This window comes from Astyanax mexicanus, chromosome 1 (assembly GCF_023375975.1).
Source record: "Astyanax mexicanus isolate ESR-SI-001 chromosome 1, AstMex3_surface, whole genome shotgun sequence".
Lineage (NCBI taxonomy): Eukaryota > Metazoa > Chordata > Actinopteri > Characiformes > Acestrorhamphidae > Astyanax > Astyanax mexicanus.
The window spans coordinates 16,547,172-16,669,067 of record NC_064408.1 but is presented as its reverse complement, the minus strand read 5'-3'; the positions used below and the strand labels follow the sequence as shown (position 1 = coordinate 16,669,067).

General features: G+C 36.2%; 5 protein-coding genes across 8 annotated transcripts in view; 4 read left to right on the top strand and 1 right to left on the bottom strand.

Annotated features, from left to right (window-relative positions):
* Window positions 1–798: 798 nt before the first annotated feature.
* On the bottom strand, window positions 799–42,786 carry tbcelb (tubulin folding cofactor E-like b). 3 transcript variants are annotated; one of them, XM_049471847.1, is made up of 9 exons: window positions 42,689–42,786; window positions 31,532–31,711; window positions 30,438–30,626; window positions 29,199–29,338; window positions 27,425–27,606; window positions 25,570–25,826; window positions 22,459–22,585; window positions 20,258–20,374; window positions 799–4,787 (listed from the first exon to the last, which is right to left on the bottom strand). In XM_049471847.1, the coding sequence occupies exons 3-9, from the start codon at window positions 30,574–30,576 to the stop codon at window positions 4,463–4,465; spliced, it is 1,287 nt and encodes a 428-aa protein (XP_049327804.1). In that variant the 5' UTR covers window positions 30,577–30,626; window positions 31,532–31,711; window positions 42,689–42,786; the 3' UTR covers window positions 799–4,462. The 3 variants fall into 3 exon arrangements, with proteins under 3 accessions (XP_049327804.1, XP_007257014.3, XP_007257012.3); XM_007256952.3 differs by having other exon boundaries at window positions 30,438–30,601; XM_007256950.4 differs by having other exon boundaries at window positions 30,438–30,601; window positions 42,567–42,705.
* Window positions 42,787–49,152: 6,366 nt separating this feature from the next.
* Window positions 49,153–56,621, top strand: si:ch211-215c18.3 (uncharacterized). Its single transcript, XM_049471869.1, has 4 exons — window positions 49,153–49,304; window positions 49,732–49,866; window positions 51,904–52,320; window positions 53,778–56,621. Exons 2-4 carry the CDS (start codon window positions 49,827–49,829, stop codon window positions 53,882–53,884), a joined length of 564 nt encoding a protein of 187 aa, XP_049327826.1. The 5' UTR covers window positions 49,153–49,304; window positions 49,732–49,826; the 3' UTR covers window positions 53,885–56,621.
* A 16,133-nt stretch (window positions 56,622–72,754) lies between these two features.
* Window positions 72,755–87,568, top strand: usf1l (upstream transcription factor 1, like). Of its 2 annotated transcripts, none has more exons than XM_007256946.4 (11): window positions 72,755–72,843; window positions 74,979–75,072; window positions 76,369–76,418; window positions 77,020–77,135; window positions 78,683–78,808; window positions 80,428–80,578; window positions 84,163–84,217; window positions 84,313–84,371; window positions 85,040–85,134; window positions 85,280–85,408; window positions 85,975–87,568. In XM_007256946.4, exons 2-11 carry the CDS (start codon window positions 75,065–75,067, stop codon window positions 86,062–86,064), a joined length of 879 nt encoding a protein of 292 aa, XP_007257008.1. In that variant the 5' UTR covers window positions 72,755–72,843; window positions 74,979–75,064; the 3' UTR covers window positions 86,065–87,568. The 2 variants fall into 2 exon arrangements, with proteins under 2 accessions (XP_007257008.1, XP_007257009.1); XM_007256947.4 differs by having other exon boundaries at window positions 72,779–72,843; window positions 74,934–75,072.
* A 5,212-nt stretch (window positions 87,569–92,780) lies between these two features.
* f11r.1 (F11 receptor, tandem duplicate 1) lies at window positions 92,781–110,865 on the top strand. The gene is made up of 10 exons (XM_022667663.2): window positions 92,781–92,973; window positions 101,523–101,582; window positions 102,153–102,269; window positions 105,397–105,537; window positions 106,188–106,390; window positions 106,906–107,008; window positions 107,229–107,336; window positions 107,455–107,467; window positions 107,579–107,633; window positions 108,775–110,865. The coding sequence occupies exons 1-10, from the start codon at window positions 92,934–92,936 to the stop codon at window positions 108,808–108,810; spliced, it is 876 nt and encodes a 291-aa protein (XP_022523384.2). The 5' UTR covers window positions 92,781–92,933; the 3' UTR covers window positions 108,811–110,865.
* Window positions 110,866–113,426: 2,561 nt separating this feature from the next.
* ubash3ba (ubiquitin associated and SH3 domain containing Ba) overlaps window positions 113,427–121,896 on the top strand; it is a 64,607-nt gene continuing 56,137 nt past the window's right edge. The window contains exon 1 of the mRNA XM_007256944.4: window positions 113,427–113,948. Within this exon, the coding sequence (XP_007257006.1) occupies window positions 113,821–113,948 (128 nt within the window). The 5' untranslated portion in view covers window positions 113,427–113,820. The remainder of the gene's footprint in view (window positions 113,949–121,896) is intronic.

The window sequence follows — 121,896 nt, the reverse complement described above, 5'->3', positions numbered from 1 at the left end:
TGTGACTGGTCCCTGGTGTCTTAGGGCTAAGGCTGCTAGGATGGCCAAAACCCTCCACAGAGCTAAGAGAGGGCTTGCAAAAAGATGTTAAGGGTATACTTGAGCTTGAAAGCAACCCAAAGATGTTTAAACAACCCCCTTTTTAAAAAAAGTGTTCCAGAACCATTTATTTTTTTCTTTCAGCTTTAGTTATTGCGCAAGTAGTAGTTTTTGGATGAATTAGAATACTTTCATTCACGTTGAAGACCTTTTTTCAGACATTAGCTGTGTGTGTGAACACAAATGTCACCCTAGCTTTTTAAATAAGACCTCAGTAGTAAGGGTATGGCCAACAGAACACAAGAATTAGTAGGTCATTGCATCTTTCACATTTAATGGCAAAAAATTATTTATAGTGATTATATTTTATTTGTTTCTTCAAAATGACAAATGTACTCTAATTCTGATCTTTACAAACCACAGCATTTATAAAATGTCCTCTATAGCGCACCCTGTAGTTGCTTATTAATTGTATTACTTATTACTTTAGATTTGTACCCAGTTTCCATACTGATATCATGTTAAAAACATGGTATATTTGGAATTGTGGAGCAAGTTTTTGAAACAGGAAGGGCTCATCTGTGGAAGAAGCTATTTAGTGTTCAGATTTGATTTTGTTATCTTCCCATTTTTTGTATTTTTATTAAATGAAAAAAATAAAACAAAAATCAAAAACCCACATGCAAATGAATTATATAACATTATATAACCCCTACTTTGTTCGGATTTACTGTATAAAGATCATAGAGAAGCTAGAAGGACAGTTGATAGCATTTTATTCTTCAGCATCTCTCGATCAGACATTGCACAGGAAACAAAAAAAGGAGTACAATAGCGTTTGATTACCCATTGATATTACACAAAACATTAAAACAACAGCAAAAAAAAAAAACTATATAACATCAAGATTTTCCTAGACATGGCAGTTGCCTTACTGTTGTGACAGGCCTGGGATCCGCTCTCAGAAACATAGCCCGACCAGAAAGACCCAGCAGTGACAGATTACACAGTAGCACTTGCTCCCTTTTCACCAGCTAATCAACACTTTGGTTTCGGAGCATGGGAGAAAGGCCTTTTGGGAGTTGCTCTGAAAAGGCTTAGTATCAACACCATATCTAGAGTGAAACACAAACAACGAACCACTGTAAAAGAAGTACAGAGGCGAAAGGCAGGCAAACTCCGAGATGGAAAGCTCTAGAGAAAGCGAATAGACAACGCTGATTAAACCCGGGCAGCGAGGATACATGCAGCTGTGGTGACACATCGACCAAAAGACCATCACTAGGAATTAGTGGGATTCCCAGGGTAACATGAGAACAAAATAAGACTGATCTAATTAGATACCAAGAAAAGTGACAAAGGTGAATCAGTATTAGCATGGCCTAATCAAAGGATTAGGAGCTAAAACTGATTCAGAGAGAACTCAAATGGCAGCAAATGGACGTTGATGAGATGTCAGTGGGGTGGAACAGTGGTTGGCCCATTCCTTGTTTTTGTACTGAGGAAACGTAGCTGTTTAATTCTGACTAAAACAAATTAAGGACCAAATTGCGACAACATATGGGCCAAGAATACGTCAAGAAGGGCTCATCAGGACTCATCAGGACTCATCAGAGAGACAAATGATGGTACACAGAGAACAAACTTGTGTGTAACAAACTCCACGCATGCTATTCCCCCATCAATAGAGATAACATGCACTCCTAATGGGTCTTGAGTTCTCTGTTAACACTCTTGTCCAGTGTAGGGTTGCATAGGGTTGCCTGAAACTAGAGAGGAGGCTGTACCCCATATCACCAAGACCAGGATTAGAACCACTTTGCTGGGAAATGACACAGGAGCAGAAGGGTCAAGGTCTGGTAACGTAAAACCCATAACATATAGACTGGTGTGCAGCGATTGTGTTAAAAGAGACTCCCCAGATACATGAAACGTAAGGATTTGTGAAGGATTCGCTGTGTTATTTCCTAAGGGAACATGACAGCCACCCTTTGTTGTTGGTAATTGTTATTGAAATGAAGGTCAAAGGTCTCACAAGCTCAGACATGGTAAAAAGGTTCCTTAAAAAGCAGAAACAAGTACAATCCCCTGATGCAACAAAACTTATCTGTCCTGTGCCTCTTTGATGATTAAGCCATTTGGAAGATAGCATCATTGTCATGCAAAAACTTTGTATTTCTGAAATGTGAACTCCACATGAAAAGAGCAAAACCTTCTTATCATTCAATAGGAGTCATTAGGAGGGTTTCTATCCACCAATTTTTGCAAAACAAAAACACCCAACTATTTAATAATTACAAAAACAAATATATATATTTTTTCTGTTGTATTAACAAACAATGACGTATCACATGCGTCTAGTGCATCTGGTATTATGACATACTGTTTCATTAGTTTAATTCTTATTGCATGACATACAGTCTATACCCAACATTTACATGTTGTTAAATGTCCAGACTGTATCAAGCGATGGCGATTTAAAAAAACAAATGACCCTACAGATGCTCTGATCATGACACACCTTTTTAAAGATCGCTTTCAACATCCTGAAATGCCAAAACCAAAACTCATCTGAAAAAAATGTCTCTGCACTTCTCTCCCAGTGAAGAACTGTCTGGTGCATTTGCACTCCCCGATGTTTGACAGATGTCACCAGGGTGGCATCTGGGATTTCAGCGCTCATTAAGGTGGGCCACTACGTGTCCAACCAGGTGACAGCTATTTTAAAAAAGAGTGCAAATGACTTTAAAGATGGTTCTGCTCAAGGCAATAACTATGGACAGTAAATATCTAAATTTTGCTTTTTTAAATGCCACATGTAATTATAGCAACCTATGTTTTCTGCTGTTTATTTGCAAACGTGTAGTGGATGGAAACATGGCTTATTTCACTTTTTTATTGCCAAAATGAATTGCACAAAACTTTTGCAGAACATTTCGATAGGATGTAAAGTCTTTTTTGAACAAAGAAATTCTAACTCAATATACAGAATAACTGCCAGATTTAAATGATGTCAAACAGCTGAAATGAGGATGCAAAGTTTTCGCATTACAAAGACAATATGAAAGTATATAGGGTTGAATATTTCATTCAGACCCCTCCCAAAAAACTAAAGAATGACTGGAAAATCAAATATTTACATTTGTCAGACATAATCTTTGTTTTTATTTTTTTTAGCATTCATAATATTACGAAACCCATTATACACATAAAACTACACCAAACCCATAAGAAGCATTTAATAAAATGAGCTTAGGATAAACTCTTCTTTTTTCAACATACAAGTTGACGTACACACCCGTACACTCACACACACCCATACACTCATTACACCCACAACCTAAATATATTGTGTATACTGTGATTAAATCTGAGCTGAATAAATGAGAATCTACATTTACCTGGAGATGCACATTAAGTATGGCTATGGTCATTAACATTACTGTCATTCAGACTGGTCCCTTTTGTTCTTCAATGCAAACTAATCACTGCAAGCCAATGTATAGAACTAAGCATAACAAGTAGAGTCAGGAGAGCATGTAAACTTATTTATGCACCAATCAGGTCAAGGTAAATTGTTGTAGAGGAGCAAAAGTGTCTTTGCACATGTGCAGGGAGGTTCACAATGGACAAATATGGTAACTTGGCATTAATAATGGTAGATGAATTACACTCGATAATAGCATATTTATACAGGCTTACACAAGCTTCTGTGCTTTGCTAATCACACATTTATTTGGTGCTATATTCTAGGGCAGCTGTAGCCATACAATTTATATAATAGCTTTTTACTGAATAAAAATAAACTATGGTGTTAAAATGGTTTAAAGCATGATACCCAGTAACATTGATTCTATAGAATTAGAACATATGTGTGAGACTGTGTGAGAGTTTTATATAGTGCTTGTAACTTTAAGGTCATCCAAACTCTTGAAGATACCCCATCATAACCTGTTAAAAGCTTTTTGCTACTGAGAAATTTGTGGAATTACTCATCATTCCTGAGAAACAGCCTCACACACTCATCACATACATCACGCATATCAAATTTGAACAACAACCAAGCAATTAAAACGTCTTTTCATAAAATGCACCAGTGTCCAAACATCATTTCTCTTTACAAGAGAGTATCAGGGGAACTAGGGAAAGGTCACTCCCCAATCTCACACAGTGTCTTTTAGGCTAATACTCTTCCTGATGAAAAGAATTAGGATGACCAATCTCAGCTTAGCAAAACTATCTCTCTTCCCCAGTTGCCAACAGAAAAACTGTAACTGGGCCTCAAAATTACGCTTTATTTCAGAACTTCTAGTTCACAATGGTTTTATTAGGGGACCTCAGACTTTTATTTCTGCCTTGAAGATCTGCCATATCAAGTGCTCCCTTCTTCCCATGTAGTATCTTTATTACAGTATCCCACTAATCACTGAGGCTTTGGCACTACCAGGATCTCGTCTCCGTCCCGTATGCTGTAGGAGTGGAGGGCTCGGGCTCCATAGCGAAGCTCCTGAGGTGCTAGTGCATAGCCCAGCTGCCGGTCAATGTAGTACACGCGCATTTTGTTGGCTGGCAGCTGCACCAAAGGCCTGAGCTGTTTCTTAAAGTCGGCCACAGTCTGATCCAGTCGGAGCTCCAGCTGTTCGCTGTGGTCTGCAAAGCGCAGCTCCACCTGGGCCGAGCTCAGAGGACGCAGATCCACTTCAGCCAGCGGCTCCAGGCGCCCATAACGAGCTACCAGATTGTGGAACCTTGGAAAAAGAAGAAGACAAAGAAGTGAATCCTCTAACTTTAAATTCCTATTCATGCCTAGATAAATTTTTATAGACGAATGAAATGCATGTTAAGTTTTGGAAACAAAACACACAAATATTGCTTGGACAAATGGACAAATACACTACGGACTATAACAACTTTTTCTATGCACATTTTTTCCATTCATATGTCTAACCCTGTACACACATATTATATTGTTTTATTTTACATTTTTAAGTACTTTGCTATTCACAATGATTATTTTAAAGTTAATTCTATACTTCTACCCTCTGCTTAGATTTTAGATCTCTGTTTATATTTTTCTTATTTATCTTTATTTGTTACAGTTTTTACATTTTATACTTGATCACTTTTATCCTATTTATCTTTGCATTTTGCACATCTGCATTTTTGCACTCTGAAATCGTGTAGTTTAAAGATTATAATTTTAAATCAGTAATGTCATTCAAAGCATTTCACTGAAAGTGGAAGTACTATGTATTACTTTGTATGTGAAAAATTCAATGTTATTTGATTTGATCATTTGATTTGTTTGTGTACTTCACACCATGTCTGCAACTGACTGGTTGTGGGGCTGTGTCAAATTTTTACCTGCTTTCCACAAATAACGACAAGCTAGCTTTTCTTGCTAATTGCCAATCGTGTAAAGGATGGAATTTTAAGTGAGTAAAAGAGGACAGGAAGCAGAGAAAAAGAAAGAGTAGTCATTTATTAGAGTCAAAGAGTTTTTAGCCACATTGACCAAGCACAGATGCAAAAACAAGTTGCATTTGGTTTGAAGGTTCAAATACTTTAAAAATAGCTGATCATCCAAAAAATGTTTGGTTCCGTTTTGCTCTGTAGGTGCAAACAGAAGGTAACGGAAGCCCCCACCTTAGCAATTACCACCATTCTTTGGATGTGATAATTCTCCCTTAAAAAAAGAAGTTTCATACAGTGCTCTACAGACTGCAGTATGGAAAACACTACACCCCCACCTGTAGGATCAAACACATCTGGTAAAATGGTAAATTGTGTAAATTAAATTCCCTGCCTAACCATTACCTGAAGTTATGTCAAGATTTGCTTATGTGGCATCTGGCGCTATAAAATTAACAGAAATGGATGAAAGTATAGTTAAAATGGTCAGCAAGACGTGATAAACTGAAAGAGAAATGAATATAGAAGAGATATAATACATACTGACGGAATTAATATAACAATTTATAGAATGTATAGATAATGAATAACAATATATATAATGTATGGTATGTATTTTATGTATATTTTAATATGGCTGTATTTGAAATCCATATTATATAAAGACCCATAGCTATATTATCTGACGCTTTTATTCAGTGTTGTGATTTCTGACTGTATTTACTGCTGAATGTACCCTTTACTCACAGTGTATCTGCATGCCACCTGGTAGAGTCTGTAAAGTGCAGCGAGTTTAATTGCCGTGAGAAAGCTCTCAACAACCCACCCCACCCTCCGTCTCCAAACTTAGTGAGGGATTGTGGGAACGATAAGAGCGGATCGAGCAGGAATCATTCAATAAAATCTAGCGAGGGGCTTTAGGGTGTTTTTTTTTTTTTAAAGTGCTACAGTACGGAGCGAGCCAATCAAAGTAATTTCCTTCCCAGCCTGCCGAGAAAAGTGTCCCCACAAAGCGGAGGCTGAGCGTGGGTAGGTGCCTACGGCTCTGAGCCTCCGCCATGGGAATACTGCCCGTCCATACAAAGTGCCACTCTGTCTGACAGGGAAAAAAGCAAGTCTTGCTCAAAGGTCTCATTTAGCCAGGACTAAGCTCTCTTAAATGCAGGGGAAATCGCACTGGCGGTGATAACACGGCTGCCCTGAATTCCACCCACAGACTGTTCACTGATCAGCCCATGAGATGAGACTGGACAATGGCTAGTGGAGAGTACAGCGAGTTCATACCAGGAGATATACAGTGCGTCTACTGTAGGTACTGTAATACGGTAACCGATGGAGCGTACAGACAGAGAAAGAGCCATAAAGAGGAAAGATACAGTGACTTGTCTCCTTTAGTCAGTACTGAACGATGACACAAATGATGGGGTTGGTTTTCACCTAGATAACTTGTCCCAGATACTGCTAGTGTGTCACTTGTTCAAAATGTAAATTTTTGTAAATTTAAAGATATCCAGATCTAATTTTTACTTAGGACAGTAAAACTTGATTGAAATGCTGTACAGACTTGTGAAATCACCTTCAACGTGTCAATATTCCGTCTATTATTGTCTTATATTCATTAAAGCAGCCTTACAGGGCTTCAGTCCAGCACTGAGTGGGTTGTCCTTGTTCCAACAAACTCACTTGACTAAGTGCTAGTGTGTCTGATAAGGACAATCACCAACCTGTGCTGGACTCAGGCCCTACAGAACTGGAGATTAGTCACTTTCCTATTAGTGTAAATGCTACATATACACAAAGCAGTCTGCCATCCTGGATAACATCTACACCAGACGTTCCCTATTCCAGTCTTAGAGATCCCTCACTATTCCAGTTAATGCTGATTCCAGACAGGGTCAAGTGGGTTACAGTACTAAAAACACTAAAAAGTGTGAGATAAAGTCCTCATAAACCACAGATAAACACTAATAAAAATAAAGGTTGCTTAACAATTCTGCAACTGGTAAAGAACCTTTACATAATATGTTGATTCTTTAAACCTTACTAAAAATACATTCTTTTTGCATTATGCAGGATTTGGTATTTTTAGCTACTTAGCTGCCTTGGACTTCTCTACAACTGCACTTGTTGACAAGCTAAAGTGACAGAAAAATAGATATAGACTGAGGTGGTATCACAAAGATTCCATCTTCCATTCTCCATTAAAGAAAATGTTCTTTGTGGTCCTTTTATTACATCACTTCAATATTTATGTTTTAAGATTTTTTAACTGATTTTCGGGGAGTTTTAGTATTATTTTAGTGTTATTTAGTCTGGGAAAACACCAAGGCACCACACCATATTCAGGATTCAGCGTGATTCATATAGCCCAGATTTATAAAACTAGGCAGTTACTACTACCACAGCACATCATTTGTGTATGCTTTGTCACACAAAACATGCTGTAGCAAAGAAGTCCAATTAATAATGTAACTGTTGGCAGTGATCAATGTGTCAGTCTCACCTGACCTTGCTGTTTCCATAGCAAAAGCCCATCAAGATGGATGTGTTTATGAACTAATGCATAATAATGGCCAAAGGTTGAAAATGAAAACCAAAAACCAGAGCTATAGACGGTAGAAGAAAACATGTAAAATGTTGCAAACATTAAAAGAGACAGCAAAATATGTTCCATACTGCCAGATATAAACTAGCCATATAAAAAGTCTATATATATATATATATATATATATATATATATATATATATATATATATATATATATATATATATATATATATATTGTACCAGTCAAAAGTAATGTTCTAATCCATATTATGGCAAGAACTACTTAACTAGGTAAAGAAAAACATTTTAGCTTTAAGAAATGAAAGTCAGCCAATCGGAAAAAAAATCAAGAACAAATTTCCTCAAGTGCAGTCAAAAGGACCATGTAAAACGTTATGATGAAACTGGCTCTCATCAGAACCATCTCAGGAAAAGAGCAAGAGTTACCTCTGTTGAACAGGATAAGTTAACAGGTTTCAGTTTAGTCTTTTAAATTACTACATGAATCCTTATGTGTTCCTTCATGGTCTGTATGACTTTTAGGATTTAAAAGACAAATTAGGAAATAAAAGAAAAAAAAAGTTAAGAGGAAAGTTGTGTCCTAACAGGAAAATTGATCATGAAGTGATAACTCAGGGGACAGCTTAGGAACACCCACACCTGTGTACATTAAACACTGCCAGTGTGCTCATGGCAAGGCGATGTAAAGGAGAATGTGGTACAGGCTTGATAGTGGGTGTTTGATGGATGGGACATTCATTCAATTTCCAGAGTTGTGCCGCATTTGCATTTCTAGACCTACAGTGTCACATATGTATCAGGAATACATAATAAAGGACATTACCACCCACATTAGCGCAGTGGGTGGTAATGACTGTGACTGGTGGCGTCTGGCTAAAATTGCCCATGTAACCAGACAGCAGTTAAGCATATCCAGGTACAGGTCAAGTGCAGCGTTCTTTTTTCTATGGGATATGGCAAAAGTATAGGAACTACTATTTTGTTTTATGATTTTTCCACATTTCAAAGAATGGCATGACTGTGTAATAGATAATCTAATCATTGAAGTGAACATACTGTACAAAGTACTGAATAGGGTGCAGCCATAGCCTAAAGGTTGGAGAAGTGGGTTTAAATCTGGAAGGCTGCCAGTTTGATCCACTGGACTGGCAGGAAATTGGAGTGCAGTGTTTCTTCCTCCCTTAAGCAAGGAAACCAAACCCCCGATTGCTTCCTGGGTACTGAGATACTCTAGCTGCCCCCACACTAGTGTGTATGTGTGGGGGGGGGGGGGGGGGGTTAACTATTAAGCATGGGTTAAATTATAGAGGTTGCATTGCTGTGCAGTGGCTGTAAAGAGTTTTTGTTGCCTCTGCCAAACCAGGGCCATGTTTATACAGAAACAGATGAGCCCTAAACATCTTTCATTTACAACACTCTCCTCCTCTCGTCTCCTGCTTTCATTTTTCTTCCCTTTCCAGTGCCACTCTCTCACTCTCCACTTGATCTTGTTGTGGTGCCCGTACCCACAGCTGTGGTTTTATGTTCTCAAAGGCAGGTGGACATACTGCATGCAGCCCTTCATCTTCACCCTTCATTCATCCCTCACTCCAACTCTACTGTCATTTCTTCCCTCTATCATTCTAACAGTCTTTACTGTGCTGGCATAAACAGGTTATCTAATGGCCATTCTCCACCACAGTCCCTAGAAGGAGTCTCTCAGTACAGAGAGATCATGGCACATGGGCAGTAATTCCACCAGGTCGTATATATCAAATCGCCTCTACGTTGGTTCTTTCAATCCACTGTTCCTCTTTTTCACTTCTCTTCTTATTTTTCCTTCAAAGAGTGCATACACCCAATTCTCTTTATGCTTGGCTGGAGAAAGCCATAGGCCAACGGCATGGTCCGTGATACCAAGGCATGCAACCAAGCAGTACATGGTTAGAATTACTCGAGAGTGCCCCACTCCCTATATCCCCTCACCTACGTAGAGATAACAGTACCATGGCTACTTGGGCCCTGGCCTAAGCAACCATGGCAGAGCTTGGCGTTACATAACCTTTTAAGTTCTCTCCTTTTTCCACAGTGACCCCCACTGTATGATATGAACTCTTACTGAGTTCATATCAGTAAATAGGAGTAAATATGATATCAAATGGACATAGAGGGAGTTAAGTCAATGCTATAAGTTCCCTTTCAGTCATTTTCACAACTGTAGTTGTTTTTCTGGTTGATGAGTTTATTTACTTGGAGAGTTTTTTTCCCCTCTGTTTGGTCTGGTTTCACACAGTAAATTATGCAAGCACTTTGTTTCCTCTGATTGGTCTGATGCGGGAGCAAGAAATAAAATATAGCAAGAAGTTTCTGTGTTCTAGCGTGTGCATCTGTGCAGTGTGTAGCTACTTTATCACGGAATACTGAAACAGTGCGCTTTTAAACAGTGTTTTCAGTGGGACGTGCAGCGCAGATGTAGTAAACCGAGTTGCGCGGCTGTGAGGAGTGAACGCTGCACAGACCGCGTGTGTAAACAGCATGTAACAGAAAGCGTTGTTCATACTAGCTGTAGTAATTAGCACTATCTTGATAATATATCAGCTTCAATTCTATTCTGTTATATAGTTTACTATGGAGGAAACTGGGATAGTGTAGTAAGGGCATTTAAAACCAAGCTGTGCCATAATTGATTGCATAATTGATTGCAGAATATACATATTCTGTGTGATATAGAATATACTGACATGCCAAATATGAGATGTGAGATGCCTCATGAATGTTCAGCTAAATTCAACTAAATGTCCATTAAATGAAATGAAACTTAATGTAATTTTTTCTCTATTGAATGTATTCCGACACCCAACCCTAACCCTGTACCCTAACCTTAAACTTTAAAGGTTATAAATGATGTCCACTGTGAGTGGTAATGCCTTCTATGATGTATTCCCGGCACACATGTGACACTGTGGATCGAGAAATGATTAATGCCCAAACAACTTCGCAAATGGAAAATCCCATCCAGTAGCACACTCACCATCATATGTTGCGCAATCTGTTAAGCCTCACTCACAAGATAACACATCACTACTTATACAGGTGTGGGCATTACCAAGCCATCCCTTGGGGTAACATTTCATGATCAGTTCATTGAAATTCAATATAGTTTTATAATGTTTATAATTTATAAAGTTTATCATTTAAGTAAAAACAAACACACTTTTTACAAAGTCATGGGACATGAACTGTATGTCCTATCTTGTCCTATGCTAAGAAATGCTACACTGTTATGTGGCAAGTGTGTATGGTCTCCTGGATTGAATGTTGATGTGATTTGTACAAGGGTCACTTCACATGGACAGTTCCAGCCAGATGCTGCCAGTCACAATCATTACCACGACTGCTGTACACAGAGCTGTTGACTGTGGGTGGTAAGGCCTTCTGTGATGTGTTCTATGATGGTAAACATCCTGAGAAATACAATGTCCATTCTATCTGGCACCCACTTTTTGGATAAAAAAAAGATCAATTGATGAGTATTGATCAGTATACATTCTGCAATCCCCTGACTTTTGGCATGTCTATATAATATGCTTTTAATGTCACAAATTGATATGCTTTTGCCATACGTTTCTCGTTTACTATATCTAATCATATTGTAAAAAGTATTGAACCGGTCAGTGCAGAATGTAAATTCACTATGTAAAGAATTATCCTCTAATAATTACATAATTTCTAGATTTGAACGCATAAAAATGTCAGATTTTTTTCAAGTTTAAAGGTCAAGTCTAGACTCTGTCACGTCACTCTCTCCTTTTATCTCATGGGAAGGACACATAGCTGCTTCAGCACAAAGCCCAGAGGGGAGGGCAAGCTGTCTGGGTCAGAAAAGGGGCAACCTTAACTCACCCCTAGTGTTTACCCTACACCAGTGCTACCCACTCAGCACCTGCCCTCCCACGCCCCTCTTCTGCCAAGTCTGATCTCAAACACACCCTCCTGGGAAACCTCCTGATGCCGTGGAATGAGGAGAGAAAGAGAACAAGAGAAAGACAGAGGAGGTGGAGGGCTGACTGAAGTCGAGACCAGTCGACTGTTGAATCTCACAGAGATTGTCAGAGATATTACGATAGATACGGACTAAATACAATAGTTGTATTATTCCTTAGAAGCTGAGATTGATTATTGACTTTTTGATAGACTAAAAAGTAGGATTATGTAGCATTTTACCCAAAAAAACATCTTCAGGAGAGTATCAGCATAATTTTGAAGATGTTTATAGTGAAAATAGTCTCTATCATTAGTACTCTGGGCTCGGCATGCTGCTTTCTACACTATGTAACTCTAATGAAGCGGGCAGGAATATTAAATGTGCGTTATGCTGAATAACTTTAGTAACTTTTGTGTAGTATTAAGTAGTTTTAATCTACTACCTCATTCTACATGCTCCTTTCATTTTTAGGGTCCTATTCCTCACCCTACATAAGGCGCATCACGATGCAAATTCGTACCTTACACCTCGTAAACTGGCAATTTTTTACGACTTGTGCCCGCACCGTTAAAAAAGTGTCGGAGTCTAGGAATATATTTACACTGAAGGGCGTGGTTGTCTGGAAATCAGGGGTGTTTAGGAAAATTTCTGGCACGTTCCCTTAAATGAGCTGCTGGCGTACCCTCACAGCGTGAACATGCAGGTCAGTTTCCTCTGTTGAGACGCACAAAGCGCAGCACTGTTAAGATACGAATGCCAGAGCACACCTGCCTCTCAAAAGGGATGGCAAGTAACACACAGATTGCTTTATTTCACGTTATTCCCAAAACACACCCATGATTATTTAAGAGTTAGTACATGTCTTTTCCATGTTTTGAGCTGCGCAAGGTGTATTTTTTGCTCCTTCACAATACCAAAGACACTTAAAAGCGCATGCATGAATTCCACTTCCTGACTGTAGAGGGAGCCCATGAGCAAGAAAAACTAATTCTCACTTAATGCTGCTTCAAATGTAATTACTTTTTTCCATTGGTTGGGGTGTCAAAAAAGGCCCAAATTGAAGTTATAATAAAATAGCTCTTCTATTTACAACTCAAAAGTGGTTTTAAAGGTTGGTGTAACATGGTGTAGCATAGAGCCCTATGAGGGAGTCTATTTTTTAACATAATTCCAGATTATAGTTTTAGTGTTTTTAGTCACATTTTTGTCTGTATATCTTAAATCCATTTTTATTTTTAAGTTCCATGATTCCCTCCATATTTTTCTGCATTGCGGAAATCACAGGGCACTGAAGCATAGTGGTTGATATAGGTTAGTGTGTAAAATCAATGTCCTTCCTATGGAACACTAGGGTTCTAGACCGGGGTTCAGTTCCCTAGTCTGAGTTCTTGGACAAAACTGCCATAAAAGAACCACTTTTGCTTTCATAAAACACATGGTAAATATTAATAAAGCACTTTTACATAAAATAAAGGTTCTTTAGACCTAGAACGGTTCATCAAACTCACACATCTCTGTTACAAACAGTCCCTAATGTAACCAAATAAAAAAACATTAAATGTGGATATGCTTTCTGCCTTAGTAACTTGTACAGGTGCTGGTCAACGAATTAGAATAATTTGAAATAGTGCAATCATGAAATTCTTTGAATGCATTTTTTGTGCAGAAAGCAAATCAGGTGTTCACCGCACCTGTCCTACTCGTTAGACTAATCACAGAACTCGTTACCTGGAAAAAGATTTGCTCAGCTGAGCTTTCCAAAAGGCCCATTTAGGCCATTTAACTGTGACACTGTTGTTTTATTGAATTAGAATAATGGAGAAACCGTTTCATTGAATTAGAATAATTTTTATTATAATTACAATCATCACTTTCATCACTTTTTATTTTGTGGCTGCCCCCTTGGCTTGTATGACTGCCTGAAGTCTCCGCGGCATCGATTTGACCAGCTTGTCGCACGTTTCCGCACTCACAGCTTCCCAGGCAGTGGCGATGTTCTGCTTCAGTTGGTCCAGCGTAGTAGGCTTTCTGTCGCGAATTTTCCGCTTGACGATGGCCCAAAGGTTTTCAATGACATTGAGGTCAGGCGAGTTGGCCGGCCATGCCAAAACTTCAAGCTGTTTTTAAGTGAACCAATCTTTGGTCGACTTTGCCGCATGAGCCGGTGCAAGATCCTGTTGAAATGTGAAGTCTTCTTCGCCGAACTGTTCCTCAACAGTCGGAATCAGGAACGTTTCCAGAACATCTTGATATACGGCAGCATTGACAGTCTTCTTGAGGAAGCAGAGTTTCCCTACACCTCGAGCGGACATGCATCCCCAGACCATAACGCTCTGGGGAAACTTGACGGATCTTTTCCCGCACTCGTGGTTGTAGGTTTCGCCACCACGACGCCAGACACGAGGACCTTGGTCACCGAAGGAGATGCAGAAGCGTGATTCGTCACTGAAGACCACTTTCTGCCAGTCTTCAGCAGTCCACTCGCCGTGTTCTTTGGCCCACTTCAGCCGTTTCTCCATTTGTTTCTTGTTCAGCATCGGTTTTACTGCTGGAACGCGAGATTTGAAGCCGAGTTCGCGCAGACGACGGTAAGTGGTTGATCTGGAGACGTCAGCACCGGTCTGCTTGTTCCACAAGTCGGTGAGCTCGGAAGTGGACTTGAACCGGTTGCTGACTGCGATCTTTCTAAGCTGCTTGTTGTCGCGAGCAGAAGTTTTTCGGACGCCGGAACAGTTGCTGCAGTTTTTCTTGAGAGCTTTGCAGACGGAAGACTGGCTGATGCCGAGCTGCTCAGCAATTTTAGTTTGGGTCAAGCCTTGTTGGCGAAGGGCTTGAATTTGAGACACTATTCCGGTTGAGAGGTCGCGCTGCTTACCCATGATTGATTTTACAACTTAGAAATTCTACTCAACCCTGACTTTATACTGCACAGTGAACACTCTTCACAGAAAACAAAAAATTCGAGCATTTATTCTAATTCAATGAAACGGTTTCTCCATTATTCTAATTCAATAAAACAACAGTGTCACAGTTAAATGGCCTAAATGGGCCTTTTGGAAAGCTCAGCTGAGCAAATTGTTTTCCAGGTAACGAGTTCTGTGATTAGTCTAACGAGTAGGACAGGTGCGGTGAACACCTGATTTGCTTTCTGCACAAAAAATGCATTCAAAGAATTTCATGATTGCACTATTTCAAATTATTCTAATTCGTTGACAAGCACCTGTATGTTCACATGGACAGTTCTAGCCAAACACTGCCGGTCAAAATCATTGTCACCCACTGCAATGTCCACTGTGGATCGCAAAACTTTCTATGACATATTTTGCTTACCTTATAGAATAGAATAGAATAGAATAGAATAGAATATTTCTCCTTTCTGGTATACAATATCAGGCCTCACCTGAATTCACGTAGCCTTGCCATGAGCATGTTGGTCAGTCACAAAAAAAGCACATCACAACTTGTACAGGAGTGGGCATTTCCAGTGAGGTAGTACATCATGGTCAATTAACATACCTCTGTCCCATGACTTCTGGCATGCCAGTGTATATTAGCAATGAGGGGTATTATTAATATCACATTCTAAGATTTAATCCTATAAAAATAAGATAGTACCTCATGATAGTGTAGGTTAAGCTGCATCATAGAAAATGACAGATGGTCAGTGACAGTAATAGCAGTGGTTGAGGTCTGCTATAGAAGAGGCTTTAGAAAGCCTGGTCCATTTACTGTAAGTGGTTTGATACACACTTACTGTATATACCGGTAGTGCTTTCATTAGCTCTTAGCAGAAACCCATTCACAATAACACATTAACTTTTACTCCGTATACAGGAATCGCTGTGTCATTGCTGCTTACACAACTTCATCAATTCATAGTGTGTGAGTCACTTAAAAAAATGACAGAGAGAGAGAGAGAGAGAGATTCACCATCACATCATGCTTTAAAAAAATCCACCTGCCACATCAGTTACCTTAAAGCAAAAGAAAAGACATGGGAGAAGAAAGAGGTGAAGAGAGAGGGATATAAAGAAGAAGAAGGGGAAAAAAAAGAAAGAATCGAGCTGCCACCTTGTATATCGGTTTCCCAGCCGGAGTATTCCAGCACAAAGGCGTCTTTGAGGAGCCACAGACTGGCCACATTGTCTCCGAAAGGTTAGGCTTCTCTAGTCCGAAAAAACGGACTCCCCCGTACTCTCCCAGGTTAAAACGCAACGCGGTGGGCTAAAGAACGCGGGTGATCCCTCTTCCTCCGGCTGCTGGAAAATACCCCCCACCCAACAAAGAGAAGGACAGAGGGAAGTACAGACAGGAAGGTGCGAGGGATGAATGCAGGACATCAGCCAGATGGCTGGAAGACGGTGATGGAGAAGGCGAGCGAGACGTTAATGAAGAAACATCAGCGGAAGGTGCTGGACGGTGCTGGATGTCGGCCATAGCAAACAGTTATCTGTTTTTCCCTCAGAGAGTCAAAGAAAGACAAGCCAACATCAGTCAGTGTGGTAACTAAGAGTATGTGTGTGTGCCTACACTGCGTGTGTGTTACTGATCTCAGGCCTGTTTTGAATGGATCAGTGCACACACAGAGAGCTCTGCTGAACAATAGCTCTTAAAGCTTTCTCATTTAAAGAGATGCGGACAACTGATAAGGACTGATCTGCCCTCAGTCTAACTCCACAAACATACAGCAATTGTGCATCAAAACCACTTACACTCCTGGGCCCTGTCCACACGTATCCAGATTTTTTTAAAACAGAGTTTTTTTGTGTGAATTAGTTGTTTGACCATCCACATGAAAACAGAATTTTTGGTAATTATTTGAAAACTTTTCAGTGTTTTTTTTTGTGGACAGCGAAAACTGAGCTTCATAAAAATGCTGACTGAATTCTGACTGAAGTACCTTCAATTGCTTCCTATATAGTGAACTACATAATGACTAACCACCTGCACACAAACAGCATCATATTTCAGATTTCAACATCTAATTAAATATGACTACTGCTCTAATATTTAAATACCGATCTCAATATTGTGTTTGTTTTAAGTTGTGATGTTATCAGTTACACCAGCTAAACCTAATAAATTTAACATCCACAAATGTAAAATTTTGACACTGATATGCTGTTTATTTTGTCATGAGGCCCTCTCTTACACCTTGTGCAAGGTGTTTCGTGATGCTCATTGCCATCTTACACTGCGCCTGTGTCGTTTGAATAGCAGAGATACTTACAAATATATCTACACTGATGGGCGTGGTGGTCTGGAAGTGAGGTGTGTTTAGGTACATTTCTGGCATATTGCTAGCTTGGCAACAAAAAAATACAGATGTTCAATTGACTGATTTGAACTAATTACAGTCAACCGTCAGATGTTCATTGCTATCTTGGTGACAGGTGCACCACATGCTCTCAGCGCACATACAACCCCACTCCTTTCTGTACTGAGAAGTACAGAAGTACTGCACTGTTAAAATACCCATCCACCAAAGTCAAAGAGCACCTGGATCTTAAAGGGAATGACAAGTGACATGCTGATGGTTATTTTCATGTTACGCCCAAAACATACCCAATGATTAATTAAGAGAATTAGTACATATTTAAATTTCTGTCTTCAATCGGAGTCAACTCAATTTTAGCTGTTGACAGGCCGTTTACACCTGGTCACTTCAATAGAATCTAAATTAAATCCTGATAAGATTTAATCATGTTTTTATACTTGGTAGGCAAATGTGTCTTCTTGCTGGTGTTTCCATAAAACTGGATACATTTGCGTTGTTTTGGAGAGATGGATGTGATTACTCTGCTATAAGATATAGCTCAAATGTGTCTCAGAAAATGAGACTGTGTGTTGTACAGTTGCTATAATAAAGTTGCATTTATTTGCGCTTTAATTAGAAATGCTACCTATGATAAAAGCATAAACAAATTTTGCTTGGAAAATAGTTGCAACTGAGCCGACAGCAAAAAGAGACTAGTAAATAAACGGCTGTTACTGAAATCACATGTAAAAGGATGTTAAACAGAGAGCCGCTTCCTGAGAAATGCCATTATAATTGTATGTACAAGGTTTAACTATTGTGTCATAAATTTCCCTGACTATTTTCTGAGTCTGGAAATCAATTCTGTGTAACTTTTTTCCTTAAGTTTTATAAGACTGTTTAAAATCAGTCAGTATGTCAACTTTATCTCTTAAACTCCTGCTTTCACTCCCCACTGTATCTTAGGAACAATTTAGTCTGTTTGCACTGCTTTGCATATAGTTACCAATTCGCAATTATTGGGGTTTGATAAAACTCATTGAGCATAAGGAGTCACATAAATCACACTTCTAAATCAAACTTATGTGACTATTCTAAACCAGTGTAAACAGAAGCTCATCCTTTTATGATGTGTCTTAAGCTTGTTCAATCAGTGGTTTAAAGTCCTGTCCTTAAAGTACCTCTGTCCTGTATTGTCCTGGTTTCTATACACACACAGTTTGATTCAGTAAAGACTTGTTCTTTAGATTACAGGTTGATTGAGGTGGGGTGAAGCAGTGAAAACACTGAAATACAACACAGGGGTACTTCAGGACCTGAACTGAAAACACTGTGTAGTCCAAGTAACACTATATGGACAAACGTATTGTGTGTATATGGACAAAAGCTGTGTGAACGTGTGCGTGCGTGTGGACATTTGGACATTTAGACATGGTGTCCAGTGTATATATTTTAGGGTTTTAAATAATAATGATAGAATAAGAGTAAGATGATTACATTGATATACATGATAAATACTATAACAAGGTGATGACTACTGGTTTATGTAATTATGTGTATGTCTGTATAGCAGTTTATTGTATAAAGCCATGTCTCATTTTGCTGATTTCTCTGCTTTAAAGTCCATTTCTCTTAAATACTTATTAAAAATATTACTCAGTAAGAGATTATTGTGTTTTAGTTTGGCATTACTCAATTCACTTCCATTGAAGCCAAAACTAACTGTGGTCTACAGTGGAATTATTATCTGCCTCACTATGTGTAAAACCGACACTTAAATAAAAAGACACTACCTAACCAATACCAAAGGTCAGATAAGTCCTTAAGAGTTAAGATGAACAGTGGAAAAAGTTTCTAGATGGGCTAGGGAGATTTTTTTCCCATTTTGTTTTTGCTATTTATAGGTGTATGTTTGAGTAAAATTAACATTGTTGTTTTATTCTATAAACTGAGAAAAACATTTCTCCCAAATTTCAAATGATTGTCATTTAGTGAATTTATTTGCAGAAAATGAGAAATGGCTGAAATAACAAAGAAGACGCAGAGCTTTCAGACCTCAAATAATGCAAAGAAAACAAGTTCATATTCATAAAGTTTTAAGAGTTCAGAAATCAATATTTGGTGGAATAACCCTGGGTTTTAATCACAGTTTTCATGCATCTTGGCATGTTCTCCTCCACCAGTCTTTCACACTGCTTTTGGATAAGTTTATGCCACTCCTGGTGCAAAAATTAAAGCAGTTCAGCTTGGTCTGATGGCTTGTGATCATCCATCTTCCTTTTGATTTTATTCAAGAGGATTTCAATTTGGTAAAATTAAAGAAACTCATCATTTTTAAGTGGTCTTTAATTTTTTTTCAAGAGCTGTATGTTATTTTATTAATATTTTATTTTTATACACACACTATACTGTAAATACAAAGGATTATATATTTCTATAGCAGCTAATGGTTTATCCAAATAAACAATATACAATAAACTTAGGAAGGTTTTGCCTTTCTCCAGTTCAGTTATCATTTTGGAGATATAAGGTTTTTGCATAAGAGCAATATTATATTTGATATAATAATGATTTAATAAGAGTTTAGGTGGTTTAATGTATCTTAGAGAGACGGATCCTTTTCTTTTTCGTTTTGTTTTAAACGATTAAGAATGCATTAATATGTTAAATCTTCCTTCCTCATCCTCTATCACAGCACGTCCCTAAGGACACTTTACTAACAAGGTGTGGTAGAAGTTCCTGAGTGCTCTCATGAACACTCTTTTTCTCAAAGGGGTTTAATGCAAGTGTGTGTGCAAAATGCTAATTGGTAAGTAATACATTTCCATTAGTTGCTTGCTACCTTAGCTTTGTAGTTCAGTGAAATAGAAAAGTTTTTTTTTTTATTATTATTAAGATGTTTCATTTAAGGCCTAACATAGGCAGTAATATTCTAAGGATGCATTTTAAGGAAGCACATAAGGGTGTATACGTTCATGGGTGTGTGTGTGTGTGTGTGTGCACAGCGTGTAATTTACCTCTGTGGTAACTCATCCTCGGGGCAATCCAGGTGGTAGCGAATGTAGAAGCGCTCTGCGTCCTCTCTCTCTCCGTCTGTCACCACACTCCCATTCAGAACACTCACAGAGGGCAAACTGCAGCCACAAAGAAAACATATATCCATTATTATGCTGATTTACCCAAAACATGAAATGCTGGCAACAGTACAAGCTGGCATTCTGTTCACATAAGAGCGCTTGTGTTGTTGCTGCAGGCTGTGGGCTGGTGTCTGTGGGTGTCTATGTTCCTTCATACTGTGAAACTTTAATGTAGATACAAGCAGGATGTGAGCTGGGGAAATTAAAGATCTGCACATATTATACTATTACGATAATCAATAAAATCATATAAAAATAGACTAATATTTTGCACAGGTGTTAGTAGTTTAGTTTCTTTGAACTTATTTTTGAACCTAATTCTTGTAAACTTTTTCCACTTCTTAATTAAAGTGGATTATATTGTTGCCACAGACATATTTACTTAAAAATAAATAATCAATAGGCCAATAGAGGTATGTATTTATAACTTACAGAGAGACTACACACCCCGGTATAAATGTAGAAATAAATGTAACATTTATTGTTGCTTTCCAATGAAAAACACGTATGTCCATTTTTGACGATTTTTAGTTTAATACACAAACTGTTCCTTACACTGTGTCAAAATGCACTGGTGAATAAACCAATATAAATTCTCCAGGATTAAATGAAATAAACTCTTTTCATATTGACTTTTATTGAAAATTAAGAAGGTTTTATTTCTCTCCTGTAAAGTTGCACTTTTGGAGATTTGTTTTTCATTGGACAGCGACATTTGGATCCTATTGGATACCATTGGATATCTTACATTTTTGCTTTCAAACAACTGTATGCTAACAACAAAATAAAAGTTCTCCTGATAATTTTTTTTCTCACGTTGTTTTATTTTATTTTTCATATTTATTTATCTAATTGATCCTTCCATAGACTGTTCACTGCTTTAACCCCTCTTCTTTTAGATCTATTTGAAGAATTCTTAAATCAGTGGATATTAGAGTAAAAAAAAAAGCATTTTTTAGCTGATACTGATATAATTCCAATATCATTGTGTATCCCTAATAGGGGTGGGCGATATGGCCCTAAAATAATATCACGATATTTTATGGTATTTTCGCGATAACAATACTTTTGGCCATATGACAAAACACTTTTAAAAAAAATATTTCAAAAATACAATATACACTGCAAGAAAAAAAATATATATTTTTTATTATTACATACAATATAATACTGCACACCCCTAAGTGAGATATAAAAAAATACAAGAATTTGATTAGATTTGTAACAGAAGTAATTGATCCAGAATGTCATGATGCTAATAATAATGCACTCCAAATATCTCCATATATCTAAGATTAAAGTAAAATAAATGATACTGGACAGATACAACCTGTCTCTAGCAGATCTATAATGGGAAATGGAATGGGTGGTATGGCACGATATTTTAGGGTATAATATCGTTCACGATATTTAAAAAAAATTGACAATATTGTCATGTGCGGTACGATATGGCACACCCCTAATCCCTAATCATTTTTTTAAAAGACTTTGTATAAATTAGGGTGTTTGCTGACTTACAGCACTCTGAAACAGTAGGACATGAGGACAAATGTATTGGGACACAAGCTCATTCACTGATACATCAGAAATCAAGACTAGTAAAAAAGAGTTTTTACAGCTTTTGTTGGAGTAACTGTCTCTACTAGATATTTCCTTGCCTCTGTGGCTCACTGAGTTTTTTTTAATCTAATATGTTTAACCTTTTTTTACATTTCTGTAAAGCTGCATTGCAAAAAGCACTACATAAATATATTTTATTTGATTTAATTATTCCAGAAAAAAACACAGTTCCACTGCTCCACAGCTTAATGCACAGGGATTTTATGTCCCTCTAAACTATGCCTTGCATTAGACAGGGTGCCGATCTGGTGAAATCTGCTCCAGAGAGTCCTAATCTATTGGCAATATGCCTCTATAGACACTACAAAAGATGAGTGTGTATCTAAATGTAACTTAATGTACTGATTAGAAGGGATGTAGTGTATGTAATATAGTGTATGTAAATGCATCTATATGTATGCATGCATGTGTGTGAGTGTGTGTGTGTGTGTGTGTGTGTGTGTGTGTGTGTGTGTACTCACTTTGCCACAATAAGGTAGCGCCTCTCCTGGTCAGTGTAGGGTTGCAGTAAGGGGATGCCCATCAGACGAACTTCCTGAAGTTTAGGAAAGGAATTTAGCTTCTCGATGTCCTCCCAGCTGTTCAACCCTTCAACACATCAAGGACAAGCAGATTTGTCAGCAGTCTTTTTTCCATATCATAAATATGTAAATAATAATGGTTTATCATCTATCTGCCATGTAAAAAAATGACGTCCAGGAAAAATATATTCCAAAAAGTTACCCAGAGTGCATGTCATGTTTACCAATGAATGTTTACTGTACTCTAAGCCTCACAAGAGAGTGCAAGCCAGAAACAAAGAAGTGGTAAAACAGGTACCGCAGTACACAGTGTAATGCGTGTGTTTGTGTATATTTATGTATGCATATGGATTCTGTATACGCTACAGACTTATGAGATTAGAACTTGGACCCCTCAAAAGGCAAGTCAAGAATTTTAACTGATTGAACTTTAACTTAATCTAATTGATAGGGGTGTCACGATTTCGATATTTTATCGAAATCGATCTAAATCATGTCATGGTCTCGAGCATCGAAGTCAAAAAGAGGATCGACGATCCCTCCCTCTAAGCTACGCAAGCTACCAAAAAAGCCACTAGATGGCATTACATATATATCTTAATTAAATTATTTAAATTTGACCATTAGTGCCTCATGTGGTGTATTACAGATCACTTGTATCACTTTGCATCACTTATATCAAGCCCACCTTTTAAAATAAGATAAATAAATAAAATTGAATCGAGGATTTAGAGAATCGTGACACCCCAACTAATTGAATCATCATTTTGAACGGATTCTTTTCAGGGAATCAGTTCCAGAATGTAAATGCTCTCTTTGCATATGGGAGAATGAGAAAGGTGGTAAGATACTGATTTGCAAAATTCCTTATACTATACTAATGCCAATACCTTTGTTGTTATATAAACCTTTATCTCTCTATGCAATATATAACTGACTGGACTTCCTACAACTATGTAAACATACTGATGCAAAATGCAGCATCATGAATATTATGCCATTTTAAAGGTAAAAACTAGTGGTGTCAATCTACAAAAAATATCAGATTAATCACAACAATATTCTTGTAATTATTCTGTGATTATTCTGTGATAATTTGAGTGCAAAATTGTTTTCTATGGGTCAAACCTGAAGGAGTAATTACTATATACTATATACATATATAGTAAACATACTATATATAAATAAAATTATAGTATCATTTTTTAATTTAATTATTTATTAAATGTGAATTTGGGACTATATCTATATCACATATATAACATTTATGAAAGATTAGAAAATAAGTAAAATTATGGTTTTATAGCACAGTATCCCAGTGTCACTAAGATATTAAATGTGTTAACAAATATCATGTTAAACTCTATTTTTTATCTCATATCTGCCAATATAAGATTCTGTAGTGCTGTGTATCTATACTTATGTATGTGTACTATACACACATACTATACACATCCTCTATTTTTCTTAAAGTCAGCCTCTCCATGGTGTTTGTTTGTGCTGCATGTATTTGACCACTAGGGGCTAATTCAGACCTCAGACAGTCTCACTGCTTTTCAAACATGTAACTCACTGATTCAGATGTGCTGCTTTACATTATGTTTGATTTATTTTATGACTTAATTAATAGAGACCTTATAACTGCACTCACTGCAACCAGAAGCTGTTGCAACCTGATGCAACTCTCAAGCTAATAAGCAAAAGTAAGTTTATTTTGATTTAATCTAATTTAATGTCTCAGTGGGTTCTCACATTGTAAGGCATGGATACATACATATAAGCAAATGCAGATATTTTTAACTTTTAAACTTTATATTGTCTGTTAATTACACTGCCTGGCCAAAAAAAAAAAATTGCCACCTGGATTTAAGTAAGTAAATGATGTGGGGTTGATGCTGCAGTTGGTCTGCTGGTCTAGCTTCAGACTACCTAAATATACTGAATATAGACCAGGTTATTCCATCAATTGTTTCTTCCCTGATTACACGGCCATATTCCAAGATGATAATGTCAGGCTTCATGGGGCTGGAATTGTGAAAGAGTGATTCAGGAAGCATGAGATCATCATTTTCACACATGGAGTCCAGACCTTAACCTCATTGAGGATCTTTGTGATGCGCTGGAGAAGACTTTGTGCAGTGGACAGACTCTACCATCATCAATGCTGCTGCAAGATCTTAAGAAAAAACTTGTGACATTGCAGACGCTTATTGACACAATGCCACAGTGAATGTGTCAAAGCAATCAAAGCTAAAGGAGGTTTAACCAAATATTAGAGTGTGTTACTTTTTTTTGACAGAGCAGTGTATGTTGGAGATCCACAGTGAGTCCTAAAGTAAATATTTGAACCTAAAACCTGTTCTTCAGATAATTTCTGGCATATTAGTGTGTTAGCCCACTTGCTATCTGTTGATTTGGTCAACCTACACAAATGAGAACACAATGCTTAGTCCAGATAAAGACAGTATATAAGATATAGACAGGTAATTTTTTATTAGATTTCCATGTGTACCTGTAGTGTTTTGTACTGTGTTTTTTTTTTCTTATTTGCACCTTGATTTTTTTTACTTGCTGTAGTTGTATTACAACTGACTCAATCTGCCCATGCCAAGTAAATTACTAGGTTCAATCAATTCACTTTGATTCAGTTTGAAAGGAACGATTTAATAACATGAATCATCAAAGGTTCATCCAGTCTGATTTTAGAGATTGATATCAAAGTTAAATAATGCATACTTTTGTATTAAGGCAGATAAAAATTTAGTTTTGCACACTGTTCTCTTTTCATAATGCAAATACTATTAATAGACATTGTAAATCTAAAATGAAAACAACCAATCAGCTGGTATACAGGTATACAGGTTTTGGTTTGGTTTTAAGTGTTTAAAATATGCACATATTCAGGAATTTGGAGGCCAAGCACTTTTAACAACAATGTATATTTATCAATACTGTATAAACGACTTAAAAAAACATTTACTGGGACAGTTCTGAGTGAATCTCTCTCATCCCTATACACATAGACAGTGTAGCGTATATAGATTCTCAGACCTGAGTTGTGCAGGTTGATGCTGGTGAGGTTGGGGAAGAGGCGCTGTACTGCGTCTTCAGGCTCGTGGATGGAGGACAGGGAGTTGTTGGCCAGGATGAGCGAGGCCAGACCGGGGTACAAGAGGCCCAGCTTGCGCACCTCGCCCCAGTCCTGCAGCTGATTATCAGTGATGTGCAGGAGGCGCAGGGAAGAGCAGGCCACCGGAGACAAGCTCACACGCTCGTACTCGTTCAGACACAGGAAGAGCTCCTCCAGCCTACAGTAGAGATAAAGACGTGAACAGGAAAGAAACGCACCCTGTAAAGCTAACACACACACACATAGACACACACACACACACACACACACTGGTGTACGCACGTGCTCTTGTGTATATCCGAAAGTCTGAACCGGAGAGATACAGTATGCGTTTGCTTGTGTCAGAATACAAAGACGCTCATACACACATTATCTTAAGAAGCCAGCTGAACAGAACGTGTATTTAAAGTACACTCACATATTCACACACTAGGGCTGGGAGACACCTTTAAAAAACAAAATCTCAATATTCTTCAAATATATGAGCAAATCTCAATTATGATTCCAATTTTTCCAAATGAATCCAAAAATTACAGTTTGTTGATTTTCTATAATTTCTATTTTTCTATATTTTTAGATTGCTAAATTAAATAGAGCACCATTTAGAGCTAACAAACATGCACACTGTTTCATTTACATTTATTTTTAAGGGAGCCATAACTGTGCAAGCACAAAAAAAAATTATAAAACTAATATAAAAACAAAAGTTTAATTTAGCTATTTTAAGTTTAAGCATTGAACACAATACAAAATATGAAACTCACTGCCACATAAAAGAGTTTCTACAAGTTTCTCAACAGAACACAAGCCTATCTACTAAGATTATCTAGGGCAAATTCTGTACATTAGGTTAAATGTCATTGAAACAATAATCTGTTTAATCAAATACATTTTCGATTAAGTTTTCGAACCACACAAAGTATACTTTTCCCATGGTTATGATAGCAAAAACATAGACATGCCCTAAACTAGATGCTTGTTTAAAGTTCATATGCTTTAAAACAAAGCTCATATAACTGTTATAACCAATCACTGAATGAGAAAATTGGATATTGTGGTTTCCTTTGCTTATGTTCTATATATATTTTTATAAATTAAAAGTAAACAATAAACATGAATATTGTCATGTAGAGCATTTAAGTGCAGAAAATGAGAAATGGCTGAAATAACAAAAAAATATGCAGAGCTTTCAGACCTCAAATAATGCAAAGAAAACAAGTTCATATTTATAAAGTTTTAAGAGTTCAGAAATCAATATATGGTGGAATAACCTTCTTGGTATGTTCTCCTCCACCAGTCTTACACACTGCTTTTGAATAAATTTATGCCGCTCCTGGTGCAAAAATTCAAGCGGTTCAGCTTGGTTTGATGGCTTGTGATCATCCATCTTCCTCTTGATTATATTCCAGAGGTTTTCAATTTTGTAAAATCAAAGAAACTCATAATTTCTTGCAATAAACCAGGATAATGTTTTAAAATTGTTTTCTGGATGGGAATATATGTGCCAATATAAGCACTGGGAAAACTAACTGTGTTATTAGAAACTGTTTAGAGAAGAAACATTCCCTACCTACCAGCAGTGGCACTAAGTCCAGTGGGGTTATATATATTTTATTTTGTTGTTTTTGTACAGTCATTGGTATATAATATCATAGTTTACAAAGAGTCAGCATGTCTGTTTCAAATAATATGTCTGTATTATCAAATCGCTCTGATATTATCTGATTAAGGAGGTAAAAACATTAGGACATTTGTAACATACGTATCTTGACTTACTCAGGGATCTCTTGAGTGAGTATGTGCACCATGTCCCAGGGGACGTGTGTGTTGTTGAGGACGAGGCGGCGCAGGCCTGAGAAATTTTCAGCCGACACAGAGTCCAGGCTAGATCCCTGCAGAGGATTCATACTGAGATTCAGAAAGTCCAGATGAGGGATGTTAGACAGGATCTTGCTGATCTACAGAAAAACACACAAACACAAATCACAAATAAATCAAGAGATTTATAGCTATAAATGAACAAATAAGTACACAGCATACAAATCCCTAAATCCTGTCCCAAGAGGAATAATTAAATAAAAAGCATCTTAATATGAGAAGCTTACTGTGTTGTGTAATAAAAATCACTGTCTGTGTATAAGAATCTTCAGTAACATTAATATATAGTGAATACAGTGAACATTAGACATAAAATAAGATAAGATATGATGATTTTTTTAAAGTCCTACATTGGAAAAATTCACAGGCAGGAGAAAATTTAAAAGCACAAACAAGCTTTTAATAATCTATTACAAGCATGACTGTGAGGCTTCAATGTAACATGGTTAACAGCTGATTTGCATTATTTTTATAAAATCATCCAGGTTCAAATCACATGATCCAAAGGAAACAATGAAATGAAAGACAAATAATGGTTTTCCCACCATAATTCTGCTATAACAAAATAAGTCAAACTAACAAAATTATATCACTGCCCTTTCTAATTTTTATAACACACTGTGAGTGTAAATGTGTAAAGGTCTATTTGGCGTCCATAGCTGTGCCTTATTGACCTTGTGGCACCTTTAAGAGCACATTATTAGTACCCTATACAAAAATACCTGTAGAGCAAGGCTGTAGCCATAAACTGAACACTGGTGGTGGATAGAGGGATAAGGAAAACATGGCGACGCCCCTGTTCCTTAATAGTTTCGCATAATGCGTCTTATAATTCGCTGTGCCTTATGTATGAAAATCATTTATTTGTAATGCACCATATAATCCGGTGCTCTTTATAGTGCGAAAAATATGGTACCATACATAGACGTACATTAACTTTGAAAAATTGATCGTGTGACAGGTATTCATACTCTACCTCAAGCCTAGAATGAAACTTAAGTTCTAATTTATCCTTTTCTTTTTAAATTTTATCTTAAATGATATGGTAAATAAAATATGGTAGAACCTAATCTTCAGAGCTGGTAAGAACTAAGAAGCTAGTGATTAAGACGTCAGTGTCAACAATGTTCTTATATTATGCTCTAAGGTATGTTTTGAAGTTATTTAATGTTGGGTATCTGTACATTTAGGACATATAAACAAAAAATGCTTTATTCCCAGGAAAAAAAAACATTTATAAGGCTGGCTTTCCAAGTGCATTGCAGCTTAATGCTTACACAGCAACATTGTTTTTTTATATGCAGTGAGAGGAGGGGATGAACTAATAAGCTATTTGTAGTGGAAGAAGATGACCATGGCGGGAAATGTCTCACCCCCAACTCTTTCAGAAAGCCATGATTTTTAATGGCAGAGTCATGACCTCAATTTCACATCTCATCAGAAGCAAGGTCCTGTTTTATGGCACAGTGCCTGTTACCGGACTGGGACATCAGAACACCCGCAGAGTGAGCACCCCCCAGTGGCCCTTCGGCACATCCTCCAGGAACAACCTGAACTTTCCCACACGGTCATAACATCTGCATCTAAAAATATCTTAAAGGCAAAACTGCCCCAAAAATCTAGATCTGCTGCCGTGAATTAAGCAAATTAAGCTAATTTGCACTGCCCTCACCTCGCCCCAGTCTTTGAACTGGTTATTTGAAAGATCCAGCTCAACAACATGAGAGCAGAATGTGGACACCTCCTCTTCATCTCCAGCATGAGTGATTCCACAGCCATCCAGAACAAGCACACTGGGTAGATTGAGACGATCTGAGACACACAAAAATAGACAGTCAATGAAAATCATCAACATAAAATACAGTGGAAAGAAAAAGTACTGTATTTTTGCACTATAAGGCGCACTTAAAATCCTTCAATTTTCCCAAAAATCATCAGTGCGCCTTATAATCCGTTACGCATTATGTATGAATTTTACTAGTCAGGTTGTAAAAAGCAGAAAAGTCACTCTGCTAATGTGCAGCATTAAAAAGGAGTTTCAGTTCAGTTCTCCAGCACAGAGACTCGAGACTGGAGCAGTATTAGCATTAGCTAACCGTGCTAAGCGCTAGCGCCTTTGTCATTCAGAGGTGAGTACTATCAACCTGTAGCCTGCTGCTAACCACGGCTAGCACTGCTGGAGCAGCATTAGCATTAGCCACTAACCACACTTGCTCTACTGTGTTAAAACAAGCTATGTGGGACAAACCGCTAGTTAATATCACCCTGGCTTACCGGAACACTTAGGGTTCCTGAGTGTAGCGCTGTCAGGCAGTATTAGCCGCTAACCATGGCTAGCTTTAGTGGAAATCTACAAATCTAGAATCGCTTTACTCACCCGAACAAACAGTTTTCAGGAGAGTAATTTGAGTAGATTAACATCTGGCACTCGTTTGACTTTAAAAGAAAATGTTTTCTTAAAGAATTTTTACAGTTTTGTTTATTTAGCTTAGCTTTAGAAGCATTAGAAGGAAAACATGGCAACACTCTTGTTCCTTACTAGTGTTGCATAATGCCGTCTTATGATCATGCGTGCCTTGTGTATGAAAATAGATCAGAAAATAGATGTCCATTGATAGTGCGCCATATTATCCTGTGTGCCTTATAGTGCGAAAATACGGTATGTGAAATTATTTGGAATTTCATGTTTTTCTGCATTTTTCATAAAATGTGATCTGATCTTCAGGGTCAGATCAAGAGTATTGACAAATATAATGTGTCTGAAATAACTCAGTTGATGTCTTCATTAATAACAGCCTAACATAAAAACTTCATAGTTGTAGTGGAAAAAGTATGTGAACCCTTGTGTTAATGACCTCAAAAAAGAGTAAATTTTTCAAGTTTTCTCCACAAATCATCTCACGTCTCTCACCTTTGACAGGTGAACCCTGAGGACTGGTGCGGATCACGACTCCAACACCAGGTCCTCTGCAGTACGGGAAGTTGTCTGGGCTGTACTTCTCACTGATGACCTGCACCAGAGTGCGTCCACATTCGTCCTCAGAATCCATTGGTCCTCTCTTCTCTCTCTTCCAGCTGGACAAACAACAACAGCACAGCACTAACCACACACAGTGGTTTCGGAGAACATGTTACAATGGGCTGTGGTTTGTTTCACAGTGTTTTGGTTGACATTTAGAGAGAGAATGTATTTTAGGATACTGGGTCTATTGTAAGAGACCTTTTTATCACAAGGGGGCAAAGGTCAAGAGTGGATGACCTCAGAATAGTGAGGCAGTGTAACAACAGGTGTGGCATATAGAGCCTATTTATAGCATTATGGCTAGTCTGGAAAATCCTTGAGAGTATGGGGAGGAAAAGAGAAGTCACATGACAAAAGAAAACAGTATATATAATATCAGTATATGATATTAGTCCTATAATGAGTTGATTAAAGTAATTTGGTTAAGAACCCGTATAAGGACCTACACTTGCATCTTAAACTATTCCAAAGGTTTCCTAGTTCCTCAGTTTCTAATAAATTTGAAATCTTTAAAACGCACAGTATTGCCCACGGAAGGTGGGAAGTATGATGATTTTTTTTTGTTGTATGGTGACAATTTTTTTTATTGCACGGACAGCAAAACATGGATCTCATCAATGCTTAAAGAACCCTATTAATTACAGAGAGTAATTAGTTACATGAAGTGCAGCAAAAACTGAATGAAATTTAAAGTGCTGTGGGTAAGAAAGTACTTGAATAGCATTTTTAAAGAACCTGCCTGATGCATTTCGATAAATATTGTGTATCGTGTTGCAGTACATTTACCATATTACCCATCTCAATATATATTATACAATAAAATTTGTCCTCCACTTTGGGCCTCTTTTTAAATGAATTGTTCGATTAATCATTAAAATACTCTGCAAATTGCTCAAATAGAAATAAAACTGATAACGGCAGCTTGACTACATAATAATCTTAGGGTTCAAGCACGTTAAAAAAGACTATCTGAAGATAGTTACCTCACAGTAGACAGTCCTGCTGCAGTCCAGCCCTGGACGCCACACGGCTACACACCACTGGACTGCTCACTTTTAGAGCCGTCAGTCGTCCAGATGGTGGTGACACTCAGGCACCCACGCGGGGACGAAGCCTAAATCAGGTCCCGAGGCCTTCCGGCCCCCACACACAAGCCCACCAGTCTGCAACAAAGCCGAAAAGAGGAGAAATAGAAAGAGGAAGAGGGAGATAAAGAAAAAAGCGAGGGAGCAAGCATGTGACATGGGACGCTATCAGAGACAGTATGGCCATTCTTCTCTATCCTCTATTGTGACATCAGCACAATGAGGTAACATTAGCGTCGGAAAGAAACGGACTGGCCTTGAAATCAGATCCCGCAACACTTTTGCCGACTCCCATATGCTGCTGGAGATGCAATATCTAACAGCCTAGAGCCTCTGGCTGAAAAAGTACTGCACTAAATTAACTTGATTCAAATGTGTTACATTATGAATAAGATATGCAGCGTTAGGCATGTAAACCATAAGTTAAAACTACATGGATGTGCAAAAAATTTAAATATGTGCATATTTGAATCATGCAAATCAAAAGCACAGCAATTTTAAAACCTTAGAATTTTGAAACGATACACTGTATTGTTTATATGGACAACAGCATTTGGACACCTGCTTAATACCTTATAATTATTTCTTTTAAAATCAAAAGGATATTTGTTGGAGAAACTGTATCTACCATCCAGGGAAGTCTTTTTTAATTGATCTTGTATTTAAGGACAAGAGTGTTAGTTCAGGATGGTCAGGATGTTGGATGATGCCCACTTTAATGCCAACTTAACCAACTCATACTTTATTACATCCTTGGTTTATTATTTAGATATTAATACTACAGTAAATCATTTGGTTATCATTAGGATTAGGTCCATATCTTGTGAAGTTGACCAAGGTTCAATGTTGGGGCCTATGAAACTGATGAAAATTATGCCAAATACAATGTCTAAGAAACTTGATGTATAAACCAAATTCATATATTTTATTTATTAGTGACAAAAATACATTAGCAAAATTATTGTCACTCAGTATGTGCTATTGTAAAGCTGCAGCAGACTCCTAATGGAGACTATTCTAAATAAGACTGTCAGTGAAGAGTTTCTCTGGATAATGTTAGGCTCTGACAGACAGAATAATACCTTTAAATTAAATTAGAGCTTTATCTCATTGCTCCTAACTCTCTTGCAACAGGGAGGGTAAGCAACTGTTAGATGCTGCTATAAAAATGCAAGCCTACTAGTAGTATGTCTGTACTGGGACCGTCAATGTTAGAGGTATTAACACACGCAATTATTTTGGAATCAGTAATGCACTATTACTTTTTACACCCTAATTAATTACGTCAACAAGTTTGGTCCCAAATTTTGACGTAATCTGCACACAGACAACACAGTGACAGAGAAGACATCCCCCGGTGTGTGGTGTCCTGTTTCAGTTCAGACTTCCAGTTCCGACCCTGCTCCATGTTGTTTACACACTGAGCGTGGTATGTGTTCACTGCTCACAGCCACATGACCCCATTTGCACATTTACGCAATCATCTGTGCTGCATGTCCCATTAAAAACACTATGTTTAAAAGCACAGTGACAAATTTGGATAGATATACGCACTGGAACACAGAATCTTCTTGCTATAATTACAAGTACCGGATGAAGCGCCATCATTCCAGAGAACACAGTTCCACTGCTCCACAGCTTAATGCTAGGGGTCATCATATACCATTAGCTCAGGTTTTAAACATTACTTCTCACCAGTAACTAGACAAGCTTTGTGTCTGAAAACATTTGACAGCAAAGAATGAACTGCTTTCTTTTGATTTACTTTATAGGTCTGAAGTCCAGGGTTTAATGGTGTTCCTGTTCTTGGACCTGTTTATTTACTGATGAGTTGAATTATGTGTGTTAGAGCATGAAACTTAACCAAGCTGTGTTGAGAATTAGCTTCCCACGACCTGTTCTGGGTACCAATGAACAAAAATTGAACATGCTAAAAATGCTAAAAATGACTACTAAAAATTCACAGGAAGCAAACGTCTTACAAAGTGTCTCACATTCACCACCTGCTGAAAAGTTCCTTGGTATGCTCTGATTGAATCTGAAACAAAGGAACGTGTATCATATCCATCTCTCTGTTCCAATGAAGAGGTGTGGAGTGAGAATGTGTGAGCAGTGGCTCACAGTCAATAGGCAATTTGTTGGGTATTCACACCTCACGTTCAAAGGTATCCACACAGCCCTTCTAATCACCAAGCTTACCTACTCTAATGTGCTCCAATTTACAATCATAACTTGTATAATATTTGCAGAACAACACTGCTAGTAAAATACTCTTGAGCGGCTGTACACAGGCCTAAGGCCACCATGCCCAGTGTCAACATTTGGCTAAAAGGGCATAAATTCTCCCAATGATTATTCTGTGTAAAGAGCACGATTCTCCTATAGGTGTCTAAAAATGATCAATTGTTGATGTATCTTTCTGATTCTATATTCTAATTCACTACAAACTAGATATAGATATTTTTGAAGTAATCAACAAAGAGCTCTGTTAAATACCCCAAATTTAAATGTAATGTAAATGTCTTGAGTGATGCACACTAATCTCTTAGTCAGATGAACATCAATCTCACTAGCTAATACTCTAGTGGCTGACAGCAGTCTAATTCTCACAGCAATGTTTCAAAAACTAGTGAAAGAATTTCACCCTTTAGAAGAGTAGATGCATTTACTGTATAGGTAAAAAAAACATATTTGTATGAGGGGTGTAATAAGTAAAGGAATATTGATATATTAAAGTATCACACTATTTTGTTAAGCAATACTGTATGGATTTTTTTTATTAACAAAGCATTGATTTTTAATTAATAGTTTACATGAACAGTGGTTCATTTAGTGTTGTATTTAAACCTCAACCACTATTGAGCGAGGTTGTACTCTGTCATTATATCTCAATGTTTTTTCAAAAATTTAAAGATTTAAAAAAATCACAATACAGTGTGTTCCTTACATTAACAAAATATATAGTATTTTTTTCTGCACTATAAGGCGCACCAGATTATAGGGAGCTTTATGCGATACTAGTAAGGGTTTCTCCCCTGAAAACTGTTTGGGTGAGTAAAAACGTATATTTACAGTCTTAATTTTCAGATTTCCACTAAGGCTGTGTAAAGCAGCATTACATAAGTGACTAACCGCTAGCACTGCTCTGAAGAACTCTGAGTGTTCGGTAAGCCAGTGTGATATCAGCTAGCGCTTTTTCCCATATAGCTATATAGTTTTAACATGGTAAATGCACAGACTACAGTCCGATATACTTGCCTCTGAATGGCAAAAAGCTAGCGCGGTTAGCAGCTAATTCTAATGCTGCTACAGCAGTGCTAGCTGGGGTAAGCAGCAGGCTACAGATTGATAATACCCACCTCTGAATGGTGAAAGAGCTAGCGCTTAGCGCAGTTAACGGCTAATGCTAATACCGCTCCAGCCTCGAAACTCCCGTACAGCACAGTGGCTTTACTGCTCCTAACTACTGCAACCTAACTGATAAAATTCATTCATAAGGTGCTGTGAGTATTTTTGGGAAAAATAAAGGATTACATGTCCGAAAATACTGTATATTGAATTTTAAGCCATCTTTCATGATATATATCATTTCGTCAAGTTTTTGGAGAACTTGCAGGACTTGAACTTGAATCCGCAGCCCAAATGAATACACTTGAATATCAAAAGAAACAAAACAATAAACACTTAAAAGTGTTTCAGTTCTTGTAATTGTAATTTTTCCCCACTCTTCTTTATAAATTACTCTATTTTAGTTCTATTCTTTGGTTGTCCTGCCTGCTTAAACAGCTTGTTTAAGGTCTATCTACTAAATGTTTTACTATGTTTAGGGTAAAGGACTATGAGGGCTTCTCTAGAAGCTTACATGTGTGTTTCTTCAGGTAGCTCACAATGAAATGTATAAGATATATTTAAGACTATTATTCTGTTGTAGAAGGAATCTGCTCGTCAGCTTTATCCTTTTAACAGATGGTTTGACATTTAGATCCAGGATTTACTTGTAAACCGTCCCCCAATAAATCCCCCTCCACACTGGCAAGGTGTTCTTTTCATAAAACACAGCTCCTATTATCTCCAAATATACCTCATCTTGTGTTGTGACTCCATCAGTCCACACCACAATACTTGTTTCCAAAAAACAGGTCAGGTTTCTCTAGATAGAGGACGTATACGTCAAACATTGATTTTCTTCTCATGACTCTTCCAAGAGGAGTATGTTTGTACATGCAACTGAACCAGTTAATCTTCCCTTGTTTAACCTTGGTTACTGTCAGTCAGAGACAATAGAAAAGCTTAGAAATTTGACTCAGAAGACCTTAATTACAAATAGTTACATGCCTTGCAGATCAAATATATATATATATATATATATATATATATATATATATATATATATATATATATATATATATATATATATATATATATATTTCAGTTAAAGACAGGGGTTTTGGTGTAATGTTGTGTGTTGTGTTATTATCTGTGATGAGAGCATATTTTTGTACTGCACCTTAAGTAAAAACTACTAAAAATGTGGTATTTGGCCAAACTTGCTCTTATCCAGAGTGACTTACAAGGTTATTTCTATTACAGAGGTGGACCAATGTAGTGTTAGGAGTTTTGCCCAAGGACTCTTATTGGTGTAGCGCAGCATTCAGTCACCCAGACCTGGAATTGAAACCTAGTCTTACACACAAGTGTTAGCTCACTGGCATTGGGTGGTGTTATCCACTGCACCACACCAACCTTGATATACAGTACCTGCTTATTCATAGTTTATATGAAATCAAGGATATTAAAAAGAGCGGATCCTCTGTTTGTTGGTGTAACTGTCCCTACTGTCAAGAAAAGGCTTTCCACTAGATTTTGTTAAGCATTGCTGTGAGTATTTGATAGCATTCGGCGACATAAACATTAGGGAGCTCAGGATGTTGGATGATCACCGTCACACCTCATCCCACACTAATCCCAAAAGGAGTCCTATTATTAAGCAATAATATACTCGAAGTGTCTGCCTCAAGTGTATTATTGCGATTATACCACAGTTTCATTGTCGCTGTTTATTGAACGATTTTTTGTTAAAGAGGATGAGAAAATACAATCTGTTTGGTTATAAAAACTTTGTGAGTGAAAATAGTCCAATTGCTGCTTTGTTTGTAGCTGCGCTGTTTACCTGTTAAGCGCCGCATCGTTGCCAATGTTGGGAGTAACTAACGCCGTTACTTTTTTCAGTAACGAGTAATCTAACTAATTACTGTGACTGTAACTATAACGCCGTTACCATTTCCGACACCCCGTTACTGCACGTTACTTTAGCCGTTCTATGAACTTTTTTTTTTTTTTTACTTCGCTTTGCCCTGGTTAACCCCTCCTCTTTCCGGTGAACTTGAGCTTCTGGCCGCTGTGCCTGTGGTTTGGCATAGTGAAGTGAGGAACAATTGTGGCGATTTGCTGCTCTAATCAATTCAGTGATTGCCGTGGACAGCCCAAGTTCTGAATTAAGGACTGAAGAGTAACTGTTTATTATACCTTGGGTGTATTGACAAATATCTTTCAGTTATGATTACTTAACTTAGTATCTATAATTACATAATCATTGTGTGAAACCTTGTATTTTATATGCATTAACCAATACTCACATTGTATTTGATCATTTTTATTACTCACAGTGTATTTTACACGCATTTATATAGAAGATTAACCAATAATCACAATATATTCTTTACATATATAGTAAAACATTGTTTGATCAGGCATGTGACTAACACAGACTTTATTATGACAAATTAACCCACATGATACATAAGGCATTTACTAACACATAGGATTTATTGTATGGCGGACTAACCACGCGTTACTAACACATTAACATATAACATATGAAATCTATTGTGTGACTTGCGTAGCTCATGCTTGAAGCATTTCGTTCACTGCATGAACCTAACTAACAGCCATCAATCATCGGCTGGTACACTCTGTGTGATTTCGACTGGTACGCTCGGTACGGGTCTAAATTGCTACAGAAGAGGCTCTTAGATCAAAGCGGCCTTTTGGTGAGTGAGTGCCTCCCTAAAAAACGCTGCTTCAAAGCGGGGGGTGATGCACACTCACACAGATAGTGCCACGTTGTTCCATTCTGGAAGAACACAGTCAAGGTCAGACACTAGTGGTCCGGTCAGACACGTGAAACTTGAGTACTAACACGTGAAATTATGCATATTAACATGAGCTAATCGTTAGCAACGCCTCATCAGCAGGTTTCACGTCATTTGGGGTATAAAACATGGAGTCAGATCAGAGGGGGTCAGAACTTATACTGGGACGGCTATTAGACGGTCTTTCATGTGTGGGTTCTCCTGAATATTCAGTACTTTGTAATAAATACTTGGTTTGCTTTCAACTTCACTCCACCTGTCTGCGACTCTCTATCAAACGAACACGTAGGGGAGTTGTACCCCGGATGGGTGTAAACCCACCTTTCATTTCTTTTCTACAACAGGACGTTAAGCTCTTTTTAGCTGCTCCGTTTTTTGTGGTGCTGCTGCTTTCTCTTTTAGAGCTTAGATTCTCTGCCCGAACCCGACCTGACCCGAGGACCGACCCGAAATCGGGCTCCTATTTTTATTTTATATAAAGCTCTGGTGTGATAATCACAATGTTGCTAAGTAACCAATTATTATTGTTCACTAAAGTGAACGAAATAGCGAAAACTGAAAGTGAAAAAACATTTGTGTTAACTGAATCTGATAAAAACGGTAATTAAAAGGAAAAAAACATAACTATCTCGAACTGTATTTCGTGTTTATAAAACTAACTAAAACGAACTGAAATTACTAATAGAGTACCCTCATTTTCGTGTTTAATTTATTTATAAGCGCTTTTGTACAGCGGAGTTGTACAGCGGGCGGTGTTGTGCCGAGCGCGCGGCACCTCGTGGTCCGTTAGTTCTTGTGTAAATCGCTCGCTCTAGCCGCAAAATACGACAGAAAACACTGAGAAACTGCAGAACTATGTATGGGATTACAATATGAGCGCCAGGCAGATGAAAGAGAAACAGGAGATACAGTGTGTGAGAACATTTAGGAGCTCATACCAAAACACGCAAATCTCTCTCTCTCTCTCTCTCTCTCTCTCTCTCTCTCTCTTTCTCTCTCTTTCTCTCTCTCTCTTTCTCTCTCTCTCTCTCTCTCTCTCTCTTTCTCTCTCACGTTTCTTAGATTGATCTCTCTGATGAAATGTGTGAAAACTAATAGAAACTAGCAAGCCCACCCTAAAAACTTACTGAACATAAAAAAATAAATAAATAAAATTAAACTATAATAAAAATGAAAAATGTAATCACCTAGCTCTGGGCGCACGTGGACTCCTCCACGTTTGACTTGCAGCATTGTGTGTAGCTGTTCTTAAAAATCATATAAATTAAATAATAGTTCTATGCTTTTATGTTACAGTGTTAATTAACATAATTCTGATCATATTTCGCTCATTCAATCAGCTCGAAAACAGACAGTTAATGGGGCGGATCGGGTCGGGCTCCGGCTGGGTCGGATTTTTTGGGCCCGATCTAAGCTCTGTTCTCTTTTGGTGAAGCTGTTATATTAATACCATTTTAACGTCATTAGATTGTTGTTTTTGTCCATTATTTTGTTTTGTTTATATATACATATTTCCTTTGAGTGTGGCTTGGTTTGTTTAATTTCATCCCCAGACGCATTTTTCCGTTTTTTCCGTTTTTTCAGTATTACAAGTTTTAGTAATTTTCTTTGGTTCTGTGGAGAATTTCGTTTTGTTTTTTTGAAATTCGTTACATTATATTTTTGTCAACATTTTGGGTTCATTTCCGTTTGTTATTTTTCTAATAATAATAGTAAATGCATAATTTATTTCCTTTTTTTGACGGGCAAATAATAAAAAGTAACGCATAGTTACTTTTACTGGTAACTAATTACTTTTATAGTGGAGTAACTCCGTTAGTAACTCAGTTACTTTTTTGGAGAAGTAACCAGTAACTATAACTAATTACTTTTTCAAAGTAATGTGCCCAACACTGATCGTTGCTAAGTTACCTGTATGTGGTGGAGTAATACATGGAGAGCTTCGGTTACAGTGCATTACCGGCTGATAACGGCACTCATAGAACACCTCTCAGCCAATCACATTGCAGGGTCAGAACTAATCATAGTATAATGATATTTATAATCATTATATTATAGACTTATGCCACAATATATGAGCATGCCCTTAATCATTTTGCTGAACCTGATATCACCTATTGTATTTACACAGTAAGGTGAGCGATGGTACTGTATGACAACTGTTTAAAAATGTGTTTTATTTATTTTGAATATTTAACAAATGTTTAGATTCCAAATCGAATGTCTAAATATATTTATGATTTAAAAGTAGAATATTTCTCTTAGGGAATAATTGCACTCAAAAATCATTTTTTTTAATGTCAAAAATCATTCAAAAGTACTGAATAGAACACTATCAATCCAGAGGACACAGTTCTACTGTTCCACAGCTCAAGGCTGTGGGAGGGCAATTATTTTGGAAGGACCTACAAAAGGACTACACATCTGCATTTGCACATCTTTGTCAGCAATGGGTGCATTTATAATACAGGGTGTCCACAAACATTTGGACCAAAAGTGTACATTACACACTGCAAAATCAGATTCAGGAGAAGCAGAGAAGCCAGATTCAGAGTAAACTGACATTAAAAAAATAGACTTTGAACAGTGATGCAATGTGACGGATTCACCCTCTGTTTACACTGTTTACAGTGAGCATGTCTGATCATTAGTGTAATTAAATTTTCTTACAGCAACAGCGACACACTGACAGGAGCGAGGCTCTCCGTGTCTTTAAACAGCCTCCATGTTCAGGGTGAACCCAGCGTCCTGCCAACAGCTGTGGAATGTTGTTGAATTTCAAACACACGACTGCCATGACAACGTTTACGTTCCCAAGCAATGCAGTTTTACGCAGGTTGCCGAGGATTAGCAGCTGTTTCAAATAAAACGGTTTAAACCGGTTCTGTTTAAATGCTGAATGTAAACCGATAAATAATCCTAGTTTAAAATCATATAAAATAACTGTAACAAAGGTAAGACTTTAAAGTACAGCAGTCTAGAGCTTGCTTATCTAAACCAACCACTGGTACTAGAAATACAAAGTGCATGACCCACCACACAGAAAACATAAATATATGTGCAGGTATTTCTTGATTTGTGAACAGAAATTAAAATAAATATTTAAAACATTTAAAAAGTATTTCTAACCATTACAGTACAATAAGGAAAAAACAATTCTGGGCGTTTTCATACATTTTAAAATGTATTTCTTAATCAATATATATAAATTTTCCATAGTGGACTATTGGATGCTTAATACTGTGTTACGTAATTTTAAATGAATAAATTTATGACAATAGATCATTAGATCCATAAAATGAAATAATAAAAATAAATAATAAATAATAAAAAAAATCTAGAATATCATTGAAAAGTTACTTTCCTTTTGGCAGTGTGGGCTGTGTGCCAAGTCCTGTTGGAAAATGAAATCTGCATCTCCATAAAAGTTGTCAGCAGAAGGAAGCATGAAGTGCTGTAAGATTTTGCAAGAAAACATTGCACTGACATTGGACTTGACAAAACACAGTGGATCAACACCAGCAGATGACATGTCTCTCCAAACCATGACTGATGGTGGAAACTTCACACTAGATCTCAAGCACCTTGGACTGTGTGTCTCTCCACTCTTCCTCCAGACTCTGGGCACCTGAGGTCCAAATAAAATGCAAAATTTACTCATGGTCAGTGATGGTTTGGAGAGTCGTGTCATCTGCTGGTGTTGGTCCACTGTGTTATATCAAGTTCAAAGTCTTACAGCACTTCTTGCTTCCCTCTGCTAACTTCTATTATGTGATGCAGATTTCATTTTCCAGCAGGACTTGGCACACAGCTCACACTGCAAAAAGTACAAATTGGACTTATATATAATATTCTAATTTTCTGAGACACTGATTTTTTTATTATTATTATTATTATTATTCATACTCATCAACAATAAAAAAAACAAACTGAATCAAACTTTTCAATGTTATATTAATTTTCATGTCATCTGCTGGTGTTGGTCCACTGTGTTACATCAAGTCTAAAGTCAGTGCAGTATTTTCCTGGAAAATCTTACAGCACTTCATGCTTCCCTCTGCTGACAACTTTAATGGAGATGCAGATTTCATTTTCCAGCAGGACTTGGCACACTGCCCACACTGCTAAAAGTTGGTTTTATATAATATTCTAATTTTCTGAGACGTGATTTATCACTTTCTATTTGAACAGAATTACTGAAATAAGTAACTTTTCAATCATATTCAATAGTTTTGAGATGCAGTAGTAGAGATTTAGGTCTGAGATGGTTAAGTGTGTTAAGCACAATCTTAAGGGAAATAATTCAGTGCTGTGTTGCTATGCTGCACCACAGTCCTGCGGGGTCGTTAACTCTTCGTTAACGCGTTATCTCGTGTTTTCGCTCCACTGTGTATTAGTACACGCTTATAACCACAGATACAGCCTATTGGCTGCGCAGTAATACTAAAATACCCACTCTAAAGCGGTGAACTGAGCGATCTATAATAATATAATTTGTAACACGCTGCGGCGCTGTGAGCCAATCAGCGGCCGAGCTGCTGTTTATTATTTTGCTGTGGCAGGAAGCGAGCGTACGATCCTGCAGAACCACAACACACGTCTAAAAACACCAAAATAAGCGCGATAACATTATTAACAGCGCGTAAAACAGCGTTTTATTAATATAAAACCAAACTCTGCGCATATTTGCAGGCTGACGCTCTGCAGATTATAAACACACAGGGGTGAAAATGTTAAAAAATGCCCCAAAAACAGCTGTTTATTCCACACACTTCACTTACCCACACGGAGCGAGGCCGCGCTACAGAGATGCGCGTGTGAGCAGCGGTGTTACAGCAGTGAAACCGTGTTAAAACAGTGTTAAAGTGTGTGAGAAAGAGTGAGAGCCGCGGGCTGCTCTTACCGAGCTCTCCAGGTCGCTGCTCCGTGCTGCTGTTGTTGTTGTTGCTGGTCGGGGTACAGTAGCCAATCACAGCGCGCGCCCGCGCGGGAAGTGACGTGATACAAAAGTCAAAAGACTCACAACAAGAGGGGGTTTTAAACCTGAAGCTGGAGGGCATTTAACCCTTTAAATACCCCAGCGGACAGACTGTTTATTACCATACCTGACCTCCTGAGAGCTCTGCACTTTATTATCAGTGTAATAATGTTATATAGATTATTTTTATATATTTTATATATTTTGCATAGATAGATAGACAGATAGATATCTGCATTTTACTACCAGTGTGATAAATAGATAGATAGATAGATAGATAGATAGATAGATAGATAGATAGATAGATAGATAGTTATGCATTTTACTACCAGTGTGATAACAAAATAGTTAATAATAATAAATAATGTTATATACATTGTTTATATATTTGTTATGTATTTTGCATAGATAGATAGATATAGATATAGATAGATTACCACATATAGACTTAAAACTTGTTGGCAAGCACAGCAGTCACACATTTTTTGTGGTTAATGATGATGTTTGCGCACAGTGAAGTAGTCCTGTGCACTTAGCAGAGAAACACCCCCAAAATGTGTTACTGATTGCTTAATGTGTTACCAATGCTTTTCTTTTGCTCAGAGATCATTAACAAGTTATCCAAGTGTAGTTTTAGGCTGATATTTCACCTTCCTTATCATCAAGGATGCCCCTCGAGCTGAGATTTTACACGGAGCCCCAGAATGATGTTAACAGTTGTCTCTTTCTCATTCTTATGGTCTTACTTATGCTTGTAGCCCATTTCAGCTTGTGCTCATGGTCTTGCTAATGTGGTGGAGGTTGAAGTCTGTCTGATTAAATTAATCTTTGATACAGATTTCTGTTCACTCTGCAAAATCAGTGTGATAATAACATAGTTAATAATAAGTATTAATTATATAAAAATTATTATGTAATGTATTATAAATAATTATTATTATCTCTCTCTACTTATATGTCTGTCTATATCGAATATATGAATGAACATATACAGTAATATGTACAGTAATATTTACATAAATGCATGTGAAGATGTGAATGAAGATGTGTGTGACAGGGTGAATGAGGAGAAATTGTAGTGGGTGAACAATATTCTGGTAGGCCATCAATCAGCTTAACCACCAAACTCAAACAAAAACATACCCGATACTGGTCAAAATCTAAGCTGGCCAACCAGATTAACCAGTTTAAGCTGGCTAGACTGTTTTTTTCAGCAGGGTAAATTAATATACAATATTAAAAATATATAACAGAAAAATGTTCTGCTCCCATTAATTATAGACAAATACAGTAAGATTAGACACTGCTCATCTTCACAGTGAGACGCTGCAAGCAGGTGGGTGGTATCAACAAACATGTCAGCCCTGTCTTGCTGCAGTTGAACTTTGTCCTTTACACACACACACACACTGTCACCTGATCTACTGACTAAATCTGGAAAAACAGGGTGATAAGGGTGAAATCTGAGGGTGGTATTTCCTTCAGGCTGTGTTATTGTAATACTGTACACAGACAGATACACTAATAACATACTAATATAGGTACTGTTATATTTACTGATAAAATATGATGTTTTCAGTATAAGAATATAAGCTTACACATTTTTACATAGCAAAGTATATAGAATATTATAATGTGTGTAGTAAATAAGCTTTTTTGTATGGTGTAGTATTAGATAATACAGTACAATAAACATTACATTACATTATATTACATTTTATCCAAGCCAGCTTACAAATAATCAGATACGTAAGCAACAGAGAACATTACAGTCTATGGCAAAAAAAAAAAAAATGGTAGGGCCAGAAGAAGGCCAAATGGGTGATAATGGGGAAAAAACCCTATACACCACATGTAAAACAAATACAACCAAATTCAGTGTAATATATAGTATAAGTACACATTTTAAACTGCACTAAGTACTTTCTGAACACAGACATTTATAGTCCTAGCAAAGAAAAAAAAAAGATTTTTTACTATTGTTTTTTATTTGTTTGGGGGCATATATTATAAACAAGTTTTTGTAAATTAAAAAAAGATATTCAATCTAAAGTTACATTCTGTTTATCAAAAACTTGTGATAAAGAAATTGTTCACCTTTTAAAGTTCCACCAAAAACACAACACAGTGCTGTTGACTGTGTGTGAAAGACACAGTGACCTCTAGTGGATTTTTATAGCCTAATCACTGTCTTAAATAAGATACAGTGAGTCAGAATTAAACAGGTGCATATACAAAAATAATTGCTCTAAATTACACATTTCAATTCCTATATTCATTCAATCAAGTCCTATATTATTTAAAAATCTACTACATCCCATCTAGTTTTAGTATTATTTACAATACATTTTCTCAGTCAAACATGAAGTAGTAAAAACCCTACAGGAGACTCCTGTTCAGCTGTACACTATGTAGATATACACGTACATGCAGCTGTGCTATTTCTGCTGATATGTGAGTATCAAGCTGTGCTGTGTAGCTGTCCCTGATTCAGTTCATTTATTTGTATTTCCTGCTGGTGAGCTGTAGGACTGGTCTGTAGTGACATCTGCTGGCAACTAATCACAACAGCTTTAGTATCGTTGGGTCAAGTCTTCAGAAAAGACAGATTTAAAGCTGCACCAATTCTCGATGACATGATTCTACAGTATTACCATATTCCTAAATGCATTATATAATATTTATATAACCACTCTGAATGACTTTGATTACTAAAAAATGTAAATATTTATTAAATTAGTATTTGTTGTTCAATATTTAAATTACAGTTTTGACATTTTTTTGAGGACATCCCATAATGTCTACATAGCCACTCTTACTAGCTTTGTTCATCTTTGCTCATCTTTGTGGCCTTTTTAAAAAAAATATTGTATTATTTAATAAATAAGTATTTATTTTTCCAGATTTTATGAAGTGTTTTCTGAATTACTTTTTTTATTTATTTTAAGAATAACCTTGCATATGTGTCGATTAAAATATTATCATTTTTTAATTTTCCAAATATGTCTTATGTTATAAATATTTAATAAATAAGTATTTGTATCTGTAAAATTTCACTTTAACTGCACACGATGAATGCATTTAATCAATATTCAATATTGCAATATTCAGTGATATTACCATTTTCTTAAGGTCAATCCTTAATGCTTACATAATAATGCTAATTGATATTGTTCATTTTAGTAGTTAAAATATGGCAAATATTTATTTATAACATAACAAATATTTGGTAAATATTTATTAAATTATTAATTTAGTTTTTTTTTTTACTATTTTTAACAAGATCCTGTTGGATTTGTTAATGCTTACATAACTGCCTTTGTTCACCTTTGCTTATGTTAAACATACCTAGTAATATTTATTAAATTAGCATTTATTTTTACATAGTTAAACTACATTTTACAAACTTTTTTTGTATACCCTAACAATTGAATTGCAATTAAATTATTGTTTTTTTTGTTTGTTCATCTTAATGATTTAAATATGTCAAATTTATGTTAGATCATTTTATTATTATTTAAATATACATATTTAAAAATATTTTTATATACAGCCCTTTCTCTGATTTTGCTATTTATAAGTATATGTTTAAGTAAAATGAACGTTGTTGTTTTATTCTATAAACTATAGACAACATTTCTCCCAAAATCTGAATAGAAAATATCGTCATTTAGAGCATTTATTTGCAGAAAATGAGAAATGGCTGAAATAACAAAAAAGATGCAGCGCTTTCAGACCTCAAATGATGCAAAAAAAACAAAACAAATTCATATACATAGAGTTTTAAGAGTTCAGAAATGAATATTTGGTGGAATAACCCTGGTTTTTAATCACAGTTTTCATGCATCTTGGCATGTTTTTTTTTTTTTTGTTATTTAATGTTTTATTGGTTTTAAAGTAATTACAATGTACAGGAAAATAGCACATTAATCAATCTCAACAAACAACAAACAAACTAACAAACAAACAAACGAAAAGATTTGCTAATAGCACACAAAAAAAGAATAAGCACCAGTGTTATAAGCACTAAAAAGATTCTATAAAATAAAGCAATCAATACAGAAGCATAAGAAATGTTGCATAGCTATAAGTCAATCGAATTTAAATACTCTGCTGCCTTGTCCTACATTTCATAGTATAGTTTATATTTTGGGTTAAAAGAATAGGACACCCGTTCCATCAAAATGTTTTCCATTAAATAGTTTTTCCATATAGTTAAAGAAGGTGGCTGTGGCTCTTTCCATGAAAGTAAAATAGTTTTTTTGCCTATTAATGCAGAAGATAAAATCATTTTAGCTACTACTTTGCTAAGTTTACATACAGAGGTGTCACCTAAAATCATTAGTCTTGGAGATAGTGATATATTAACATTTGTGATTTTAGATAAATGTTCAACAATACTTTTCCAAAAAGGTAATACACATGGGCAAGACCAGAACATATGGATAAGTGACCCTTCTTCTCTTTTACATCTCCAGCACAGATTTGAAACATGAAGTCTGTAATCATGTAATTTCTGAGGAGTGTAATGTATTCTATGTAATATTTTCATTTGAATAGATCTTAGCTTCATACTAGGAGTTGAACATTTTATGTTGCTCCATACTAAATTCCAGGAATTATCATCCAAGACTTCATTAATGTCAGTATTCCATACATTTCTAAGTTTGCTATGTGATGTTTTAAAGATTGGGCAATGATAATCTCTAATTTTCATATATAATTTGGATACAATTTTATTACGATTTTCAAAATCAAACAAAGCAGTTTCAAGTGAGGAAGGTTTAAAAATAGTATTTGTATAAATTTGATCAATTGTTTTCTTTAGATGTAAAAATATATATGAATCAGAGGTGCCTATTTTAAATTTTTCTTTTAAACTGCGTAAATTTAGTAATTTGCCATTTTCAAAGAGGTCTTTCACCATGTTTATACCTTTGGAGCTCCAATCGACACTATGTAATGGTTTCTTATTTAATGTAAATAAAGGATTATACCATAGACCTGAGCTTGAAAAAAGTTTGTTTCGTATTTCAAAAATATTGCATAAAGCTTTAAAAATTCGGTTGGCATTTGAAAAAAAGATGTTTTGTTTTAAAGAAGGTGCAGGGCCATGAAGAAAAATCTCCTTCAATGAAAAGGGTTGGGCCATTTCCTCCTCTAACTTAAGTAAAGTCGAGGGGTTTGTAATGTCTGGACTACGTAGCCAGTCCTGAAAATGTCTAAACTGATATGCTAAATAGTACCAGTAAGGGTTTGGCAGGTTGAAACCTCCATCTAGGTGATGTTTAAAAAGTTTATCTATTTTGATTCTTGGTTGTTTAGATGCCCATATAAAAGTATTAAACATTTTATTAATTCGTTTAAAATATTGAAGTGGAATAATGGTCCTTCAGCATGCATACACACAGTCCTTCAGCATGCATACACACAGGTGTATGTATTTCTCAATATTTCAAAATATTTAGAGGATTGAGGCAAGGTTGTAACCTTTCTCCCATGCTTTTTAACATTGCAATTGAACCACTGGCAACAAAGATCAGAGAGTCTAATGAAGTTGTTGGAGTTGGAGGGAAAAACAAAGCAAAAATTTCTTTGTATGCGGATGATATTTTGTTGACAATAAGTAAACCAGATCGATCCTTACCAGGTTTATTTAAAATAATTAAAGACTTTGGGGACATTTCAGGTTATAGTGTGAATTGGGAAAAGTCTGAGGCTTTACCCCTTTCAAAAAACACATTTCCCAAAACATATGAAAATTATCCCTTTAAATGGCCATCCAATGGTATGAAATATCTAGGCATTTATATCCCGAGATTTGCCGAAAAAATTATCCAATTAAATATGGATCCACTGCTTGAGCACATTAAAAAGAAATTTGAGTTATGGAATAATCTTCCACTTTCCTTTTTAGGTCGAATAGAAACTATTAAAATGTCAATTATGCCCAAATTATCATATTATTTGTCAATGCTACCCCCCATTATTCCGCATCTTGGCATGTTCTCCTCCACCAGTCTTACACACTGCTTTTGGATACCTTTATACCACTCCTGGTGCAAAAATACAAGCAGTTCAGTTTGGTTTGATGGCTTGTGATCATCCATCTTCCTCTTGGTTTTGTTTCAGAGGTTTTCAATTTGGTAAAATAAAATAAAAAAGTCTTTAAAAATGTTTAAGTGGTCTCTTATTTTTTTCCCAGAGCTGTATGTATGTAAATATATATATATATATATATATATATATATATATATATATATATATATATATATATATATATATATATATATATATATATATTCTGTGGTATATCATGCTGTTTAGGGGTAAGAGGTGTTCAGGGATTGTGTACAGTGTACGGTGTGATGCTCTGTGCTGTAGTGAGCTGGTCCAGTGCTTTAGCTGCAGTCTCCGGTCTGAGCAGAGCTCCTGCAGGAGGTCCAGGAGCATCTCTCCTCCTCTCAGAATGCAGGAGATCTAAATCAGGCTGGGCAGACCCGCAGGACGCTGGAGGAACTCCGGGCATTACCGCTATAAGGTAAAAACACGCGGTTTAATAATCCGCACGCTGCTCCGCATCCAGACTGCTGCTCGTCCTCTAACAGGACAGGCCAGCGTCCTCCCTGCACTGTGCTAGCTAATGATGCTCGCTATCAACCCTGCTCATATCTTAAGGTCCTAAAACGAGCAAACTGACCACTGGAGCGACGTAGAGAACAGCTGTCCGTTTAGAAATGCCTCCTCTGTTGAGTTTAAGCTCCTTAAGTGTGCAAACAAAAATGCTGATTAAATAAATCTGCTCTCTCATGCTAAGGTCATTAATAAAAGGCTTGATATTAGCTAGTCTGGACATTAACAGATGCTATTTCCAGCTTATACTAAAATAGCACGAGTATCTTTCAGTTAAAAACGTTTTAAGGACACAGAAAATAGAAATACTGTTATTTTCCCCTTGTTTTCCACAGATAGGCTGTTTGTGTGTGGCTGTACTGTTGCTGCTACACCAGCAGGGTGTGTGCTCATCCCTCAGTCTCAGTCGGAGCTGAAGCGCTCCATCGCCATGATGCTGCAGTCTTCAGGAACTGCTGGCATCCTTCTGGGTAAGTTATTCTATCTGAGCAGTCCAGCTAAGCTAGCATGTTTACAGCACTGCAGGCATTGCCTTTGCTTGCAATATGTGCTTTTCACACATAATAAGTAATAATGAGACCTAAAAAAAATACAGCACATTTATCATTTAATGTGTATATGTGTGTTAAAACAGTCATTGGCATATTCCATTTCTGTCCCCAGGAAATTAACTTACATGTATAAAAGTGCACACAGAATAACTTTTTTTATTAATATCAAGCATAAGTAAGATATGTAATTGAAAACATGAGGTGTAATAAAAACTACTTAGAACACTGAAAAAATAGCATATATTTCCTGTCCCCACTCTCCAACTATAAATTTTACCGTGAAATATCATTATTAAAATCCATCAGAGATGTATTTTTTTGCATTGTTGTATGACTCCAAATCCCATTATACTCCAAAAATATTATTTTCATAATAAATCCATAATATTTAAGTAAAATACACATTTTAGTTGTGCCCTGGATTTTACTCATTCCTGTTTGGAACATTGTACAAGTCACAGCTACAACAGGAAGTGACATCAGTTGGTTCTTCTTAAGCGAATGTGAGGACCAAAATTAATTACCCCCATTTATTTTTCTGTATATTTGATCTTATAGTAATTATGACTGAGGAGGTCAATCTCAACACTCATTCCTGTTACCTAAATTATTTCCTATTTCTTATTTGTTTATTTTTAAATACGAATTTTCGTAAAAACACTAGAATGTGCTCAGTGTCCTCATGTTAGTAGCATGGGCGTTATTTAGCTATTTTTCTTGTTTTTGCTAATTCTATGCTAAAAACCCATTCCTTTTACTTTCAGTGGTGTTACTTTGTATGTTTTAAGTAACACGACTGAAAGTTGCCTGTTACTGGCACTCAGTCCTGTTACTTTCAGTCGTGTTACTCAAAACATAAAAAGTAACAGGACTGAGTGCCAGTAACAGGAGTGAGTTCCAGTAACAGAAAAAGAGTATTGTCGCCTGGTTTATTGATTTAATAATGTGAATATTAGTTAACTTAAACCACTTTTTCCTTCACTTTACGGTTCATCATTTGTTTAATAAATTGCATGATAATAATTTTGATCAATTTCTTAATAGGATAAAAATGGCTTTGCATCTTTTAGAAAAATACAATGTCTTAAATATCAATTGTTTGAAATAAAAAAAAACTAACTAGACATGCTTTTAAACATGCTTTTTAAATGTCACATTTTTCAGAGTAAAAAAAATACATTAAACAGAATCCATATCATGTTAACTGGTAGACAGTCTTGCTGTTCACTCTAATATTGTGTTAGATGGATGAATGAATTGATGAATTTACTGGCTGGTAAACGCCACCAGCCTGACCAATCTGGCTGATCAGCATTACCAGAGAGACTGAATCTTTACTGCCTAGAACCTATTAACTTGGGATATTCTGACAAAGTGGTTAATTACTGTTTTTAATTTGAGTTTATCTTCATTAACACCCATTCATTTTGTATGCAGCCGCTGGCTCCTCCAGCTGTGTGCGGTCATTTCCCATATTTAACGTCAGAGAAATTAAGTGGAAAGTCTCTTCATAAATTGGCTCTGATATTACCACCCAAAGTTTGACCAGCGTGATCAAGAAATTCAAAAGGCAGTAATCAGTAGTACAAATAAGGTAATAAATAGATATAAAAATATATAAGGGGTGGCTCAAAATAAAGAACATTCAGGTCATAGAGTGGCCTAGCCAGTCGCCAGACCTTAATTGATACAATGTGATTTTTTTTGGATTTTATTTTTGATATTCTATCTCTCACGGTTAAAATTAATCTACCCTTAAAATTATAGACTGTTCATGTCTTTGTCAGTGGGCAAACTTACAAAATAAGCAAAGGATCAAATAATTATTTTCTTTACTGTATGATAATGTTATATAATATATGGAAAATAAGGAAAATATTATAATTACCATTTTTCAAAGCCATGATTTGTTGTTGTTTTTTGGCTACTGATTCTACTCAACATTTCTTCCACTAGTGTTTTCATTATGTATGATTGGACTGACTGCTGCAACATCCAACTACTTGAAACCCAGCTTCCTAGATATTTACTCCTGGTGGTGGAACACTCCAAGAGGCCCTCAGATATTCTCCTGCCTCACATACCTGGAGAGGAATGTGCAGATCGACTGTGAGTTCCCTGTGACTGACAAGATCCCAGGGCCATTCTGCGAGTTTAAACAGGACGGACGCCTCATGGGCACCACCTACCCCAACAACCCCGTCCACCTCATCCCACCCGTAGAGACCCGGCGGAGGACCAATGTCACGTTTGAACCCCCCAACATCTGCCGCCTCACCTGGATGCCGATGTCGGACGACCGGTCCTACACCTACACCTGCAGGGTGTACCAGGGCAGCACCTGGAGTGAAAATAGCATGGCCTTTAACCAGAGTGAGTGTAGTGCACATACACATACTGACAGACGCACACATACTGTATGATTTTGTGTTGGTGAAATATTAAACATTAAGACATGGCTTTGGTTTGATTGCAGTTCCTTAAAAATTTAATACAGGAATCGTCATATCTCAAATGTCATGTTATTTAATTTACAATTTACACTATATAGCAAGTTACAGTATATATGCCAACCTTAAGCATTGGTTTTGGTGCCTTTCAGAGCATCAAAAATATAGATTTGATTAAGCAAAGTAACTGTATACACTATATGAGAGTGTGTGTAGGTTATTTTAAGTAAACATACTATATACAACTCTGGAAAAAAAAGAGAGCACTTAAAAATGATGAGCTTCTTTGATTTCACCAAATTGAAAACCTCTGGAATATAATCAAGAGGAAGATGGATGATCACAAGCAATCAAACCAAACTGAACCGCTTAATTTTTTGCATCAATGGCATAAATTCATCCAAAAGCAGTGTGTAAGACTGGTGGAGGAGAACATGCCAAGACTGGGGCAAACTGTGATTAAAAACCAGGGTTATTCCACCAAATATTGATTTCTGATCTTTTAAAACTTTATAATATGTATTAATATATACTTGTTTTCTTTGCATTATTTGAGGTCTGAAAACTACATTGAAAAAGCCATTTTTCATTTTATGCAAAATTCTCTAAATGACATTATTAGTTATAAATTTGGAATTTGGGAGAAATGTTCGTAGTTTATAGAATAAAATAACAATGTTCATTTTACTCAAACATATACCTATAAATAGCGAAATCAGAGAAACTGATTCAGAAACAGAAGTGGTCTCTTAATTTTTTCCAGAGCTGTATAGTATCGGGTACCCAGCTTTTTTAGGAATGTCTTATGAGTCTAAAATACAGGAAAGGAAATATATTAGCAAGTAAAATGAAATTTACAAGACAAAATATGAAATATCTTGGGTTTAATAAAATAAAAATAAATTGAATATAATAAACACATATTTTCCAATTTGGGGTTGTAATCCATATTTAATATAATTAAAATAACTTATTATATAATTTTAGAATTTATGCAATTTATTCCCCTTCCCCAGGCTGTACCAGATTTTTACACCTCAGTCTGTCCCTGAAATGGATCCTTTATGTCTTAACAATGGCATTAGCTTATATTATCCAGTGATAGGGTTCACTGGAATCTGTGAATTTTAGATATTTTGTCATGTTGTTCATTACATTAATTCATTGGGAGGCTTAATTTTCTAAATAACACTTATAACAGTCAAATATTATTTCTAGATAGTGTCCCTATATTGCACAATACTAATGAGGGAGCGAGGATTCTCAGTCCTTGTGTGTAGAAGTGAAAATGTATGAACCGTAGTTAGTGGCTTTGTGGTGAAGCCTATTTTTGATTGATTCCTGTTTGGGGTTTTTTTTGTCTGCTCTTTTTTCTCTCAGGAAATATGCTGATGTGCTCTGCCCTGAGTGTGGTAGGTCACATGGTATCCTGGATCCTCGTGGTTGCGTTGTCGCTTGCTGTCTCTCTGGGGCTTCTGTCGGCATGACCAGCGGTGGCTCCATGTTCATTTCTGGCACATCATCCCTTCAGCATCACCATTTTTAGTTTTCAATTTCATCATGTGATCACATCACATAGATTGCTGCTCACACAAAAAAAATGCTGTTTTGAATGGCAGTGATCCACTGTGGTTCTCATTCTATTCTGATACACTCTCAGCTGCACTCACTGTAAAATAATTAGTGAAAAATAGTTGCACCCAGAAGGAAGTGTTGGATTGCAATGCTATTCAGAAAAATAAAAGTTACCGGATCGATAAATGATTAAGAGATTTAAGGGCCCCTATTTTAGCAATCTATAGGCAAGGCGTCACCTGTGCACTGTGCAGCTTGAGTTAGGACATGTCAGTGGCTTGTTGCTATCGTAACTGCAGGAAAAGTACACCTTGTGCAGCTCAAAACGCACGAAAGGCATGTACTAATTCTAATACTAGTTTATTTGTGTTCTGTTTATTGTTGATGTTAAAGTTGGGTTTGTGCTTATTTAACAACTGGGGTGTGTGCTTGTTGAGTCTGTGAGGTGCACTTTCGTATCCAAGATAGGTATGGACATATGACAGTTGATTTTTTCCTGGGTTTTAATCAGTCAGTGGCACACCTGTGTGTTTTTGCTGCCAAGATAGCAATATACCAGAAATGTACCTGAGCTCACCTTAATTCCAGACCACCTATCTATTGGCTGAGATTTGTAACCTTGAGCATTTACATTACATTACATTACATTTCATTTGGCAGAAGCTTTTGTCCAAAGCGACTTACAATAATGAAGTACAAAAGTAATAGGAATTTAGACAACCCATTTTTAGATAGGGCTTAAAGGAGGTCGAAGGGAAATAAAGGGATAGAGAAGTGAAGGAGGGGAAGAAGGAAATGGGGTTAGAAGTAGTTAGTGTGTTAGAGGTGTTAGGAGAGTAAGTGCTCTTTGAAGAGCTCTGTCTTCAGGAGTCTCTTAAAGATAGCGAGAGATTCTCCTGATCTGGTAGTGGAAGGTAGTTTCTTCCACCATTGGGGAACTCTGTATGAGAACAGTCTGGATTGCTTTGTGTGAGTGTTTGGCAAAGCGAGGCGATGTTCATTGGAGGAGCGCAGCGGGCGGGAGGTACCGTAAGCCTTCAGGAGTGAGTGCAGGTAGGAAGGAGCTGTTCTGTCATCAGCTTGTAGGCGATTGTAAGAGTTTTGAATTTGATGCGAGCATCAACTGGTAGCCAGTGGAGCTCAATGAGCAGCGGGGTGACATGTGCCCGTTTTGGTTGGTTGAAGACCAGACGTGCTGCTGCATTCTAGATCATTTGGAGTGGTTTTACTACGCAGGCCGGGAGGCCAGTTAGCAGGGCATTGCAGTAGTCGAGGCGTGAGATGACGACTGCTTGTACCAGGAGTTGGGTGGCCTGTTGCGTCAGAAACTGTCTAATTTTCCTGATGTTATAAAGCGCGAAGCGGCAGGATCGAGCAACCGAGGCCACATGGTGCGTGAAGGAGAGCTGGTCATCAACCATAACACCCAGGTTCCTAGCAACCTTTGTTGGTGAGAGAGAGAGAGAGTCGATGCTTATAGAGAGGTTGTGTTGAAAAGATGGTTTTGCTGGTATGACCAGAAGTTCAGTCTTTGAGAGATTTAATTGAAGGTGATGCTCCTTCATCCAAGAGGATATGTCAGAGAGACACGACGATATCCGTGCAGAGATTGAGTTATCTTCAGGTGAGAATGACAGGTATAGCTGGGTGTCATCAGCAAAGCAATGGTAGGAAAAGCCATGTGAATGGATAACCTGACCAAGAGAGGCGGTGTATATTGAGAAGAGAAGGGGACCCAGTACCGAACCCTGGGGAACCCCAGTGGATAGGGAGTGGGCTGAGGACAGCTGTCCTTGCCACGACACCTTGAACGAGCGCCCAGTGAGGTATGATCTAAACCATGACAGCACATTGTCTGAGCTCCCCATGTTTGAAAGTATAGTTAGGAGGAAGTCGTGGTTGACCGTGTCGAAGGCGGTCGAGAGGTCCAGCAGAATGAGCACTGAGGACTGGCCTGCAGCTCTAGCAGTTTTCAACGCTTCAGTCACAGACAATAGAGCTGTCTCGGTAGAGGGTCCTTTTTTGAATCCAGATTGGTTCTGGTCCAGGAGGTCATTCCGGGAGAGGAAGCCAGAGACCTGATTTTTGTAGTAAGTTTGAGGGAATTGGGTCAAGCGGACACGTAGTAGGACGGCTACGTGTTAGGAGAGCCAGTGTCTCGTTCTCAGTGAGAGAAGTGAACGAGGAGAGCGCAACGCCTTCGGTGGAGGGACACCGGGCTGCAGAGCATGTAGTAGGACTGCTACATGTTACATCAGTAAACTGGTTGCTGATAGCTGCCACTTTTCCAGTAAAGAATAATGCAAGTGTTTCAGCAGTAAGGCATGTAGCCGGAGGAGGAGGAGGAGGGTTCAGTAGTGATTTAAAAGTAGCAAATAGTGTCCGGGAGTCTGTGAGGGAGCTGAATTTATTGTGATAAAATTCAGCTTTAGCAGTCGTGATGCTGGCTGAGAAGGAAGCCAGGAGCTTTATATAACAGCATAGGCACAAGAGAATAGACTGTTAGCAGGGTGTAAGATAGTTTGACTAATTTGGGCATCTCTTCATCATACTTACTAAGCTAAACATTCAGAAGTAGACCAGATGTCTCAATATGGTGTCCTGCGATAATCAATCCCATTCACGCATTTCCTGACAATTTGGTGGTAGGGGTGGAGTGTTGATTGCGCATCAAATACCATCCCTCACGTTTTCAATCAGGGATTGGTCTGGAAATGCTGCTGGCCATGGCATATTATGTGCGTGTTCATGGCAAGTTCTTAAGATGACAGCAGTATGTGTACGAGCATTGTCCTGTCCTGTCCTGAAAAAGTGTACTGGAGTGTGCATTCAGAAAAGCTAGAAAAGCTAGGGCCACTGTTTGCAGGACCTCATTAGCTTAACGTGGGCTGTCCATGTGCCTGTATTGAAGTATATAGGTAATCTGGCATTGTATGAAATTGAACCACACACCATGACACCAGTCCTTCTGGACATGTGAAGCACTGACCCCAGTGCCTCCACACACAGATTTGTTAGTCTTCTCCACTATACAAAAGACAAAAGCAGGACTCTAAAGTCACTGAAGATGATCCTCTGTCATTCTGCCCAGATCACTGCATGACAGCCTGTCTCAACTATCCACCAAGTTTCATTCCTGTCAGTTCATTCATTCTGGGTGCAACTATTTTATTTTGATGATGATAAGTGTGTTTATATCAGTTTTTTAATATCCCCAGTTACATGCTTTCAGGTCTGTTTCAACCCATAGCTATTTTTACAAAAACAAGTACACATTTTCACCTATTGTGAACAAGACTAACACACATATTGTATTAACACAACTATTAGACAAATAACAACATGTACTCAATGTATGCTGCTTCAGACACAGGGACAAATCTAAAGGAATACTCCAGTGTTTTATACCCTTATCTGCTTCATCTGTAGCATTTCGTTTTTGCATGTTCCCCAGTACACTGAAAAAAATGACACATTGACTTAATGTGACTTTAATGTGGTAAGTGGTTGCAAATGAATCAAATGTTTTACATCAGCAACTTCCCTTTGTGGTCATTCATTTGGCAAGAATTGTGTTGATTGAACATATTTATTTAGTTTGCATATTTTCACATTTAAATCAGGCAAAAAAAAGTAAAAAAAATATAATTTTCATGCTTGAAGGCATGTGATTTAAATGCCTGCAGAGCTTTGGAAATGAAATGTCTTATTTATCTGGCACCCACTACCAGACCTTGCCATGAGCACGCTGGCCAGCGTTCAGCATCACTCACAAGATAACACCTCACAACTTATACAGGTTTTGGTGTTCCCAGGCCACCCCTGAGGTAACACATACCGATATTTTGTCATATAATTGCAGAATTAACACTAGCATTACAATATATAAAATCCTTTGATGCATACATATCAATCAATTGCAGTGTTGGGTTGAATTGCTACTAATGGTCTTTTATAAACTGTAAAAAAATACAGAATCGACAGGTGTGGCGGATTAAGGTTAAAAAAACACTGGAAAACTCTATTAAACACTTAACCTGAGCTTTGATTGTCATCTGCAAAACCGCCAACCTCCAGTATTTTATTTCCAAAGAGTTATAAGAAGAATATATTCTAATTTTTTTACTGCTTTTGTGTCAGATTACAGTTAAAATCTGATTTTATCAAAAAGCTTCCAACAGTTGAGCAGTTAGAACATCTCCATATAGTTGTTCTTTTATTGTTACCTTTAGATATATTAATATTTATAGAAATAACAGAGTGATAATAACTTTAGACTGGTTGGACTGGTAATCTCAGTGATTGGTTCTGTTGATCCTTGCCATCATTTCACAGCAAAGTGCATTATAATGCTTAGTAATGCTATAATGCCTACATGCTAATGTTTTGTGAGCTAATTCACTACTATGTACAGAACCTTCAAGAACAGGACATACCTGTGTGAAGGACACCTTCACAGCACTGCTATATTGTATTGCAGCACAAATGGAAAGGTAGGCCACATGATGCGGTATTGGACTATCGAATTCAAACCGAGAAGTGAAGGACTTTTTAAGTTAGGATGACCTCATAGAGAGAGGGGAGAGTAGAGAGTTGTAAATCATTTAGCGCTTTATTGGACTTGTACAGTCATGTAAAAAAAATTAGTATACCCAATGAATTTATTTTCATATTTTTAAACATACAGCTCTGGGAAAAAATTAAGAGGCCGCTTTAGTTTCTAAATCAGTTTCTCTGATTTTGCTATTTATAGGTATATGATTAAATAAAATGAACATTGTTATTTTATTCTATAAACTACAAACAACATTTCTCCCAAATTAATTCGATTTGAAGCATTTATTTGCAGAAAATGAGAAGTGACTGAAATAACAAAAAAGGTACAGAGCTTTCAGACCTCAAATAATGCAAAGAAAACAAAAAGTTCATATTTATAAAGTTTTAAGAGTTCAGAAATCAATATTTGGTGAAATAACCCTGGATTTTATTCACAGTTTCATGCATCTTGGCATGTTCTCCTCCACCGTCTTACACACTGCTTTTGGAAAACTTTATGCCACTCCTGGTGCAATACTTCAAGCAGCTCAGCTTGGTTTGATGGCTTGTGATCATCCACCTTCCTCAATTTGGTAAAATTAAAGAAACTCATCAGTTTTAAGTGGTCTCTTATTTTTTCCAGAGCTGTATATGGATTTGATCTTCACTGTAACAGGATTGAGAGATGGAGCTGACCTAACCGAACAAATAAAACTAAAGAAATGTCTAAGATATAATTTTCCTGTAAGACAAAATGTAGGACATCTGCATGTTTATCAGTGTGAATAATTATCTTTTGTTGGGTTAACTTGGGACACAATTCGAGATATTGATACCGTTCGACCTTTAAATCCACACCTTATCAACCACAAAGCAACAGCTTAGCTTCCGCAGCAGCCTAGCACAACTAAACACAACGAACAAGCAACAGCTATACCACTGCAACCCCAAGAGTGAGAACAGATACGATCTGACTAATCAACATGCTATACCATGTATGGAATGTAGATAGCATGTAGAAAAAAAGTTGTAGGCGCAGTGGAGTCAGGGCAAGAGCAGTCCTCAAGATTGGTGAAACAGTCTTAAATAGGTCTAACATATCCTAATGATACTATATTATCACAATACATTGCCTTTGATAACAGATTTGGATGAGTTACAACAAGCAAATGGTACCCATTCTGTGAAATGACCCGTAAAAAAAAGGTTTTCAAGGAGTGTCCTAATTTTTGCACATAACTGTATGCGCTTCATGTCTTCCATTACACTCCTCTGCTTTTTGTATGCTTTTGCACATGCTTTTTTGCACTGTGTCCACAGCGTAAATAAGGGTGATGTATGTCTATGTGTAAAACGTGTGGGTATGAGAACTGTACAACCTAGTTCTGGCCATTTTCACGTTTCTCTGTTCTTCTGTTGAAATAACCTCAAGCTTCTTTTGGTTTCCATGAGATGGAAAAATACTAGAGCTGCTTGTGATGCACTACTCTGCACTACTTAAAGATTGTATATCATGTGCTTTGAACTGAATGTAGGTCCATGTAGGTCAGTATAACATTTTTGGTTCAGTTTTCAGGCCGTTTGAGGCTTAATTCTAAAAAAAAAAAAAAGAAAACAAAATGGGGTTTAAACATTTTATTTATTTTTTTGTTATAGTGCGGTAGAAATAGGTTTTCATCCATTTGTTCATTTTTTAGATTGTTTTTTCTGACTTTCAAAATCAGAATTTTAGGAATAACAAAAAAAATCTGATTTTATAACTTACTTTTTTTTACAAGATGAATTTTCTTCTGATATTGAGCTGCAGAAATTAAGAAAAAACTAGAAAATGAGAAAATGGATGAAAACCCATTTCTTCAACATAATAAATTGGAAAAAAATAAGGTTTTTATTTTTATTTAGCCTTAAATGTTACACTGATCCAAGTAGGGACTAGATGTGCACTTGCTGTCTGCTGCGTTCCAGCACCTTCATCATTTACTCAAGGATCTATGTACTGAAATGTAGAAAAGAAATAAATGAATGCAGAATGTATCCTGCTGATCAGTGTCTCTCTCTTCATTTATATCATATACACATTTCCTTTATACATATGAACTGTGTATGCACTGCATTTACAAGAACATCTTTACAAACCACAATGCTTGTGGTACCTTTAAAGAACAGGAAATTAAATGTGACTCCTTTTCCATCCTGGTTACAGATCTATGTTTTTATGTTCAAACATTTAAGTGTGAAGAATTCAGATTATTCTCTTTCAGATATTCACAAAGAACTCAATTTTGGTTTTATCTGTGCACAGTATATTTTGCCAGTAGTGCTGTGGAACAACCAGGTGTTCTTTTGCAAGCTTCAAATGTTCAGCAATGTTTTTTTTTGGACAGCCGTGGCTTCCTCCATGCTGTCCTCCCATGAACTTTTTTCTTGTTTAATGTTTTCCTTATTGTAGATTAGTCAACAAACATGTTATGTATATGTAAGTGTTTATCTGACACTCTAGGATTCTTCCTCACCTCATTGATCATTCTGCGCTGTGCTCTTGCAGTCATCTTTACAACATGACCCATCTAGGGAGAGGAGCAACAGTGCTGAATTTTCTCCATTTGTAGACCGTCTGTCTTACCGTGGACACGTGGACATCAAGGCTTTTAGAGATACTTTTGTAACCCATTTCCAGCTTCATGCAAATCAACAATTCTTGAAAATAGGTCTTCTGAGAGCTCTTTTGTGTGAGGCATGATTCACATCAAGCAATGCTTCTCAAGAACAGCAATCTCAAAACTGGTGTGTGTTTTTTGTCCTTTTATTTTTTCCTTTTAATTTTGAAATTAAAATTACAAATGCATTAAAAATGATAAAAAAAATATTCATCTTGTTTAACATATTAAAGAAAAGTGCAATCTCATGCCTTTTTGTAGTCTTCTTCTCTTTTTGCTCACTTAATTGTCAAAGTACAGAACTCTTCACCAGCAGTGCCACGTCATTTGCATGATGTTCTCTTTCTTCCACTGAAATATGTAAACAAAAATAAGATATGCTTCAAAAGGTCTTCCTCTTTTTAATGACATTGAATGTTTTTGTAGCACTTAACCCAAAAAAATCTATGAAAACATTAATGATGTTTATATGTTATGTATAATTTTAACACTGGGCATAGGATTATTTGAATAATTAAATTCAAACATAATATTTATTTTTTCATATAAAATAACACTAAAGCATGAATACTGTGACATTTTATCCACATATAAAAAAAAATCCAAAAAGTTTTGTTGATGTTTCATTCTGATTATGAGCTTTTGTTAATGGCTTTTACTGGAAATAGTGGCATGGCCCATTACCAGTGGTTACATTAGCAATTACTAAGCTTTTATCCTATACAGTTTATGTGAGGGTGTGTTTCGATGATACTAAAACTAATTCATATTAGTGTTTTTAAATCCTGCCGGAAGAGATGCCTTTCATTGGCTTTAGTGAGTTTATTAACATGAATTTTACTACACTTGTTCGACCTTATTTATTAACACGTTTTTTTTTTTTATAAAACAATGTGCTTTATTTTTCAGAAATGAAAGTGAATTTCAGTTAAATAATAGCAAAGTTAACTAAAATAAATTTATGTTCAGTCAAAGTGCTTTTCTATTTTAATTTTCCATTTCAAAAACTCCAGCATTTGAGTGAGAATAAGCATCTGTTGAAATTCTTAAACAGCAGAATGCCTGTCTGCTAATTTTGGTTACAGTTATTTAGTCTGTGTCCTGAACATAAATATAAATCCTTATAACTGACAGAAATAAATATAACTAATAATAATTTATAGTTACTGTGCCAGATTTTAAAGTATATTTTATTGTTATAGTTGATTGCTGAAGGCTCTGGGTAAGTATTTTTTCAAGATAGAAACACGCCAGAAATGTACCTGAAAACACGTCATTTCCAGACCACCACGCCCATCAGAGTTAATATATTCCAAAAGTCCATTGCTATTTTAAGGAGGCGTGCACAAGGCGTAAAAATAGACTGTTGACGGGGTGTACGATGGCAACGCGCCAAGCTACACGCCTTGCGCGGGGTGTACGATAGGGCCCCAACAGTGTACAATTATGAAATTTGATATTTTTAAATTCAGTAACTTACAATTCACTACTACTAACAGTGAAAAAGATGACATTTTATCTTATTTGACATTTTTTAAATCCAGTAACTTACAATTTACCACTACTAACAGTGAAAAAGATGACATTTTATCTCATTTGACGTTTTCAAATCCAGTAACTTACAATTTATGCTATTTATGATGACTGAAAGATTTAGATTTAATGACCTGAAGTTTTTAGTAAATTTACTTGATTATTTAACTCGTCTATGTTTACAGTGTGCATGTTTTTAAATATTGTGATACAGAATTTTCACTGTGTTATCCAGCACTACTAACAGTGTTGATTTAACACTAACACTGATGATTAAACACTAACAGTGGCACAGTTACTGATGTAGTATTGATGATGTAGTGATGCCTCACCTAGCTAAATAAGAGCGTACAGTAGCTGCTAGTCTGAATTATCTCATCACTGACTTGAGAACCTTCAGAGATGAATTATGTCCATTTCTTTTTATTGGTATTGGATTTATGGTTGATGCTGTATCACAATCTCTCATCGCTAATGGAAAATTAGAGAGCTTTGTGGAGGGGAAACGGGGCTGGGTCAATATTTTTGAGCAATGACACAGCGAGTTGTGTAGGGGCGTGTAGCTGTAGCTCTCTTTTCTCCTTGTCTGCCTGTGAAGAGAGCACAGACGACCAGAACACTCTCTGCTCACAGTCAGACACCTTCCACATCCTCCCAGACAAGGACTATAGAGAACGGTAAGAATTAACTAGCTATTTCTATTATATTATTCTATCATCTTTACAGAATTAACAGTCATACCTTCCACAGTCTGGCAGAGTCAGGTAGACAGAATATATATAGAGTGAGAGAAACTGATATTTGCATGATCAGCATTTTTCAGGGTTTGTCCTTTTCTGAAGAGTCGGGTAGGTCATGCATTTAAAGATGCAATGCTTTATTATCACTTTACTAAAAACAAAAAGTAGCTGATTGGGATGAATTTACCTTATACTTTTAAAAATATAATATCAGCACAATTTTGTACTTTAGTAACATTTAGCATTAATTGTTTGTCATATATTTTGTGTAATATTATTTTTTTAATTTACTGTATTTCTTGTATATTTGCTTCTATATGTGGCTATAATTTGCACAATGTTGCAACTATTCGTGTTTGTGTTGTAACATTATTTTTTTACTTTTTTTTATGGTTTAAATTAATTCACATATTATAAAACTATACCCTCTTAATAGTAAAGCTCTTGACCAGCACAGCATGTGTGTGATGACACAATACGGGTATATTAATTAACAGTACCTGCGACAAAATGTCTTGGCTAGTTATTAATTGACACTAGTTAAGACATCTATAATCATTTCTTACATTTTTAATTTAAATATTGTCTCAAGTGTTTCTAATTTACAACATTCTTAAGCATTAAAGCATCAGTAATCTTTAATAACTACTGTCAATTAATAAATAGTGGAGACATTATTTAATGTTTATTAATGTTGAAAGTACTGATATTTCTTAGCCTTATTGCAAAGTGTTGCAGAGTATTTTTGGGATATGTTTTTGAGTATGTTTAGGGAATATAATCAGACCAACCTAGACCACCAGTGTGTCCAGTGTGTGATGTGGAACAGTAGAAATGGAAAAAAAGACATTTTTTCTTGCATTGTACATTTTTTCCATACGCTTCTTAATTAAATAAGGGACTACAGATGTTTAAATATGTTTATACATAGCCGAAGTGTATATCCCATATTTTATAAATTAATTGCCATTTCTTCTTGGACAAATAATTCATGGATATAAAAATCTTATGACCTACAGTAACTTCTAATATATGCAATGCCATTGAACTCAATATATTACCACATTTCTATGTGGATTCTTCTGTAACCATAAGTTAACTTGGTTCCTTTTTTCTAAATATATATGAGGTGACCCCACCCATGTGGGGCTTCAGTTGTAAATCTTCTGAACGTTCTAACATTAGAAAATGATCTTTTTCAGAATAAAACATGAATTTACTGTTAACTAATTTAGCTTTTGCAGCAAAACCTTCTAGAAGAGAGGTTTTTGTAAGCAGAGAGGTCTGTCAGTCTCTGGTCAGTCTGGAATTGCACCTCTGCCAACGCCCACTTTCTGCGCTGTATGCATGTTCTCACTCTCTTAAAACGCAATTAAGCAGTATTGATCTGTGAGTTCTCTCTTGTGCTCCGTCTCCAGGCTTCACCCCGCTCGTGTGTGTGTGTGTGTGTTATCTGGAGTCATAATGATCTACTACAGTATCCTGTTCTCATTGTGTCTGATGGGTAAGATGGCATTCATCTGTCTGTCCTGCACCACATACACCACACACACATTAAACACAGGACAAAACATAAACTACATAAACAGAACACTTCTTACTGCAATTACTGAAATTAGTTGTTACAGATCTGAAAGCTGTGTCCTGATATGCAATGCTAACATCCAAAGTGTGACATACATTTAATACAAACCAGGATACTCTGTTAAAAAAACAAACAAAAAAAAAAAACTGTTATTTTCTTGCAGCAGGAGTGCCAGAACAAAACAGGATCTCTGGCACCCATATTTTTTTACAGGTTTTGTAAGTTAAGGGTGACTTATTGTTCTTACGTCTTTTTTTTGGCGGCCCCTCTGTTTTTTACAGTTTTTGTAAGGTATAAAATGGTAACTTACTGTTTCCTATGTCATTTTATGGCGACCCCTCTGTGTTTTTCTGTTTGTTACTGTTTCTTAAATTTTTTCTGGCACCCCTGTTTTTTGTGGGTTTTTTTTACAGGTTTTGTACGTCAAGGGTGACTTACTGTTCTTCCGTCTTTTCTACTGGCCCCTCTGTTTTTGTACAATTTTTGTAAATTACAAAACGGTGACTTACTGTTTCTTACGTCTTTTTTTTAGCAACTCCTCTGTTTTTTTTTTGTTTTTTTTTTTTACAGTTTTCGTAAGGTATAAAAGGTGACTTGTTGTTTCTTATGTCTGTTTCTGCCGGCCCCTCTGTTTTTGTACAATTTTCATAAATTACAAAGCGGTAATTTACTGTCTTTGACGTCTTTTTCTGCCGGTCCCTCTGTGTTTTACAGATTTTGTACATTACAAACTGGTAATTTACTGTTTCTTACGTCTTTTTCTAGCAACCCCTCTTTTTTATAGTTTTCATAAGTTATAAAATGGTAAATTGTTGTTTCTTAAGTCTTTTTCTGGCGGCCCCTCTTTTTTTTTTTTTTTACAGTTTTCGTAAAGGTATAAAACTGTTGTTTCTTACGTCTTTTTCTAGTGGCCCTTTTTTTCTTAAATTACAGTCAGAAGTGTTCCAGATAACTTAATAACTTGTTAAAATTAAGACATTTACTTTTCTTTACATGTAGATTAACTTTACATTTACGTTATTTTACTATTAATTTCCAAACTAGAAACTGCTGTTGCTGCATCCTGTGTGTTCTCATGCTGATATGATCTAGACCACAAAGTTAGTTAACCCAAAAATAGATAAACAATGCCATAAAAACGTGAGTGTGTTTACATGCACTCAATAATCAATAATTTATTGGATTACTGATTTTTCAAGGAGTCACGTAAACAGCATTTCTTTAATCAGTGTAAGATCTACAAATCCAGTTAAGAAACTGCATTTACATAAAATTAAGAATCCAGTTACTGCAGAACATCAGAGTTCATCAGTAATTTGTCAGTTTCTCAGATCAACACGTTTACACAAACTTGGGTAATCAGATAATGGCAAAAACCTGGAGTTTATATAAGTAGGTCAATAATCAAAATTTTGCTTTGTAGGCAGCTAAAAATCTCACACAATCAGACGTGATGTAAACTTCGTGTAAAACCCAAATTCATGCCACATTTTTACCACATGGAGCTGCAATATGAATATACACTGCCTGGCCAAAAAAGTCACCACCGTGATTTAAGTAAGTAAATGATGTGGGGTTGATGCTGCAGTTGGTCTAGGTTCAGCAACAGTATGTGCTGAAAGAATGAGGTCAGCTGACTACCTGAATATACTGAATATAGACCAGGTTATTCCATCAATGGATTTTTACTTTCCTGATGACACGAGCATATTCCAAGATGAAAATGTCAGGATTCATGGTGCTGGAATTATGAAAGAGTGATTCAGGGAGCATGAGATCATCATTTTCACACATGGATTGTTCACCACAGAGTCCAGATCTTAACCTCATTCAGAATCTTTGGGATGTGCTGGATGGAGAAGAGCTTTGTGTAGCGGTCAGACTCTACCATCATCAATGCTGCTGCAAGATCTTGGTGAAAAATTAATGCAACACTGGATTAAAGTAAATCTTGTGACATTGCAGAAGCTTATTGAAACAACGCCACAGCGAATGTGTGCTGCAATCAAAGCTAAAGGTGGTCCAACTAAATATTAGAGTGTGTGACTTTTTTTTGGTCAGGCAGTGTATATCAGCTAGAAGATGAAGACTCTTTAAATCCTCCAGTTTCATTGTTGCTCTGAAAGTCTGTTGTCTCCATCTAGTAGCTGCTGTTGTACAGTCATGCTGGATGCATGACTACTTTAAATAATCTAATTCTGAGTATTTTGATTATGATCGGATTTTGGAGAAGATAATTTTTGGTTGCAGAAAGAGCCATTTTTTACAAGAGATTTTTACTAATTTGAACAGATCAATTCTTGCTTTTCTTTTACAAACAAAAAAACCCTTTACAATATGGCCTTGCTAAAACAATATTTAATAGCTCCTATATTTGTGAATTTGTTATGGTTAAAATAGGAATTTATGCATAGAATCTATGCATAGAAAAAACATCACACAAACGTAAGATATCTACTAAACTCCAATATGATTATGTAACAACCAGCAATATATTATGTATCTCACAGAACAACTAGCACATTTGGTATTATGATTAGGTCACTGCACAGCAGTGCACTTCATTTTTACCATGTTTAAATACAGTTTTTGAGTTGTCGCTATCTTTTGTTTTATATTTATGAATGTATTTATTTGGAAAATAAATAAATTCAATAAATGTTTTTTTTTTAGGCATGGCCAGTGCTGATATTGAGGTATGTCTCAATGAGACCGCATTGCAAGTGACATGCAGTCCCAAAACAGGAAAGACTGCAGATTGCGTCCTTAAAGCAGAGCAACCCGCAAACGTGGAGGGTAAAGGATGCAAGCTGACCGTGCCTGATAGTGCCTTGAAGAAAGCTTTCAAGATCACCTGCGCTATTGGGGAGGAAAATTTTGAAAAACCTGTGGACATGAGTAAGGAAAAGGGTGAGGCCATCTTAAAGTATTTATCTCTTTCTCTCTCCATCTTTCTCTTATTCATTCTTTACTTCAGCCATTCAGATTTGGTTATATGTTTAATCTGAATTCTCATACTTCTCCATAAAATAAACAAGTAAAGTGCTTTAGCAGATTGCTTAAAATGCAAAAAATGTGCCAGAGCTGGAGTCAGCTATGTGGCTTTATGCTACAACTGGTACACGACCACTTCCTTTTGAGAAGTTTGTGACGTGTTTTAAGACACGACAAAATGAAAGGAAGAAATTGCATGGCACATACAGGGTATATGTATATATGTATATATATATATATATATATATATATATATATATATATATATATATATATATATATATATATATATATATATATAGGGTGATTTAGATCTTCACAACCACCAAATTATGATATATATAATAATTTCAGCAATATTGCGATGAGTATAATTTGAATTGAGCAAACCAGTCATTGTATAAGAAAGTGCATTAATTGGAAAAGACAAAGACATACATACAGTGCTAGGACATACAGTTTACAAGAGGACAGAAATGTGAGAGTATGCTCTGGCTCTCTGCATCCCTTACAACCATCTTTGTACCCCTTTCTGGGAGGGACAGAACATTCTGGAAACATCCATACATCGTAAAGTCATCTCTTATTTGTGCCTAGTCAAACAAAAAGTGACAAAGTGTTGAGTTAATGTTCTAAATTTGAAGGTGTCATGGTCTCTTAGAAAAGGAAGTGAAACTAACATAAAAGCTATAGGCTGGAACAAATAAGTAAATGTGTGATCAGGCAGGACACTGCAAATAGGACATGTTCATGCATACATTTAGTTTGAGCACAGTGTTAAATTTTACAACACAGTGTTCACTGAAGTACATAATTTAAAATGGGTTAATAGTCTCAATTTCCCTCAGACAGGTCTAATTTCTCTCTCTCGTAGATCTTTGTTAAATCTTTGTTAAACAGATGTTAGAAGTTAGAGCCTTCTTTTGGTTGTATTCGGCTGGTCGTTTTTTTGTTTGTAGAGCGGCATGATTTTATCTTCTCCCTCTTCTCTGTGCCATCTCCTCCATTTACAGTGTGTCTCTTGTGGCTTTTGCTGTCTGATCTGTCTGACCGTAATTGGATTTTGGATTAGTGTCATATAAAAACGTCAATTAAAAAATCATGAGTGAGTGATTTGGTTTCCAGCAGGAAGTGCAGTCCAGGCAAAAGCATTTAGTAATTATTTAGATAAGGGAATCATTTCGATCATTTCGATTACCAAAGGCACAGTGCCACCTTTTCTTTTCCAACACAGATACTGTTCTAGTATCTAATAATAGTGTGTTTTACCTTTGTTTAATCTTGTGTTTTTTGAGATGCTACATCATTACTTTAGATACGTAGTCATTGAATTCTTAATATTTTAGATACTGATTAAACTTTTAAGATTTGCTTATTTATTTTAAGATAATTTCTCATTAAATAAGCATTAAAGTTAAAATACTGTTACATTAATTCACTTTTTTAAAAATCTATAGTCACATTTTGTTACAATAAGTTTTGGTTTCTTTTTTTGTAAAGTTCAATTGTGTAGACAGTTTTCTCAATAGACATCCTAGGAATTAGTATAGGGGGTACTGTCAACGCAGCCAACCTAACTATAAAGAGATTTGTTCTTTTTCCTACAGTATCTGACAGTTTGTATTTGTATGGGTACTTAATTGAGAATTGTATACTTCTCACTGATGCGCACTCTCTTAACGCACTGGTATTCATGATCGTATATTCTCTCTTTCTCTTTTCTTCCTAGATTTGCAAGATGATAAAAAAATTAAAGTGTGCTCTGGTGGTAGTGTCCTGCAGTTTGCTGGTGTGACTCTGCTGATGACTCTTTTCACCCCTCTGCTCTCTGGGGTGCTGTGAGCAGAAAGACGCCTGAAGAAGAACTCACATGTCCGGTTCTGTCTTGGCACTGTAGTCCAATACTGTTGCACTGAGAAAATTGTCCTTTCCTGCTGCCAACCACTAAGTGCTTTTGCAATTTCGACTAGCAAGAATAATTAATGTGGTATTATGTTTATCTTCCATTCTGAACGGATGTTCTTTAGAAGCTCTTACTGATAATGGCGATGATAGCCTTTTTCTGCTATCGGTTAATCTGTTGTATTACTTTTTCATGTAGTATCATAATGTACTAGATTACAGTCTCCTCCAAAAGTAATGGAACAGTGCAGCTGTAGAAAGAACATTTGGGTTTGACAGTAAAAGATGAGTATCAGACAAAAGATCAACATTTCAGCTTTTATTTCCAAGGTATCTGTATCTGATGCACAGTTCAGAGTATTGTACTTTTTGTAACTGTTAGGTGTGTTTTGTTGCCCAGCTGTTCAAACAATAAACAAAGCTGAATGTGTACGTTCGGTTTTAGATTTAGGTTTTGCGTGTGCAGGCTGTGCATTTATAGTTACAGGATTAACCAACATTAAAAAACAGAGAGCTGGCTATGGGTAAAAAGAAAAGAGCTTAGAGAAGAAGAAAAATCAATCCGTTGCACAAATATTGTTTATAGCCTGTACAACTGTTTGCAATGTCCTGAAGAAGAAAGTCATCACTGGTGTACTAGTATGAAGTAATTATTAACTTTACAAATGTATTGAAAAGGCTAAATTGTGAAAAAAGAAACAAGCTGCTCATGATCCCAAACATACCAGCTTGTTTGTGAAACGTAGTGAATGCAATGTCATGGCTAGGGCTTGCATTGCCTCTTCTGGGATGGGCTCATTAATCTTTATTGATAATCTCATGCATGTGCAGCAGTACTATGAACTCAGGAATCTACAGAAACATTTTATATGTTAATTTAAAGAAAGATACACTCAAACGTATTGGGAAGTGCAGCAAAATAATGACCCAAGACTAAAAGAAAGTTCATCAGGGTCAAGAAAAGCCTGGAAAAGCATCATAAAAGATAAAGATGGGATTAGATAAAAGGTGCTATTATCTGAACTGTGAATCAGACCCATCAAAATATATAAAAAAAGAAAACTTTTATCTTTTGTCTTATACTCACATTGTAATGAACCCAAATGTTTTCAAGTCTACAGCAGAAATAAATGTACTGGCCTCACTGTTCCAATACTTGTGCGGGGGAATGTATGTTATTATGGTGTCAAACCATAAGTTACATATTCAGACTAACCATATATTTGCTTTTTAGTTTTGTTTGTGCAGTCTATTATAAAGTTACATAATGAGTAGTTTTCCAACTACTGCTTTTACTACGATGCATAATGAATTTTAGCAGCTTATTTTCAAAACATTATCAAACAAACTCCAATAAAAGCCTTACTTAAACTAAGCCAATAAAAGAGTCTCATTGGCTCATTAATAAATGTGTCGGTATAGTTTTCTTAAGAGTTGTTTTTATACTTCTGTTTAATTTAAATGCTTACATTTAAATGTATGTCATTAGCTTATAAAAAAGTATTTCAGCACAGGAGTCGATGGAAAAGCCAAATGAGCTATTAGAGGGTTACATTAGTCAATGCATTTTTAGTGGGAAAACAGTGAGAAAAATAATTATTTGATTTCCTGCTGATTTTGTATGTTTACCCCCTTATGAAAATGTGATCTTTTTTATATTTATATTATTAACAAGGAGACAAAGAACACAGAAAAATACATTAAATAATGTCTATCCATACATTTTATATGATTAAGTGAAATAAGTATTTAATTTCTACAAACATAATAATTCAGACCCCACAGATCGGTTATGTGACCCAAAAGCACACAATGTTTTCCTGTCCCTTAAAGAAATTACTCTGAATCTGAATTATTTACGTGTATATAAAACCACCATAGGCAAGACTGAAGAGCTGTCAAAAAATAAATGCCAGGGACAAGATCATAACCTGCACAAGGCTGGAATGAGCTATAAGACCATCAACAAAATGATTGGTGAGAAAGAGAGAGCACTGCTGTTGCGATTCATTCAAAAATGAAAGAAATACAAGATTACAATCTAGCCTCCCTCTGGACCTCCATACAGGATATAATGGGGTGCCTCTGCTCAAGAATTCTCATGTACAGCCTCTCTGAAGTTGTAAATCAACACCTGAATAATTCAGATATGGATTGGGAGAATGTAATGTGGTCAAATGACACCAAAACTGAGCTCTTTGGCATCAACAAGACTCGCCATATTTCAAGAAAGAGAAATGCAGCATATGACCCCAAGAACACCATCCTCAAGTCATGTACTGTAGAATTTTGAATGAGGAACTCCTGGCCTCAAAAAGCTGTTGATACACACAGTACCTTAAAGGAGAACTCCGGTGTAAAATGGACTTTTGTTGTAGTAAAACATGATAAAAACGTACTTACCTTTGATGAATAACACCTCTGTTCTCCCAGTGTTCCGAGATACAGGAATTTTTACACCCTTCAGACTGGGTGACACGGGGCATAATTTGCCCAGATAAATTGCCTTTTCCACTGTTATCCAGGCTCAAAGTAGCGCCACAACTTCTGCTACAATCTGGAGAGCCTTAACATTTAAAACGAGGCATTAATGACTTAAAAAGTGCACAAGAAGCGTATTAAAAACACTGTGAAAATCGGGTATAAACTGGTACAGTTGTGTTTATTATAGGTGTATTCAACACCCTTCTCAGTACTAATAAATGCACTGGGGAAGCAGGGTTGACTCCTCCAATATGGCGGCCACGCCAGATCTATAGTCGTGAGAGAGGATCCCAGTCTCGCGCCGAATACTGTTGGGAGTCTCGTTCCGAATACTCCTCCCCTCAACTGGGCGATCTGCGCTGTAAACACTAGAGGGCGCTGCCTGACGGTGCATGCGCAGAACGTCGCTGTCTGGAACGCCTGTGTGGGGAGAATTTATGGTAAATTTCCGCGATGAATAATTAAGAAATGTGTTAGTTTGACAAAGTGTGTAAATTATAAGAATTCTGGGCGTATTTCGTGCCGGTTTAATAGGTTTGAAGCTTGGTGGTGTAGGGGTTTTAGCCTTTGTTTAGTGGGATTTGTTTGGACGCTAGCTTAGCTGGTTAGCCAGGTAGCTAATGCTAACTTAGATATCTAACTATGCTAAGCTAAGGCCGGTGTTCTGTCGAGTTCTGCTACCCTGTCAAACCGTGTTACCATACATTTATATTTAATCGCAAAAATACCAGAAAAGTGCCATATATTTGAAAATGCTCACTGCAGAAGCTTCGGTAGGATATTTGGAAATCTTGAAAAAATATATCAGGGTACAGGTAAGAGAATACAGGTGCTTAGAGCCCGTTTTGTAGTTTTTTTGTTACAGTTAAGTGAGTACAGGTGATTATAGCCCGTTTTTGTATTTTTGTTTATTATTGTTTACAGTTAAGGAAACAGAGGTGATTAAAGCCATCTGTTGTATTTTTATTTATATTTTTTTACAGTTAAGGGAACATTGGTGATTAGAGTCCGTTTGTATTTGTATTTGTATTGTTACTTTTATAATTATTTAAAACACTTTGACAAATAATGACAGCGGGCTCCGGTTGTTTAATGCACACAGGTAAAGCAGTAATAAAAAACATGAAAACATAAAAAAAGTGGGTCCGCTCATGCGCACTGGTGATACAAAGCACATATCGATGGGTAGCACAATTCGTCAGAACACCTCCGGCACAATGGTAACGTTAGCTTAGCAAAAAATCTAAATGAACAGTTTATCTGAAGCTCGGTGTTCTTCTATCGGGTTGCCTGGCGCTGTGTGTGTGTTTCACTGATGAATTGATCCAGCGGCTTCCAGGCAAGTGCTAAAAAACTTAAATTGAGTACTATAAGAGAGACTAAGCTAACACAGCTAGCTAGCTAATCCAGCTAGCTGTCTGTCTGTTTATGTATTTGAGTGTTTGTAAAGCCTGGTCTTGCAGGCCTCTGTACTTTTCTACTGCTCCAAAAACACCTGATCCCGCTGATCAGCTGATTATAAGCTTGTTTCGGAGTTAAAGTTTGTGTGGTAAAGCAGGAAAACACTAAAATGTGCACAACAGCTGCCTTCCAGTACTAGCAGTCATGAACACTAGAGCTAGATGCAGGTTCTGCAGTCCTGCACTGTTTATATCTCTATTATAACATACAGCTCTGGAAAAAAATAAGAGACCACTTAAACATTGAGTTTGATTTTACCAAATTGAAAACCTCTGGAGGAAACCTCAAGAGGAAAATGGATGATCACAAGCCATCAAACCAAGCTGAACTGCTTAAATTTTTTTGCACCAGGAGTGGCATTATGTTATCCAAAAGCACTGTGTAAGATTGGTGGAGGATAACATTCGAAGATGCATGAAAACTGTGACTAAAAAACAGGGTTATTCCACCAAATATTAATTTATAAACTTGTTTTCTTTGCATTATTTGAAGTCTGCATTTTTTTGTTATTTCAGCCATTTCTCATTTTTTAAATTAAAATGCTCCAAATGACAATATTTTTTTATTTGGAATTTGGAAGAAATGTTGTCTAGTTTATAGAAAAAACAACAATGTTCATTTTACTCAAACATAAACCTATAAATAGCAATTTTAGAGAAACTGATTCAGGAACCAAAGTGGTCTCTTTAAATTTGTTCCACAGTTTAGTGATGAAGGCTTATGAAGGGACATAAAACAACAGAGAATAAAATCAATACTAAATTTGGAGCTGGTTTAATATGGCTTGAACTTTAGTAATGTGCACTCTCTGGTTTTCGTGCTTTAAGGAACACTTTCTTTTAAATCCTTTTATTGTGACAGTCCACCCTAAGGGGTTTTAAACTGAAGCCCTAGTAGTTCGTCAAGGAATCTATAAGCTTACCAGTTTACAAAACGCTAGTTAATCTACCTCCTGACAAGACTGTAAAGCGTGCTAGCTGCTTAAAGACAGACTGGTTAACATGCTAAAATAGCTCTGACCACTTCCTTACTGACTGACAAGCTTTTATTTTTTTATTTTTTGTTTGAGACATGGTGTTCTGCAGCCCATCATGACCGTGTGCTTTACCATTAGGCGATTGTCATTAACACTGATTAAAACCCTTGGGAGTTTGGAAAGGACCTTAAGATTGTAGCCAACACCGTGAGTGACTTGACACCATGAAGGGGTGAGTTGCACCAGGTGCTGGATCTGCAGGAGCTCTGGGGGAAGAGATCAGATCCAACTGCATGAGTGTCTTCATCTTTTGTGCATAGAGTCTACATTAGGGTACAGTCAATTTCGCATTACAGTTCACATTATCATCATTTTCACAGTGTTTTACAGCTAAAGGTGGGTGATTGGATGACCCACTGTTGTAGATGTTTTGGAGCATACGTCAAACGTTTTGTTGTTACAAGATCACAGTTTGTTTACCACTTCTACTTTCATACCATGGTGGTTTGCCTTTTTTGCCTAAATGTAGGCAGTTCTCGCTTTCTTATCCTAACCTCCACAGTTCCCCCGGAACTTTTAAACATTTAAAATAAAATAAGACACACTGTAGAAATTACAAGCTGGCTTATTCTATTTATCCTGCCTTGTGGGCTTTGATGACTTTTTTTTTATATTTTTTAGAGGACAGAATAGTTGTGCATTAATCTTTTTTTAAATATTGGGTCAGAGAGTAAGTGTAGTCGTCATAACCTATATTTTTCTGCCACTTATCATATGGGCATTTCCAAGTTGTCCCCTGACTGCTGTACTGTGACTTTTGGCATGCTAGTTTGTTTTAGTCAAATATTGGGTAAACACAGTGCGTTATTAGTGTCATTGCATGTTGGATCACTGACTTCTCGTGAAATTCTTCAATTGGTAATTTACAATATATATATACATTTATACATTTGCTATATATATATATATATATATATATATATATATATATATATATATATATATATATATATATATCGCAGTAAAACAATTGCTATATCGATTTATTCCAAAATCGTTCAGCTCTAACATCTGCCCCTGATATAAGTGGCAGTGCTCATTCATTTCTGCACTGCAAACTCTAATATCCCATATTTTACATTATTTATTATCTCACTTGACTTGGAATTGACTGGACCACAGTGTAGCCTCTATGCAAATTGCATTAAGCGGAAGCACAACACACATACGTTCACACTCACGCTTGCGTACCTGAACATGCCCATCCGTGCATTACATTTCTTCTTCTGTTGGAAATGTCTGTCTTTCATTTCTGAACTTTTTGGTTATTGTGCATGGCCATATTGTGAATGCATTCTTCATTTTTCTAGGAAGTTTATTTGAGTATTTGTGCATTTTAGTTTTTCAGTGTTAGCTTGTCTAGGATTTTGCATCGGGTCTCGCTTCTGCTGCACATGAGCCATAGCTATTAGTTGTGTCTTAAATTGAACCCAGTGGTAAGTTATTTCTTCTGAATTATTTGTTACAGGCACCAGAAAAGCCCTGATCCAGAAGTGGATGTTCCTATCATCGAAGAAGGTGTGTCATTTAAAATAAACGGAGAACGAAAACTTTATTCTGTTTTTAGAACAGAGAAATGCAAGTGTAAACAAAAAAAAGTTCATAAATTTAAAACGGGTACAAATCTGATCACTCAAACCATTTTAGAACCACTAAATTTGAATCATGATATAGCAGTGTAAATGCATTTGACAACCAAAACTCCTACTACTGCAGTCAAGTAACAAAATAATAGCAGATTCGATTTCACACATAAATTAGATTTCATTCTGACTTGCTCAATGCCAAGTGTAAATGCATGTGACTAAAATCTTATCAGAAGGCAATCCATATCCCAATTACATGAAGTAATGAGATTGAAATGTTGTCTTATGTTTGATTATAGGATAAGATGTTTATTGAAAGCATCGTAGGAGAGCATTTCTTTTTTTAAATTCAAGTTCTAATAAGGTCTCTAAAGACCATGTTTGTCATGTTTGCTCTCACTGTATGCTAAACATTCATGTGTGTAGAGAATTGTTTTCTATGTTAACTTCCCTCAGATGGTTTGAATGCTTGTCAGACTTGACATACTGGTTTGACAGGCTAAGAAACTAAGAAACTCTGTTTCCTGTGGAAGGTTCTGTTGCCTCCGTCGAAAACCCCTCTGCTATTGCGTCAATCCAGACAGCTGCCTCATTTTCTGCTGATCAGCCAATCAAGTACCTTTTCAAAACGGAGGGAACAGGAGGACAGGTATGATCTGTGTGTTCCTGCAAATAAGCTTTGCTGTACAATCTTATTAAACTAGCCTGCATGCACTAACAAGAACTAGGATTGTTTCCCATGACTTTTGCCATGTCCTGTATAAGCTAAAGAACACTGTACCACTTATCTCACTTATGTTCACACGGACAATTTTAGCCAGATTTCGCCAGTCATGATTATTACCACTCACTGCACTGTCCACTGGGATTGGTAATGTCTTTCACTTAATATCAGGCCTTGCTCAAGAGCCAAAAATTCACAAGTTTACGTTTTTTGTTTTTTTTGCACTATAGGGAGCACTTGATATCCTTTAAGTTTCCCAAAAATCATTAGTGTGCCTTTTAATCCGGTGCACCTTATGTATGAATTCTACCAGTCAGGTAGCGCTAGCTCTTTTGCCATTCAGAGATGAATATATTGACTGTAGCCTGCTCGTTTACTGTGTTAAAAGAAGCTATGTGGGACAAGCCGCTTGCTAATGTCACCCTGGCTTACTGGAACACTCGGGGTTCGGCCGTTTAGTGCTGTCGCGTGGCATTTACTAGCGGTTATCTGCTAATGCTAATGCTGCTGCACCTAGCCTTAGTGGAATTCTGGAAATCCAACAGAAGCGCTTTACTTACCCAAAGCGCTTTTGAGGAGAGAAATATGTGTAGATTAACATCCAGTTGTTTGACTTTAAAATAAAATGTTTATTCATTTTTTTAATTGCATTTTTGTTTACTTAGCTTTACTTAAGTTACCCCCTCCTGAATTAGCAGGAAAACACGGCGACACCCCTGTTCCTTACTAGTGTCGCGTAATGAGCCTTATATTCCAGTGTGCCTTATGAATGAAAATAAACCAGAAATAAGACGTTTATTTAGAGGGCGCCTTATAGTGCGAAAAATACGGTACTTGATCATGCTGGCCAGTGTTTAATCTCACTCACAAGGCTGACGCAATTATATATTTTTCAGTGAAAACATCAGTTTGCATCAGTGGACACTAATTGTTCAATGGACTTTTCTTACAGAGAGTTAAATCAGTTTGGATCCACACAGTTACAGCAGAAGCTGTAGTTCGCTGTAGGTGTACGCATTACTCCTACAGAAGCTTTTGACATTCCATTCTTGATCCCTGGATATTACATTGGATTTGCCCCCTGCCTTTGCAGTCATAACAGCTTCCAATTTCTGCAGAGACTTTCTACAAGATATTGTCGAATGCTTGTGGAATGTTTTGCACAGTGATCCAGAAAAAAAACAACATTTGTGAGGTCAGACACTAATGTTGGACAACAGGGCCTGGCTTGCAGTCCTTTTTAGTTTTTAGTTCATTCCAAACCTGTTTAGTGGGGTTGAGGTCAGGGCTTTGTGTGGGCCACAGTCTCAGTTTCAACTGTAGAGGTTTGGAGTGGAAATGATGATTTTATGCAACTAAAACTTAACCAGAAAGAAGTAGAACTCTCTGAGAGCCTGAACCATATCATAGCTTGCGAAGATGTGACATAAAGGTAGAACTGGACCTAAGGAGTTGTGACCCTTTTGCTACAGGTGACATACCGGGTGATCCACGTGGCTGATGGACAGGTGGAGACCCAGGCAGATGGAGCTACAGCTGTTAGCGTGGTGGCTGGCTTCCCTGCAGCCACCCAGGCTGGGTCACCAAATGTAACACAGGTACCTCAATCTCTGCTCTGTTAACCTTAGGAATTCATTCAACTCACATTTGAGCCACCAGTTAAGGACGTACTTTACACATGCATTTTACAAGCTTCTACAGAACTGATAGAAACTTGTGGATTGATGCAGTATTATAAGATTTTTAAACACATATATGACTCTGCTTACACATGCAGTTCTTCTGCACTTTTCTGCTTGCTTTTCCATTGTTACATAGTGCAGTTTCTGCCATGTCATCAAGCTTGGTGTAGCAACATTAATGGCGGTATTCTCCTGTTACATGTCAGCAAACTGTTATTTTAAGATAAATGAATGCTGCTTTAAGGATTTATAAGTGATAGTTCTTGATAACATCAGTATTTTTTCATTATTTGTCCATATTTCAAAATAGCTACAAAAAGTTAGCTACAGTTAGACTTATTAGACAGTAATTGACAAATGTTTTATGGCAAATTCGACCAAAATATGCCCCTTTGTTTTTCAGTACCAGTGGATGACAATGCATGATATGCATTTTTTTGCGAATCCAAACTCAAATGAAAATATGTTCACAGATAGAAGTTGGAGAGTACTGTGTGTCTGATTGATTTAGTGAGCCACAAAATGATTGAAGATGCTGATTTTACTGCTGTTGGTGTGCGCTAACCTTAGCATTGGCAAAGCTCTCTTGACTCTCTTGAAATTTGAGTTGGTATTCTGAGTGGTGGAGGTGTTCAGTTGACATTTCCCTCTTTTGAAACTTAAAAATTCAGATAAAATTCAGCTAGAATGGAGTTTTGCACTGGAGCTGTAAGGCCAGTGTTAAACAGCCTCAAATAAATTAATTAAATCAAATTTGATCAACAATATAAAAAGCATAAAACCCCCAGTAAGTGATCTAAAGCCATAGTGACAAGGATAAACTCCCTTTAAGGCTGGAAGAAGAAACTTTGGAAGAAACCAATGCTCACAAGGGGGGACCCATCCTCCTTTGGTCAGACTACTTATAAGTAGTAAATCATTGATTAAAGGCTGCTGTACATTCTATTATGTTCAGTTCAGGTCTACTTATTTAATCATAATAGTGGTAGTGAGAATAATAAATAATAAAGTTGTAATGGTAAATTTTAATAATAGTGATTATGATTGAATGCAGCAATATTCAAACTGTGTCCATTCAAACTTAAATATTGTCAGTAAAAAACGGTGGGCAAATATTCCAAGGTAATGGCAGTAGGTGGCAGAAGCTGGTTGGTGGTCAGCTGGTGTGTGGTGGGTAACAGAAGGGCCTGGCATATTGGAGAGGTGGACAGTCATTACTGGAATTGATCAAAAATGCTCAAAAGTATGGCCTTAAAGATGCCCTAACCCCCATGTATCAAGTATGTGGAAGCCACTTTCTTACTTGCTGCATCATGCTGTATCATTATCCTAAGCGTATTATTTAAAAATGAAAGAAGCAGACTCTGTAAGAATCAGGAAGGTTGCGCACGTGTGAGATGAAATATACTACACTAAATATGTAAATGAAATATGTAAATTCTGATTGTACAAAGCTGTGATCCCAGCAAAGAAGCCCATAACTCGTGATGCTTGTTATCTAAGGAAGAAGTATCTGATTTGCTTTGTGTTCCTAGGCTGTGTTCTCTCATGCTGAAGGACTGGAAGGAGAAGCCACTGAGACTCACTACTACTATCCGGCCACCATCGCAGACACTACCACCCCTGCTACCATGGTAACCAGTGTCCACGCAGCTGATTCGCTGCTCACTCAGCCCACTTCGGCAGGTGAGTGAGTCAGGGCTGCGTTTGCATGCTGAAGTCATTCGATAACCTCTTCATTTGCTTAGCAGCAGTTGAGGTTGTGCTTCGTGCCAGATGTACCATGAGAAATGTTTATCAGTTTCACATCAGCTTGTGGTGTGTGTGTGTGTGTGTGTATGTTGCACACAGGCTTGTTTATTAAAAGCACGGATGTACAGACCACGTTTTTTCGTGTGTTTTGCTGTATGTCACATACAGTACTGTGTAAAAAGTGTAGGCACCTGTAAAAGCTCATTAGTAAAATATATACTTAGTAGATTGTGTATATTTGAATTTATACTGATAACATTTACACAAAATGTTGTGGTTTCACTGTGTTCATTTAAATGTTAACATTTTCAAAGCTCTCATCATGGGTGTCTAGTACTGTTAATAATTATCGGCCAACATTTAATTTGGTAAGTCGGTGCTAATGATGTTAAATCAGGTGAGCTGGCGATTGAATTGAAAAACATCCAGGTGCTAGCTTAGAGAAATCAAAGTAGTGACAAAGCTTTGAATGTTAAACTTGTTCAAGAAAGCTCCAGTTTTCTCTTCTTTCTATTCTTATTATTTTGTTCTGTGTGTATGTTTTCCTGCATATGTTCTAATATATTCAGGAGAAATTTTAGAATATTATTGCTCAAATGACAAATGATCAAAACTTAGTGCAATCTGCAGAGATTTTAATTTGTTTAGTTATTAGTAAATTAAATGCAAGATGTCAGAAGATTCTACGGTGGCCGAGAAAGCCCAGCGCAGTGCAAATTGAAAAGCGCTGCAAAAGCACAAAACACATCCATCAAAATTACAACACAGGCGCAGCAAATAGAAAAACGCGCTGCAAAAAGAAAAACGCGCTGCAAATGGAAAAACACAACGGAATTTTCCCGGGGGACCTTAAAAGATGCTTTACCAGCTGTATACAAAGGACAATAAGTGCCGTTGTGTTGCGGTTCTATTTGCAGCGCGTTTTTCTATTTGCAGCGTGTTTTTCTAGTTGCAGCGCGTTTTTCTATTTGCTGCGCCTGTGTTGTAATTTTGATGGATGTGTTTTGTGCTTTTGCAGCGCTTTTCAATTTGCACTGCGTTGGGCTTTCTTGGCCACCGTAAGATTCATATTAAAAAGGTTACCGTATTTTTCGGGCTATAAGGCGCACTTAAAATACTTATTTTTTCCCAAAAATCGTCATTGCGCCTTATAATGCAGTGCGCCTTGTGTATGGATTTTGCTTGTGTTTACTGACCTCGATTTTTATGTGGTACACGGCGCTCTGTTGTGCAGAATTCCTCACCCACGCCAGAAAAAGATCCCCCTCTTGGGCTAGCGCGCGGTTACCTTTGACTGCCGTACTGCCTCTCGGCTGTGGTTCAGGGTAGCTAGTTTCCACTGTAGCTTCGTGGCCAGAACAAGGTGCCGGTAAACTTTCCTTTCCACCCGTTCTGGGGTAATAGCACAAACTGTTTCTTTTTAGCGCCCACTTCTAAGTAAAGTTAACCTCTTAACACTCGCTGGCCCACCGGCGGGCCAGAAATATTTAATATTTCATAACTGGCTGTGTTTCTGAATAGTTATGAACAGTTACAGGTTCAATATAGACATCCAATATACCATTTTAAAGCTTAGAATCTCTGCTTTTGAGCTATTTAGCCTATTTAACGGAATATCCTTTCAGAAAATAAACATTTAGGGCGAAATATGCCTTGGTTATGATTTTAATAATTCATAACTCTCATATTTGCGTTTATCGTTCGTCCATATTTCATCGAATGCGGTCATTTCATACACCATTCGAACCGTCTGGCTCTCCGGATTCCAGAACTGTGCTTTTACTGTAGGATGTATGTTTCATGAATTAGAGCTGCGTCAGAGCACATGTTTCCAGTAATAAAAGGCTCTCCTTTTGTCCTGGGGTAACCTCCGGTCACTGCCGCCACCCCCCGAACACACACCCGCGCTCAGCCACAGGTCCTACCTTCAAAACGCGTCCAGACTAAAGAGAATCCATCAATCCAGTCTCCTGTAATCCACAGTTATATCCAAACAGCGCTGGAAATCACTTCATCCAGAAATGAAACTTATCCAATCTTTATCTCTGTTTTAAAACCGTTTTATTCACCGAATTCGGCACAACACGCTATTATAGTCAGAAGCCTTGCGGAGTAATACGTACTTGCTGTGCTTCAACATAATATTATGGTCTGTCGGAGCGTTGCGGCTACCGTTGTCAGGAGCCTCGCGGAGTAATACGTACTTGCTGTGCTTCAACATAATATTATGGTCTGTCGGAGCGTTGCGGCTACCGTTGTCAGGAGCGTCGCGGAGTAATACGTACTTGCTGTGCTTCAACATAATATTATGGTCTGTCGGAGCGTTGCGGCTACCGTTGTCAGGAGCGTCGCGGAGTAATACGTACTTGCTGTGCTTGTTGATTTATTGCTCAGAGATGTTGTTATTTTTCACAGATATTGTGAAGGATTTATTGCTCAGAGTTATTGTTACTGATATAAATAAAGTTTCATTTAGTGCGCCTTATAATCCAGTGCGCCTTGTGTATGGACTAACACTAAAAATAGACCGTTCACTCATCGTGCGCCTTATAGTCCGAAAAATACGGTACTTAAAGTAATAGCTACACCTTCAGATTGTGACTACTTGTTACTGTGTGGTTGTTTTTATGTTTAATATTGTTTTATTGGCTCTCTGTAAACAGAGAGACATAACACTTAGATAATGTTAACAGGGTGTCTGTAGATCCTTCAGAAGTATTAAATTTCTTATATCAAAAAATAAGAAAGGTTGGTAACACTTTACAATTAAGGCCTTGAATAACTTATAACATTGTTAATGGTTAAATTCCTCAACTAATTATTAATTGACACTAGTTAAAAAAATAATTCATTATTAGTTATTTCATTAGTAAATCACTTAAAGTTAATAAACATTATCAATTTGTAAACCTTAATGTTACAAATAAAAATGAATTTAGACATAGGTTTAAAAATGTTTATTAAATGATTATTAAATATGTGTAACTAGTGTCAATTAGAAATTAGATTAGACATTCTGTCATATGTTCTGGTAATTAATGTACTCTTATTGTAAAGTGTTTCCAGGTTCTTTAATTTGTCTTTATTATCTTTAATTCCGTCTCCCAACAGTCTTTAAAATATCACAGACAGTAAATACAATTTTGTTTTTAGTTTTGTACAATTTCCAAATGTGATGCACTATAAGTTATTTTACTGATTTAAACCAGACTTTGAGAGAGAGAGAGAGAGAGAGAGAGAGAGAGAGAAAGTGGTGGTCTATCCTGTGGGCTCCTGAGTATCGAAGAACAGGGTGAAAGGAGGATAAAAATAAAGTAGCACAGAAACAGATACAGGACTACAGTCTGTAATTATAGAACTACAAAGTGCTTCTGTATGCTCATTCTGTGTGTGATCTGCCAAGATCACGGTCAGTCTAAAAACATGGAGGTGGTCTTGCAATGCAATGCAATGGCTGATTGGTATATGCTAGGTCACATTATCATTAAATTGTTCATCATATTTCTTCTTCTCCTCAGGTCAACTCTATGTGATGATGTCCTCCCAAGATGTTTTGGGCACTGCCCAGCAGAGGTACATGCCCCTCACTCAAATACAGAAACGGAACAATAGAAAAAGTGTATAGTGTTTTGTGGGGCTTTAAAACCCAGTTTGATTTTTTTTTACAGTAAGACAGAGGCCCCACGCACCTCCAGAGATGATAAGAGGAGAGCACAGCACAACGAAGGTAAAATAGGGCTGGTGTTCAAACTGTGCATATGATGTAGAGAAGATGGATGGATGGATCATTTTATGATCCAAGTGTCGCAAATTGCTGCAATATTGCATGATGTCAAAAGACCCTGCAGTTGCTTGTTCTATGTCTGGATGGCAGTAAAGACCTCACTCACAGCAACAGAAAACCCATTAAAACTATTGTAGATTCCTGTCTTTACTGTATTTTAAAACATCACATATATGTAGAATTTGTAAAACTAACTCTCAAGACTGAGCTTCACAGTGCAGGTCTCTTAAAGCTGGTTCTTAAGGTTTGCCTATGTTATAAATGTGGTTAATTCTAAAACACAAGGTACATATAATCTTGAAAGACAATGCTCTAAACATTACAGAAGCCCTACATGATGATTCATTACCGGGCCTTACCCTTTATTTGTGTCATACTGAAAGGCACTCTGCAGTTTGCTTAGCTACAGCCAAACTGTTCTTGTGAACTTGTTTCTCTCAAAACATTTACTTAACACAGGGAATATAACTTATTTTGGACAGTAAAGTGATTTTGACTGGAGCAGAGTATAGCCTTTTTCCACAGTCAGAACATGGTCTGTTACTGGAACTGATATACTGTTAATATTCAGGTTTTGCACCAGTTTATTTATTTATTTATTTATTTTTTAGTTGAGCGCAGACGTAGGGACAAAATCAACAACTGGATTGTTCAGCTGTCTAAAACAATCCCCGACTGCACCCTGGACGCAACTAAAAATAGCCAGGTAAAAATCATCTCTACACATTACCTAATATAGTACATTTTTATTGACGTATTCAGTCTGATTTAGTTTTGTCTGCCAGCAATTTCTAAGGATATGATCAGAGTCTCTCTAACTGTTGATATTTTATTTCTCTTGTTTCTTATAGAGTAAAGGGGGGATCTTGTCGAAGGCTTGTGACTACATTCAGGAGCTGCGGCAGAGCAATGCTAGATTAGGAGAGGAGCTGGAAACGCTAGATAGACTAAGGATGGACAACCAGCTGCTCAGACAAGAGGTAGAGTTCACATCTTATTCAGAATCATACCTAGATATTAGGCATGGACTTCAAATGAATTCATTAGGTTAATTTGTCAGGAACAGCTGTGGGATTAACCATTTCCATATGATATGTTGTTTACACTAATTAGGGAAAGCAAAATAAGTTTCACACTGAAAAAAATACTTTTAACTATTTTTTACTTTTAACATAACAGGAGGGTTAAGCTTCTGTTAGTTGCACCCACTGCTGACACACATCTTTTGTAATTGCTGGAATCCTTAGAGACATATTGCCAGTAGAATAGAACTCTTTGGAGCAGATAAATATAAACCTACTGCCACTATACTTGTAGATATAAAGCCCTTCAGCCCTGAGCTGTGGAGCAGTGAAACTGTTGGGATAATAATGACATTTCAAGATATTTGTAGAGATTTTGGACCAGTTAAAAATTTAAAGAATCAAATCTGTATCAGAATAAAGTCATTCTTTGCTTATACAATCCTCCCTGCTAAGAGCTGTGCTTGTTCTTTAACAACAACTTCTTTCTTTCTCTCTTTTTCTCATAATACACACTCTTACAGATGGAAGACTGGAAATCTAAGAACCAGATGCTCAGAACCCAGCTAAGGCAACATGGCATCGTAGCGGCCTCAAGCATGGACCCTCAGTGAAACCCTGCTAGTTCTCAATCACTCACTGCAGGCTTATTATGTACTGAGATCAACATTTTGGGAAAGAGCAGATATTCTCTGACAGGGTAATAATATAGAACTGGTCTTGATTGAGTCTGTTTGCCTTTCAGCTGATGATGTAAGATAAGGTTCGGGATTGTGAAGAGACTCAGATGTGAATTATAAGCTCATTAACGCTGCTTCTTCTCTCAGTGAAAAAAAAATCACCCCCAACTGCAGGTGATTGGGGGACGTTTCACAAAGGCATTTCTCTCAGGTAGCTAAATAACTTAAAAGGAGGCATGAATCCTAGAACCTGTAAGCCTCAGTATGGTGTACATGACTAATACTATTACAATATATTGTACAAACCAAGTTAAATAGTTTCTTTCTTATTAGAAATTGACAAAAATGTGTTGACTGATCTGTAATGTTGATTACAAATAATCATTTTAATAGTACTAGACATGAACACTCATGCAGTCCACATTTCTAGGTTCAGTACAGTCGAACAACCACAAACTGGCTTCTTGGCTTTACAAAAAAAAAAAAAAAAAAAAAAAGGACAGAAATCCCATTTATCCACTGGCATTTCAACTTGCAGTAGGAGCCAGAGGGAAGGTGTTAAAGCCGAAGCACCTGCTAATTGGTTTCTTCTTCAATTGAATGTCTAATTACAAAGTTTTGATGGTATTTTTCCAAGTGCAGTAAAACTACTGCCAGTGGTAATTGATTGAAACTACAAATGTGACAGCGGAATCGGGCTTGTCTTCAAGTTACGCTGCTTTTCTGAGAAATGTTCCTTTGTGAAATGAACCCTAAGTTTATAGTCAGGGGTCTGCGAACTGCACTGATGCATTTTTTTATATTCTTTTTTCCTCCCAAAGTCTCAAAATATTTTGGGAATCACTGGATAATAGAGTTATGATCTGATAGTTTGATTTTATAGTTTGAAATAATTGCACATGGATATGGTATGCGCATTGGCAGTCTTTGGCCTGCTTCAGTAGAATCCAGAATGATATTTATATTGTGAAAAAGGTCTAACACTTGCTTTAGACATGCTCTGTAAATATAATGAATAACTCGTGAGAAAATTCACAAATGCGCCATTATCATATGATGACAATTTGAACGGAATAACAGGGTTGTATTTTCATTATTGTTTGTTGGACGGTATTTAGAATAGGTAACCATTTATTATGATTCAAATTTGTGTGCAAAAATGAAACCCATTACCAAATTCAGGAACGTAGTCATATGGTCTACAATGTGGGTTAGTTTAGCTGTTTTGGGTTTACAAATAGGCCAATCTTTCTGTCCACATTGGAATTAAATTCGGGTTTTTTTTTTTGTTTTTTGTACCCACACCTACTATGAAGCCAGGGGATATTGTAAAATAAAACATGTAAAAATGTTTGTATTGCTCCCAAATAATCTCCAATAATTTATCCAGGTTGTTTGTAACACATTGAGTTTTTTATTAAATCAATAGAAACTATGACTGTGTGTGTAATGTGTGTCATGATTGTATGTATTATTACCATTATTTCATCACCAAGAAGGAAGTGTTGGATGGTAACAGTAAGTGACAGTAAATGTATGATGACTGATGACTGATATTGGTAATATTAATGGAGGTACACATACAAAAGTATTGACTGTTGAATATTCTCACAGTTCCTGCAGATTTTGCAGTAGGGATGAAGTGTTGTTGGATATAGTGGACGATCTGTTGTTTCTCCCTCTCTGTTTCTTGTAGATCTCTCAGATAATTAATGTCATTGGTGCATGATGCCTTTTGTCCACTGCCATCTAAATCTAAAGCCTTAAATCTAACCCTATTATTAAGCGCTATCTGGACAGGATTAGTTTCTTAAGGGGTCCTGGGCTTATTTTCTCTTTAATGGCGGGGTCCTCTGTTATTTTATTCCCGTCTGTAACGACCATGTATGTGTTTTCTCAGACGTCCTCTAAGAAAATTAAAGGCTAAATTATCTACTGTTTTTTCGATTAACTCCGTGGTCCTCCAGTAATTTTAGTCCCGTCTGGAGACACGTCACTGAGTTTTGTCACCACGCGTTTAATAAAATAGCAATTTGTCCACTGCACTGCACTGTAATTACACTTTGAGCGCGAGTTTCCACGGAGATCCACGTAAACACAACAGCGAGTGGAAATGGAGGAGCTGCTGAACGCGATGTCATGTGACAGAGAAAACCAAAAAACTCATTGGTCCTCCTGTTTTTTTCGGTTGCAGTCCAGATGCAAGAGTTTTGTCACTGAGTAGAAGTGTGATATTTTTCAAATGTCCCTCTGAGAAACGAATCCCGTCCAGATAGGGCATAAGTTCTATGTTGCAATCCCTATGGAATTTTAGTTTTTTTGCAAGACAGTATACATCTTAATGATCAGATGAAAAGTATGGTTTATACTTTTCTATTGCTCAGGTTTTCTAGAAGTTTTTATTTAGGTTTTATTAAACATTAATTAAACAATTGAAATATATTATAGTATGACAACATTTTGCAATATATTGTACCATAACCCCTGTATTTTGATATAAATTGTATTGCCAAGTTCTTGCAAAACACAGCCCTAATTCAAGTTGTTTGAATTACTTTTAAACTCTTATTGGTGCCTTTATTCAAGTACAAAGGATGTTGTCACAGCACAGAATGGAAAATCAAAATGTAAAGCAATGTAAACGGGACAGGCTTATACTGTATAATCAGTCAAGTACAGTGTGAAGTCCCACCTCTTTGTTTGTCCCAGGAACAGCCATGTATAAAACTTAATCCTCATTTGTATCTGTTGATATTTTACTTATTTTTTATGTTTTACAATAACTATAGACTGTATATACACACACTAGTAAACTAACATTCCCAGCAGTGCGCGGCCTCTACTGTAGCACCGGAAGAGCAGAAAGGGTTAAGGGGTTAAGAGCTTTGCTCAAGGGCCCAACTGATTGGTAGCTGGCATAAAAAAAAGGTATTGCATAAATTAAAAAAAACCCTGAAACCCTCTCTTTAATAACCCAGTGTTCTACCCACTGAGCCATACCTACCCTGAAGCTGCTCTGGGATTTACATGGAATTGTTGGGGGTTGTTTAGACGTAAATGCATTCTTGTTTGTCCTGTGGTTAAAATGCACCAGGGCGTGCTGTACAGCACTAGATTTAACAAGCTGTATCTTGCAGGGGTGTTTCTATATTATTTGCTATGGAGTATTTTGCCAGTGCTAAGATACAGTTTGCTGCATGCTACTATATCTCTAGTCCAAATGTTCAACTGAATTCAAATCCTCCACTCATTACTTATTGCCTCCAGTATTCAGGTGTAAAGCCAGCCCTTCAAATGATTTTGGAGCAGCAGAATTGCTTTTGAATTGATGGAACTCCATAAAAAAATGTTGTGGTCATGATCAAGCTTCTGTATTATTTCGATTCAGGACCAGAGGGTGTATACCAGCATACTTAAAGCAGAATTTGTCAGTTAGCCACATACATTAAGCACAAAGTCACATTTATACAATAAGAGAAAAATAAGGGGTCTTCCTGTTGGATAATCATCAACTTTGTGCTTGAGATATCTGGCTAATTGAGACCCTGATTTGTGGCCTACATTCAGGAACGAATAAAACCCAGGCCAGATAAAAAACAAACAAAAAAGAAGTCTCTTGGTTATTAGGGTTCAAGCATCAAATGTGCATAGAACTCTACTGTTCATAGTTTTTTTAATTTAAAAAATAGCTTTTTTAAACTAGTCTCTGGATTTTTGCAGATCATATAATATATAAAGCAAGCATATTCACTGATCAGATACTGCCTGGGGAGCAGTGAACTGTATGGATGAATGTCATGATTATTAGCTGTAGGCAATAGACAGAAATGTGGCTGCCCAGATATACATTTTTTTATATGAATGTATTAATTCAGGCTCTCACGTTTTAAATCTCCAACCTGCTTTACATTTATGAATTACTGGAACTTAGTATAGGTGGTAACACAAGTCAGAACTCAAACACTCCACAAACAGTGACTTCCTGATCCAAACTCAGCTCAGAGGAAACACAGTCTTTTCCTGTGAATCAGGTGACCTCAGGTACTTCAGGTTTTCAGATGTAAACAATCAGTCAGTAAACTAATTAACATATTAACATTCGCCAGGGCAACTTTTCAACTTTAAACATTCTGCTTTAACCTGATCTATAATTTAATCTGATCTAAGAAATCTGAGCATTCTGCCTACATGACCACATAAAAATCAGATAGCTAAAGAAATCTCATTATATGATCATATTACTCAGGGCTTGTAAAGTGGTGTTATCATGAGAAACATTATTATTAGAGTGTCTGACATTCAGAGCTCTAAACGTTATGATTAATAACCAGAAAACCATGCTATAAAGTTTATACACAGTTGTGTGTCATGAAAGAGAGACATGGGATAATCCGTTATTGACACCAGGGGTCTGGGATTGCATAGATATTTAGATATTTCTGTAAGTATTCATTACAATAGCAACATTTAAAGATAGATTAAGTTACATACAGTCTTTTTGAGCATGAATAACATGGCAGTATTGAGCTTTTAGTGATTATTTATAGTTTTTTACTCTGATAATATTAGTTATTTATTCATTTTAATTCATTAAAAAACAGGATTTCGGTGCACAAAGACCAAAACATTATTAAAATTATACATCCAACCCCTCTAAAACTTGGTTATCTGTCCCTCAAGAAGTTCAGCCCCTGGTAGCTGTCAACAGGCTTCTGGCAGAACACAGTAAATTAAGTTTGTTTATCTGGCACAGACTCAACATTTAAGCATAGTCCACATATTTTTAAAGGGTTGAAGTCAGGACTTGGGAAGGCCAATCCAAAATCTCAACGTTAGCCTCCTTTATCCGTTTATTTCACAACACAGTCTTCACATTGTGTTGGAGGTTAATGTGATATTGAAGCCTCCAGTTGTGTCCAAGTTTCTGCTGTCTAGAGCTGACGGTTTGAGGTGAATCTGAACATTTCTGAAGTAATTTTTCTTCTTTACTATTCCACCCAGCAAAACAACCCTGAGTAACATTAGGCAAAATACTCTCTGTGCAAAATGCCTCGCCTTTAGTCTTCCAAACATACGGTACTTCTGGTCAATCTTTGTCTCTTCTGACCGCTACACATTCCTCCCATAAAGCACTATATGAACCAGAACCACACACACACACACATGCTTTTGTATAGATGAGTTAAATGCAGCCTAAATACTGTTGTTTCTAAACGATCAATCAACCAAATTTTATTTTCAATCAGATTTAGATTAATCAGATTAAGTATTTACAATAAACAGGGACTGAAAGAGAAAAATTGATAAAAGAGGAAAAAATGTGTAATAAGATTTTGTTCATAAAAAAACATCAAAGGAAATATATATTTAAATGATTAAAAGAAAATGATAAACTACCTCAAATTAAGTAAGTTGATCTGTAATGTTTCCTGTAATAAGTTCCTGCTCACTGGTGCATGGAAACTAAACTCAATAAAGAAATACAGTACCAGTCACAAGTGGTTGGACACACCTTAAATTCAGTGGCTTTGCATTGTTTAAAAACATTCTGCATTGTAGATTAATACTAATATAATCCAAACTATAAAGTAAAACATGTGAAATTATTTAGTGAACAAAAAAGTGTTAAACAACCCAGAATATGCTTTATATTTCACAAATTTGCACATCTTGGCTGGATTTTCTCAGTCAGCTTTATGAGGTAGCGTCACCTGGAATTCAGGCTTTCAGTTAACAGCTGTGCTGAACTCATCAAGAGTTAATTACTTGAATTTATTTCCTCTTAAAGTTGTGAAGATAATTACTCAACTAAGTATAGAAAAAAACTTTAAGAAATGAAGTTCAGTCAATGTGAACATTTAAAAGTATCCTCAAGTGCAGTCACAAAGACCATCACAAACGTTATGATGAAACTGGCTCTCATCAGGACCTTTCAGTGAAAGTCCTTTTTTGTACCCATGGTTATTGTGCCAGTAAAGATTATAAAGATTATAAACATTATCATCAACTAAATATGGCTCAAAAACTTGATTATCCAAAATTGTCTGGCTTTCAAATAAAAAAATGTGCAATTAAAATATATATTGTTTATCAGTACAGTGATTCAGAATACTGAATGTACCCTTTGGCTCGTTAAATGGTACAAATTTGTACTTATTGCTGTTAGGAAAGACTTTGTACTTCAGAGGGAACACATCTGACCCTGTAAAGACCAATATTGTACCTTTGAGGGTACAATTATGAAGAGTATTCCTTTGAGTACAAAAAAGTACTCATATCGTACCTCTGATTTTTAGAGTGAAGGTAACAGCACCCCAGATCAGATAAGAGCATTTAAATGCTTTACACAGAGTATTTTGGTTTGTTTAACATTTTAAATTTTAAAATTTAAATTAACTTTTAATTTACTACATGGTTCTTTATGTGTTTTTTTGTAGTCTGGATAGCTTTAGTATTCATTTACAATGAAGAGGAAAAATATAAATAAAAACAAAGAATATATATATATATACCTTTTTTTATAGTTTATAAGTTTATGGGAAATCTCCTGAGAGAGGGGAAACGTCACACACCGATACCCAGGATATGTCACTCACTGGGCGGAGCTTATCCGAGTTCAGGTAACTGGTTTCATATGACTGGTTGTACCAGGAAGGGCGTCCAGTTTCAGCCTTTTCTCTTCGAGAACGGCGAGAACGGAGAACAATTCGCTTTAAACCGGCGTATATATTTGATATCGATTATTTATAGGTTTAATTTTTAAAGCAGGATCTTTATAAACCGGATTTTAAATCTCAGTCGTCATGCTGTTCGTGCTGCTCTGCCTCTGCTTACAGGCTACAGGTAAGACTGCTGCCTTTACTACTGAAACAAATGAGATATATCTGTATGTATAATAGAGTATCATATATCACTATTAGTTTAAATTCGTTTTTTTCTATTTTGTTTTTACATACAGGCCTAGATTTTGTCATCTACTTATTAAAAAAACAAAACATAAATATTTATATCTAAAATAGCACACAGTATATATTTTTGTAATTCGGTAGATTTTTTGGTAGTTATTGTTTTGTATTATATCTGTAGTTTTCTTGCTTACTGGAAAGAAAGCTGTTTTTATGCTTTTAGTAAAAGGAAAAATGGAAACTGCAGCTGCTGCTACCTGTTGACGCACCTGTTTACCTAGCACACCTGTAGCTGTAGTTTTATTCTGGTTATAATACTGTAATATTAATCAATCTCGGTGTATTTAGTGTTATATTTATGTACATGTGTATGTATTAGCCAGGTCTGAGGAAAAACTTCATCTCTGACTCGTGTATAAAGCGTTTATTTGAAGTGTAGGCCTTTAGCTTTAGCTCCCAGGCTACAGTATCGCCCTGAGCCCTATCTCCACCTCCCCTCCCCCCGAAACTCAACACACACACACACACACACAAGGAAATATCTCACTGAGTACACACACACACTGAGGGCAAATATACAGTAAAGTAAAACTAAAAGGACTGAGAGAAAAAGACAGGTGGAATTTGCTAAAATTGCCCAAACGTAATTAGCATACCTCTAAAAAAAATTACCTCAGTTAAAAAAAAAAACTTTAATATGTAAATAATAGTTCAGATAACGTTCTGTAACGTTTATATATTATATATTTTTATATAACGTTCCAGTAACGTCCTGAAAATGTGTGAGGTAATAATGGTTTGAAAACAGTTTTAGAACAATAAATCTTTTCCAAATGAAGCTAAGAAATTGTATTAGTTTAAATTGTTCTTCAACAAATGTGAAAAGCCTACATTTAGACAATATTGTGATAAGTACAAGTTACCAGAGCCCAAACAAACAGTAAATATAAACAAGAAATATTTTACACACACACACACACACCGAGGGCAAATATACAGTAAAGTAAAACTTAAAGAGCTGAGAGAAAAAGACAGATTTACAGTTTGCCTATTTAGCATGCCTCGGTAAAATTACCTTAGTAAAAACCCAACTTTAGTATGCAGTAAAAATTCATACCTGGTCAAAACTAGCTGCTAACTCAACTCAATTTAACATTTAATTTTTTGTTGAATAATAATGTTCTAATATCGTTCCAGGAACGTCCTGAAGATGTGTGATGTAATCATTGTTTGAATACTACCAGTTTTAAAACATTTCTCAGACAACATTACCAGTTAATATTAATATTTAAAGTAACTTTTCCAAAACTAAAAACAACAAACACTGACAGAACTGATAGGCACTGTTTAATAAATGCGGCATAAACTATGTTCCAAACTAACCTAAAGAATTGAAACATTTATTCAAATTTAGAGTAAAGTAACCAAACAAAAGTTACAAGAGCGCTAAAAAACATTAAATAAACAAAAGGAAATGTCTCACTGAGTATATAGAAGGAGAAAAGATAAGTTAAAACTTTTTGTTCTTTAACAAATGTGAAAAAAAGCCTATATTCTAACAGTATTGTGATGCATATAATGTTCCAGAGCCCAAAAAATAAATTAAGGAAATGTCTGCACACACCGAGAGCAAAGAAAGTAAAACTAAAAAATGAGACAAAGACAGAGGTTTGTCTGCAGATGTCTGAAGTAGGCCCTAGGATACATAAGGAGAAGCTAACTCAAAAGCTCAGTTCCAAATATAAGGATATGCTCAGAGAACAGAGAACATTCTTAGAATGTGAGTAAATAGGTCAGTGGGTTCAGAAATAACATTCCTGGAACATCTTTAAAAACAAGTTGTAATAATGGTTAACATTCCAATGTTATTAGAATGTTTCTCCACAATATTCCCAGTTATGAAAAATTTGTTGAAATGTTTAATGTAACATATTTCTAAAAAAGAAAATTGATGCACATTTATAAATAATCAAACTGACTCACAGGCTCAGTGAAAGTGATGTAGAATATGTTCCAAAATAAAGAATTAACAATAAAAAACATATATCTCATAATATTGGGACAATAAATAAACTATAAAGTACGTTAATAAATGTTATAAGCCTATATTTAGGCAATATTGTAATATTGTCAGCATGTTCATAATATAGAGGTATGGGTGAGAAGAACCTTCAAATTGGTGGTAATGGACCTTTACATTAACTGGAAGTTCTTTAGAGATTTAAACCCACACTCAATCAGTACTAAGCTGGAGTGGGAGTTACTGTAGATACCAGTCAGTGTAAGGTCATGTGTCATGCAGGTTTTGCTCATTTCACTCCCTAATTTTATTTTACTCCCTAAAAACACTCTTATCTAAAATGCACTAATGCCTGACTAGTCAAGATCGAGAGATTTGAAGAGCGGTGACTGGTCACGTATTTCCCAATCCTGTGGTTTTCACAGATAATGATTATTTTCTTTTTTTTTATTAATCAGAACTTTTTTCATAATCAGAACTTTTATTTAATTGACTGCTATTTTATGTAAAGTGTGTCTTTTAAGAAATATATCTTTTTTACAACTGTAAAAAAAAGAATAGAAAGAAATATGTATTATTCTGATAGATTTCAGTAAATCAAAACAGGTAGTAGAGGAATTACACTTATCATAAAATTGGAAGTGTTACCTCTCAGAGTAAGTCTAACTTTCTTCAGTGTATAACAATGTTTTAAACTAAATCACACACTCCAGCTTTAACAGGACAAAAGTGCTTCTTTCTTTTAAAGCAATTACAGGACATTCATGCAAGCTATCTTCACCCATAAACATTAGAAAAAGAACCAGTCCGACTCCTCTTTGCATGCACATACATGACACCATAGTATGGGCACAACAGCTTGAGCTGGTGATTCTGTATCTACTGTAACTGTAGAATAAACCTTATTCATAAACAAATAAAATGAATCTGAGAGTTACCTGTTACACTTATTCTACTGTTTTTTTTTTATTTTTAAGAGTGCATGTGATAGATGAAACCTTTCAGAATTTTAAGTAACGCCCACCTTCAGAAGACAGTGTGTGTGCTGTTAAACTGTTTCTGAGATAATGTAAGGTTGTAGAAGACTTAATTAGCAGGTGCTGGAACCCCAGGTTATGGAATAAAGCCTAAATGTGCAGTTAGCTAACGGTCTCCTGCGGACTGAAGCGAGAACATGCAGGCCAGTATAACTACAGCGTACATGGTCTGTATTGTGTAAAGTGGTAAAAATGGAGTTTAAAAAGTTAACAAGTTTTTATATTTATATTTTGAATATTTAAAATAATTTTACTTGACATTTGATAAAATTAAAGATTTAATGTCACAATTCATAAATTTGACTTGTAAGATTTTAACTATACTTTTTTGTGTTTTGAGTGTGTGAGGTGGTGGATTGTGCATAAATATAAAGTCATTTATACATGTATTTCAGATCTATACAATTTAATCAAATAGATTAATTGTTTAAAATCGGAAAAAGTCTGTATTTAACCTGATGTTTGATAAACTTGAAAAATTGTATGTAATAATTCATTTTTGTGTCTGTTTCGAATGTGTGGTTTGTAAATTTGCTGTTACACAAAAACAAATAAAATAAAATTTATGATTTTCAGACTTAACACAATTATCAGGTATAACATTTCTCCAAATTTGTATTTTTTAATTAAATATATATGAATGTATGCATTTAAATTATTTTTAATGATAAATATTTTTAAAAATGGCATGATTCATAAATATTTTCATAAATTTGTGTTTTGAATGTTGGAAAAAAAATACTTATCGAAAATAATTACAGTATACAGTATTTAGATGAAATTCAGATCCATACACTTGTCATGATAGTAGAATGTATTGTATTAATATTCGTAAGTTGCTCTTTTTGAAATGTATGTTTTAAACAGCACACTTCACCACCATACGTTAAAACATACAAATACATTGTTAACATTTATTAAGGACATATAATATTTCAAGTTATTCAAAAGTCAAGAAAAAGCAATTTCAAAATGCTGAATCAAATACTTATGTCAGCTTTTTAGATCTGTATAGTGAAGAGTAGGCCCACGTTTTAAATTTACACATGAAGGCAAAGTCCACTGGGTAGACGTGTGTGTTCAGCAGATATGACGTATATACTATACTGTAATGGGAAGGTTTTCTGCTGATTTGGGAGTGCTGCACTAGTGAGCATTAGAGCACTGGAATGGCATGTTGGGTGTTCGTTTAAGAGCCTGTTTCCTGTTGTAAATATGAGTCACTATGTTGATTAGCGTGTAGGCAGAATTGGGTCATGTTTCTGTCAGTTGTGGTCAGCAGTGAGTCAGAGTCTTAAGTGTAAGAGAAGTGTACACAAACTGAGGCCCAGATCCTTCTACCTGTTGTGCCTGGATGTTCCACCTGGCCGAATGCTTACTCAGCAAGATCAGCCTTTTAGTGCCTTTCAGGGCCTTTCAGAGCCCTGCCTTCAAGCTACAGAATTAAAAGTTATAGTGTAGATGTTATATTCAGTAATACAATCACTAATCAAAGTTGTGTAGTGGTAATATTAGTTTCATACTGTTATTTCAATATACACAAAAGTTTGCCTGCTTATAGCATAGGTGTAGCAAATTTAATATTTCATCAAGGACAGAGACATTTGGCAGAGGAGTATAGAACAACATGTTTCAAGTTTGGGACAAAATTTCGTTCATCACACGGTGTGATGGAAACAATTTTCAGTTTATCACAGTTAATACCATTCATTTTTTGCCATTCAAAACTTGAGATCAGACCCATCTGCCTCTTTTCTATGACATAAAACAGCTTCAAAGGGATAACAAGGCACACAACACAAAAGAGGAAAGAGGACAATACTAAGTATTAGCACTATAAACATTAGTGTTTTTTTTTATTATTAAACTCAAATGTACATTATTGCAGGTATTGCACATTCAGTGCAGATATTACATTACATTACATTACATTACATTTGTCAGACGCTTTTGTCCAAAGTGACTTACAATAGTGAAGTACAAAAGTAATAGACGTTAAAGGTAAAACATCTTTAGACAGGGTCTAAAGGAGGTCGAAGAGAAATAATTGGATAGAGGAGTGAATGAGGGGAAGAAGGAAATGAGGTTAGAATAGTTAGTTTGTTAGAGGTGTTAGGAGTAAGTGCTCTTTGAAGAGCTCTGTCTTCAGGAGTTTATTAAATATAGCGAGAGATTCTCCTGATCTGGTAGTGGAAGGTAGTTAGTTAGAGGTGTTAGGAGAGTAAGAGCTCTTTGAAGAGCTCTGTCTTCAGGAGTTTATTAAAGATAGTGAGAGATTCTCCTGATCTGGTAGTGGAAGGTAGTTTAATTATATTAATATTCAAATACACTTATTAAACTCTCCCGGTCACAGTTTGACTTTGATAATTTCAAACTGAAACTAAAATGTCTAAAAAAAAGAAGAGTTTACAAATGCAATAGTCTAATTTGTTAAACTGCACCTTTATTCCAAATCAGTATTACAGACTTACAGATTTATACACAGACAAAGCAATATACAGTACATTGCAATGACACTTAAACCATTTTTAATTTAATTTAAATATTTTTTATTCAAAGCAATAAATATTTATTTATTCTTTATTCTTAATTTTTACAATATAAATGCACTAATTATTAATCCATTTGGCTAATACTCACATTACCACAGAAATGAACTAACTATTGTTATTCCCTATATGTCTGTATATTTAGGCTAGTTTAATACAAGATATTAAGTTTTGTATATTATTATATATTCAGCTTTTGTTTCTCACTGTTTTATTCAGTATATTGATTGCTGTATATTTATGTGACCTTGCTGCAGAGTTTTTACCTAAGCTTCACCTTAAGCATTTCAGTGCACCTATGTTCTGACATGTTGTACAGATGGCAAACATTGATATTTAAAACACCCCTCCCCCCTCCGTTAGTGAATTAGTGCCCTCTGGCTTTTAGATGCTGAACTGCATCAACTGCAAAGCCCCCTTAATACTGCAGATTAAGAAGGTTTATTAAGCACATCAAATGTGCCTGGATAACAAAACACACTTACACATTTACATTTATATATTAATGTATTTTAACATTAACAACAACATTTAACTTAACAAAAATTTAAATGACTATTTTTATCAGATTGACTGAGCAAAAAGCCTGAACAACTGTATGAGCAACAATTTATTTTAAATTAACTCAGCATTTCCCAAAAACATTTGAGGAAATGCACTACAAAAAGTTTTTTTTTTTTTGTTGTTGAAGGAATTGTTCTGAGAAAAACTTTACTTTAGGTACTCAAACACTGTGCTGCTCTCTGGAATAATGACATATATATAGGATATTTTCACAGCCTAAGCTAGGTTATGAAAGAGGAGAGTGCATAGATATAATAGGGATGCACCAAATTATAATTCTCTTTTTTATTATTAAATTATTATTTATTCAAAAAAAGGCAAGAAACGGTTTACAGTGTTTGTTCTAATTATACCTTTTTTTACACCTATTTTGCCAATTGCATTTTTGGTATCACAAACTAGTGTGAGATAGGCATTCATAAATGCAGCAGTAGTGAAAAGGGACAGTGACGAGACCATCATATTTACCATAATTTTGTTGGACACAGGTGGAATGTGGTCTCCAGGGAGCAGTAGGGATTAAGAGCCCAACAGTGGTATCTTACCCAAAACCAGATATTAATATCCCAATATATCCTATAATTTATGTTTGATATCTGACATCAAATATAGATTTTTTTTCAAATCTGTGCTCACTAAACTCACTTTTCTTTTTTTTTTGTCAAATGCTTCACTGATTATAATTTTAGTGCATCCCTAACCTAAAATCACAATACTGACATTTCATTAAATATATTTCCTACTTTTTCTACTACCATATCTCATACTAATGCAGTTATTTAATGTAGAACTGGGTAATGTCAATTTCCCCTCCTGTTGATATCGCTCTCATCACACAACAATGCAGGTTTTGATTAGAGAGTGTTGTATTGCTAAAAAATGTTTCACCTTATTGAAGTGAGGTGACTGCGTCTTAAAAAATCAGATATATGTGAGGAATGCAGATGTAGGTTTTGTTATCGTTGAGGAAGAATGTGATGAATGTAAATGAGATAAGGAAATGGAAGCTCTGAGCATGGGCAGTAGTTTCTGCATGATCTGATTTCTTTTTTTCTTTTTTCTCTTTGAGTGTAAAACTCTGAGGTTTATATCATCACTCAAAAGCTGGTAGTAGTGGTGTTTTTTATAAAGCATAAGTTTAAGAGGTTTTTATTTTTTTCAATTGTTTTGAAGAAAAAAAGTATATATTTTTAAAAACTCTAATTATTTAAAATGATGCTTTCTTTAAAAGGATATGATGGCTTTGTTGTGCTGTTCTATTACCATTATATCAGTGGATTGTAATGGTCTTACAATGGCAATAATGTTGTTTATTGCAGAAATTTCCGGGATGATATATCATTCACAAAAATTGTTATCATGAGGGACCTAATTAATCACATTACTGATTTCTGCTCATATGACCCAACAGTGCTGTACAGTCATGTAAAAAAAAGTACATTTGACTAAATGACATGACTAAACAAATAAGTTAATGCTAACTTTAGAACACAGTTTCAAAATCTTCAGAACATTAAAGAAAAGTAAAATTAAATCAAATTAACTAATTATTTCACTGGTACAGCTGTAGCAACTATGTATTAATGATGAAATATTTCCCTACGTTTTCTACCTTTTTTTGACCAGTTAAGTGAGATTTTTTTTTTTTACTTATATGTCAATTCCATCATATAAACAGGTGCATGAAAAGTTACTTTATTTCAGTAATTCAGTTATACAAAATGTGAACTATACTCCTATATAGTACCAATTTTTCTGAGATACTGAATTTTAGGTTTTCATTGGCTGTAAGCCATACTCATCAACAATAAAAGAAACGAATGCTTAAAATAGATCACTTTGTGTTTAATACATCTATATAATATATGAGTCTCACATTTTGAACTGAATTACTGACATAAAGTAACTTTATAATGATATTCTAATTTTTGAAGATGCACCTGTATAAATTTATTATTTTTTTATTATATAAAAAAATGAAGCCACATTTAATTTAAATCTAAAGCTTAAAATAAAAGGAATTTAAGCAATAAAGTAGAAACAGCTATAGAGATGCTAACTGCTAGCTAGGCTCATCAGGGTTGAAGGTGCAGTGTTAACTGGTAAAAAAAAAAAAGCTGTAAGTTTAGAGGAACTGTTAGGAGGAGGAGTGTGGCTGTGTGTGGATCATTTGCTTTGTTCTGAGATTCTGTTGCTGTAATGCGACATCTACTGGAGAGAAATGCATAGTGCTTGTTTTAACTGTGTAATTCATTAATTAATTATTATATAAATCCTAATCTCTCTTTCTTTCTCTTTCTCTTTCTTTCTCTCTTAGGCCTGCATGCCTTTTCTGTGTCCACCACAACAAGCACAGTGTTGGTGAACGAGAACAGTGGTAAGTGGTAACCTCTTTTACTGTACTAGTGTCTCTCAGAGTATTAAACTTGCTTAATCACTTTTTTATTTTCACTTTTTATTTCCTGTCATGCATGTCTCCAACCTGTCATGGCAAGCTGCACAACAGAGTAGACCATGAAGGAGTGGACAATTTTAGTAATAAGAAAATTGAATTGCATTTGGTGAAAATGTGGTAAAGATAGAGTTGCAGACACTTTAAATTGTTCATGGTGACCTTCAAATTTAGATTTTCTGAAATTATTTTCTTTATTTTACAGTGACAGGGTGGATCGCTTTAGCTAAGAATGTGAGAAATAATACGTTAAATTAGTATTACTAATTTCTGAACGTACAGCAGCAGGTGCCTTCAATCCCATAAAAAAGAGGGTTGTGGCATAAAGGCTGTGATGTCACTGATGTTACAGGTTATTTCTTAAAAGGGCGGAGTTATCCCAACATGACAGGATGGATAAATAAATCTTAGACATATTTAAATAGCTAATAAATAAATAAACCTTAATGATTATACTACACAGTTAATAACTGCTTACTCTTGCTGTTTCCTCAGGAGCTGATATGACCTGCTCCTTCTCTGCAGACTTTGGTGCAACACCCAGAGTGGAGTGGAAGTTCAGGGATCTGAAAGGAACAGTGTCCTTCATCTACTTCGACGGCCAGGTTACCAGTGAGTCCTACACTGAACTCTGCTTAAAGAAACTCTGTTAATTAAAACACAGCTCTGAATGACACTGACAGAAATGACTCCACAGTGGAACCCTTCTTAGTTTCTATCAGTTATCTTTTAGTTAATTGAGTTGTCTTTTGAGTTGTGCTTTTATTTTATTTAATGAATGTATGAGTGCAAAAAACTGGATTCTACTTTAAGGCAGCTGTTATGCTGACCTATTAAAGTTGCTTTAGTGTTACTAAGTAGTTGCTGTATCCAAAGAGGTTGCTATGGTGTTGTTAAGTAAATACTCTGGTGTTAAGAGATGGTTGCAAAAGATTGGTATGGGGTCTCAGGTGATTGTATAAAGTTGCTGTGTGATTATTAGGTGGTTGCTGTGATGTTTATAAGCGGTTGCTATAGTGTTACTAATCAGTTATTGTGGTATACAAAGTGGTTCCTACGATGTTGCTAAGTAATTTATTATGATGTCACTAGATGGTTTATAAAAGGTTGATATGATATGTGAGGTGATTGTTATAAAGTTGCTGAGTGATTACTAGGTGGTTTCAATGATCTAGTGGTTGCAAAGTAGTTGCTATGATGTTTCAAATGTGGTTGCTGCGGTGTTGCTTAGGGTTGCTAAATGGTTGCTATGATATCCTAGGCGGTTGCTGTTGTTTTTTGCCATTATGTTTCTAAGTAATTGCTATAATGTTACTACATGGTTGCTAAATGTTTGCTATGATATCCCAGGTGGTTACTATTGTGTTGCCAACTTGCCATGATGTTGCTAGGTGGTTACTGTGATGTCTTAGATCACATGTGTCAAACACAAGGCCCGCGGGCCAAATGTGGCCCGCCACGTCTTTTTATGTGGCCCGCGAGAGCTTGTAAGATCTTAGTGTCTATAATAAATAAGTCAGAAGCGTTCTTTGACCAAAAAATACATTTCCCACAATGCTTGTCGATTGTATTACCCGAAAAGTTACGGCTTACTGCCACTACACGGCAGTGTAGTCATTGATGTGGAAACCCTGCCGGAGGGAAGGTGTAACTTCGCGGGTGGAATTGAGACATATAAATGTTTATCCCATAATGTCCAGAAAAAGAGAAGTTGATGCAGACGGACGGCTGTGCTTCAAGGCGAAAGACCGGTATGCCTTTTGTGTTACGAAGAGTGTTACTGACCAAAATAAACGCTTTTTAGGAGAGATATAAGTTCTGTGTAAATATTTATAAGACAATAGCTGACAAAATCTGTTTTAATGACGTTAATAAACATCACTGGGACAGCGCTAGTCGCAGTTTCACCGCAGCAAAGTACGAGGACGTGAATCACTTATCTAACCAGCCTTTACTAATTTCTGCCCTCAATAACCCTTTCAATAACCTCCAATAGCCTTTAATAGTCTTCAGTAGCCTTCAACAGTCTAACCTTGCAGCCGTGGTGTGTCCACTAAACTCCGTAGTTATAAACATCCTGAGGTTAGCAGCGCGATAACTGACCTGTTTATAATGTAATCCCAGCAGTGACTCATGCTCTAAACGGCTGCTGTTAGGTGATTGGGCTGAAAGATGAACTGTAGAGAGCTGTATTATTCGGTTACAAAAATCTTTATTTCATACGCAGAAGAACTTAAAAATTTTAAAAACGCTCCAGACTGGCTGAGCTGAGCCCTGTAGCCCGTGGCTGGGCTGTAGCTCTGACTCAGTAAAGACTGCGGACTTGTGGTGCTGCTGCTGCAGCTCCCACTAGTGGTTGGATGAGGAACTGCTAAATCTGAGGAAATGCTATGTTCTTAACAGCTCACAATTTGATTTTATATTTATTAAGCCTTATTTCAGTTAATAATTTCAAAGTTAATATAACTTGATGTCATTTCTATTCACTTGAATAGTTTGGTTCTTGATTGATGGAGTTTTTGGATTTCATGACATGACAAATTAAAAGGATTTATGTTAATAGAGCAACAAGCAAACATTTTTTCCATGCAACTGTAATATTTGATTGAATAAATAATATATTGAGAGTTATTTAACATTAAGGAGTAATTACATTCATTTACATATATTACATTTGGTTACATTTTATTACATTTATAAGTTACATCTGGCCCTCGGAGGACAGCCAATATGCCAATGTGGCCCTCGGCCAAAATGAGTTTGACACCCCTGTCTTAGATAGTTGTTGATGAGCACTGTGTTGACTGTTGGATGTGGCAGGTGTACTTGTACTATGGTGATATTTGATCAATTGTTTTTTTTATGTTAATATTAGAGCTGTGTATGAGCAAGAACCTAAGTCAGGGGTGTCCAAACTACAGCCCGCGGGCCATTTGCGGCCCATTTCCTTTTTTGGAGCGGCCCTCGAGGTATTTTAGAAATAGAACGAAAGTTGGCCCGCTGTTAAGCAGGTTTTTATAATGTGAGATTCAAAGTTTGAACGCTAGTTGCCAGAAACGGGCCAAAGAATCTAAAAGCAGAGAGAGTGCTCATTTCTAGCGCAGAAAAACGGGGCAAAGAGTCTAAAAGTTTCCGTAATTAAGGAGTTTAATATTAAGAGACATCATGAAATTAAACATCAATTTGAAAAATCTTAGTTTACACAACACTGTCAAAGATAAAGATAGTAAGTCAAGTAAAATGGTGTGTAACTGAAACAATCAGGAAAAAAGTATTATTTAAAGTGGTATATTTCATTATTTGTTTTATTATAGAGTCTGTGGCCCGTGACTTCAAATATATTTCTCCTTCTGGCCCCCAACAAAAAAAGTTTGGACACCCTTGACCTAAGTGATGCAGAACAATAACACAACACTAACTGAACCACTATCCTGCATCTTTACATCTACACTGATAATTAACAATCAGTACAGTCAATACAATATTGCAAAAGAAAATTGCTATACCTCGATATATCAGTATATTTTTAAATCCCTAGTTGATCTGAGAGTTGCCTACCTGATGCCCCTCGTGAAGAGCTTGTGATGTAGACCATGTATAAAGAAGATAATGGATGTAGACCATGTATAAAGGAAATGGGCTGGACCCTATGGAAACCCAGATTATTCCAAATATTAGTTTAGAAAAATGCACTAAACTGGATTTTATACCAATTAATTTTATTTTGTATTTTTTCAAGCTCCGTTCAAAGAGCGGTTCACACAGTACAACGGTGGCCTGAGGATCTCAAAAACAGTCAGATCAGACACTGGTGACTACCTGTGTGAGGTGTCTACCAACGGTGGCTTTGCGTCGACCTCGATTAAGCTCACGGTGATTGGTAAGTTGTTTTTTGCTGATGTATTTGAAAGTTGTGTTAATTGAAAACATCAAATTGGGTACAAAGTGACTCGCCCAATATGAAACACTATATTAGGATAAAAGCTGATTTAAAACAAATGATGGACTCCTGGCAAAAAAGACAATTCCTTTGTTTATGCAGGTAGCTCAAATCTGGAATTTATTGATTGATTTAATATACAGCTCTGGAAAAAATAAAGAATTAAGAGCTCAGAAATCAATATTTGGTGGAATAACATCTTGGCGTGTTCTCCTCCACCAGTCTTACACACTGCTTTTGGATAACTTTATGCCACTCCTGGTGCAAAAATTCAAGCAGTTCAGCTTGGTTTGATGTTTTTTTTTTTATTATATTTCAGTGTTTTTTTTTTAATTTGGTAAAACCAAAGAAATTATTTTAAAGTGGTCTCTTTTTTTTCCAGAGCTGTATATATATATAGAGAGATATTTTGTAATTTTTATTTAATGTTTTTGCCTTTTTTACAGAGATAAATAGATTTTATTTAAATTTTATTGATCCCAAAAGAAATTTAACCAATTGAATTGTAGAGATTCTTGATTATGTGTTGTGATGTCTATAGCCTGACCTGCATGACCTCTGCTCATGATAGTTGTCCATGTACCCCACAGTGCCTCCCGCTGTGCCCGTCAGCCGAATCCCCAACTCAGTCACAACAGGGAGCAACGTTCGCATGACCTGCTTTGACCCGGAAGGCTCTCCCCCGTCCACCTACCAATGGTACAAAGATAACACCCCTCTCCCTGAAGACCCCAGCAAGTTCCCCAACTTCAAGAACATGACCTACAAAATGAACATTCAGAATGGAAACCTGGTTAGTGGACATTCTCCATGTTTAAAGGTGCTGTATATGGTTTTGGAGAACAACTGTTGAAGATATAGAAGAACTTAAGAGCAAAACAAACACACCCCAGCCTTAAAATAATTGCTAATATTGTGAATTAGCAAAAAAAAAATATCAGTTTTAATTATATACCACAAACATTCTCAAATGGGACAAAAATGTCATATCATTTAAATCATATCTTTGATTTAAATCAAATCACAGCATCTTTTAATGTATTTTTTTTATTGGGATAAAAGATCACACCATAAACTCTATCTGCAATTCACAGTTCTGCAGAATCATCAGATAGATGATGAATCGTTTGTTTCTGATCGTTTCTGTAGATCTGTCATGCAATGTATCCGTATGAATAAGCTCAGGTGAAGGCCATCAAATTAAATGATAATGAGATGATGATTAATGTGCTGTTGTAAGAACTGATTCCTTTTGCTGATCAGTAAATTGCATCTGTCTATTTTTCTGTGTTTCATTGCATATAACAGGAGTTTCCCAGCGTGGCTAAGACAGACCAAGGCCAATATTTCTGTGAGGCGTCTAACGGTAAAGGGCCTGCTCAGCGTGGACAGCCTGTGTTGATGCAAGTCCGTAAGTACTTTTCCAACCTGTCCTCAGTTTCCTTCATGTATGACTGGTATTAATAAAAAAGGAACTATAAATCACAGGAATTGATCATAAATTAAGTTATAAAGGTCTTTGCCAACTGTGGTGGTTGGCAAAAAAATGATGATGTTATTTCTGAACACATGCTGCAAAAACTCAATGTTTTTCCATCTCAACCTCACTTGCTTGTTGTTTAATTTTGTAGGTGACCTGAACACAGGAGGCATCGCTGCTGGGGTCATTGTAGCGCTCCTGGCCATCGCAGCGCTGATCTTTGGCCTGTGGTACGCTAATAAGAAGGGATATCTACCCAGTAAGTTCTCTTTCTTTCTTGTTTGTGTTTTTTTTTTTTTTTTTTTAGCTTTTTTTAACTTTTAATAATAAGCAATGCTGATCTAACTCATTCTGTACTTTTTCATTTATCCCCCCAGAAATGTCAGAAAGGTAAGATATATTTATTTATTTATTTTTGCTTAAAAAATGCAATAAATTAATTCCAGTTAAATATCTACAGCAGGCAAATAAATGATGCATTTTGTGTGCTTTGTTTTACAGCAAGCCGAAAACTGCCGTTTACACCCAGCCCAGACAGACCTACGATGAGGATGATGTAAGTACAAAATGTTTTCATTACATTACATTATATTTGGCTGATCCTTTTATTCAAAGTGAATTACAAATAATGATGTACATTTAGTAATAAAGGAGGAAAGGAGGGGAAGAAGGAAATGAGGTTAGAAGTAGTTAGTTAGTTAGAGGTGTTAGGAGAGTAAGTGCTCTTTGAAGAGCTCTGACTTCAGGAGTTTATTAATGGTAGCGAGGGATGATCCTGATCTGGTAGTAGTAGGTAGCTTGTTCCACCATTGGGACTTTCACACCTGAAAGTCCACACACAGGTTTGTGTCTTTGTTACATTGTGTACATTTGGTCTGGCTAGTTTTGGTTGCACCCTGCAGTATAATAAATCCACTATAGAACTTTACTACATCCTGTTGTCTTCACCTATGTACATGTGCTGCGTCTGCCTTTGTGGAAGTGCATGCTTGACCCAGCAGCATGTTGTCAGTTTAGCAACTTGCAAAAAAAAAAAACTTATTTTTTATGATTCGGACCTTTGAACCAGTTACTGGAGGTTGAAGCAAGATGATGTCTCCCATTAAAAAAAAGAAAAAAATAAGAAATTGAATTTATGCTGCCACACACTCCTAGTTTATGTATATGGTACAGTCTTCTACCACTAGCAGATTTTAGCTTTGTTTTCATGATTTTCAGTTTGGGATATTCAATACAGTACTCAAAACTGTAAGTGCAGGTTTTGATGAACTTCATGAACCAACACTTAACCTCAACAATGATTCAACTCAAATGCCCAATATATTTATTATCACAGTAAAACCATTAATTGCATTAGAACAGTATAATTATAAATATTTTGACTGTAAAATATCTGAGCAGCTAACGTTGTATTTCATGTAGTTTCTTGCTGTTCAGACGAACAAAAATAAATCTAGCCACAATCTAGATGTGCTTATAATCTGATTTGGACTGACAGTCTGAACACGTGTTTAGTAACATCGTAGCAACCACTTGGCAACAGCCTTGCAGCCACCTATGAATTGCTTTAGTTTTGCTTTTACTCTGCATTTTATTTAGAAACTGAAAAAAATAGGTATCTACTAGAGTAGAGTAATCCTTTAAGTGTGCTGTTAAACTTACTAACCTACTTCTCTTTCTATCTCTGTATATTTCAGGGCGAGTTTAAACAGAAGTCCTCATTCGTGGTCTAACCTAAAGGAACTCCTGAAGTGTGGATGTCTCTCCTGTTTAGCTGATGTCTATTTACTGGGGTTGTGTGTATGTGTGTATGTGTTTGATATATCATGAGGTGCATCACAATTGTGTACTAATCACTAATTCTAAGGCTTATTAATATTTTTTCTGAGATAAAATATGTAATGTAGATAAAAAATGTCCTCAATACATCTTGACAATATATGCGGTCAGTTTTGGAGTAACGCTAGAATGTAACCCTATTATCTCACAATGCAGAAAGCCAGGAGCTTCTCATGTCTGTAATGATATTACAAAAAAAGAGCAGATAACTAAAATGGGTTAGACAATTTAAATTAAAATTGATATGGTAGTACCTTTTACAGAAGTAGTGTGTAGTACACAATTGGGACGCAGCCATGTTTGTTATTGCCACTTCTGGTCGTTGTACATTGCACTGACCCTGATGCTGAGTTGAGTTTTGTACCAGTAAGCGGAGCATCCACTGAATCATCCTCTGTGTTTTTCTTGCACCTTTTGAACACATGTATATGGCTTCTAACCTCATTCATGAAGTATATATTTTTTTCTCCCTGAAAACGGAGAAAAAGTTGATTACCTTTGAGGTAGAGGCACCATTATTTAACTTTTGAACCCTTTGAAAAAATTCCACTACAACCTCACTTTCCAAGCAGTGAACAATTGTGTATGTACAGTAGCTTGTTAATTGATTCAGAGGATACGGGTTTGGTGTAAATATGAGAACCTCAACTTTTTTTCCATGTCTTAAAAATGGTTCTGCTTTAGTCCTGCATTAGAAACACATTTAGGCCATTTAATGCTTTTTTTTATTGAACTGTGTGTGTTTGTGTGTGATCACATTGAGCTGTATGAATATATATATATATATATATATATATATATATATATATATATATATATATATATATATATGTCGAATAGGTATGTTTGTTTGTTAATTTGTAAATTTGTGACACTGATGTGGCGGCTAGTGAAAGTGAAATATAGTTTAGAATTTAGATAGAGTTGTTTTTCCACTTGATTTTTTTTATTTTTTACTTATTAATGTAACTGTCCTTGAATATTTATGAAGGTAAAACATGGTACTAGAATATTTCCACTCAAATATTCAGTCTATAGCTTATTTACTAAATCAGAAGCTGTAAAATGTACTTTTTAGCCTTTAGCCCCTTCCCCCTTTTTTAAACATCGCTTGTGAAATGTAAATAGATGTGTTGTCTTTTGCTGTACGTGTGCTGCATGTGAAGATGTACATGAAGCTAGTAACATTTGTGATAAAGCAATACTGGTTATGAACAAACATATTTCAACAATAGACCTAATTCTCCAATATCTTTGCCTTAAATTGCCTTAAACTTGAGAAAAGTCCTAACAAAAAGTCTGTCAGCTTCATGATCATGGTTTCAAACCTCAAATTTGTTCACAGTTCTGGTCTTATAATGATTGATGTCCTTATAAATGGCACAAATCTGAATAAGAAAACATGGGTGAATTTCAGACTCTTTGTTAGAAACTGCATGAGTGTGTTTTACAAACAAAAATGTCTTCTTAACAATAGCTGGAGAATGAGTCAAAAAAGCTTTTATGAGGCTTATAGAGGAATTCTACCCATTTTAAAATATTTTAATTTCATTGGAGATGTAATGCAGAGTAATTTAGAGTGGTTTGATGTGAAAACTGCTGACACTCACACTGGTGATGGGAAATTTTATTATCTGAAATCACCAGTAAACACGTATATTGTGAGTTTCATGTGCACCATTGATGGTGTTAAAATAGTGGTAAATCTGAGGAAAATAATATGCTGTCCATTATAAATTAAAAAACACAAATCTTAGTCCCTCGGTTTTCACATCAAATCACCCTGGACTGGGTTTCCCAGAAGCGACCTGGATGAGGTGATCTTCACACTGTGATGATTATGAAATTTATGCAGCAAAAAAAAAAAAAAAAAAAAAACTCCAGGCTAATCACTGTGTTTGTTAAATATTCTTACTGTAATTTTTTTTTCAATAAATGCCATTAATGAATTTTGTCTTTTAGTATTATTTTCATTGTTAGTTTTTCAAAATGTAGATTTAAATGTTGACTGATGCCCCATCTACAGATATCTGGAATAAAAAAAAAACATCCACATAAAAATAAAATCATGGTTCTTTAAAATAGTGTTCATCACAAAGTTGTAAAACAAGCTATTTACAAACCCTGCAAAACGGTTATATAATATCAACATCAATACACCCCCAAGTTTTAATTTAATTTAATTTAAATTTAATTTAATTATAATCTAAGGTAGCTTGAACTGTCAAGGCTGTTTTTTTTATCAGCAGAAAAAGAAAGAACGCTGTAGTTTTTTTTTTTAACATAAGACAAGGTTGTAAATAGGCTTGTAAAACTGCATTTTTCAACCCAACCAAAGCCACATACTAGTGTATCTTAAAAATTAGAATATTCTCATATATTATATAGATGTATTACACTCAGAGTGATCTATTTAAAGCATTTATTTATTTTATTGTTGTTGATTATGGCTTACAGACAGTGAAAACCCAAAAATCAGTGTCTCTGAAAATTAGAATATTATATCAGACCAATTGGTACTCTGGCTTTGTGGGCAGTGTGTCAAGTCCTGCTGGAAAATGAAATCCACATCTCCATAAAAGTTGTCAGCAGAGGGAAGGTATACAGTTTTTGTTCACTGTCTCCCAAAGACCATAAACAGACCAAGTAAAAGAAACCAAGAAATATATGAAAGGGGTCTTTTAATATTCAATCTCATTGATAAATAACAGTCCTGCCAGCAGGAGGCAGTATAAGCCATATTTCACATGTTCCTTTAGCAATTTCTGAATTAAAGTGCTCAGGTTTTCTCATTCTTTGAAAGGCTGGCTGGTTCTGGTGTGTCTAGCAGTGGTGACTCATTCAGGTGATGGACCTACATTTAATGGAAAGTGCTGAAATACACAGAGTTAAACTGCTGCAGTCTCACTGTATCTCCTCAGTGGAAGCCTGGAGTACAGTGGGCTCCATACTTCATCACTAGCTAATCTAGATGTGCTGGACATGCATGAAACATTGTGGACACAAGGTTTGTTAATAATGCTTCATTTAAAGGCTTCAAAGTTTTGGGGCGCTCTTACACTCACAATTCTTTTATTATTTAAGTGTCTTTTCTATACTGCAAAAACACAGTAAACACTATAAGAACATAATATCAACAAAAATATACAGACAGACAGGGAAATTAAGGCATCCAGTAGCTCGAAACAACAGAGGAACAATTGATAGCTATACAAAAGGTACAAAAAAAGTAGTATAACAGTGCAGTATATGGTGTAATCAGCCATTAAACAATATACAGATTAAAAGTGCAAGATGCAAATGACATTATATATAGGATAAAATGACTAGATGTATACATGTATCTATATGTATATGTACATATGCATGTACCTGTAGGAACATACCCATCCATACGTGTGGCTGAGTAAATTTCCAAGTAATGTGACAGGATTAAACAGTCTGTAGCAGTGTGTGAGAAGTTAAAAATCCTGATGGCTCTGGGGACAAACGATCTCCTCAGTCAGTGGGTTGAGCAGCTCTGATAATCACTCTGATAATGAAGGTCAATGTTGTTTCATTTCATTAGAGAATGAAAAAATTGATGATGATTTAACATAATTGTGCTTTCTGGGAATAAAATTTTTACCTTCCATTATTCATTCTGCTTATTGGGTAACCGTATTCCCATAACTCTAATAGTGCATAAATGCTACTTTGCTTCATGTGGAGATATTTAATGGGTATAATGGAACAAAAATATTGTTAACTGCAAACAGAAGAGTAGTTTTGAAACCAGTACTTTCACACTTTTACTTGAGTAAAAAGTTTGAGTTGATACTTCTTCTTTTTCTGTAAGCATTTTTAAACTCTCTAAATCTAAATCTAGAGTACTTCTACCTGAGTAATGATTGTGAATATGTTTGACACCTTTGGTGGCCATTAAAATGCATTTAGATTTATGGTTTGAATCCTGTACATGTAGCTTGCCCTCAGCTACCGGAGCACTGAGAGAGCACAATTGGCCTTGCTCTCTCTCTGGGTGGGTAGATGGTGCTCTTTCCACACATCACTCCAAAGGGTGACATCAATCAACATGATGCCTCTGTGAGCTTATGTATCGGAACGGAGTTGCTGCACTTTCTTCCGAGTGCGCTGTGATGCTACTCCGCAGCAGTTGGAAAAGAGGCGGTCGCTGACTTCACATGTATCGGAGAAGGCATGTGCTGGTCTTCACCCTCCTGGTGTTGAGGCATCACTAGTGATAGGGGGAGTCCTGGGTAATTGGCTGTGTAAATTGAGGAGAAAATGGGAAAACAATTAGAAATAGATTTAAATATATAAATAAAAAATTATTAGTATCGATATTATATCGGACCGATACCACACTCTGTACCAGTATGGCACATCCCTAAAAATTCCCCATCCCTCGACGCTACGCCTTTAACACCAAAGTGGGCGGGCTCAGAAAGGCACGCCGTGCTCTGATAGGCTGAACGAGCCGTCACTCAAACCTCCATTCATAAATAAGTCATCCTGAAGAGGAAGCGAATGTCAGACGGGGGATGCTGCCTCCATTTCTGTACAAATATGATCTCTGACAGCGCTTTTCCTCACTCGCTCGGCTGCAGGGGGCCGGCAGGGACGGGCGGAGAGAGTGTAGCAGCCTAGCCGAGTGTTTTAAAGCAGAGAAAAGCTGCGCGGAAACAGAGCCAGGTCCGGGTCTCCGCGCAGCGGTGTGTGAGAGAGGCTGCAGCCGCGGAACACGCTCCCCTCTCCCGCTTGCTGTGTGGCGCTGTCCGCTGTGGGGCTCCGCGCTGCTCCTCCGTGTTTGGGGGCAGTTTGCGCGTGTTTTGGCGGCTCTGGCGCGGCCGAAAGTCAGCGGAACACCAGGAGTAGTACAGCGCCAGATGGACCGGTGAACCATGGCAGCGAAAGACGAGCTTTACGCCAAAGTTACGCCGCGGAGGCAGCGCCAGAACCGGCCGGGCACTGTCAAACACGGCTCCAGCCTGGATGTGCTGCTGTCCATGGGCTTCCCTAAAACCAGGGCGTGAGTACAGCCTGATTTCTGCACTCTGTAGACCCCCTCCCCAGACAAACACACACTTAAACACACTCTTATACACACACAGAGAACACACACACTGCATAATATCTCCAGCTGAAGCTGAAACACAAGACGTGTGGGCTACAGGCCACAATTGCTGTTGTTGTGGTTGGAGCAGCACTTACCCATATGACTACAAACTGTTGTTACCTAATGGCGTCCAACTGACGTCTGCTATTGATTCAACATGACTGGCTAGAATAACCATAATACACTGCAGAATAGGCTTCACCTGGATTATTCACTGTGCATTAATTAGTTTATTAGTTTTAGGATGATTCCTATTTTTTTTTGCTGTGTTGTGCAGCACTGAACATTTAAACTTTTTGGAGTCCAATAAACACTAGGTAAAATACTAGGAAAAATCATAGAAAAAATAAATAAATAACAAAAATAACAAATTCCAGGCCAGGATAAGTTTTGGAAAAATATAAATAACCAGAAAGTTAATGGAAAATGGAAATTTGGTGAACAAATCTTTGTGTTTACGGTTATCGATGGAGAAAAAACTCTTTTGATCTAACAAATACGTCAGTTAATTCAGTAATTTAGCTCTACACAATTAAGCGCTCAGGTTCTGACACATATTTTATTATTAACAATTGTGTGTCAGATTCATTTTAGGCCTATTATAATCAATTTCGATTAGAATTTTAGTTGATTTTTAGTTTTATTGTCCATGTCTGCACCGTATTAAAAATTGTATGGTCATGAAAATTTGCCTTGAAGGCATGGAAAAATTTATAAAAAATCATGGAAAATCATTGGTTAAAAAGTGTATGCACCCTGTTAATGGTTATCGGTGTAGGTTTGTTTCTATTATTAATCATTTACATGTAACATAGGGTTAAGTTGCATGTAATATAGACATTCAGTTGAATGGTAGTTGAGCATCAATGAGGATATACAATGTATTATTAGTTATTTTGTAGAAACTTCAGTTTTTTGTAAACAAACTGCACCATTTAAACTAATGAACAAGCTAGGGCTGGGAGGTTAATTTCAAAATGGCATAATGGAGATTAAATATTGTACTTTACATACACTGTCTGGTCAAAAAAAAAGTTGATGCTGCAGTTGGTCAGGTCTAGGTTCAGCAACAGTATGTGCTGAAAGAATGAGGTCAGCTGACTACCTGAATATACTGAATATAGACCAGGTTATTCCATCAATGGATTTATTCTTCGCTGATGACACGGTCAGGATTCATGGGGCTGGAATTGTGAGAGAGTGGTTCAGGGAGCATAAGATCATCATTTTCACACATGGATTGTTCACCACAGAGTCCAGACCTTAACCTCATTGAGAATCTTTGGGATGTGCTGGATGGAGAAGGCTTTGAGCAGTGGTCAGACTCTACCATCATCAGTGCTGCTGCTTGGTGAAAAATTAATGCAACACTGGATTAAAATAAATCTTGTGACATTTCAGAAGCTTATTGAAACAATGCCACAGTGAATGCGTGCTGCAATCAAAGCTAAAAACGGTTCAACCAAATATTAGTGTGTGACCTTTTTTTTGGCAACTTTTTTTTTTTTGGCCAGGCAGTGTATAAAAGCTGTAGAGTGAATCTCAGTAGGAAAACATTAAAAAAAAATACAATACAGAACCTCCTGTGAGCATGGAGGCAAGGAAAAACTCCCTCAGAGCTGGAGGAGGAAAAAACCTTGGGATGTTTAAATGAATGTTAAAAAGTCATTATACATCCACACAGATCTAATATAATCAGGTGTATAGCAACACCAGCAATGGAAGCAGTTCATATAAACTGGGATGTAATTAAAGTGTAGTGGTAAGTGAGCAGCTAGTAACGAGGCATGTTGCAAAAACTGGATGATGGGCAGCTGATGTGGCAGTAATTTTCATATTTTACACTTTTTCTTAACTGTAATTTAAGGATGATATCTTTGCACTGTGTTTAATATAAAAGCTTATGGTATATAAGGTTAAAAGGGGCTGCTTACTATTCGTAAAAAAGCAAAACTTAAAATGGAATGTAAAGAAAACAATAGCTTGCACATTACTTTAAATGGTGCAGTTTGTTTACAAAAAACTGTTATGTAAAAGTTATGTAAGAACTAAAAAATGACAAGTGCTCAGATAATTAAAAAATATTTAAATTAATTATTTAAATTAAATATTTAAAAGCCCCCTTCAACCTTATATGCAGTTTTTCTTTATTAAACAAGCTGAAACATGACATTGTGTTTCACTTAAAGAGAAATATATGAAATAAAAAATATGAACATCACTGCCACATAAGGGTTCTTTACAAGTTTCTGACAAAAGCGAAAATCAATCTAATGAAATAAGGTTTTTAGCTGATGGCAATAAAATAGTTTGTCAGCTACACATAAAAATGTAATGATGGGTAATATGGTCCTAAAATAATATCACAATATTTTAGAGTATTTTTGCAATTTTTATATTCTTGGCAAAATGACAAAACACTGAATTAAAAAATATATATATTTCCAGAAAACACTACTGCAACTAAAAAAAAAAAGTTTAAAGTAACCAAAGTCAAAGATACAACATGTAATGATTCTATTAATGTACTCTATATATCCAAGACTGAAGTAAAATAAATTATGTCTACTGGAAGGATACAGTATAATCTGTATCTAGTAGATATTTAATATGAAAAGAGAACAGTGTGAATATTTTTTAATACAAACAGTATATGGGGTATTTCTTTTAAGGTATTTTTGGGATGACGTTATTAAATTGTTTTGTCGCTATTATAGTGTGAAATACAATGTAGCACACCCCTAGTGCTAATTCATTTTAACTGGGTTAAACCATATTAAGTATAGGCTTAGACTTTCTACTGTAGATTAGTTACCAAAGTTAATCTATTGTTTTGTTGCTGTCATACAAACCCTTTATGTGCTGGAAAGGTAGTTAATGTCTAAGCTTTTAATTAAAGTAATTTTAGTGTTTTTCTATTGGTTACTTTTTTGACCAAATAAGTGTCTTAAAGGCGACTCCTATTTCAAACCTATTCAGGCACTCTGCTGCTCCACAGGCAGTGTATATCTATACACTGCTAACCGCCTGATCTCACACAGTGCGAGCGTGTGCCTTTTCAGGCTACATTTGTTACAGGGTCAGATCAGATTTTTTTTTTTTTTCCCCTCAGCATTTCCTGTTGATATTCACACGATATATATTCACCACTGTTCAGTATCTAACCAAAAGCTAAAAACCCCTTTAGTACAGATAGTACTTTAACTGTACTGTAGTTAAATGTAGGACTGTGAGTGTTGAAGGGAAAGTATAAAATGTAAATTCAGGCTGTGACTCTATATTTTTAAAATGTGCTTGTGTAGTTAAGTTTAAACTAAGTTTTTAAATACAAACGTATATATCTTCACTCTCTAACAAAAGCGCTATTTTTTTTTTTTTGTGATTTTGAAATCTTTTTGCATTGACATCTATTAAAAGTTAAGTTTTTCTGGCTTCAATAAAGCCATTTGTTTATTTCAAGTATATTTTAATAGGCAACAATACATGTGTATGCTTGGTCTGCAACTCCACAACAGCCTCCGTGTACATCCCCTTTGGCAGAGAGTCTGCATTTACTGATGTTCTGTGGTTTCACATCCTGAAATCGTCTCGTCTTTTCACATCTTTTGTTTTACGCAGGTTACCTGATGCCATTTGTATCACTATAGATAAGCAAAATTAACCCTCATAACATAACATAACAAGCAGGGCTGGCGTCCCAGTCACGCTTAATAGGGTTTCTAGTCACTGTAGTCATTGTCGATCTCGTGTTAGTTGTAGACTACACTAAAGCATCAATTGGAAATTCTTCGGAAAATTTTGATGCTGTGTATAGGTCTAAACTTTAACCACTTAACAGGTCTGTTCCTGTTTCCTGTTTCAGGGTGTTGTGGACATGTATGCCTCACTTGACTGTTTTTTTTACTGGATTATATATAGTCCCAGAAATAATTGTTTTAAATTATATAATTGTATTATTTTAATACCAGTTCATTCCACTGATATAATAATTATACAATAGCATAATAATGCAATTACACCCTTTTAAAGCACAACAAACTGTTAATTAATCATTATCTGGAAATTGTATATATATATTTTTTCTTTACCTGCTGGAATCCACTCTGTGTGCATAGATGTGCTGTTATCAGTGCATTGGTAGTTGTGCAACTAGCTAAAAATATTGGTAATGTTCATTTATATGTAAACAAATTTGAAAGGATGAACAATTTCAAGATCAGCACAAATGATTGAGGTAATGTCAGTTTATTAAACGATAAGTCGATAACAGACAGTAACTATATTGACAGGCCTTAATGCTCTTAAAATTGGAATCACTGTTCCTTAAATGATCCATCCCAAAACAACCAGGTACTGTAATTTCTGGGCTATAAGGTGCTACTTTTTTCACACACTTTAAACACTGGTGAATTGAACAATTTCTTTATTTTTTTATGCTTCATGCCTCCAAAACACACTACTTCAAGTTCAATCAAAACATTGGAAATCTAAGCTTACTGTACGTAAACAAAAGTGTTTTACTCGCCCAAACTGCTTTCAATCAAACAAGCGTGTAGATTAATCCAGGGCTCATCAGGATAACAAAATATTTGCATCTACTGGACGTCAGCGTAAATTGTGCATTTAAAGTGGCGCATTGAGCTGAGTGGAAGTCTTGGATGAAAAGCAGCGAAAAATAATTTGCCTCATTCGGCCACACCTGAAGAGCAACTTTTGCTCAAGTCTGCCAGTGGATCCTGACAGCGTAGAGCAGTGTCAAAAAAGGCTTTAAAAGACTGTACTGCTGCATTATGTAGAGGATAGCACAGCATACCCGTGAAGCACCGTAAAGCACTATACCCTCTCTCTCTCTTAGGGAGCTGAAGCCGAAGTGCAATATAGGCTAGTCTAACTGTAGCGTCTTTTCTTGGAATACTGTATTTTTTAAACCAGGCATGTCGCAGCACTGTTTGTGGTATGTAAAGTTATTTGTTTAGGCAGCCTTTTTACTTGAAAGTTTTTGTAACATCTTACTGTGTAAATATATCATGTTATATAACTTGGACGACTGTGGCTTATAGTCAGGTGCAGCCTGTATATGTACACATTCTTTTTTATCTTTCTAAAATTACATTCAGGTGTGCTTAATAGCCAGATAATTACGGTACTGTGGCAGAGAAATATTTCCATGATGCTCTCTCCACCATGCTTCACAGGAAGTTTTGGTGTTAATGTGACAAGCATATCAAAACCCAGGTATCGAACCCAAAAAAACCTGTGCATCACCTGGAAATTAAACCTGGGTTGCAAGTAGGGCTGCAACGATTAGTCGATATAATCGACAATGTCGATTATTCAAATTTGTCGACTACAAATTTCATTGCCGACTAATCGTTAATTTGTAGCAGTACAGCATTCCACAAAGTGCTGGGGACAGAAGCACAATGGGGGATGGGTAAATGGCTCACTCACACAGTTTACACTGTTTGAGTGTCTTCAAAAGTGCCCAAACACAACAGATTAATATCAATAAATATCAGTATAATCCATGTTTAAACAACATCTGGATATTTAAATCTCACGTTCAGCTGTTTTTCTGTTGTTTTTAGAGATGGAGGACAAGGCAGAAATAATCGTTGACTAGTCGACTAATCGAAAAAAAGATAGTCAGATTAGTCAACTAACAAAATAATCATTAGTTGCAGCCCTAGTTGCAAGAATGGGAATCTTGCGTGACACCCCTACAACTGCGGCACAATACACTGTGTTGTGTATTTGGTCTCTGAAACGTTCTTTCCTTTACACTGATTTGTCTAGTCATTTTTAAATAACCATGCTTTGTTTTCCTTAGTTTACCTGTTCAGTTGAGTTTGTCTATATTTGTCTATATCTTTAAAATGATTATTCATAAATTGAACATTTTATTACTAATTAATGTAGAAATTCATGTAAATCCAAGGTGTTCACTTACTTTTTCTAGCCTGCACTGTGGGAGTTTACTTAATGGGATAATGACATGAGTATCATGAACATTACAGCTGTTTGTGTATTTAGTTTAGTTAGATTTTGTTTGTCTGTAGCTAAAATGTATTAATAATCAGTGCAGAAATGCATATTATTATAAAAAGGTACAGTTATTCTTTTTGTTCACTTATTCTTCTAAACTCAAAGTGTAACTTTTTTTTTATGAACTACTCAGAATTCACTGTGCCATCCCTCAAGATCAGAAAATCTGTGTCCATAAAATTACCCCTGGGAGCTGTATCTGATGAGTTACTGATTTGTTGCCCGATCTACCAGCTTCATGTCACTGAAGGCGTCTTGTGTAGCTCAGGAAGCGGAACTTAAACGAAACTCACTCGCTACTCCATCTTCATGGTGACATGTAAAGCCAGAGAAGGCTGGTATCTCCAACTGACCGTGAAGGCACCATTAGGTTGCTGTCAGTGAGGAGCCATGCGCTCATTCATCAAATTCAATCCCCGGCGCATGCACACGGAAGAGTGTGTTGTTACCTTTATCTGGGCTTAATCCCTGCATGGAAGTAATCTTTGCAGATTCCTCTGCGAGTTTGTGGCCTGGGATTGAGCCCAGTGGCCAAATGTTAACGTTTAGATTATAATCCTACAGAAGGTCAGGAGGTGGACAGGGGAAGGAGATTCCTGAGGTGTTTTTTTTCCCCCTGCGTGTGTATGTTACAGTGTAGTATTGTTAGTGTGTGTTTGTGTGTGTGTGGGGGGGGGAGATGCACGCTTGTAGTTGTTTGCAAGCCTTTGCTGGCCTACTTTAGCATGTGAAAGGCGTGTTTACGGCTATGTCTAAAACTGCATGTACTGTAGCTTGCTGACTGGATGCCTTGCTGTCCATGTTATTTCAGAAGGCATTGTGATTTTGGTGATGGCAGCTCACTGTAAAATATGAGCAATTAGTTGCATCAATATTAAAATAACATTCCTTTTGTGTTGCAGCATAGTTGTTTAAATCTCATACAAACGCTGTGTACCAATACATTTTCAAGATTTACTCTGAATGAACAGATTATTGCAAATATAAATAATTGTTAACATTCATTTCAAATATCTTTTTGTACATTTTATACAGTTTTATTTTATGGATGGGGTGGGTTTTTGGTCTATGTCCGCAGGACTGCCTGCTTAAGCTAAATGATTATTTTAAAGAGGTTAAATAATAGTTTTTTTTCAAAGTATGTTTCCTATATTATTAATTATTATTAATTTAGCTTTTTTATACATTATAAAATATCATAAAAATATCAAACTATTACAATTTATCAGAGGAAAGTAACCTGTAACATCATGTACATCTAGGTTGGGGCAAATATTGAGAATTTGAATATTATCAATATATTTTCATACAAGATATAAGATGAAACAATATTGTTTATCTCCTCTCTCTTCTCAATTCCAATACGTAGCTGATTTGATCTTTCTATTTTTTTTGGAAAAAAAATTGAGATAAATATTGTATATCGCATTTTAGCTAAAAAAATATTGAGATAAATATCATATATCACCTTTAGCTAAAAAATATTGTGATATTAGTTTTGGCACAATCCTACTGTTTTATTTTCAAGGAACTAAAGACACTTAATGAACGCTGAGCAGTTAATATTATTTATTTTACTTGATATTTTACCATGATATGGTGGACACCTTAAGCTTTATCTCAGTATGGAAAAAGATAGATAAATATTAAGATAATTAAAATTATTTTGAACAATAAAATATATATTTGGAACAGAACAACGTCACCATGAACAATTCAACAGATTTGCAACTTTACGTCTATTTAATTTTCATAAAATGCCAAATTTTGCTAAAATTGTATACCCTGCTATTGTCCATGCTGTCGTGCAGCTTCT

Excerpts from the sequence above, each read along its gene's own strand:
- f11r.1 (XM_022667663.2), top strand. The coding sequence starts at position 92,934 with ATGCTGTTCGTGCTGCTCTGCCTCTGCTTACAGGCTACAG. Across the intron at positions 92,974-101,522 it reads CCTCTGCTTACAGGCTACAG|GCCTGCATGCCTTTTCTGTG; the intron begins GTAAGACTGCTG and ends TTTCTCTCTTAG. Across the intron at positions 101,583-102,152 it reads GTTGGTGAACGAGAACAGTG|GAGCTGATATGACCTGCTCC; the intron begins GTAAGTGGTAAC and ends CTGTTTCCTCAG.
- si:ch211-215c18.3 (XM_049471869.1), top strand. The coding sequence starts at position 49,827 with ATGATGCTGCAGTCTTCAGGAACTGCTGGCATCCTTCTGG. Across the intron at positions 49,867-51,903 it reads AACTGCTGGCATCCTTCTGG|TGTTTTCATTATGTATGATT; the intron begins GTAAGTTATTCT and ends TTCTTCCACTAG. Across the intron at positions 52,321-53,777 it reads TAGCATGGCCTTTAACCAGA|GAAATATGCTGATGTGCTCT; the intron begins GTGAGTGTAGTG and ends TTTTTCTCTCAG.
- usf1l (XM_007256946.4), top strand. Across the intron at positions 85,135-85,279 it reads ACGCAACTAAAAATAGCCAG|AGTAAAGGGGGGATCTTGTC; the intron begins GTAAAAATCATC and ends TGTTTCTTATAG. Across the intron at positions 85,409-85,974 it reads ACCAGCTGCTCAGACAAGAG|ATGGAAGACTGGAAATCTAA; the intron begins GTAGAGTTCACA and ends ACACTCTTACAG.
- tbcelb (XM_049471847.1), bottom strand. The coding sequence starts at position 30,576 with ATGGATTCTGAGGACGAATGTGGACGCACTCTGGTGCAGGTCATCAGT. Across the intron at positions 27,607-29,198 it reads AGTTCAAAGACTGGGGCGAG|ATCAGCAAGATCCTGTCTAA; the intron begins GTGAGGGCAGTG and ends GTTTTTCTGTAG. Across the intron at positions 25,827-27,424 it reads CTCACTCAAGAGATCCCTGA|GCTGGAGGAGCTCTTCCTGT; the intron begins GTAAGTCAAGAT and ends TCTCTACTGTAG.